The 129,740-nt window shown below is 48.4% G+C and overlaps 3 protein-coding genes across 6 annotated transcripts; 2 read left to right on the top strand and 1 right to left on the bottom strand.

Moving 5' to 3' along the window:
* The first annotated feature begins 17,775 nt into the window (after positions 1 to 17,775).
* Positions 17,776 to 27,250, top strand: NATD1 (N-acetyltransferase domain containing 1). 2 transcript variants are annotated; one of them, XM_032841280.1, is made up of 3 exons: positions 17,776 to 17,972; positions 24,248 to 24,366; positions 26,116 to 27,250. In XM_032841280.1, exons 1-3 carry the CDS (start codon positions 17,867 to 17,869, stop codon positions 26,230 to 26,232), a joined length of 342 nt encoding a protein of 113 aa, XP_032697171.1. In that variant the 5' UTR covers positions 17,776 to 17,866; the 3' UTR covers positions 26,233 to 27,250. The 2 variants fall into 2 exon arrangements, with proteins under 2 accessions (XP_032697171.1, XP_032697170.1); XM_032841279.1 differs by lacking the exon at positions 17,776 to 17,972 and having other exon boundaries at positions 23,803 to 24,366.
* Positions 27,251 to 42,090: 14,840 nt separating this feature from the next.
* On the top strand, positions 42,091 to 54,229 carry TMEM11 (transmembrane protein 11). Of its 2 annotated transcripts, none has more exons than XM_032841376.1 (2): positions 42,091 to 42,201; positions 53,309 to 54,229. In XM_032841376.1, the coding sequence occupies exons 1-2, from the start codon at positions 42,140 to 42,142 to the stop codon at positions 53,823 to 53,825; spliced, it is 579 nt and encodes a 192-aa protein (XP_032697267.1). In that variant the 5' UTR covers positions 42,091 to 42,139; the 3' UTR covers positions 53,826 to 54,229. The 2 variants fall into 2 exon arrangements, with proteins under 2 accessions (XP_032697267.1, XP_032697268.1); XM_032841377.1 differs by lacking the exon at positions 42,091 to 42,201 and adding an exon at positions 45,196 to 45,444.
* Positions 54,230 to 57,513: 3,284 nt separating this feature from the next.
* DHRS7B (dehydrogenase/reductase 7B) lies at positions 57,514 to 84,335 on the bottom strand. Of its 2 annotated transcripts, XM_032841373.1 has the most exons (8): positions 84,114 to 84,335; positions 81,829 to 81,971; positions 78,496 to 78,674; positions 73,184 to 73,293; positions 64,635 to 64,851; positions 64,017 to 64,109; positions 60,497 to 60,649; positions 57,514 to 58,818 (listed from the first exon to the last, which is right to left on the bottom strand). In XM_032841373.1, exons 2-8 carry the CDS (start codon positions 81,948 to 81,950, stop codon positions 58,613 to 58,615), a joined length of 1,080 nt encoding a protein of 359 aa, XP_032697264.1. In that variant the 5' UTR covers positions 81,951 to 81,971; positions 84,114 to 84,335; the 3' UTR covers positions 57,514 to 58,612. The 2 variants fall into 2 exon arrangements, with proteins under 2 accessions (XP_032697264.1, XP_032697265.1); XM_032841374.1 differs by lacking the exon at positions 81,829 to 81,971.
* Positions 84,336 to 129,740: the final 45,405 nt, after the last annotated feature.

The raw sequence follows: 129,740 nt of genomic DNA, 5'->3' as shown, positions 1-129,740 counted from the left end.
AGGCACCCCCGTGACTCAGACAAGGACCTTCAGTTGGAGGAGTTGACGGTTAGGCAGGGAGCCTGACAGCCCAAGAATCACAAAACTCCATGTGGGGTGCTATAAATAGCTTCATGAGCAAGAGCCTCAGGAAGGAACCAGACACCACCTGCATGAGCTCAGGGAAGGCTCCTCAGAGGAAGTGACTTTGAGACTGGCCCTTGAAGAATCAGTAGGAGCTGGTCAATAGAAAAGCAGAGAGGGTCTCCCTGCAAAGGGCTGGAGGTGCGAAAGGGACCCTGTAAGGGCCAGGCTGGGATGCAAGGCTGCCTTGCTGCCCGGGGAGGAAGCCCCACCCCGGAGCCTCTCTTCTCCGAGCGAGATGCGGCAGCATCTGCTGGCCACCTTCTGCCTCTCTGGAGCATGGGACAGCTGAGCAACTCCATCATCTCTCAGAAACCAGAAGGGGAGTTTGATGGGGTCCCCCCAGCTTGCCCGGACACTGAGAAGGAACGTCCGTTAACACCCCTCTCTGCAGACTCGGGGAAACTGAGACACAAGGAGGAAGAGGGTGTGGTCAAAGTTTGGATGTGGGTGTGAGCAGAGGTGGGAGGGAGCCGGGGTGACAGAGGACTGGAAAGAGAGGATGGTCAGAACCCAGGATTGGGGAAGCTCATTCATTCATTCATTCATTCAACAACTATTTGTTGAGCACTTACTGTGTACCTGGCACCGAGAGTGCAAGACTGAACAAGACAGACACAACACCCTCAGGGAAATGATGGTCTGGTGGACAAGCCAGGCAAACAAAATGTGTAGGTTACATCATTATACTCTGTCAGAGGGTAAGTGCTATGGGACAAAGGATGGATGGGGACTGGGAGTGTGTCTAGGTGTGGGGACTATACTTTTAAAGATGGAGGTCAAGAAAAGGCTCACGGAAGGTGACTTAAGCACAGAGCTGGGGAGGTGAGGAAGGAGTCAAGAAGATATGTGGTGGAAGAGCATGAAGGCAGAGGGAACAGCATGTGCAAAGGCCCTGAGGTAGGTGGCTTCTAGTGGAATAACTGTGGCTGGAGTAGTGGGAGATGGTGGGAGGGCTGTTCTCACCTATATGTACCTCTGGCACATCTCCAACACACCCACCTTCACGATCAAAACCCCACAAGCCCCCTTTCACACCGTTGTAAGTCCATGGAGCCCAAATACATATGTGCACACGAACACAGCAGAGTGCACAAGTGTGAACACACACGTGGAATGGGCAGACGGTGTAGGCACATTCACGGACTCAGTCCATGAGCACAGCTGTGTCGGCACACCACCCTGACACCGGCAGGGACCTCCGTGGCTTGCTGACACACAACGCCCTCTGGTGACCATCTCTGGCATGGTGGCTGGACGTGAGCGGGGACAGTTTAGGCCTGGGCAGAATCAGCCATCCCCTCTTCTCCTTCCCCCTCCTCTCTCTGCTTCCTGCCCCCAGTTCCTCCACACTGCAGCTGGAGAGAGCCTTCCAAAATACAGCACTGGCCACACTTCAAACCCTGCCAGGGCTCCCTAAGCGGGGAACTTCCCCAGGCGCCATCCCACTGCAGCCACTCCCAGCCCAAGCTTTTCTCCCTGAACCTTTGTTTGCAAAGGCCATTCCCTTAGCCAGGAATGCCCTCCCTGCCTTCTCTACCTGACTCAGTAATAGCCTCCTTCAAGGCCCGGTTCTGAAATAAAATGGGGAGGCTTTCCCTGACAATCCCAACTCTTCCACCCCAGCACTCTCATCGAGGACCCCGGCTCTGCTGGCGGCTGCACCCCCATCTGCCTCTCCATCTAACTTGTATTTCTGCAAAGCCAGAGCTGGAGCTGGTTTCTTCGAGCCCAGCACTGGACCGGCAGGAAGCCGTGGACCGAGGCTACAGGAAGGCACGTGGGGAAGAGTACAGCAGCCAGTGGGCGGCTCCTCCTCAGGCTCAGGCTCCGAGGGAGGGCGTGGGGTGCAGAGGTGAAAACCAAGAGGGAAGGCGGGGCTCGCCTGCCTTACTTAAATTGCCACCATTCTCAAGTATAAAGGGTGAATTCATACAAGCTTGATGACTCTGCCAGCAAAGCAGGGCACCTACTCTAAACACATCATCTTGGGGATTCCCTGTGATACAAGGTGCATGAGGAAGGTAACCACTTTGTCCCTGCAGTGTCCCCAGCACTCCACAGTTGTGGAGTGGAAAAAGGCTCAAGACAGCCCAGCAAGAGGCATAACAATATTACCGTGTCCATCTAACAGAGAAGAAAACTGAGGCCCAAAAAGATGTCTAAAGCAGTGAATCATGGCAGAACTATTGTTGAAACTGTCAGATGGAGACAGAGTTTTCCCTGCCTTTTTCTGTGGAGCTTCCATTAAATGATCTGCAACTTCCTTCCCCTGAGCAGAACAAGCTGTCCTTGCGCTCCCGCCACTGCTTTCTGGAACAATGCCAAGCCCTTGTTTCGGACAGAGCCCCTGGGTCTCCCCAGCCCAATATTCTGCAAGGATATGCTCAGAAACCCTGAGGCTGCCCCCAGGAACACGTCCAGGGACCCAGTCCAGAGGCTGTCTGTCCCCAGGTCTTCACACATGGTCCTGCTTGCCCAGGAGGCAGGGATGAGTGTTGATGACACCTGTCACACTCCAAGGTTGAGACTTCACATGACCCAGTCAGGTCAGCATGGTCAGACCCTCATCTCACGGACAAGGAAACTGAGGCCCAAGCCAAGTTCTCACTGCCAGGAAGAATGAAACCAGAGTGTTAACCCACATCATCAGAACAGCCTACACTGTATCAAGTAGTTCACTAAAGGGCTCACGCTTGTCGTCACGAATCCAAGACCTCAGATTTGTCCTTATCACCATCATATGGTGTTTGCACCAAGTGCAATGACGGAGACAAACAAGTCACCCAGCCAGACCACGGAGAAGAGAGGCGGAAGGGCGTCAAGATCGCGCTGACTCCGTGACTGGAGCTCACCCCGATACCGGCCTACAAAGAGCTGTTTTCGGATCGAAAGGCGACCTGGCTTCCCTAGGAAGTAGCAGAGTAACCTGGATCCAAGGCCTAGGAGATTCCCGCATCTGTTCTCTTAGGTGCTTCTATACCCTTTCAGCCATCCCCAAGCCTCAACTTCCATCCTTCCCATGATAAGGGTCTCATTCCCTCACTAGAAGAGTCTTCCATTCCCAGGGAACTCTGACCATTACCAGCTTCTTCCTGAGGTCATGCTGAAGCTTGCCTCTTGGAGATCCCAAGCTCAAATCCATCCGTCCATTCAACGTTTATTTCCTGAGCATCTACTTTGGCCTGACTCCCTGTTAAGTACTGAGGAACAAGGTCTCTGCCTTATGGAGCAAATCTCTGGGGGAGGTTGAGAAGGAGGGCAATACATCCATGAAGTAAATCCATAGAATACTTTTGAAAATGGCAGGACTATGAACAAAAGTAAAGTACGGTGATGTGGCAGACAGGCACCATTAAACAGGGTAGTCAAGGAGGCCTTCCTGGAGGAAGTATCGTCTGAGCTCAGATTTGGGTGAAAAAAAAAATTCAAGTGAAAGGGGGTAGGAGCTGACCTAAAATAGTCCATGGTACACAATAGATGCTCAGAGGAAAACGTAAAGGGGACTTGTAGTAACCATGAACTGAATGGGGACATTGTGCCATGGGACTTCCCTCCCAAAACCCCTCTAAAATGACATAAATGAAACAAAATGAATCTTTAGGACACATAATAAAATAAAATAAATCTTTAGGGAACTGAATGGGTCTTCCCTCCCAAAACCCCTCTAAAATGACATAAATAAAATAAATCTTTAGGACACACACAAGGACAAAAAGACAAGGACAGGATAAGAGGAATCCACAACACAATAAGCTAGCAAATCAGCAGACAAACACTGACCAACTTAGAGAGTAGAGAAAAGTGAAATCAGGTCTGGAAGAGGAAGAGTCAACCCCAGGCCAGACCACCGACCTGACAGACACTTAGAAACATTCAGCTGGGAGGCACCAGGTCCCCCTGGAGGGTGGGACAGGTGGGCATGGAAACAAAATGAGTTAAGAGTTTGTAAAAGGAGCAGTGAGCTATGCCTCCCAACTTCCCAGAGACAAAGGTCATGAGCCTCCAGCTTGAAAGGATCCCCTGAGTGCCCACCTTGACACAAAAAGGACAAAAGTCCGTAGTTAACCCCCCCGCAAAACAAAACACACACAATAGAGAACGTAGTCATAAAGTACTGCGCAGCTCGGCTGGAAACAGCATTTCCATAATCACAATATTGTAAACACCAAAGAGTGATGTAGCCCCACAGTTTGGGGCCATGAGATTGGGCTCCTGGGGGAGGGGAGCCACAGAGGTCCCCATGTAAGAGAACTGAACCCTCATGTTCCAGCCTGGGAAGCTATCAGATACTGTCTAAAACCGAAAAGAAAGACAGAAATGGCCATCAAAGCATGTGATAGAGAAATAAGGAAGAAAGAGCTAAAGGGGTTGCAGGCAGTCCCACTAGAATCTCAACTGTGGGGGCAAGGGGGGACTTGCTCTTTTGAGGACATTGTGGCGTCCCCAGTGCCCAGAACAGAGCCCAGCACACACCAAATGCTCGATTCCTGTTTGTGCCCAGGGGTGGGAACAGGGGGCTACTAGGGTGTCCTTGTATTTCTTGCAGGCCTCGTCGTGGTGTTTGCCTTTCCACACTGGGGACGTGCATGGCTCTAAGAAGAACTAAAAGTCGACTTGAGGGGGAAATAAACAGGCCGGTCGTCTAGAGCGTAGTTCCAGCAGGAGGAGCGGAGAGGAGAGGAAGGACATGAGGTTAGAGTGTCAGCAGGCCCAGGTCATGGAAGGCCATGATGGAAACGGTGTCGAGGACCCTCAGTCATTCCAGGACACTCTGGCCAGCCCACAACACACTCCCCAGAAAAGCCACACGTCCCTCTGCAGAGCCCTGTCCTTGCAGACTCCACAGGGGCCTCAGGGGCCTCGGGGGACTCGGGGGCTGGGTCCGTGCTGCAGCCATGCCCACCGCTGAAGAGCCCAGCGCCACTGTTCTCCCGCTGCCTGTGCTCAGTGAGTCCGCACTGGCCGTCTGCTGGGCTGTGCCCTGGTCCGCCGCCCAGGGCAGGCTGGGGCACCAGGGGCTGGTGGTGTCTGGTGTCTCCAGGGGAGGTGGCTCTACCCCTGAGGCAGCGGATGCGTTGGAGAGACTCCAGGCCAGGGTGAGCTGCAGGGCAGGCCAGAAAGGGACACAGGTGCCCACCCAGGGGACCCTGGGTGGGAGAGGCCAATGTGCGGGCATCCTACCAGGAGGAAACTGGAGCAGTACAGCCATCCTGCCCAAAAGCAGGCCCGAGATCTGTCCTGGCCAGCACCCCCATGGCACTGAGCATTGCCCACCACACCACAGAGAGGCCCCAGGAGAAGCCTCCTCCGGCCCAGGTGTGCCCTGTCCAGGCCTGGAGCCAGGGCACTGCCCACAGCCCTGCGCTGGGAAAGCTCTCCTGCGTGAAATGCCCTTGGCTGCCACCCCCAGCCTGCTCCTGCTCAGAGTCAAAGGCTCAGCCATCCCATCCTTCGAAATGTTCTGTGGCAGACCCTGTCCAGCAACCACAGATTTTTCTGCTATAAGGGGAGAAAGGGTGTTCAGGTTATCCGCCTTGGGGAAACTGTCATTTGGAGGGTTGCAAACATTCTTGGGTGGAGAGAATCCGTCCTGGGGGGAGGCCCCAGCGAAGGACTGAGATTGATTCAGGCATCTGATGGGCAGGCAGCCATTATGCCCCCGGCTTGCTTAGACAAGTGGCTGGCTCTGCCCCGCTCCCGGGGATAGATTTCCACTGCCCTGGCCCTGGAGGTTATTGCTTGTGCTTGGGGATCAGAAAGCCAAGAAGTAGTGGGAAGGAGCTTCCGTCTCGCACACTCAGTGGGGCCCCCCCACCACCACATGGTGTTGTTCCGTGAATGACTCAGATCTGGGGCCACTGCAGGGGGTGCTGCTGTGATGACCTTGTCCTTAGGGGCTGTGCAGGGGCAGGGAAGGAGGGCACCGAGCCACATGCTCCAAATATGGCCTCTTCTGTTATGGTAGCAACCGTCCCTTCAGCCAGCTGGTCTCTGCCTTTCTTGAACCATGGAGAAATTTTGCTAAAAGTGGCTGCCTAGACCAAGATGCTTGATGAGAATGTAGGACATACTCCCAACAGGTCAGCCAGGGTGATTTCTGGGCAAAGAGACCACAAGGAATGTGTTTGTCTTCTTTATGCTTTTCTGTCAAACGTTTCTTTCTGTAAGAACCATGTGTTATTTTTAATATATATTAAATATGTAGTAGTTTGGTATGTTAATAAAGCCCAGTAATATAATTACTGTTTATTTCATTTTTTTTTTAATTTTTAGAAAGAGAGCATGAGAGCAGAAGGGAGGCTTGTGGTGCAGACAGAAAGGAAGGGAGAGTCTTAAGCGGAGGCTGATGCGGGGCTTGATCTCACAACACGGGATCATGACCTGAGCCGAACTCAACCGTCGATCACTTAACCAAGTGAGCCACCCCAGGCGCCCCTATTTGACATTTTTTTTTTTTAAAGATTTTATTTATTTATTTGACAGAGAGAGATCACAGTAGACAGAGAGGCAGGCAGAGAGAGAGAGAGGGAAGCAGGCTCCCTGCTGAGCAGAGAGCCCCATGCGGGACTCGATCCCAGGACCCCGAGATCATGACCTGAGCCGAAGGCAGCGGCTTAACCCACTGAGCCACCCAGGCGCCCCCCTATTTGACATTTTAATGTAAACAAACAAAATGTCATTGTTATTTTTAACTCCGCCTCTTCTTTACATCTCACTCTTGCCTCCTCTGGGCAGTCTTACTCAAATATCCAAGCTGAGAGACTCATGGGACTTGTCACCATCCAGTGACTCAAAACTCCAGGCTCCAGGGGTGTCAGGGGCTGGGGTGTGTACAGTGGTTTGGGGGAGGCAGGGAGCCCAAGTTCCCTGGTTCTAACCTGGTCCGGCTATTTCACAGACGAGGGGTAAACAGCACCTCTAGGGTCTGACCCTGGGCCGAGGTCCTCCACAGCCCCCCGCCCCTCTGAGGTCCCAGCAGATACGCGTTGAGAAAAGAATGATAGTCTGAGACAGGGAAAGTCACAAAATCCACCCCCCCACCTTGTTTCTTGCTGAGTTTCAAACCCCCCCTAAACTCAGGAGGGTAAAAGAACTATTTCGTCATGCTCACAGCAGGGGCGGCCTGGCTCTGACCCAGGATATCTGCAGCTTCAGCTGGAGTCACCTGGAGACCCCTTCATTCAGTATTGGGTCCCGGGACCCAGAGGACCGCAGGGCTGGGCGCAGCTGGGTCTGTGGACTGGGGCACCTGCTCACAGCCTCCGCCTGCGGCCTGGGCTTCCTCAGTCTGGCAAGAGGAGAACAGGGTGGAAGCTCCCTGGCCCTTTCTGATGGGATGTCAGAAGTCATGTGCTATCACTTCTGCCTTACTCAATTGGTCAAAGCAACCCACCCAGTTTTCAGGACAAGAGACAGACTGCCTCACAACGGGAAGAACGTTGGAGAACTTGCAACCATTACTTTAAAAGCTCTACAGTCCTTCGGCAATTCCTTGTGGACAGGGGCCCTTCGAAGAGCCATCTCCCCTACTTCCCAGGGTGTCAGCATCTCTTAGAGCAGGGTCCCTGCTGGGGCCTTCCCCCTCCAGTGAGGAGGCTGAGACAAATCCAGATGGGATGAAACTGAGGAACGTGGTGGCAGGACCTCAGATTCAGAGCCTTCATGGCTGGTGAGAAGGGAGAGGGGGCCGAGGGAGAAGGCCAGAGGGATGAGGCTTCAAGCCTCCCATGGGTTCAGGAGAAGAGTGCCAATCACGAAGATAAAACCGGGCCAGGCAGTAGGTGTGGGGAGAAAAGATAGTGAGCTTGCTGGGGAACTTGTGGAGTGGAAGGGTTGGACAGCCCCCTCATCCTTCTAGGCGGAGTGCCATACCATGTCCCCCAAGAAGCTCTCCCTGCTGCTCCGGTGGAGTTACTGGTCCCCACTGTGGGTTCCTGAAAACCCTGTGCTGCTGTCGTCAAGCTAGATGGGAACCCACAAGCCCAGACCTACCACATCTCTGGGTCCCCAACCTCATCCGAGGGCAAGAGAAAGGCCCTTCCATGCGGAGCAGCCTCCCAGCGTGGGGGAAAACCACAGACGACCCATATCCCTCAAAGGGCTGCCAAGAGCCTCTGGGATGGAATTCTGCCTCCTCTGTTACTAGTGCATGACACCAGGCGAGTTACAGGATTTCGTAACTGCTCCGAAAGCCTCAGTTTGCTCCTGTATAAAGACGAGGTTTCACTGGCACTTTAAAAAGGGAAGCCTAGAATGTGCTTAGCACACAGTCAGAGCTCAACCAGGGCTTGGCCATGAAATCAGCCCCCTCCTGAGGCCTTGGGGCAGGGGAAGGCCTCAGGATCTGTGCCAACTCAGTGGCCTCCTGGGTCTTGAGCTAGATGCGGGAGCTCCCCTGAAGGAGATGCCTCACCCAGGTCCTTCCTTCAGGGGCGCCCAGTCTGACCCAAAGACAGACAAGCGATGGCAGGTGGAAGGTGCCTCCCAGGGGCTGTCCAGGAACCAGATGTAGAGAAGGGCGGGGCCTATCCCTGACCTCTAAGTTACTCCTTAGAGTAACACCTGGGGTGGAGGAATCAGAGGTAGCTTCACAGAGGAGGAAATTTCAGTTCCACAGTGAAAAGTGACAAGGTATGAGACGAAAAAATTTCTCTATGCTGCCACCCCACCCCACCCCCCCTCCCCCGGCCACCTTGGTACCCACCCAGGACTCAGCCCGTTGTGTGTCCTAGGAAGGATAAGGCCACACCCACTCTTTTCTCACCGCCCTACACATATCTTCGTCACTTAACACCGCATTAAGACCCTGCGAGCCCTCTCATCTCAGCATGGGGAGGGCATCTGCATCCTTTCTGCACCTCCGAACAATCCCAGCGACTCTGCCATCAGGATTTAGCAGGTCCCCTGTTGCGAGGCAATTGCGTGTATTTCGTGTATTTCGCGTCTACAGTGAATATTCCGGGACAAACTCCTTCCCCACCGTGCCCGGGGATTTGAAGAAGGGAGTCTCAGAAGGGGGAGGGCCAGGGCGAAGGGGCCCCGCATCCGAACATAGCCAGGTCCCGCCATAGGGCCCTCCCCACGCTGTCTGAGCCAGCCTGTTCCCGCCAGGAAGGCTTTAATGAACGAGGGCGATGCGTGGGTGCGAGAGGGCAGTCAGAGAAGCAGCTGCGAATGGAAAAGGGTGCAGAGATGGAGAGGCAGCGAGCTTGATTGAAGGGAGAGGGGAAGGGGCCTGGGACAGGTGAAGTGGGGAGGGCATGACAGACTCCCCAGCGGCACTGCAGCGGTCGGTGAGGCTGCACACACACTGTGCCTGGGAGCACGCAACAGCTGGCCCCACAGGTTGGGCAGGCCTCGCGGAAGGGACAAAGGCTGTGGGCCCAGTGTGGAAGGGTGGTCAAGCACCTGGTCTGAGAAGACGGCGTTCCTGGCGTCCAAAGCCTGCTCTGCCACTACCGCATCGAGTGAGTCACTGGGTCTCTGCAAGCCTCAGTTTTCTCATCTGTAAAATGGGACAATTTTACAGCTACTCCCCTGAGCGGCATAACTCTTGTGAGCCCAGTGCTTGGCACGAAGGAGGCGCTCTGTACACAGTCGCTGTTTGCCTCCTGTTGTCCTGAGTTCAGCCCGGCCTAGGGCATGAGCTGGGCGGTGCTCCATGAGCGTGTGCGCATGCGCTCAGGGCCCTCAGGAGAAACCCGCCATTCCCCTTCCGAGCCACAGTTCGTGGGACTTGGGGCGGCCCGATCAGCTCTCCAAGCCTCCGGCGTCTCTTCTGGCAAACGGAAATCAAATCCTGAGTGCTGCGGTGAGGCTCAAAGGAGAGAGCATGTCCATGCATGCCCAGCACGCCAGAGTCAGGGCTGTGAGCCGGGCGATGGTGAGGGATGTTGCTTTGCCCCGGAGGGGGCAGGGCAGGAAGGGCGAGCTGTATCTGAGGTGTCCTCTGGGCCAGCCTCCCCTCCTAGCAGCAGCCCAGCAGAGCAGCCTGGGCCAGCTGGTTTGTTTTGATAAGTGAATATTAGAAATGACAAACAACACAGAGATATCCTGGGCTCCAGAGAAGGCTGTGGCTCCCTCAGGGAGTTCCAGCCTGGGGGGACCTGGGTATCTGGCTTGGAGGCTCAGGGGAGCCTCCGTTGGCAGGTGCCACTAGGAGTTCTGGACTCAGAGGCATGAAGTTTTGTTCTACTCACAAAGACAAAACAGAGTAATAATGCAAGAGCAGTAATGAGAAAAATAATGATAAAAACACCCATTTATTGAACATTTATGATGTTATTGAATCCTCAAAACAAGCCCAAAGGAAAATATTTGCAAAACACATCTCTGATAAAGGGCTTGTACCCAGAATATACACAGAAATCTTACAACGCAAAAATAAGAAAACAAACAACCCAATAAAAAATGCACAAAAGATCTGAACAGACAGCTCACCAAGAAAATATACAAACGGCAAATAAGCACGTGAAAAGACAATCAGCATCATTAGTCATTAGAGGAATGCCAATTAAAACCGCAACGAGGTTTACTACACACCTATTAGGATGACTACAATTTCAAAGACTGACAATTCCAAGTGTTGGCCAGGAGATGGAGAAATCTTGCTGGTGGGAATGCAAAATGGTATGACCAGTCTGGGAAAGAGCTTGGCCGTCTCTTATAAAATTATACACCTGTCTACGATCCATTCCACTCCCAAGAGAAGTGAAAACCTGTGTTTACACACACACACACACACACACACACACACACACACAACCTCTCTGTAGGGGCACCTGGATGGCTCGGTTGGTTAAGTGTCCGGCTGTTGATCTCAGCTCAGGTCTTGATTGTGGGGTCATGAGTTTCAGCCCCATGTTGGGCTCCACGCTGGGAATGGAGCCTACTTTAAAAAAAGAAGAAAAAAAGTATGCAAATATTAATAGTAGTTTTTTTCATTAGACCTAAAACCAGGAAAGAGCCCAAATGTCCATGAACTTGTGAATAGAAAAAAAATTTTGGTATATCTGTCCATGGACTACTACTTGGCAATGAAACAGGGATGAGCTGCAGATCCAGGCAACACCACGGATGACTCTCAGGTGCCTTATGCTGAGTCACAGAAGCCACACTAAAAAAGGTGACATCAGATATGATTCCCTTTGTATGCCATCTGGAAAAGCCAAAACTACAGTGGCACAAAGAGATCAGTGGTTGCCAGGGACTTGGGGTGGGAGGATTAATTGTAAAAGGGCACAAGGAAAATTTGGGAGTGAAGAAAATATTCTATAGGATGCTTGTGATGGTGGTTACGGGGCTGTAGACTTGTGTCCAAAGTCATCAAAATCATACTTACTGTGTGAATTTTATGGTATATAAACTCTATCTTAAAAGCTTCGGGAGGAGGAGGGAAGTCAGTTCAATAAAGAGAAAAAAAAAGCCCTGAGCAGCACAAGGGGAGAGGGTATGGAGGGAGGGTGCAGGGGACCGATGCTCAGAAGGGTGATGTCATGGGTCCAAGCCTTGTGGCAACCCTGGTAGGAGGAGACCCACAGAGACTAGGGCGAGGCTGAGGGCCAATAGCAGCCAGGTGGGTCTGGGATTAGAGAAGAGAAGGGCTGGAGGCGGGAGCCAGGGCTCTTTGCGCAGGCTGGGTGTGTGTAACAGCTGGAGATTTCTGACTGGGACTGCTGGGACAGAGGGACGTGGGACAGCTCCAACTGTTCACAAGGCAGTGGTTCAGGAGCTTTCTCACATATCACCTCATTAATTCCTCGCCGCAAACTATAGCTCAGAGAGGTTAGCTCAGCCTCCCAGGTCACACAACAAAGCTGGTGGCAGACCTGGCTTATTGACCCCTAAGCCAGGTTCTTTCTCTAGGTATAGAAAGGAAGACAGGAATCCCTGAGGGCCCGCTTCCCTCCCCAACTTGATGTGCAACTCAGTCAAGTCTCTTCCTTTCTCTACTACTCCACCTCTGTAAAATGGGGCTCTGCCAGAACCGTTCTCATAGAGCTCTGGGGGAGGAGAAAGAAAAGACTAAGGGACAGGAAGTGCCCTCTCGCCACCAGCCCAAATACCCACTCTCACACTGGCTGAGGGAAATGAATTAGGAAGGTAAATCAGCAGTTAAAAAAAAAAAAAAAAAAGAGGCTTCTTTCTTCTCCCTGGGACTCAGTTTCCCCATTTGGCATAGGAGTTAATTGAGCTACATGATAGGTGGCAAACGGGGGCCATTTCGAGCACCTGTACCAAAAAAAGTACACTTTTTTTTTTTAAAGATTTTATTTCTTTGAGCGAGAGAGAGAGAGATAATGACAGGGGAGGGGTCAGAGGGAGAAGCAGACTCCCCCGCTGAGAGGGAGCCCAACTCGGGACTTGATCCAAGGACGCCAGGATCATGACCTGAGCTGAAGGCAATTATTTAACCAACTAAGCCACCCAGGCGCCCCCCACATACACAATTTTTATTATGAAAAATTTCAAGGACAGAAGATTTTGAAGGCTGGGATGGCCATTGCTAATGCTGAGCCCGTCTGTTTTCCTCTCTCTCCGCCCACATGTAGGTATACATTATTTTCTGAATCATTTGAGAGTAAGTTACTGCCATCAAAATCTTTGGCTCCTAGCCCTTCAGCATGAAGAACAAGAACTTTCTCACTTGTAACCGCACTATGGTTATCCCATCAGAGAAAAAAGCTGTAACTCCCTCTAATCCATGATCCATATTCCAGTCACCCTGTTGACTCCAAAGTATCTTTTATGGCCAGATTTTTTGTTTGAACCAGGATCTAGCCCAGAATCACTTATTCTATTTGGTTTTGTCTCTTCTTTTCCCCATTTTCTGTTTTTGTTTGTTTGTTTGTTTGTTTGTTTTTTAAAAGTTGACATCTCCAGAAAAAAGGTGGCCAGAACTGCACGGTGAATGTGCACATGACCTTCACCCAGATACATCGCTAGCTAAGCTCTCCAGATCCTCTCTCTCCCCACCAACAATTGAAGAGTTAGCAGCAGACACATGCAATTGTGTTTTCTAATCAGCTGCCATCACTTGTACATAAGAAGACCTCACTATATTATTTGATTTCCAGCTCCTATTGAAAAACCAGGACAGGTTTCCCACGTGGGACAGTCAGTGGGGCTGGAGTGAGCAGTCCCTGCCCCTTTGCATGGGGCAGGAGATCGGCACTCTGCCGCACTCCACACTGCTCCCTTTTGTCTGACACCCACCCGGGCTCCCTGAATCACAGAATGCCTGGGCCCCGCAGGCCCTGAACGATGGACCCCCGATGTACTCCAGATGATCTCTGAAAGACTGGGTCTTGTTGGGAGGGAGCCATCCTTGCCCTTGGGAAGGTCCCATCTGTTGGGCCAGCTGGTGGCTTGTCCTCTGTTTGGGATGTCAGACTCTGGACTCAGTCTCACCCGGGTTCGGATCCCAGCTCTATACCTACCACTGAGGAGACTACAGACAGTTCTCAGCCTCTCCAAAGTCTGGTCCCCTCACCTGTATGACCTCTGCTCCCCCCCGTGAGAGTGAGGATTCAGTGGGATTTAATGGGTTCACACACCTGAGGCACTCAGCACAGCGTGCTGGCGCCTGGCGTAGGAGCACTAGGGAGCTGCGGTTTGTAGCTGGTGTGCTCTTGTGAAGACAACTGGAAAGGTAGGCAAAGACATCTGTGCGAACATTCACGTCGATGCAGTGAAACGTTAGAAATTGACCTAAATGCCCAACAACAGAGAACTGGTTGATTACTGTATCCATAAGATAGAAGAATCTGCAGTGGAGACAAAGATGCTATATTTAGAAATGACCCAAATAGCCATCAGCAAAGGGCTGTGTGTAAGAGAATGGTTAGGGTCTTGTCATCTGTTAGTGACCTCATGCAATTCCATCAATGAAAGACCGCACAGCTGTGGAGTGGGGACACAGCTCATTGCAGCGGCGTCCGGGCAGGCGGTATGCCACACTTGGGGGTTCTATGCTAATTTGGATTAAAAATGGGAGGAAGGATTATCTACTTGTATGTACCCAGGTGTATGTATGGGAAGTCTGGACGGATTCATAATAAACAAGTAAAACTGCTTGCTTGTGTGTGGCGGGGAGCCGGGAAGACATGGGCAGCAGGTAGATGGTTCCTGAGTGCCTGGATGTATTTTGCTTTAGTTTTTCACACATGTGAGCATATTGCCTTGTCAAAAAGTAGATGTAAAAATGTTCTCAAGGTGCACGGGTGGCTCAGTCAGTTCAGGGTCTGCCTGAAGTCCAGCATGGGGCTCCCTGCTCAGAGGGGAGCCTGCTTCTCCCTCTCCTTCTGCCCCTCCCCAACCACTCATGCTCTTTCTCCCACACTCTCTCTCTCAAATAAATAAACAAAATCTTTGGAGGAAAAAAGCTCTTCAAAAATGAGCTGTGATTTCCATATATTAACAAGGGAAAATGCTCACAGTATATTGTTCAAAAAAAAAAAAAAACCCCACTACGAAACAGTGAATATGATTTGATTACATTTGTACTAGAAAAAACAGTCTGTGTACAAAGCTCCAGGCGAGCAGGAGTTCCGTCTGCCTCATTCTCAGCTGTGTTCTCAGGACCAGAACACACAGCGGCAGCTTAACAAACACCGAATGAACGAGTGAAGGAATGAGTGAGGGCCGGACATCTAGAAGGATGGGATGCACAGCCAACCTGAGAACATTGCTGGACCTTGGAGTGGGTCTCTGCAGAGTTTTTGTCCTGTTGATATTTTGTTTATTCTGAAACTTTTTAATGAGCATCCCTTGTGCATCTAATCGGGAAAGAAGAACAGTAAAGGCATTAAAAGGAAAAGTGAAGCCTCTGTCCATGGGCGTGGGGGTGGCCGGGGTCCAGATGAGGTGAGGGTGTGGGGGCTCCCTTGGAAGAATGTTGGGCTGGTGAGCAGGGCAGCCATCCTGCCCACATTCATCCCACATCGGCCTGGCAGAGCTGAGATCCTGGGCAGCAAGCCAGGGAAGGTTTGGGAGGGAAGACGAGGCCTGGAGAAGGCCTGTGACTTGGGGTCTCACAGCAGAGTCAGGATGGATGAGCCAGGCCTGCTTGGGTCTCAGCCTCCAGCAGCAGGAACTTGGGGTGCTTGGTGAGGTCATGTGTACTCCTTAACTCCATTTCACAGATAAGGAAACTGAGGCCCGGGGGTACAGAGCTTGAGGGGCGAGGAACACAGCTCTGGAGACAGACTGACTCAGATTCTAAATCTGTCACTTTCCTCCCCTGGGAGCATCCTCGTCATGAAGCTTCAGTTCCCCTCTCCTATCTCAGGTGGTGGCAGTGTGGGGGCCATGCCCATGAGCTATCTTCCACATCGCATTTCTGTGGCAGCCACAGAGCCCAGAAGAATGGGCACTGGCCACTAATGTCCCTACTTCTCTGGAGCAGCGCACGGGTCTCTTGCTTCTGGGCTTTCCTTTCCATGGTCCCACCCCCCACCCAGCTAAGGAGGCAGAGGGAGCCTACAGCCAAGGCCATTACATAGTTCCATGGAATGCTATGGAACCATGGAAAGGAGCAGACTGCTGACGGGCGCGTTGCGACGACACAGTGCTGGATGAAGGAGGCAGACACAGATAGCTACATGCTGCATGACTCCATTTCTATGACATGCTGGAAAAGGCAGCATGTCAACAATAGGGGCAGAAAACAAATCAGAGGTGGGGTGGGGGAGAGCTTAAAAGGGGCTCAGGGGACTTGGAGGGATGATAAAACTTTCATAACTTGGTTGTGGTGCTAGCTACAAGAAGGTATTCATTTGTCAAAGCTATACGCTGAAAGAGGTCATTTCTACTGTATGTAAACATGAACTGAAATGTTTTAAAATTTAAAAAAAAATGAAAACCTCAGCCATGATGTTGACTTCATTTTACTATTTAATGTATTTACACATACTATATGTTTGAAATTTTCCAGTATTAAAAAGAAAAAAAAAAAACTAAGATTGCATCCCTGATCTGCTCAAAATCTTCTTGGTAACTCCCTCCTGGCTCAGAGTAAAAGCCAAAAGCCCTACTGTGGCCAGCGATAACCCTCAATCTAACCCCCAGGCCCTTCAGCTCACCATTCTCGCTGGCTTATTATGTGCCAGTCCCACTGGCCTCTGTGTTCTTTAAACGCACCACAGGGCCTTTGCACTGGCTACAGTTGTCTGCCTGGACTGCTTTTCCCTATAACATGCCCTGACTCACTTTCTTACCTCCTTCAAATCATTCATTAAAAGACCCCAAGTTAGTTGAGGTGGCTGACTCAGTCCCTAGAGCATGTGACTCTTGATCTCAGGGTCTTGAGTTCAAGCCCCATGTTAGGTGTGGAGCCTACTTAAACAAATTAAATAAATAAAAATAATAAAATAATTATGGTATGTGCACACAATGCAATGCCATTCAGCAATGAAAAAGATATAAGATGGATGAATCTTACAGATAAAAATGTTGAACAAAAGAAACTGAACACTAACAAGTGCATACTCTATGATTCTGTTTATGAGAACTTCTAGGAAAATCAAATTAGTCAAAGACAGTGGTTCTCTCAAAGGGTGGGGCACTGACTGGAAGGGAGTGAGGAAACCACCACAGTGTTCTCTACTGTGACTTGAGTGGTGGTCAAAGTGGGAATGAACTTCAAACTTAACATCTTAAGAAACAAACTAGTAAATGGTGACCTGTAGTCATGTGTTTCATAAGCAGAAATGGGTGGCAGGGAGCGCTGCTTCAGGTGTTAACCAGATGAGGTTGGGGGGAGGGGAAGTCCCCTTTCGAAAGAAAAAGAAGTCAGGCAGCACCACCAACTCCAACCCCCCACCCCAGTCCTGGGAGTCCTAGACTAAGTCCCTGCCTGTTTTCTGGGACTCAGTTTCGCCATCTGTGGGATGGATCCAGGGATCTCCAAAGCTTCTTCCTACACTTCCGCCTCTTTGGGGGTGAGCTGGCATATCACCCCTCTCCCAAACAAGGCTTCTCAGGATTTTTCCTCTTCACCACTCACACCTGCATACGGGTGGGATCCTCGACACCAATCCTCCCATCGCTGCTTACGAATCACCGCAGTGTGCCTTGGGCCCCTATTCCTCATCTGTATAATGGAGTCAAGCATACCTATTTCTCAAGCTCGTGATAAGAATTTTCACTGAGTTACTGAGCACTCCCGGTAGTTTACCAGGGCTTTGCTTTGCACATGCTGTGCACACAGCAAGTGCTTAATAAATGGGGGCTTTGAGGGGAAGATTAGAATTCCCTATAGGTCGTTACATCTTTTTGAGAAGGGCTCCGTGTCGGGGGGGCCCAAAGTTGCCTGTGAGTCAAACACAAGAGGGAAAACTGTCCCAGGCGCGGAAGCGGCTCGCGTTGTTTTGTTTGGAGCAACGAGTGGAATGCGGCCAGGGAGGCGCACGGCCCCTTTAAGAGTCGAATGGAATGTATCAAAACAAAAAGGTCGCGCGCCCACTGGCTGCGCGCCGCACGTGACCTCACAGCTGATTTCCTGGCCCCCCTCCTTTTTTTTGTTGCTGCCGCCGCCGAGGCCGCCGCCGAGTGTCAGTTTCTGTGCCGCCGCCTGCGGTCTCCCTGCAGTCAGCTGCCGGGCGCCCTGCGCCCCCGTCCCCGCCGCCGCCGCCACCGCCGCCGCCGCGGGCCCGCGCACCTCTCTGCGCGCCCTGCTCTCGCCGAGCCGGCGGGGGCCGCGGGTCCCAGCGGCCGCTGCCCGGCGCTGCCCGGCGCGCAGATGGCGCACTCGGCGGCCGCCGTGCCGCTGGGCGCGCTGGAGCAGGGCTGCCCCATCCGCGTGGAGCACGACCGCCGGCGCCGCCAGTTCACCGTCCGGCTCAACGGTAACGCGGCGTCCGGCCCGCCCCCGCCTTTTGTCTGCAAGCGAGCGGGGCCCGCCGAGGCCGCCCCCTAGCTGGGGCGCGCGCCCCCGGTCCGCAGCCCGGGAGGGGCGTCGCGAGCGCGCGCCGCGGGGTGGCCTCCGGCGGCCGCGGTTCCTCTGCACTTCTGCCGGGTGCTCCGGGAGCAGGCCCCTGGCTGCACTCGCGGGCTAGGAGAGGGCGCGGCCGACTGGCGGGGCTGGGAGGAGCGGGCTGCCGGGGAGAGGCGCGCCCACGGGGAGCACCCCTAGCCGACGGGCAGGGGACCCCTGGGGAAGGTGGAGGTAGAAGGTGGGGCCAGCTCGGGTCCTCTGGCCTCCAGCTCCCGGCTTCAAGCCACAGGGTACCCGCACCTGCGCAAGCGGGGCAGTTTTCCGGTGTTGGACACCCCCTGAGGGCTGTTCTTGGAGATCCTGGAGAGTAGGTCAATGGTGACCTCCTCCCTTTCCCCGGGTACTAAATGGCTTCTTGCCGTCTCTGGGAACTTTGGCTTTTCTGCACCGAGCTGGTTGGGGGAATCTTCTGGGCAGACCCGGGGTAGAGGGAGAGAGGGGTGTCTGCCTCAGTGGGTGGGCACTGTGGAGGGGAAGGTGTCCCCATCAGCCCCATTGGACAAGTTGCCTCATCTCTGTGTGCCCCAGTTTCTCCATCTCGGCAATGGGAGAGTAGTGCACACCTGTCCCGGTTGTAGGGATGAAATGCTGTCCTGAGAGTAGAGAAGGCTTAGAAGAGTGCTAGTGGTGCACAGCAAGTGCTACTCAGCATGGACCGGTGGTTGTTTTTTAAAACCAGAAAGCAGAGTCAAGTCTTCATTTCCTGTAAAGAAAGTTTCCAGCACTTACTAACGCATGCCCCCTCCCCCTAAGAGGTCCAGGGGATAAAAAAACAGAATTATAAAGTCCAGGATCAAGAACTCCCTGTGCGTCCCCCTCCACATTAATAACTTTTTCTTCTCTCCCAGCTGGGCCCCCAGTGGCAGACGGGCCCCTTAGAGGCCATCGTGCCCATTTCCGAGAAGGGAAGGCAGAGCCTCACAAAAGGGAAAGGCTTGCGGGAGGTCAGGCAGTGAGTTAGGGCAGAGGTGGGGCAGGATCCCACCTGGTCTGACCCCTGGAACTGGGCTTGTCCAGTCTGCCCTTGGACGTAGTCAGGAGGGGCTGAGGTTGGGGCACGGATGTTTCTCAGGCCCCACCACCTCCCTGTTAAAACATCCCTGTGATGAGGGCATTTTCACCCCCCATTACAGATGAGCAAACTGAGATTTGAACCAGAGGGAAGGAGTGACTTGCCCTGTATCACAAAGTGCCAGAGCTCAAACCTGGGCCCGACAGATCCTACACAGCGTTCTTCCATGTGAACGCAAGTCCTTCCACCACCGTGATGCTCACCGTGGCCCTACTGACCTTGACACTCAGGGCTGGCCATTCTTGTGTGGAGGGTCCTTGTGGTTTTTCCCATCTTACTTTCTGAGGCTCCAGAGAGGCCTCTGGTTCCCTTCGCGGCTCAAGAGGCTCCTCCATACATTCACAGAGACAGAAGAAAATGGGAATGTTTGGGGTTTTCCTTTTTTTTTTTTTTGGCAAATCAGTATAGCCAAAGGACAGGCCCCCTCTAGAATTGGCTGTGGCCAAGTCTGGACTTGTCTCGCCATGTTTCTAAACTTGTCTCCTTCCCTTGCCCAAATGGCTACCTATAAAATGGACTGGGGATCCCCCACCCAAGCCCAGGGAGGAGTGGGAGGCCACCAACTTCTCTCCAGCCTGGAAGGTGGGGTCTGGATGTGTATTTGGGGAGTTGGGGGAGCTCATCGGTGTCTGGGCCCCATCCTGCCTCAGCTGGAGAGGGGAACAGTGTGTCATAGTGTCTCCCAAACCACAGGGCAGGCCCTAAAGACAGGCTCATTGTACCCATGGAGAGAGGTAAATGCTTCGGCTAAGAGCCAAAGCAGCCCCAATACTCCCAGGGCGGGCCTCGGGGCATCCCCCTGGCAAGGGCTGTGCTGATAAGCTTCCAGCAAGTTCTGGTTGTGGGTGAGGGCAGGGTTGGAGCAGCTGCGTTGAAGTCCTTGTATTCCAGGCGGGCTGTGGGCATGTGGGTGGGGTTGGGTGAGGGGAAACTGCTCTTCCTGTTCTACAGATGAGGGTACCGAGACACAGGAAAGTGACCCAGTTGCTCAGGGTCTTGTACCTTTGAGGTGCAAGAACTGGGGTTCATGCCACCCGTCCTTACTAAGCACCTACTACGTGCCAAGCATTGCCCTTGGTGCTGAATACTCAGACTGACGGTCCAGAGGAGTGACAGACACTATATAAAGTGTAAAGTGTCCTAGAAAGCCAGGGCCTGGTGAGAATAAAGCAGGGCAGCAGAAGGGCATGCCGGGAAAGTGCTGCTATTTAGAATTAGGTGTTGGGGAGGGTGGGAGTTAAGTAAAGACCTAAGGTGCCAGTTAAGTAAAGACCTAAAAGAGGCAAGGAGGGGAGAGCTCCAGCGGGAAGCGCATGCCACGAGGAAGAAGCAGTGGGACCAAAGGCCTTCCATTGCCTGGTGTGTATCCAGAGCAACAGAGAGTGGAGTAATGGAGAAGAGGGGGTCGGACAATCGCAGCAGATAAGGTTAAGAGGTCACGGGGGGCCGGTGGTATGGGGGCCACAAAAGCCGTAGTGAGGACTTGGCTTTGACTCCCACTGAGGTGGGTGCCTGGGAAGGTCCTGAGCAGAGGCTGGACGGGGATATCCCAGGGTCCTTCTGACTGCTCCCAGGGGAGCAGACTGTGTGGAGCAAGACAGAGCAGGGAGGTAACTACTGCACTAGTCCAGACGTCGTGAGCAGGGCTGGGGAGAAATGTCCCAGTCCTGGGTAGATGGAGAAGGAAGTGTGGATGGCTTTTACTGACGTGGAGTGTGAGATGCTGGAGCCCAGGCCTGTTGCCTACACCCACATTCTAAAACACTAGCTTGTGCCTTACCATGTCATAGGTGGGGAAAGCAGGGCACACAGCCAGGAGGCATCTAAGCCAGGGCTGACTGTCCCACATGCTGCAGGGAGGAGGGTCATCTGGGGGTCTTAGGGTCCTGGTGCTTTCCGCATCCTCCCTGCCCCCATGTTGCAGATGGGAAGACTGAGGCCCCAGAGAGTTAGTAGGTACTTCTGACCTTCTTCGGCATCCCCAAAGGCAGCAGGACTGAAAGCAAAGCACCAATCTCATGGCTTTCAGATCCCAGTCCTGGATACGAGGCCCCTACATGACCCCTTGTCCCCACCCCACAGTGCCCCATGATGCCCGCCTAGAGCAGTGTTCCTGAGCAGGGAGGTTGGGAGAGGATGCATGGTGCGGGGAGGGGCCTTGCTCCATGTGGGGATGGACTTGCCTGGGTAAACCCCCAGGCTCTGCCCTCGGTGCCTCCCAGCTGTGCTGGCTCGGGCCCCTTGCACTTGGGTGGGAGTGGATTGGGCCATGTCAGGTGTGGGTGATTGGGGCAAGGTGACCTTTGCTACCCTTCTAAGGCCGGAATTGGTGTGGGGCCATAGGCCCGGGGCACCAAGATAGTCCACTAAGGGTCTGGTTCCTCCCCATGTAGAGTGCTGTGACCTGGCCACCGGCAGGGTTCACTAGAGAGCTTTTCCCCTCACACGTAGCCCACGTCCATTCTGGTGACCCCAGATGCCTTTTTGTATTTCTTTCAGCCAGAAAACTCTAAGTGAGCTCAGCCGCACATGTTGCCAGGCTGTACAACTGCCTCTTAGGGCCTCAGTTTCCCCATCAGTAAACAGGGCTGTAAGACTCTTACCCACTTTGTAAGATTGTGTTGTGGAAATAGCATGTTCAGAGAGCCGAGCACAGGACAGCGTGGCAGGGCCCCACAGGTGAGCTGCCTGTCATCTCCCCGAAGGCCAGCCCGGGAAAGCCAGGATCCCAGCGTGGCTTCCTACTGCTGTCCTGCCCTCATTTGGTTTCAGCCCCACCCATTCACTGATCCTCAAACATTCCACCTCAGGGCCTTTGCACATGCTGTCCTTGGCACCTGGACAGGTCATCCCCCACATCTCCTTTTAGATCGGCTCATTTGCCTCCTCCAGGTCTTTGCTCAAAAGAGGCCTCCTTGTAGACTCTATTTAAGATGGGATTTGCCTTCTCTGCTCTATTCCAGCTTAACACCTTCAAGGTTCTGTTATTAGGAGGGTATTGTTTATCCGGCTTCCTCCATTAAGAAAGGGAAGGCCGTTTTCTTCACGGGCTGCAGGCACAGCACTCTGAACCCTGACTGCCACCCAGTAGGCCCTCCTTGGGTTCGGGGGTCCTTAAATGGCCATGCCAGTCAGGCAGCAGCTCCTTCCGGGACTGGTGACCAGCTCAGGCCCAAAATAGCTTCCTGATCTCTGTTCTCCTGTGCTGGGTGAGCTGAATTCGTGCCCTCGTACAGATGCAGGAGCCAAGTCCCAAGCGACACAGCTGGGCAGGTAGCAGCAGCGGAGGCCAATGCAGAGCCACAGTGGGGACATCAGGAGGAGACACTGGGGATCCAGAGGTGTGGGGAGGAGGCAGGACTGGGGCCAAGAAGGGGAAAGGGAGTTCCAGGCAGAAGGAAGCGTGGAGGCAAAGGCCTGGAGGCAGGGGAGAGGAGGCTTGTTGAGGTGGGGCAGAAAGAGAACCAGGCTGAGGGTCAGGAGGCCTGGGTACCGGCTTCACCTGGACTCGTGGTCGCCCTTGGATCTCTGGAGCTCAGTTTCCCATCTGGAAATGGGAAGATGAATTGTAGCCTGCTCCTGGAGCTTTGGGGAGAGACAGAAAGCCTCCCACATGGGATGGGAGCTTGTTGCCGTGTCTGATTTGCTGTAAGACCCTGGTCTGGTCATTAATCTCTCTTGGCCTGTCAGCTTTCCATGCTCGCTGTAGGCTGGGAGCCCAGGCAGCACTGAGGAGCAAACTCTAGGAAGCTTTAAAGTCAAAACACGTGAAAGACTATTTGCTTTTAAAAATTAAAGACACTTGGCATTGCCATGTTTTCTTTTAGAGCCAGTGAATTGTGTTTTCCAACCTCAGGGCCTTTCCACTAACCCTGTCCTCAGCCTGCCCCTCCCTCGGGCACCCCCCAACTCTGAGGTTTTCTTGGAGGGGTCTCCCTGGACTGCCTCTGGCTAAATGGCCCTGTGTCGCCCCCAACCCATTTTACTTTTTCCTTCATACATTTACAGTGGCCTGCAGCGGTAAGCCAGGGAGTTGTCCTGAGCTCTTTCTCACTTGCCCCATCCAGGTCCCCGGCAGATCCTGCCAGCTACACCGTCACAGCACCATCCGAGTCTGATGCCTGCCTGAACCCCAGTGCCTCTGCCTGCGACTGGGTTCCCGTCATCACTCACCTGGGCTAGTGTATCAGCCGTCTCCTTGGTCTTCCTGTGCCTGCCCTGGGTCTGCCCTCAGGGCGGCCAGAGGGATTCCCATGAAATCCTGAGTCACCTTCTGTTCCTCCTCTGCCCAGGGCCCTCTTCTGGCTCCCTGGTCACAATGACTTACCATCTCTACAGCACCTCTCCTGTCACCTCCCTGCCCTCCTCACCCCCGCCTTCCCCTTCGCCCACACTGCTCCAGCCACCCCAGCCTCCTCCCTGTCCCTCAAACACATCTGACCCACTCCTGCCTCAGGGCCTTTGCACTGACTGTTCCCCCTGACAAAACAGGGTTCCCCCAGACATCCCATGGCTGACTCCCTCTGCTCCTTCCTGTTTCTAGCTAGCACTCCCTCCACCCCTGCCCCACCCCCTGCCATGCTGCACATTAACTTGCTTTTCTTGTTTGTCCTCTATCTCCCCTTCTAGTCAGTTCCATGAGGGCAAGGCTCTTTGTCTGGCTTGTTTGCCTCTGAGTCCCAGTATCAGAAACAGTGCCCGAGGCTCCGTAAACATCTGTTGAAAGGAATGGTTGGATACAGGGGTGAAGGGACAGATGGACAGATAGGACAGCGGGTGGGGGGATGATGTGTGCTGATGGTAATTACAACAGCAAAGGCCAACATGCTCTAGACACTAATCTTAACATTGTGCAGAGATGACCTCAGTGTTCCAAACACAATGGGGGATGCGTTATTATATCCCCCACTTTATGGATGAGGAAACTGAGGCACAGAGAGGTCATTCTAGGTCCAACACTGGCAGCCTGGCCCCAAACACCGGTCCCTCTATTTGCCTGCCTTACGCCCCGAGCATGTGCTGGGCCTCACCTGTTTGCCACGGTCCCTCTGCAGGATGTCATGACCGGGCCGTCCTGCTCTACGAGTATGTGGGCAAGCGGATCGTGGACCTGCAGCACACTGAGGTCCCCGACGCCTACCGCGGGCGTGGCATCGCCAAGCACCTGGCTAAGGTAGGCTGGGGGGAGGGGGCTGCCCCCACATGCGGCGAAACCATGGCCCTGGGGGCTGACCTGGGTCTGCGAATGGGCAGCTGCTGGCGGCACACTCTGCCCTCCCCACCCCTGCTCCTCTGAAGCAGGAGGCAGCCAGTGTGGGCCCAGGCCTTGGGTTCCATAGGGCTAAGCCTCCAGGGCTGCAGACACCTGCTGGATGTCAGGAGCTCACTGACCAGGGCTTGGCACATGAGTAATAGGTGCTCATTAAACCCCAATAGAACGACCTCATAAAGGAATGTCCGAGTACAGTGGCTTGCACCCTGTTTCTCGCCCCTGAGCCCTCCATCCCCAAAACCCAGGCTGGCTGGAAAGCAGGTGTGGGCTTAATGCGGGGAAGGTGACAGAGAATGGCCTTCCGTGCATGGCACTGGGGACTGCTCCAGGCCCCCGTTCTTCCCTCTGCCTGCTCTAGCCATGTCCACCCCCAACTCGGGCCTCGTCCCTCCTCTCCCCTCTGCCCTCCTGTAGCTGTGCCCCCAGGCTCCCAGGGTATGGCAGACATAGCTGTCCTCTTCCTTGAAACAGGACCCAGCCTCTGTGCTGCTCTCTGGGGATTTTAACTCAGGAAACTCTGAGAGTTACTGACCTGGGGAGAGGGGAGGCGGGCCTTGAAGCTGGGTGCACCCCTCCCTGATTCTGGGGAGCCTTGGCCAGCTGTGGGATCTACCAGACACCCCTGTCCATGTCTCCCCTGAGTCCTGCCTGCCGAGGGCATGAAAAGCAATCACTGTGTGGCCTCTGCTGCCTCCTGGGGCCTTCCGTTTCTTCTTCTTGAAATGGAAGAATAGCCTGGAATCTTATCTTTCGAGGGTCTCAGGTTGTGAGCCCTAAGATGGGGTGTGGACGGTGAGACGCAACAAGGCCTGCTCGGGCGTGTGGAGCTGGAGGTTCAAACTGGCCGGCATGTAAGCACAGGGTCCCCGGTAGGTGCTCAGTAAATGCTGCTCCCCTCTCATCAGACCAGCCAACCCCACCCAGGCTGTCCTCCACTTTGTTTCAGCAAGCACTTATTAAACGCCAACTATGTGCAGGACGTCCTGCAAGGCACTGGGCAGGGGGACCCCAAGCTTGCCCTCGCTGTCCATGGTGAGAACAGCCACAGGCATGATGAAGGCCACGTGGCGGTATCCTCATCATGGCCCCCCGCCCCTGAGCAGCTGTGCAAGCCCTATCATACCCAAGTGTGACCTCTGCTAGGTGCAGGGAATCTTACCCAGCCAGAGGGTAAGGTTCCAGGACAAGGCATCGAAGGAGTGGCCATGGGAGAGTGAGGGCAACAGAGTTGTAGGCCTTGTGAGCACAGAGGCCCTGAGATCGGACGGGGCGGAAGCGCTGGCTGCCAGGCCTCTCAGGTGGGGTGCAGGGCAGACCAGATGTGGCGTAGGGCCGGGGCTTCTTTGGTTTAGTGTCTGCTTGATGTCTTTCAAGACGTACAGAGCCCACACTGCTGCTGGGTTCACTGGGCTGCCTGTGTGCAGACTGCCCTCCCCGGGCCCCTGGTCCACTTCGGTGTCGTGTGGCCACGGGCAGTGTATCCCAGCTTTGTGCCTTGGTTTCCCCCACTGCAAAAGGAGGGTGGCGGTAGCACGTCCCTCGGCCCGCAGGCGCCAGCTCCCGCCCTTAGAGGGGAGCACCAGGGAGAGTGTGGGGGCTGGGCCGCGGGCTGCAGGCACTGACCACTGCTCTCTCTGCCCTGGCCGCCAGGCTGCTCTGGACTTTGTAGTGGAGGAGGACCTGAAGGCGCATCTCACGTGCTGGTACATTCAGAAGTACGTCAAGGAGAACCCCCTGCCACAGTACCTGGAGCGCCTCCAGCCGTAGCCCTGGCCCCGCGGGGCAGGACCCTCCATGCCGGACCTCTCCTCGCGGCCTTCACCCCGGCCCTCTGTGTGCTCTCAGGAAAACTGCTCCCCACCGGGGATGGACTCAGAGTTATTTTTGTAAGGACGCTCCTCGGTGGCCCCCAGAGGCTGCCGGCCAATGACGGGCAGTGGTCCAGCTACCGCGGTGAAGGGGAAGCCGGGTAGCCGAGGTCCCGGAGGACCCCACTCCGCACACACTGGCTGGCTCCTCACGGGGCCACCCCCACCTTTCGTGGGCAGGCCGGCGGGGGCCAGCAGCCAGGACCAGAGGGTGGCCAGGGCTGTCCCTGTGGCCGGTCTGGGTCCCACCTGCTGTTCCCTGCTCTGTGATCGGCAGGGGGGCTGATTTGGGGCCCCCTCTGCCACCACCTAGGGCTGTGTCCTTTGTGCGGCGAGGAGGGGATTGCCTGAGTGGACAGGAGCAATAAGAAACCTCGCGTGCCAACTTCCCAGGGGCTGCCACCAGCCCCTTCCCTTCCCCCAGCTCCTGCACCCCGGCACTGGGGGTTGGGCCCAGGTGAGGGGCAACCCTCCTTCAGGGGCAAAGCCTGGAATGCGTGGACTGCTCACCCCCGTGGCCCGACCGTGCACACACGAGCACATGTGCGCGCACATATGCACATGCACGGGACACTGTGCAGGTCTATGCATCAGTGCAGGGGCTGGTGGAGGGAGCACTGGGTGTTCTCTCCTCGGTACCTGTTCCCTTAATTCCTTGCCCCCTCGTCTGTTAGCTGTGCAGGAGGTCAAGGTCCCCATGCCCTGTGGCCGCCATCCCTTTTTGCCCCGTCTGCCTGGAGCCAGCCCCAGGCACGACCAGAGCACCAAGCCCCGGGACCCCCCTCTTTTACCAGCCTCTTGGTCCCCCGCGGGTGCGCTTTCTCACAGAGGTCCCTTGGGAGCTCAGGTGGGAGGGAGGCACACTGTCCTCACAAGACCGTCCTCACTGCCAAGGGGAAGAAACAGTGATGTGGTGGGATTTCCTCTGTGGACATCGGAAATCGGAGCGCCTTTCTCTCTCGTGGCTAGCTTCTGGCCCGACATGTCCTGTTGCCTGACTGGGATCCCAGGGCCCCTCCCAGACAGCAGTCCTGGCCACGGCCTGGGGGGTACACACCAACACCCCTCCTTCCGTGGGCTTTGTGACCTGGGGAGAGCTCAGGGTCCTGACCTCCTGTGCCCTCCTTCCAATCCATGCCTGCCTCTCTGTGGGGCTGGAGGGCGACCCTGGAGTCCGAGTCCCTTAGGGGCTGAGACATTGGTTCACAGCATATCCCCAGGGGTACCGTGTCCCCTCCAGGCCTCTGGCTGGGGGCGGGCTTGGGGAAGTGTGTGTGCTGCGGGGGAGCTGGTTGCCACAGGGACCCCCCCTTTCTCACTGCATTTACCTCTTCCCTCCCAGTCTCGGCACCGAGCGCCCCGTGACCGCTGCAGCTCCGCGGCCCCTGGCAGACATTGCACAGAGCCCTTCCCACCCAGTGACAGGAACAGCTGGATCAGGCTGTGCCTGCAGCCCACCCGCGAGGGGTCCCTGAGCCCTGGAGAGGCAATATCCTCAGCACCCTCACGGCCTCCTGTGTGCTCGCTCCCAGCCCCACTCTGGCCTCTAAGAACTCCCATCCCCAAGGGCTGAAGGCACGCCTCACCTGGCCCACCATGCTCCTCAGTTCTGTTTGCACAGGGCTACGGTGAGGAGCCACAAATGCCCCTGGGCCTCTGCTGTGCTGGTTGCCAGCAGCCAGGAAGAACTCCGGGACTCAGTCGCTGAGTCCCCTCCAAAAGGCTGGGGGTGTCCCATCCCTGGAGCAGCTCGAGGAAAGAGTGGGTTGTAGGCCCAAGAGTGGCCCCGGGCCTCCCCCTGACTCCTGGGGCAGGGGGCTTATGGGGCCCCTTCCCCTCCCTCTCCCCATCCACACAAGCCTTCCCAAGGCCAAACATAGACTCAGTCATGAAAACTGCCCAGTAGCCGAGAAAACCGGTGCTTTTTCCTTCCGTGGCCTATAGGGTGACACAAACCAGCTCCGGGAGGGCACTTGGCCCCAGGGCGCTGCTGGTCAGGCCCCAGGAGGGTGCCCCACAGCAGTAGCACACGGGACCCCAGGGAGGCCCCTAGGGCAAGCAGGGCCAACCAGAGCAGACAGCCAGCTGGCATCAAGAAAGCAGCCCTGTCCCAGTCCTCCATGGGTCCCAGCCGGCACCTGTGTTCTTAACCACAGGTGACATGCCACACCTGGCCAGCATGCACACAAAACAGTACTTGAACCAGGAGACATGCAGGGTTTAGGGGGACCTGGCTCAGCCCTGGGTCCGGGAACAGCTTGTCCCCAGCTCCTGCAAAAGCCACCTGGAGCCTCCTCACCTCTGGCTGCCTTAAGTCCCGCTGCCCCCACCGCAGCGGCCTGCCTGGCCCCAGTGTTCAGCAGAGCCTGCTCTCCAAGGCTGGGACCCTGGTCTGCAGCAGACACAGACCCTAGGGCCCCCAGCCCACCTCCACCAGCCTGTACCGCCTCCCTCCCCACCCCCCGCCCTGTCCGCCCCCTGGTGCTACTCCGTGGCGCTCCCACCTCGCCCGCACCCATCCCGGGTACTCCAGGAGCCCTTCCTCGGCAGGCAGGTCACGTAGGCCACTTCCACCCGCAGGGGCAGGGGGACGAGTGGGGATGCCACCCGGCCCCCCTGCAAGCAGATTGCCCCACGGGCCCTGCGCGCTCCTGCCATGTCTTGCTTGGGGGCTTTCTTTCTCTTGCCCAGTCAAGCCAGGTGGTAAGTCATGTGCCTTTTCTACTCAGGACCTGTTCCAGGTGGTGTCTGGGCCGAGGCTGGTCTCCACACCTGCTCCCTCTGTTATTTTTCAAACTCTTGAACAGATTGCATGGCATACATTTCAATAAAAGATGTGACCTAGTGCACGGGCTCCAGGACTGCTTCTAGAAGCTGTGCAGTGGGCTCTTGGGCCTGGGCGGGGCGGGGGGCGACTGTTCTCCCCCCACCATCCTGCTCCAGTCGGATCATTGGCCCCCCCTTTTACTGACAAGGAAAGAAGTTCAGGTTAAGGAGCCATGGGTGTGAGAAGGAGGGGAGAAGGCAGGCTTGGCAGGCGTGCTCCGTTCTTCTGTACCAGTCCCTGGTGTTCAGCCTTTTATTTAAATGGGCAGCAAAGCCCCCACTTTCTGGTGGGGAAGGCGAGGCTCTGAGAGGCAACAGGGGCCTAGCTGAGGTCTCTCAGCAAGAACTCAGTGGCGTCAGGATCTGGGGACTTTGCCATCCTTTCCCACGTCACAGCTCCCGCCTCTTGAGGCCACAGCCATGCACTCAGCACGGGGCCGGCCGAGCAGCCGGACGGGGTTTGCCAGGAAGAGGCTGTGATGTCCTGTCACGTCTCCTCAGCTACTGCTCTTAGACATGCCCCTCTCCCCACTGGAGAGCCTTCCCCTGGGGTTTCTAGTTCCAGGGAGGGAGGCAGGCTCCCATGGGGGAAGCCAGGCGCTGCGCTCGAGGGCCACGTGGCCACATCGTGTCTGTCCCACTCCCTGCCCCCCACCCTATGGCCCAGGGAGGGAGGGATCCCTGATTGGGAGTTCTCCTAGTTCCCACTCGGGATTACAGGGCTGCCCTGAAGAAGAGGAAGGCCCTTCAGAATCTTGTCTAGCTTGATTGTCATGGCCGTGCCATGAGATCCCAGTTCTTCGGCCTGTTTTACAGATGAGGAAACTGAGGCCCACAATGGGGAAGTCACTAGGCTGCAGCCCACAGAGCTGGACAGCAAGAGCACCAGGATCCACACCCAGTCCCTGCCCTCTCTATAAGATGATGCTGGGCTGGAGAGTCCTAGGTCCTATCTACTCTATGTGACAGATGGTCTCCGAGAAAAATACACACATAACTCTTCTGGCAATTTCTCTGCTCATTTGGAAGGTTAGGTGGGTTCTGTCCTGAGCTACAAGATACACAGCTGAGCAGGGGGGCCCGCTGGGCACGAGAGGATGACTGCGCATGTGCACCTGGGGCATGGTGGGGCTTAGGAGGGAGCGGGCAACCACTCATTCGCTCACATCGTTCCTTCCTCACATTGTTCCTTCCTCGGGGCTGGCTTCTCAGATTTGCTCAAGTCCACACAAATGTCCCCTTAGCTATTCTCAGGGTGCTGCTCCTTCCAAACCAGTGGCCTAAGCTCCCCATTGGAGTCTGGCAAGGGTGTGGAGGCTCATTGTCCAACCCCCCACCCCACCCCCGCAGATCAAGCTCCAGGCTCCTTGGTCCCTTGTCTCATCCCGCAGCTGCCGGACTGTTCCCAGCTGCTGAGGACACTCTGCAGTCTTGTGCCTGCGCCTGGAGCTGAGTCTACAGCTTTGTCTCTGCTGACCCCGCGGCAGCCCCAGCATCCAGCCCACACTGGAGCATTTGTCGCAGTCCTACCCATCACAGTGACTGGGGACAGCAGCCAGCAGGTCTCCAGGCCCTGCCTTCAGGAGGCATCTCCACCCCTCCCTGAAACTAGCAGAGATGTCAAATGGCAGTTTTCACCTTCTGGGGTCTCCTTCCCCCCAGGGGCAGTGAGGTCATGGCTGTGCCCCAGCCCAATCTGGTCATACAAGCCAGCCTGTGTTCCCGTGTTCAAGGGACCGTTCCTCGGAGGCCGAGGCTCTGACCAAGAACGACAGCAGTCCGTGTAGAGTCAGGAGAACAGAGACCGCCTCAGTGCAGCAAACCAAGCGGGTTTAGTGCGGGGGACTGGCCACCACACTGCCAGAAGGATGAGAGGAGCAAGTGTGAGAAGATGACCCAGATGTGAGTACCTGTGGGAGTCTGTGGGGCCATGAGCTGGGGCACAAGGTGTCCCTGAAAGCCATGATCGCTGGCCCACTGCCAGAACTCCGCTACCTGAACCAAATCTCGCAGTGGGTGCCTACCCGTGCCTGCTGCCACCACCACTGCCAAAACACCCCAGATCCAGAAACTCGCTTTCACCATCCTCTAGGCTCATGCCAGTGCTCATTTGGGCAGAAGTGAACAGGCTGCCCACTGCCGAGGGCTCTGGGACATGTGGGTGCGGGTGTGATCCAGGGGAGGAAGGGATGTGGACACCCTCGGACGAGTAGCCAGGGTGGAATATTCTTGCCAGCAAGGGGCAGGGCATCTGATACCAGTCCCTCTACACCAATGGTGGAAGACGGCGTGATGGAGAATGGGCTGCCTCCAGATGGCTGTCAGAATGGCCCCTGACGTTTGGAGGCGCTCAGTCACCACGGTGCGGGTGCATCATGGGCTGCTGTGTCACGAGCTTGTCGTAGGTGACGGGGCCCTTGTAGGCTGTGGATCAGGAGTTTGGGTGGGAGATCTGTGGGTGAGATCCAGCAATCCTCTGAATTTGGGAGAGGGTGGAATGCATGAGGTCAGGGGAAGGTCCTTCAAGAGGCTTCTTTCTGGGGTGTCTGGGTTGCTCAGTGGGCTAAGCCTCTGCCTTCAGCTCAGTTCATGGTCTCAGGGTCCTGGGATCGAGCCCCACCTCAGGCTCTCTGCTTAGCAGGGAACCTGCTTCCCCCTCTCTCTCTGCCTGCCTCTCTGCCTACTTGTGATCTCTCTCTCTCTGTCAAATAAATAAATAAAATCGTAAAAAAAAAAAAAAAGGCTTCTTTCTAAAGGCACTTCATGATGAAGTCACAGGTCAGATGAGGAAAGACGCTGAGACCGGACAGGAATATGCCTCTGCATGGTCATTCTGGAATCTAGAATAAGGAGAGTCAGGGAAAAAAGAACTTGTGGGTGTTTTCTCTGTTAAGACAAAAAGGCCAACTAAAGGGATGAACTAGGTCAGAGAATCACATCCCTTCATTCCTAGCTCCCAAGCTGAATTTGCCTGTGAAGGGAGAGCCTTCCTCCTTTTACATGTGGAGACCCTGCGTTCAGGAGGCCAATCCCATTCCCATGTGGAGTACCCAGCATGTGTCCAGTGAGGATGTGAGAGTGAGCAAGGCAGAGGGAGTCCATCATCAGGGGACCCGGCAGGGCGGGGCAGGAGTGGAAAGCACACATCCAGGAGGAAGACTGTGACAGGGCTGCTGGCATTCACAGACAAGGCACCCACCCCAGTGCAGAGGGCCCTGGAAGGTTCTCTTGCAGAAGGAATATCTAGGTGGAAAGCTAAAGACAGGTGGGCATTGTGAAGGGGTGAGCTTCACCATGGGAAGTGGCCCCCACAGTCTCTGACCTCATCTCCCACCACTCTGTGGCCACACAGGCCTCCCTGCTGTTCCTCAGACCTGCAAAGTCACTCCCACCTCAGGGCCTTTGCACATGCAGCTCCATCTGTGCAGAATGCTCTTCTCCCAGCCATCCTTGTGTCTCCCTACCTGGCCTCCTTCAGGTCTGTGCCCAGCTGTCACTTTCTTAGGGAGGCCTCCTTTCCCAGAGCCTGCCCTGCCTTTAAGTTGCGACCTACCCCTCCTGATTCCCTTACTCTGCTCTAGTTTTTTCAATCATTGCTTTCTTCTTACATTATATATAACTGGTTTATTTTAGCTTGTTTATTATTCGTTGTCTGCATCACACTCCTAGGATACAAGCTCCATGAGGACAGTAGTTTGTTTATGTTCCATTTTGCTCATTTTGATAACCCCAGACCAGAGCGGTGCCTAACACAGATTTCATGCTCAGCAGTGTTTCTTGGATGGATGGATGGACCAACGGACAGATAGATGAACGGATGGAGCAATAAAGGGAACAAAAGCTCTGGGTAGACCCAGTGGCACGAGCAAAGGCCCAGCAGTGAGGGAGCTGACGGCATCTTTTGAGGTTGCCCATGTCTGGAAGTGAGGGCAGCAGGAGATGAGCCGGGAAAGGAGCCTGGAGCCGGGTGACAGACAGCCAAGAGGTGTGGGAGAGTTTGCTCACAACGTGGGGACACGCAGCTCCTCCTGCCAGCCTCCCCGTAGCTGACGTGCCCCAGGTTTGAGTTCCAGCCAATAGACTGTGTGTGGAAGTGAGGGGGGCTCCTTCCAGGCTCTGTCTTTCCTGTTCCACTGCTGCTGCTGGGGACAGCAAGGCCATGCTGCTGGTCAATCTCCTGGAAAAGAACGCAGGTCCCCAGGCTGCTGCCTGGGCACAAGCCCACTGCCAAGAGCGAGCTCCCCTTTAGGCTTGCTCCATGACCGAGAACTACATCTCTGCAGTGTTTTCAGCATCCAGCCTCTGGGCGTGGGTCACACCGGACAGGATGCTAACTCTACCTGGAGCCGGGTGCTTCCGTTACTGAACAGAGGACACAGCAAGCGCCAGCTTAGCAGTCAGGAGCAGGGCCACGGACACAGATTCTGCAGAGCGGAAAGGTGGAGACTCACGTTGCACAGGGGCCAAATGTTCGGTACCCCCACCCCTGCTAGGCCCCGGAGGCCAGAGCCCGCCACTACCCGGCCTGGGGCTTTTGGGGGCACTGAGGCAAACGAAGCCCACAGTGTGTGCCAGCCGTTCCTTCAGTCTGCAAGGAGGCTGAGGAACAGGTGTGTGTGAGATGACCGTCTGCCCACAGAAGGCAGGTGGGTGAAAGGCCGGAGGCCCGTGGGATCGGACAAGGCCACTGCTACTGGCCGCGAACGGCAGGGACTTGACCTGACCATGCCCGAGACAGGAGCAGCCCATCACAGCTTCCCCGCTTCTGTACACAAAGCTTCGGCCACTTGCGAGATCGGGGGCAGTGTCCTCTGGGCCCGCCAGCTCAGGGTCTGAGCTGCTCCAGAGGTTCAGCTTCGGTAAACTGAGGCAGAGACAGAAGCTGTGATTAGAAAGCAATGAAATGGAGCTTCTTGAAAGCTCCATTAGGACAGAGTGACGGGCGCAGTCCTCCGGAACTTCCCGAAAGGAGACCTCCCTGGGTTTTGGAGGGAACCGTACTGCCAACGAAGGGGCCCTCAGCTTGGCCCCTGAGGCCACGCCCATGTGGGCAGGTGGCAGAGAGCGTGCAGACCCCTCCTCAGAGGCGGCCACGGAGAAAACAGGATGGGGATGGTCCTTCCAGAGACCAGAGTCGGGCCCGAGCCAGGGAGGGGGACCCCATGACACCTGCCCCTCAGGATCTCGTTGTCGCTGGCCTGGTGCTGCCACGAGGCGGGCTGTCTCCTGCCCTCCCTGTGTCACATGAGAGCTGTACCTGCGGTGATCCTGTCCCCATCCCACCATCTCCTCCTGGTTCGGAATGAGCAGTAACTTGGATTGTACTACTAGATCACAGGCTGGTGGAGAACATTCTCCCTCTCCAAGAAACAGGAGGCCTCAAACCGAAATGGGGTGTGCTGTGGCCGGTCCCTCCGGCAGAGGGTGCCAGTGAAGAAAGGGGAGCACTATGATTGGGTGGCCAGAGGACAGACTGTTGCAGGGACTCGGTAAGTCACCAAACTCCATGTCCTGCCCTTCCTGGACAGACAGATGGCATTTCCCGGCCTCCCTGGTCGTTAATTGGCAGCAGAAGTGAACAGAGCCTTTCCAAAAGTGGTGCCTCCCCTCCTCCCATCTCTCTGTCCCCTTCAGGAAGTGGTGGCCTCCTGGAGAGGGAGAGCCCAGCATTGCGTCTGATCTCTGAAGCATTCTTCAGTCTACTTGTTAGACCAACAATAACTTAACAAACACACAGGATTGGTCAGGCATCTCGATTTTTGCTGAGGTTTCTGGGGATTCATTGAAGGCTTGTAAGCAGGAAAGTGCCAAGTTCATATCTGTTTTAAAGGAATTATGGCTGCTAGAGTGTGGAGAGAGGATTGCAAGGTGAAGGCTGGGGGTAGGAAGGCATCTTAGGAAGTCAGGACAGATCCCCAGTGTCCTGGACCACAATAGGGAAGTAAGATAGAGAAATGGTTTAGGTTTGAGGTGTCCCCGAGTCCACAGCTGACAAGTGGCAGGGGTCAGGACACAACCCGGAGTCTGTCTGGGTGGAAGATGTCCCAGTGAGTTGAGGGGTGTGCATGTGGGTGCGCACAGGCACGCGTGTGTGTGTGTGTGTAAATATGGTCCCCAGATACCATCTCCACTATAGCCAGCCCAGGCCAGGGCCCCACATCCCTCCCTCATCTGACCTCTGGTCTCCCAACCAATCTCTTATACCCTGTGGGCTGCTCTCCACAGAGTAGCCAGAAAAATCTGCCTATAACCTCGGTCAGACTATGTCCAGTGCCCTCCCACTGAACTGAGGGTATAATCCAAAGGACCTGAAGCAGCACCTGTGTCCCTCGACTTCATCACACTTCACCAGCACTGACCTTGTTTCTGTTCTCCCAATCCTTCGAGCTTGTTCCCGCCTCAGAGCCTTTGCATTTCTGCTCCCTCTACCTGAAGTTGTCTTCCTCCAAACATTACCATAATTTCACCTTCCTTGTCATTTAGATCTGTTTTAATTAGACATGTGTTCAGTTGCTAGGAAAACCCAACTCACAGCGTCATTTCCTTTATTCTACATATTACGAAGTCTGGAGGATGAAGGCCCAGGGCTGGTGCTGTGGTGCTATGATGTCACTGAAGGCCCAGGCTCTTTTCATCCTCCTCTCCATCTCCTTAATATGTTGGCTTTCCCCCTCCTGCTATTGCTTCATGGTCACAAAATGGCTCCTGTACCCCCAGGTATCACAGCCATAGTCTAGGCAAGAGGAAAAGTGGATGCTGCTTTTCCTGACCTTCCCGTCTAATGTCGCCTCCCCAGGCGCTCTTTACCTCACTCCCCCATCTTATTCTGATCCTGTATCTCTCCTTGGACTTTTCTTACTTGTTTCCTTGCTGGTTGATCCACTCTTGCCCATGAAACAGAAGCCCAAAAAGCAGGACTACACCTGTCATGTTCATTGCTCGTCCTTGGCTGTGGCCCAGTGCCAGAAACACAGGGATATTTGTTGAATGAATGAACACTGGAGTCCCCTAGCTAGCTTGGTGCCAGAGTCGGGACTTCAAATCAGACTGCTCACCTCATGGGCCTGGACATTTCACAGAGAGTCCCTGGGACCCCGTGTGTGAGGAATCCAGGAAGTCGGGGGAGCTGCCCTGTCCGTGTGCAGGTTGTGGGCCTACGAACAAGGAGCCTGTGTTTGCCGGCCTGGATGCAGAGAGAGGTCCTGCGCTTGAGCCCCACATCGGGCTCCCTGCTCGGCGGGAAGCCTGCTTCTCCCTCTGCCTGCCACTCCCCTGCTTCTACTCACTCTGACAGATAAATAAATAAAACCTCAAAAAAAAAAAAAAAGTGAGTAGGGTGAAATGAGGTCAGATGGGAGGGCTCTGATCGAGTCTGACTGGTGAGTTCACAAGAAGAGGAAATCTGGACACACAAGGAGACCCTGGGGGTGTGTGTGTGTGTGTGCGCGCACGCGCGCATGTGCATGGGGAGATATGTGAGGACACCCCGAGAATGTGGCTGCTCCAAGCCGAGGAGAGAGGCCTCAGAAGAAACCAGCCCTAGTTTCTTCATCTCCAACTTCTAGGTTCCAGAGGCATGAAAATAAAAATGTGTATGGTGGGGCGCCTGGGTGGCTCAGTGGGTTAAAGCCTCTGCCTTCGGCTCAGGTCATGATCCCAGAGTCCTAGGATCGAGCCCCGAATTGGGATCTCTGCTCAGCAGGGAGCCTGCTTCCCTTCCTCTCTCTCTGCCTGCCTCTGTGCCCACTAGTGATCTCTGTCAAATAAATAAATAAAATCTTAAAAAAAAACAAAAAACAAAACCTCAGCACCTTAAAAAAAATGTGTGTGGTGTCAGCCCCCCACTCTGTAGCACTTTGTGTGTGATGGCAGAAGCGCGCCCCACTGGCCCTGAGGTCCCCCAGCCCCTGTTCGTGAGATGGGCCTCTGAGTAGATGTCTCACCTACTTGACGCTCCCGAGGGAGGCACCTGCTTGAACACGAACTATAAAAAGGCACTTTTATCATCAAACCGTCCTGACCCAGTTTGGGCAGGAGCTCCTCCTATTAAAACCGGAACTCCTGTGTCACCCTCCAGGCCCCAGGCTCTGTGTGGCCCAACCCTGACTTAGGAGCTGGCCAGGCGGGCTAACGGAAGGCAGCGGCTTCATCCACGTCCTCCTCTGTCACCGGGCTTTCCCACACCCTGGCATAGAGCAGGGTTTGGTGGCACATGACCGAGTCACACACCTCCTCCGAAGCTCCACGACCGCTGAGTGGCCTCGCTGTCATGCCCACGGCCGCCAGTCTCTAGCAAGGAGTACACGAAGATCAGTCAGGGCGATCTGTGCCCTTCCCACACTCACGCTGTGAAACTGGGCCAATTGCTTTATCTTCACACAGGCATGAGCTTGGGGTTCCCCAGGAATGTGGTTTGTGCACACACCGGGGCCTTTTCTGTGTCCAAGGTGGGGTGCTGCCAGGAGGGAGGATTGAGGTTCCCCAGGAACATCCTGGAAGGACACCTGGCTGCTTGCGGCTGGTCTCATGACTGGGCTTGGGTCCCACCGACTGGAAAGCGTTTGCCAATACAGGATTTCAGGAAGGGCTTGTTTCAGGCATCTACGCCTGTGGAACAAGCCACCGCCAAACACGGTCGCGGAAAACAAGGCCCATTTTTGGCTGCTCACGGAGCCCGTGGGTCAGGAGTCTAGATGGAGCACAGCAGGGAGGGCTTATCTCTCACTCTCGATGTGTAGGGCCTCAGTGGGGATGTCAAGAGACTGTGCTGGTGAAGCTGTGGGGAAACAGCCCCTGGTGGTGGTGGGAGTAGAGGACGCTTGGGTGACAGTTGTCAATGTGGCAAGCGCCCACGCCCTCGGAGCCTGCAAGTTGTCTTTGGGAAATTATCCCACAGGAAGGTGTGCAACACCAGGAAGTCGTGCAAGCACACGGATTGCAGCCCTCTTCGAAACAGTAAAAGACTTCTGGGAGGCTGCCTAAGAAAAGCAGGGCAGAGCTAACCACGGCATGCGGCGTCCTGTGGAATCCCGAGCATGCCCAGTGACCCCCAGGATACGCTGAAGTGACACCGACAAGCCACACAGCCCGTGTCCAGTAAGCACCGTGGGGGTAAAGGACACAGCTGTTAGCAGATGGAGACATTTGCCTATGTCTGGGTCAGCCACAAAAGACAAAGCAGAAAGGCACAAGCGATTGTTCTAGAAGGTGTTAAGGACGAAGTAATGGGAAGACCAGGATGCAAGAAACTCACCGTCCCTGCGTATTGTTTTGTAACTTGAACCTTATGCCATGTGACTATATTATCCATTCAGAATCAAAGTTCTATCTTTAAGATGCCACTTTTGATGCTTTTAGTCGTAAGCCCAAACCTTCCTGTGAAAACACGCAAAGATGTCTTTGTTTGCCTCCCGGATGCCTACGATGTGCGGGGAGGGGTCTGAGCCGGCCGAATTTGCTGGACGCACACTCGTTGCTCCTCCTCGCAGGAGCCGTGCGCCGTAGCCGTGTGTCAATGCTGCCTGCTCGTTCCCTCCCACACGTGCCTTTTTAGGCTCTTCCCTGCAGCCAGGACTGGAACCCGGAAAGCACACTTCTCAGACACCCCGGCGGGTGACAGGGCCTACGGGAGGCACGGCAGGTGTCCTGGAGACGGGAAGGAGGGAGGAGCCACCCCAGGCCAGGGTACTATGGCACCACAGGCCGCAGTGGTGACAGCAGTGGTGACAGCAGACACCCCCAGGGGTGTGGTGCTCAGCTCTTGCTCCAGCAAGTGGGAATCGAGTGGGTGTCCTTATTGTCCCCTTGCTTCTCCTGTCCTCCCAACACCTCTGTCAACAACGCTCTGTAGTAAACTCCTTCTGCTTGAAATACCTGCGGGGGCTTTCCCCCTCTAACTGACACTGACTAACACACAGAGAAACTTACCACCTTTTACAGATGAGAGAATTGAAACTCAGAGCGAGGAAGTGACTTAACCAAAGGCAAAGCCAGCACCTCTCCTCCCTCACCATGCGCTAGTCACCCCAGTCCCATTTCTGGAACACTCGAGCTCACGCACACCCCAGAGCCTTCACAGGGATTCTCTCTGTGCAGAACATTCTGTCTCCAGCTCTGCCTGTGCACACTCTCCACTCGGGGCCCATGCAAACACTCCCTCTGGAAAGACATCTCCTCTAGCCCCCCATAGTCTCCAAGTCACTCTACTACATCATCCTGCTTCATTTCTTCTTAGAAAACCTCTGCAAGCATTTACTTGGTTGTTATATCACTAGGACTGAAGAGCCCACAAGGCCAGGCACAGTGTTCGTCTTACTAAATGCTGTGTCTCTGGGGCCAAGTGTGGGACACTGAATGCACGCCATACTTATTTGCTCTAAGAATGAATGAACAGAAAGGGTGCTCGATTACTTGTGAGCCCCAGCTAGGACCGGGCTGTCCCGCTGGCTGGCTGGCCACCAGCCGCTCAGGAGTCTTTCGGGGGGTCCCACTGCCCAGGGGTGCCCACTGCCACAGGAATTCCGATTTCCACCATTCGGTCTGTGCCCTCAGCGCATGCTCAGTTACTACATGCCGAGGGAACTAACCTGCCTATGAACTGTGAAGCTTCCAGAAGGCGTGTGAGCACTAAGAGTGAGCAAGAGGCAACCCTGGCGGGTGAGGGGGCTGTGTCTCAGCTCAAGTCAGCAGACTGGAAGTGAACGGCCTGCAACAGCCGTTGGAGGCCTTACATCTCCTCTGTGCAGTTGACATGGGTGTGCGACCTGTCCTTCTTGACAAAAACAATGACATTTCCAGAGCTCCTCCTGAAGGGCACCACAGCACAGTGTAATCTCCGCAACCAGACAGCTCGGGTTCAATTCTTGGCACCATTCCTGACCGACAGGGTGACCTCGGAAAGTCACTCAGGTCCCCCGCGACTCAGTTTCCTCATTTACACAATGAGAACATTGATAATAAGAGCATCACTTTCACGGGGTCATTGTAAAGATCAATAGTTAAATCACTTAACATGTTTAGAACAGGGCTTGGCGGGACATCACCACCCATTGTTACTGGTACCGGTGTAACATGTATGTACAAGTTCCATGCGTGTATCATATGTAATGCTCAGAGCAGTCCCGTGAGGCAAGGCACTAATATCACCCCCAGTTGACAAACAAGGAAACTGAGCAAGTAGTTGTAGAAGCAACCCTAGAAGCAGAGTGTGGTGCCAGGCTTCACACGCAGCTGATCTAAAATCCCAAGAGACCCTCTGCATCCCCACACTTGGTCCAGAGAAAACGGCCCGTCTGTAGGTAATGACGAAGCAGCATGGTACTTGTCCAGCAGTCTCTACCGACACGTTGCATACACACTGGCACCACGAGGCAGGGTTGTGTGACCTGAGCGGGCACTTCTGAGGTACCAGTCAGGCCCAAAGTCTAAAGGCTAGTTGGCTGGCAGAGAAAGATATTTTAGGGAAAGCATGGATTTGCTCTGGATTCGCTAACCTGGCAGTTTCCAGGCAGGAAGGAGAGGCAGTTGAAGCTGGCAAGCTGGGCAACTTCCAAACCACGGAGTGGCCTCTAGATTGTGCTAAGGAGCTTGAATTTCATCATATAGGTAATGAGGGACTGTGAGAGGAGTTCAAGCATTTAAATCTATTGTGGACTGTGAGCTGGAAGGAGATACAGATGAATCCTCTCCTCGATGCTAAGAGTGCCATCAACACCTGACAGCCCTGTGCCTGGGAGTGCTGAGTTCCGCCAGGCTTGGATGCTGACAGCAGGCACTGTGCTTTTTCCTGTCTGGGAATCTGGAGCCGATTTTGCCATACAAGAGTTGCTCAAATATTTACGGAACCAACTAACGTGTTGTAACGTTGTCTGCGGAAAGCAGGAGAGGGACTACAAGTTCCAACACTGCGAAACGCTCCTCCTCCAAATAGCCCAAAGGTCCATGGGAGCAGCAACTAGGAATCACTGGGTCCCGTTTGCTGACTCTTTCCGGCAGGGTCCAGGCAGGGAAATGCCAGGTCCTGATCCCGGCTCAGGAGGGGCGATTTGCCCGCCATATACTCTCAAAGACATCGAATTAGGAGATTATGTTCACGTCCCGCACCAAAACAGGAGTGGGCTGTGCGGTGGAGACTAAAGGGTCTCACGGGCCCCATCTAAAAAGGGCTTTTCTCTACACAGGACCGTTTCTTTCATAACAATGATCACATGTTGTAGTTCTTTGCCTTGAGACTCTCGATTCCAACAGGGTGTAAGCGGGAACTTTCGTGACAGAAGGGACCGCGTCTGTCTGGTCCCTAAAGCATCCTCGGAGTCCAGGGAACTGGGGGGAATGGAGCGGGAGTAGGGAGGGCCTCTGAGAAAGGCCCGTGGCGCCTCCGGCCCCTCGGTGACCTTAGGGGGCAGAGGCCGCTGTGAAGGGCACATCGGGCCGCCTTCGCGGAGAGCGAGACGAAGGTGCCGGCTGGACACGCCGGCAGCCGGGCGAGCACGAGGGCGGCGAGCGCGGGTAGAACAAGGAAGCGGAGGTCAGGCCCCGCAAAAAGCGCGGCGCCCCTCGGCGACTGCAGCGGGCAGCGGCCGGACGCCTCCCGCGCGGTGGTCTGGGAGTTGTAGGCACTTTCTTTCCACTCTCCTTCAGCTCTTTGCTCCTGAAGCCCAAGGCCGTACAAGCGGGCGGGCGCCTGTGACTCCTAAGCTGTGAACTCTGGAAATTTAAATTCTAAAAAGGTGCCCTGAATGGACTCTTCCCAGGAAGCTTCCTTCCACTCCGCCTGGTTTGAGGACTACACTTCCCAGGCAACCTCAAAGAGGCGGGGCTTCCGGCGCGCGGGGCGTATTGTGGACATTGTAGTTCCGAGGAGCTCGATTTCCGCCTTCTGTGCAGTCCGCGGCTGTGGCCCGGACTACATTTCCCTTCAGTCCGCCCACTATCCCGAGGCCGCCTTGGCGCGAGACATTTGCGAGCTGAGTGTCTCCAAGATGGCCGCTTGGGGAAGGAGGCGTCTTGGCCCGGGCAGCAGTGGCGGCAGCGCCCGAGAGAGGTGAGATCCGGGGGCCTGTTGCTTTCCCAGGGCGAGTGGGTCAGGAGCCTGGAAGCCAGTGAGGCCTCCTGGGGCTGCACCGCTGTCCCTGCCTTCGTCCCCGGGCTCCCCTTTCTCGCCCACCCTCCCTCCTCGTACTCCTGCGAGGCACGCGGGGTTCCTGCTCTGGCCGATCCAGGATCTGGGTGGGATCTGGCGCCCGCTCTAGCCCGGCTAAAGCGGCCTCCGCGGAGGCCTCCGGGGAGGTGACGATGCGGGGCCGGGAGAGGTGGCCCGCGGCCATACAGGGGCCGGGGCCGGGCCACGCGGGAAGGACAGGGAGCCCCGCGCGGCCCAAGGGACCCGCCTAGCATCCCGCGGTCGGGCAGTGTCCGAAGCTCCCGTCCTGCCTGGCCAGGAGCGTGGCCATTTCGGCCGCGACCCCTGACGTGATGAGGGATGGCTCCGGGGAAGGAAAACGAAGGGAAGCCTGCACGGAGTGGGCCAGCTGCGAGAGGGTAGTGCGGTCTGCACATTTATCAGGATAGCTTTAACCTTCCCCAGTGTGTCTCCCGGCCGAGAGCCGGCCGCTTCCTCGAACCCTCCGAGTCTTGCGACTTTTCGAGGGTTCTCTGCAAGCGCCCCTGCTGTGGAAGTCCTTTAAAGTGACCTTTCTTAATGAATGATGAGTGGGTAGGGAGCTAGGGGCTTGTTTCTTCCGAAGTGGATCTCGATTTGGAGAACTGATTTCTAGAAGATGAGATTGTCAGAGTTTCTGTGTTTCGGGTTGAAGTTACAGTTCTTCGAGAAGGCAGTTTCAGCTAGAAGCCACTAGAAGCTGTTCAGCTACTAGAAATTTGAAGAAGGATGTGTATTGGTGTAGTCGCCTGAATTCAGTTGCTCTGTCCATTTTGTTATGGCTTGCTTGGTATAGCCGAGGTCAGCAAGAAAGTTTTGTGTTTGTGTGTTTTGTCTCTTTGGAGAGGCTTATGAAACAGAACAGTGTCTTCACCCCCTCCCCCCACCTCCCGCCCAACTATCCTCATTATTCTTTTTCTTTGATTCCATCGCGTATGCATTGCTGTTGCCTGCAGATGGTTTTCTCGGCTCGGAAGAGTCTTCCTGTTTGGTAGTTGTGGTAGACCAGCTATCTTAAGCTCAGAGTTATCCAGCGTTGTCTGCTCTGCATTTCCTCTTCCGTGGAAAAGCAGTGAATGGCAAGCAGATATTTTTGTTTTTCCAACTCCCATGTGGTATTTCTTAGATCAGACCATAGGAAGAAGTTAAAGAAATGACCTCGATGGCCTTTAAACCTGGCAAACGTTTTCAGGATCTTAAATGCGACCATTAATCCTGCTTAGAAAAGCCAGAGTAGCTGAGAGAAAGGCATTTCTCCTTACTGGATAAAAACAGCTGGAAGGGCCAAATGGGAATGCCCCAGACATCATACAAGGGCTGTGCCAGCACAAGTTAAGCTTTTATTGATCTACGAAATCAGATACTGGCGATCTTATCTCCTTGGTTGGAGATGCATTAATTCAAAACTGAGTTTGCAGACTAGCAGCCCATAGGCTGAATCCAGCCCTTGACTGTCGTTCCTTAGGTTTTAAAAAGAATTTAAATCAGTTGCCAATACTTAAAAGTTGGAAGATTTCACGTAAAACTCTCCTTGAAAAGTTGAGTGGTGGCGGACTGCTTTTGGTCAGGGCAAGTGCTCTCTAGTTCATTACTCACCTGACAGCTTGACTCCCTGCAGTTACCTGCCTAGTCTCCCTAGGTGTGCAGGTTGCAACCTTTGGCCTGGAGACAAAGGCTCTGCTCACACATGCAGATGCCCCAGGAATGGGGCAGCAGATTTTATGGTTCGGGTGGCCCCATCTCTCTTCCTTCAGATATCATGGTGTGTGGCTGGGGGACCTTTCTAGTTGCCTTTGTGGGGAGGCCCTAGCCCGGCTCTGTTGGAGGAATCATTCGTCGGAGCCCAGTTTCCCTAAGATCCTCCCACGCTGAGCAGAGGATGGAAACATAACCCGCTGCTGGGCCAGCTAGCTAACTTCTGGGCACACCTCCATTCCTGCTCAGTGGGTGGAAAGACTGTTTCGGGAGGGGCGGGCTGGATTAATTGATTGCCCAGCACCGTAGATTAAGAGGCCCAAGCATATTATTGGCTCTTAGGGCTGAAATAGGGTGTTTATGGCTCTCTTAAATGAGTTTGTTCCATGTCACATCTGTGCTGACCCAAATCTCAGCTTCACATTGGAAGACCACTTTCCAGAATTACTTGACACACCCAGTTGGAGTCTGCTTTATGCTGAAAGCAGAGGACTCTTTGCCTGGTTTGGGGCAGGAGCTGGAGCAGAGCAACACTTTGGGCAAACTTTCCAGATTTGTCAAGTGGCTGCAAACTCCCAAGCATGACTTGTACTTAAAGGCCCTGCCCAGGACTGTACCGTCCACCACAGTTTCTGACATCAGCTGTGTATTAATGGTGGTCCGCTTCAGAATACACGATGTGTGAATTCTTTACCTGGTTCTTGAGTCAAGAGCTGTGTTCATTCAGTAGCCACTAGTCACATGTGGCAGTTAAATTTAAATTAATTAAAAATAGGGGAGCCTGGCTGGCTCAGTAGCGCATGTGACTCTTGACCTTGGGGTTGTGAGTTTGAGCCCCACATTGGATGTAGAGATTACTTTAAAAAAAAAAAATCTTAAAAAATTAATTAAATAAAAATAAGATGAAAAAATTCAGCTTCTCAGTCATACGAGTCAGTCCCATTTCAAGTGCTCAGTAGCCACATGGGGCTTGGGGGGCTAGCACATTGGGTAGGGCAGATTTAGAACACCTTCGTCACTGCAGGAAGTTCTAGTGATGCGACAGCGCTGGTCTAGACTAAAGGAGGAGAGGGGTGGAAATAGCAAAATGCTAGCTGCTCGCATGTTGATTTTTCTCTCCACTCCGTTAAATCCAGGGACTCAACAGTGTTTGTAATGAAGAACATCAGACTCTGAGCTGTAACCTGAATTCTTGTCCAGAATTCAGCACACTGGCAGCGAGCACACGAAACAGATTGCCACTTGGCCTGTCGGCGTCTTTGAGACACACTTGCCCATCTAGGAAGGCACAGTGCAGGTATCTGTGTGTTCTGCCACTTGGGTGCCGCCCCGGACCAGCTCCCAGACGGGCCCGCCTGTCCTACTTGGGCCGCTTGTCTTCACTCCCTCAGGGCCTCTGAGCGTCCCTGAGCTCTCCGTGATGGTTGGAATGTGAGTATAGCCACGTACTCTGAGCTCCCGCTCTTCCCATCATGTGAACATGTGCTTGATCTGATACTCCTCATGATGCAAGGCAGCAGCCCTGCTCAAAGACCTGGGGTGTCCAGAGGGCCGGGCATGCTGGACTAGATGCTCAGGTGTTCGGGGGAGCCCCTGGCTTGTGTGGCCGCCTGCCCGTTCGTGCTGTTCTGACAGCGTGGCTTTAATATGTGAGTCGGAGAGTTGTGGTCCTGGATGGCTGGTGGAGGGTTTAGTCCCGGTCCAGTTGAACAGATGGGCCACAAGCCATGAAGGCAGGTGGCTCACTTTCTGGGAGTGATGTTCTCCTCACTCTGATCTGAGCTTTTCCTTCTAGAGCTGAGGACCCTTAGTGGCCTGGGGTACTTTGTTTTTGTCTTGGAAAACTGCCTCTCTGGCTCCAGTGTGTGGTGAAAATGTTTGTTCCTCCTGGCCGTGGCCGAGGCGCACAGGTAGGCATCCACGCCCGAGTCTGGGTGTGTGGGCCCTCCCCAGCTGCCTACCAGAAGGTGGAGTCGGTGCACTCAGCCATAGGTTCTGATCCCGGAAATTGGATATTGCAACTTAAAGTCATCTGCTGGGGTTCATCCTCCTCAGGCATGACTTTCCGTCTTCCTGGATTGACGGGAGCAGTGTGGTTCCAGCAGCAATACTTGCGCCTCGGGGATTCCGTGCTTTAGGCCCCATTCCGGCTCAGGCGCAGCTTTGCAAAGGGCAGGATGCTCTTGTATGGGCGGGGAGGCCGAGGCCAGGCCGGAGCTGGGCTTCTCTGTACAGGGCCTCGGTGAGTGAAGGCAGTGGGAGGAGGTGGGAGAAGGTGGGAGGTCCTCCACAGAGCGAACCCTCCGGCACCTTCCAGCTGCCTCTGTGTTCTGTCCCTGCTGCCAGCAGCGGCGTTATGGACCACGGAGTTCTGGGGAGAGCCAGTAAGCTTAGTAGAGTCACAGGAGTGCTTCAGCTCAGGGCTGATCCGTAGGATTTTCTGCCATAACAGAAATGTCCTTTCACTGCTTTCTGTTAGAGTAGCCATTAGCCACAGGTGGCCACAGACGGTTCGAGGTATGGCCGCTGTGTCTAAGGAAGTGGATTTTGTACTTGACAGTTTTAGTTAATTTAAATTTACAAACAGCTGCGTGGGCCTTACACTGGGGTGTGTTTTGCAGCTGTCACCTGGGTTGGCAGAGCCCACTCCATTCCGCCCTCACTGTGGCACTCGGAAAGAGCTAGAGCCTTTGCCCTGTTTGACCCCAGGCAACGTGGCTTAGAGCAGCAAGGGCTTTTGCCCTTGGCGACAAAGCCAGCGAGTTACCGAGCGGGAACTAGAATCCAGGTCTCCGGACACACTCCCCCTCCTCGGTGCCCGGTGCTCTTACTCCCACAGGAGAGCACTGTGCGGTTCCCCAAGCACCGGGGAGGAACGCGTGTCCTTGAGCAGGGCTCTCTCTGAAACACATGAACATGTTGGGTGCCTGTGCAAGTTCCTCGGCCTGTTTGGAATCATCCTCAACATTCGGGGCTACATGCCTGTGCGTTGCTGTCCGGATTGGCTTTTAAAGCCACGACACAGAATCCTGCTGCTTTCTTTGACTCCTGAGGAGGTACTTTTTGGTTAGCCAGAAGTGCATGCTAGATCTGGGGGTCGAGGTAAAGTCCAGGACCTCCCAGAGCACAGGTAATGAAGTGGCCACATGCTTACTGGGTGGAAAGCAACCTGACATATGGACCTAGTTTAATTTTTCACCCACGCGTTGTCTTAATTACTGTAATTGTTCTTCTCCTGCCACTCATTTCAAATGCGCTTCCAGTACTGTGTGTTGGTGCCCTGTCACATTCAGGCCGGGTGAAAACACAGTCTGCCTCCCAGAGCTCCGAGTTTACATCCTTTGTCTTTCAGACCGGAGCTCCCAGCCCAGGCCCAGCCCCAGGAAGTGAGCCCAAAGCAAGCGCTTCCGCTGCTGTTAGATTAGCCTCTTCCGGTTCTGCCAGGACCAGAAAGTGATGGTGGCCTGCACGGCGCCTTGGCCAGTGTTCGCTTGAGGTGACGGAAATGAAATTTTCCTCCGGCTCACTGGCAGGACTGCAGAGGGCTGAGACCATCAGGATACCCCAGCCATGAGATGCTGCCTTGCCCAGACCCGCGGTGGTGGGCTCGTTCCCTGGCATCACACGCTTCTCCGTCCGCACGGGGTCAGTGCTGGGGCCGGGACTGGGCCCCCTCCTGCTCGTCTCGGCTGCGCAGTCTTGTCACCCCGAGGGATACAGGGCTGTCAAACAAGAGTTTTCTTTTTGCCAGAAAGCTGGCGATTCATTTCCGCATTATAAAAGCACATGTGTATTTGTTTTCTGTTTTTGAAAAGTACAGAAACCTATGCAGGAAAATAAAATGTCAGTCACCTGGTAGGCCACCATCCAAAGAAAACCCCTGTTGACTTTTCTTCGTGTCCAGCATCTTTGATACTTCCCTCCAGATCTTTTGTCTTGGATTTTTAAAAACTGTATGTTAAACACATCAAAAGTATGGATTCTAACATGTGAAAGTCATAAACTTGCTACCGTATGTCTGACCCTTGAAAATATTGTTCTAAACAAAAGCAGGTGGGCCCAGGCGGCCACAGGCACGACGGCATTTATACAAAACGTCCAGGACAACTGAGTCCCTCCAGTCAGTGCGTGGATTGGTGCTTGCCAGGGGCTGGGAGGGTTGGAGGAAAGGGGGAGCGATGGAGGTTCTTTTTTGGGGTGATGGAAATACTCCAGAATTGATCATGCTGTCTGTTGCTCAACGCAGGGAAGGCAGTAAGCCACCGCATTGTACACTCCAAATGGGTGACTTCTGTCCCAATAAAGCTGTTATTTAAAAAGTATAAATCAAAACCACCCATCGGGATGCCTGCTGTTAAAATCAAAACAGGTGTAAGCATTGGTGAGGATTTGGAGCAGTTGGACCCCTCATGCCCTTTTGGGGGCAACGTAAAGGGATGCAGCCGTGGTGGGGGACAGTGCAGCGGTTCCTCAAGAAGTGAAAAGTAGAATTCCCACACGATCCAACAATTCGGCCTCCAGGCATAGATCCAAAAGAATGAAAAGCGGAGACTTGAGCACATAGTTTTATACTGTGTTCACAGAAGCATTATCCCCAATAGCTGGGAGGTGGAGGAAGTAGCCCAGGCGTGATGAACAGGTGTATAGACACTTGATGGAATATTCTTTTATTCTTTATTCTATTCTTTTATTCATCCTTAAAGGGAAAGGAACTCCTGACTCATGGCGTATAACATGGGTGACCCTTGAAAACGTGGTGTCAAGTTGAGTACGCCGGTTGCACAAGGACAGATACTGTATGATTTGACTTACACGTGGTACCCAACGTTGTCCGGCTTAGAGGGACACAAAGTCGAAGGGTGGGGGTAGGGGTGGGAGCTGTTGTTTCGCGGGGGCAGAGTTGTGCAGGCGGAAACCGTCCTGGAGCTTGTTTGCGCCACAGCGGGAAGGTACTGAACGCTGCTGAACTGTGCGCTTACAAATGGTCAGGACGGTACATTTTACGTGTGTGTCACCGTGATCTGGAGACTGTAAACCCATGGGCTCACCGCTCAGCTTAAGTAGAAAACTGGCATCACCCTGGCCCATGTGTCCCTTGTCGCAGGCAGAGGCCCCTCGCTCATGACGTCGTTTCCTTGCTTTTCTTCGCAGTTAGCCCACATGAGGACCCTCCTCAGCGGCAGCGTCTCTGGCAGCGCTGTGCTGCGCGTTCCGAACGTCCGCACGTGTCCCTGCTTTCTCCCCAGTGAGGGATTCGGCTGTACCTTCCCCGCCGGGTAGAGGAGCAGCCCGATTAACGGTCTCTTCATAGCAGTGCTGCTCTCCCTGCACGGTGCTGCTTGGAACATTTTTGCACAGCTCTGATTTTGGGGGAGGTATCTCCAGACTTTGGGGATCCCGGGTTTGAGACTACTCTGGTGATTCCGGAGTCCTCCGAGACTGGCTTCCCGACGGTGGAGGGGACCGCGGGGCCACATGCTGGGCAGGCTGCCAGGTGCAGAGGGTGCCCACATCCAGGGAGTCAAGTTCAGTGGCCTGGTTCTTCATTATGGCCCCCTTCTCACTGGAAAGCCAGTGTTCTCTGGGAATTCCGCTGAAGACCCTATCTTTACCACCGCCAGGGCAGATTCAGAGGAGGAGAGGGGAGGGTCTCAGGCCCACTCTGGGTGAAGGGAGAATGAGGGAGGCTGATAGGAGCCCCAGGCACAAGGGCCCATGACCCTGGGGCAGCGCCCACAGCAGCCCCTTCAGCTTGGACGGGTTCATGCTCTGCCCCGGCAGCCAGTTTAGAGCTCACTGAGCGAACTGATGTCAGCACTGGCACAGGGGGTTTAGGAGCATGACCTTGTACCTACCCTAAGTACCATGGATTGTGTTAGACACAAAAGGTTCTAAAGTTATTTGGTAAAAGGGCTCCTCTTTTCTCTCTGGAGCCACTCCATTCCTCTCCCCAGTGATGGTCGTGTATCCCGGGTCTTTGTGTATCCAGAAAGGTTCTGCGTGTTTAAAAACAAACATACACCTTTTTTTTTTTTTTTTTTTTTTAAGATTTTATTTATTTGAGAGAGAGAACACAAGTGGGGTGAGGAGCAAAGGGAGAAGCAGGCTCCCCGCTGAGCAGGGATCCAATGCAGGACTGGATCCCAGGACCGTAGGATCATGACCTGAGCCCAAGGCAGATGCTTAACCAGCTGAGGCACCTAAAAGCCGCTAAAAACAAATGTATACCTTTTTTAAAGTACACTAAAGATCAGATACTATAATCACTGTTCTGTGCTTGGCTTGTTCAGGATGGCTACAGTCTGCCGGGCAGAGAGGGCACCTTATGCTAAGGTAGATTTGCAGTTTGGGCAGGAACATTCTATAGTCCCAACCTTGACACCCAGGTTTTGCCTTAAACGTTCTGGAGGGACTTTGGCCAGAAAGGCATCCCCGGCCTTGCTTTGATAGTGGGACACACAGTGAGTTGAACTGCCTCCTCTTCACAGCTTGAGAACACAAGGAAAGTCGGGGCTGCCTGGGAGCCAGTCTTCTCCCGGGTCCTGTGCACATGGGGCCAGTCATCCCGTGACCAGTGACTTCCCTTTCTGCTGGGACATCTCCAGTCAGTGTGAGACTCTGCCTCTTAGGTGTGCTTGTTTGCTCCAGGTGACTTCTAAAGTGCGGAGTCCTGCCTGGGAGTGAGAACTGAAACAAACTCCGTCTCCCCTCCCTGAATTCAAACCAAATGGAGGCCTTGAACTGGGAAACCCTCCTTTTCCCGTCTCATCTACTTCCGGTGGATTCTTCCGGAAACAGCTCATTAACTCCTCCCGGAGAGGCAGCCCCAAGTACTGGCTCGCTGCAGTGAGCTGCTCCGGCGACGGCCCGTGTTTAGGAGGCTGCTTGTCTGACCGCCCCCCCCCCCAAGTGCACAACTTCTCCCCAGTGCACACCGTTTAATTAGGGCCTGTGATTTAATTAGGAGGTTCCCCTGAGCCCAACTTAATTACAGTTACTTTTTCAGAATAAAGAGTTCCCTCTGCCCAAGTCCCAGCCAGTTCCTTTTGCTAAAGTGGTTCCCACCTGGGAATGGAGGCCCCTCCTGGAGGATGCTCCTCCCCCTGCACTTGGGGGGCAGTCAGGCCATTACCAGTGACTTTTCATTTCTGATGGGACCACAGGAGAGTACTGAGCACTTGTTTTTCTAACAGGGTGAAACTTTTTGCCTCTTAGGTTTGCTTATTTGTTGGTTAAAAATAGTTTTTATTGTGCTGAATCCTGCCTGGGAGTAACTGGAGGGAGTGCTCAGTGGTCCCACTCTCTCATCGCCTGTCTTTTTTCTCGAAGCGTATCCCCGACAATCCAGTTTTCACCACACTTAACATGTCATCTTTGAAGGAGGGCTGGGACCTAGAGGTTCTGGGGGTGACCTTGTTTTAAAAGCCTTCACTTGTTCTTAACGTGCCCGGTCCCTGACGAGGACGCTCTGAGCCTGGCTCCCCTGTTGCTTTCCTCAGAGTGGCTGCTGGGTGTGTGCTCCAGGATGTCGGGGGCTGGTGAACCTTGTGTCCTTGAGCACATAGGGCTGTGCGACTCATTGAACAAGCAGAGCTCAGGAGGATGGGCTCAGTACACTGGTCCAGAGCCCCAGTTAGAAGGGCATGGGCTCGGGTGGGGGCACCAGGAGCCAGATGGGGGTCCCTGGACCTTCTCTTGTTTGTCATGGTCTGACCAGCCCAGGGACAAGAGGCTGTTTTTCACTGAGGCATGTGAAAGGTGTTCTGTGCTGCCTAGTAACAGGGTTAAGTGACTTGATCCAGCTTCCAGAGCTGCGTCTACCAATGTCTCCCGGAGGCCGGTATAGAGAAGGCTTTTTACTGGATGAACTGAGAACATAAAACTAAGAGAAATGGTATACGCTGAAAGGCGGTATGGAAATTCAGAAAGATCTGGACAGGCTGAAACAAGCCAAATGGAAATGACAAGGTGTGTACGGGTCTATATTTAGGTTAGCCCATCAGGGGTGTGGAAAGATTCTGCTTTGGATGCAAAGTTTGCACTGGAGAGACGTCAAACAGAATCCTGAAACCGCCTCAAATGCCCCCCATGGCCCATGGGCCAGCTCTGTGGCCTTGATTCACAGCTGAGTTGTCTGTCCCTAACCCTCCAGATTTGTCTTCCGCCAGTGAGGGTCAGGTCACCCATCCCTAGTCCCGGGAGGGAGTTGGATCAGCTCAGCCACTTGAAGTGGGTCTTTGTGAACAGTGTTTCTTTCTTTCTTTCTTTTCTTAAGATTTATTTGACAAATCACCAATAGGCAGAGGGTGGGGGGAAGCAGGCTCCCTACTGAGCAGAGAGCCCGATGTGGGGCTCGATCCCAGGACCCTGAGACCATGACCTGAGCTGAAGGCAGAGGCTTAACCCACTGAGCCACCCAGGCGCCCTGTGAACAGTATTTCTTATGTGAGTGGGAGGAGTGTTTCCTGGCGATAAATACAGAGTCCTGGAGGCACAGGGTCAGAATGGCCAGGAACCTCTGGGGGTCCTTTGTGTATCCCCCTTACACTGAATTTCATTGTCACTCTTCCTGAGGCCTTGTCTTTTCCTAATGAGACCAGAGGGCTGCTTTTTCTAAGCTGTGTGCTGGTGTTCTCGGGGCTGCTGGCCGGGGTGCTTTGTGCAGCTTGTCCTCCCGTGACGGCCAGAGGAGTTTTGTTCTCAGTCATCTGAGGCGAGGATGACCCTATCGGTCTTTTGTTCTGTGGGGCAGGGATGACTGCTTTTGACCCTTGCAGAGGGCAGGGTGTTTGGCACTATTGGCCTCGGGTCTGTTGGTTTCCGTCGAAGAAGCCTCCTCCCTCCATTGCTCTGGTTAACCAAGAGCACGTTTCGTCCTGCCGGCCTTGGGCCTCTGCGTGGATGTAATTCCGGGCCGAAACACTCTTTCTTCCTTGTGGCTCCTTTGCAGACTTAGCTCTGTCCACTCAGTCCACTGAGTTGGGCTGCCTGCCAGGCCCGGTGCACGTCGCCGGCGGTCATCCCCTTAGAGATCTGGGTACTCCTCCTCCTGTGTCTCTCTGCATTTAGCCATTTTCTCTCAGGAGAAAAAAAATTCTTCAGTGATTACCTTGTATATTGGGTTCCAGGGATGATAAGACCAAAAGCGAGACGTGGTGGCCTCGAGAGCTCGGGCTGTCTGCTGAGCCGGGCGCCCAGGCTGCGGCCACGGACTTGTCCCCAGTGTCTCAGCACGGAAGTGAGGCATGTGCTTCTCAGCGGTCTCACTGTCTCCTCTTTCCCCCCCTTCCCCAAGGGTGAGCTTGTCGGCCACGGACTGTTACATCGTGCACGAGATCTACAACGGGGAGAACGCCCAAGACCAGTTCGAGTATGAGCTGGAGCAGGCGCTGGAAGCGCAGTACAAGTACATCGTGATCGAGCCCACGCGCATCGGCGACGAGACGGCCCGCTGGATCACCGTGGGCAACTGCCTGCACAAGACCACCGTGCTGGCGGGCACCGCCTGCCTCTTCACCCCGCTGGCCCTGCCCTTGGATTACTCCCACTACATCTCACTGCCCGCCGGTGTGCTCAGCCTGGCCTGCTGCACCCTCTACGGCATCTCCTGGCAGTTTGACCCCTGCTGCAAGTACCAGGTGGAGTACGACGCCTACAAACTGTCCCGCCTGCCCCTGCACACACTCACTTCCTCCACCCCAGTGGTGCTGGTCCGGAAGGACGACTTGCACAGAAAGAGACTGCACAACACGATAGCACTGGCCGCCCTGGTGTACTGTGTAAAGAAGATTTACGAACTCTACGCCGTATGATTGCAGTAGGACGGGGAGAGAAGCAAACGACCCAGCCCACGAGAGACAACCCGAGGAGTCAGATGGCCACAGCAACAGTTTTTGCTCTGTGATGCGGCGGAGCCTGGGAAGGGGTTTGGTTTAATAGTTGTTATTTAAAAAAAAAAAAAATAATAACACAGATCACAGGCGTACCAAGGGTTTTCAGCTCATTACACTAAGATGTGGATTCCCGTAACCCGCGGGGGGTCTGAGCTGTGGGAGTCTGAGCGGGCGGCGGAATGTTGATGGCAGCAATGCTACGGAGGGGGTATGAATGCGCTTGCGGGGTTGGGGGGGGGGAGGTCTTTAAGTCTGTTGTTTAACTGTACCATCCAGAGCCCACCACAAGCTATTGACCATTAAAATTATGAGAATTTCAACTTCAGGTGTCTTCTCTTTCCGTGACTGCCCTCAGCAGGAGCAGGCCTTTGAGCGAGGTCAGTACGGACCCCCCACCGCCCCCGCCCCGAGCGGTCTCACGTCTCACGTCTCACGCTGGCCTCATTTTCAAGGCCAGCGCTGCTAAATGCCGTTCGGGGCCATGGTAGGATCCCGTGACAAGGCCTAGAGGTCACTGGGTTTCTGTGTGGGGCCATGTGGAAGACTCAGACCTGGAACCTCCTGTGCAGATTTGGATTTAAAAGGCCCCACAGGGGAACAGCCGCATTTTTTTCAAAGCATTGAAGCTGTTTCTGATGTGGACCCTGAGTTCAAGCCCAGTGCCCCTCCCGCCACGCCCCTTCCTCCCAGCAGAAGGCCTATCGCACACCGTCCTCCACATCCCTCTGAGGTGTGGGATAAATGAAAGATCTTCTCTTCCACACAGCTGTCAGGTCCCCCGTCTTGTCTGCAACCTTCCTGGGACCTGCTCTTAGTCCTCCCTGAAGAGCTACATGGCACTTCCTCCTGAAGGGTCCGTCTTTAAGAAGCAAACTAGTTTTAAAGGCCACATTGGGAAGATCTGATACCAGAGAATAATGAAGGGGTATGTGGGAAGGTGTCGAGGCGCTCAAGTGGCAACTGGTCTGTTTTTTATAAGGGGAGACCCAGAGTTTTTAAAAGACTTCAAAATGGACTCTGGTCCACAAAGAGTTGGAATAACTTTAATTCCAGGGACCTAGAAATACTCGGGACTCAGTTGAAGGCTGGGTGGCAAGATGGTGGGGGCACACTACAGTCTACGCGGCAGCCTGGCCATCTGCAACTGTGGTCGATTCGTAGTGATCCCAGACACAGAGCGGGTCTCGACGTGCAGGGCCCACAAGCCCGTGGGTGTCTTGACTGCCGGCTCCCAGGCTGGCTGCCATGAATGGTAGGTGTCTTCGTAATAAACGGTGCAGATTTGGAAAGGGAGCCCCATGTTCTCTGCCTGCAAATCAGATTTCACAGGGGAGGTGGCTGGAAGCTGACAAGCAGTAGCCGTCTCCGTCGGGTCAGCTGAGCTGAAGTCCTCACCAGAAATAGAAGCCAAGTGCAAACAGGCTGGCTCCAGCTGCGCTAAACAAAGTGATTCTTGTCAGGTGGACTAGCCCAGATTCTGCGGTGCCGCCTCAGTTACATGGCCCTGGCCAAGGTGAGGACTCAGGCCTGCCGTGGAGTGCAGGGCAGGACTTGGGTTTTCTAGGCCTCTCTGCGTGACCCGCGCCCAAACTGGCCAGGAAGGGGAACGGCAGGACCGCACCTCCTGCGCCTGGAAGGCCTTCCCTTCTCTTGGCCCTGGCTCCTCTGTTTCTGCCGCCTTTCTACTTAGACGTCACTGACAAGTGGGTTCTGCTCCTCGGTGACGGGCCACAGTGCTCCCAAAGCAAGAGCCCCGAAGAACCATCAAGTGGGAAACAAAGGCCAAATCAGCTGGGCCCTTGCCTGCGAAGTCCACACATGAGTCCTGTGTGCACCCACGTCTGTCAGTGCATCATGCCAGCCCAATTACAGCAGTCTTGTTTGAACTGCCCGCTCTCGCCCCAATTTCAGAGAAGAGCAAAGAGCCTTCAGAAAGGTCAGCTCATCGAGACATGGAGAGGAGCAGACCCCGGCAAACACGGACTGTCTCTCTCCTTGGCCTATGAGCTCCCTCCAAGGTGTTCACATCTGGTTCTGCAGCTGTCGTCCCCCGTGAAGAAGGGAAGGGAAACTGTGTCCTTGGAGCCTGCTGGGTGCCGGGCAGTGTGCCCAGGCAGCTGTGCACTCACTGGTCCATCTAATCACTCGTGAGCCACTCCGCAGCAGCCAGATGTGCAGCGCTGCTGTCTGGAAACTCACTGGGTTATGCTTTCCCGACTAGGGTGTGGGCTCACAGCACAAGTGTGCCTGCTTCTGCACTGGGACCGGGGAAAGCTCCAGGAGGCCTACAGAGCAAAGCACGAAGTGCCTTTGAACTGTATCTGCAGGCAGAACCCATCCAGAGTGCAGCTTTCTGACCTACCCCCACTCCACGGAGGGGAGAAATGGGGGGAAAGAAACCCTTGAGGACAGGACAGAGAATCTGGAACAGCAGGACCACCACTGCCCCTGGTGGCAGATGTATCCAAACACTGCTTTGAAAGCAAGAGTGGGTCCTGGCCAGGGCACAGTGTTGGGGAGAGGGAAGCTCGCCCTCAGGGAAGGGCTGCGGCTGTCTTCCCAGTCCAGGGAGCTCCCGCTCCAGCAGGCCCAGTAAGCCCCACCTTTGCCTGTCCGGCATGACAGGAGGCCCAAGATGGCCACGTGGACTTTAAGGAGCACTGAGGTCACCGGCCCTAATTAGTCCTCTCCCTGGTTTCTGAGGCCGTGCGAGCGCATCTTTCATACCTCTCTGATAGTGCCAACCTCCTCAGGAACAGCTGGACCTCACACCCAGCCTCTGCCAGCCAGCTGGAGGTGGCCAGATTTTAATGGTTGTTTGTGCTGCATTTGCTGCTTACATGGTAGAATATAGTTTCTAAAGTAAGTTTAAGAAAGTGAGTGTGAGTCTTTAAAAAATGCAAGGTAAATAAACAGTGGTTTGGGATCTGGCTCGGGTGTCGTGTGTAGGTTGAGAGACCCCTCGTGTCTGCTCCAGGCTCTGCATACTGACCCGCGCCTGGCCTGGGGCTTGGTGGGCTCCACCGCTGTCCCAGTGGCCCCCAAGGCAGCCACCCAGCAGCAGACTTGGTGCCATGTTCTGATGACGCACTGTGTGGCTGCTCAGCATGTGTCCTTTAGAGGACAGCAGGTCACATCGGTCTCCAGTTGCTGCCCATTTTGTTTAACAGGAAAGGACAGCACCTGGATCTGGGCCCCAGTGAAAGTGCCCATCAACCGTGTCCAAGGACAGATGTTCTCTCGTCCCCATTTAGAGGCCCAGCTGCCTCCTGTCACTGCCTCTTCCTAAGGACCCGCTATGCACTTGACAGTTTCAGGCAGTCTCAGAGTAGGCTTCAGAGTGGCCGCTATGGCTGTCATGGGCCCAGCTCTTCCCTGGGCTCACGCCCATGATGTGAACAGTGAGATCCTTCTCCTCTACGTTACGAGGGAGGTAGATGGTTTATGTAGTAAATGAACAGCCAACCCGTATGTCCGTATCGACATTCCAACCATGGGCCCCTGGAATGTTCAGGCCCTGCTGGGAACTGGGGACGACCACCAGATCTAACGCCCCACTCCTCGTCCTCCTGCTCCCAGGAATCTTAGGAGCCTCAAACACTAACCATAGGCTGGCTTTGGCCGTTTTTATTTCAGGGACAGCTGTTTAAAATACAAGCGCAACAGGGTCAGAGTTAGGAGACGGCGCAAGATGCCACTAGGACATGCTAGGACATTTTTATTCCGAGTTGGGGAAGCCATACAAGACAGCCACCATTTCCACTTTCAGCCTCAATAATAGGTAAAGTTTCGTCCTAAACATCAGCTATGAAGTGGTTTTACTCAACCTCAACCACGTATTTTTAATAAATCAGACAGGTGGAAGCAGGCACCCGTCTGGCTACCTCCCAACAGGCACAGCTAACAGAGCGCCGCTCTCGCCGGGGCCGGCTGCAGCCTTAGAACCCCCCAGCCACCCGGGCTTCGGAGTCTGACTCCCTAGAGCATCTGTGGGCCCATGCGGGGGTTTCCTCTCCCTTTTGGCTGCTGTGTCCTTAGTAAATTCATCTTCTGCTTGGAGTGGGGCCTGGTCTACACGGCTTCCGGGGAGAGTTCACACGGAAACTGGGGAATGTCTTAGGTACTAAAGTCAGCATCACTTGGGCTACATGGAAAGACAGAACAAACAGAAGCCCGTTTTTTGCACTGGACAATGTCCTGTAGGACCCTGGAAATGGATACGGACAACGGCGTCTTCAAACCACAGCCTGCTCCCTTGAGTACTGCGGGGGACTCTGCCAAAACCATCAGTTTGTGATCCAGATCAGTCAAATGAGAGAAGTGGGTCAGGTGATGTCAAGATGTCTTCTGTCTTCAAGGCTGAAACACTTTCGAGGAGCTGAGTCAGGCTAGAATTCAAAGGAGGCACAGTGCTTTCAGCCCTGAGGACTACAGCCCTTAACCGTTCATTTATTTCAGAGTCTTAGCCCAAAGCCAGCTCCACACTTGTTCCTTCAGATGCACCCCTCAGCCCTGAGCAGGTGGCTGCCCTTCTGGGTTCTCATTCTATTAGCAGGGGCTAGCCAGGGAGCTTCGGGAGAAGTGTGTGTTCCCTCTTTCCCACCCGTACGACGAGTACCCAGGAAGGTGGCGACAAATGCAGCTGTGCCCAGGCAGGCCGCCGCCCCTGGCAGGTGCTGCTCCCCCCGCCCAGCTCAGATGCGCGGCTAGGAGGTCTTGGACTTGCGCTCCTTTCTGGCCCTGGAGGCCATGAGGCTGAAGAAGAGCCCAGGAGCCAGAGTTCGCAGATAAATGGCCAAGGATGGCAATAGGTCGCCCAGGATCACATCTTTCTTTTTCTTCCCCACAGCAGCCAGAACATCCCGGGCCACCTCTGCAGGGCTTCGGCCCTGGGCCGTGCTCTTGTCCATGACTAAAATAAACAAAACAAAAGAAAGACATGAACTACAAAGCAGAAGTTCCTCTCCCAAGGACTTGAGTGGACATGGACCAGCGTCAGCTAGGTTTGCTGAATTTCCCACCACGAAGCTCCCCCCGCCGTCTGCTGGGAGGCAGGTGGGGCGCCTCCATCCACGACTGCTCTGTAGTCACAGAAGTGACGAAGCCGTCTGCAGTTCCGTGTGTGTGAGCGGGGAGAGGCGGAGTGCGGGGGAGACGTGGAATGAGGTAAATGGGCCTCCTCAGTGCTTAGGAACCGGTGGTCCGTGACAAAGACCAAAGGCCAGCCGGGATGGGGTCCCAAAGAGTGAGCCTTCACACACACTGATTCCACCTTGAGAATTGTCTATTGGAACCGACAATGAAGGCTGGTGTGGCCCTGAGTAGGTCTTGAGTGGCTTGGCTTGAGGTCTGCCAGGTGGGGGATGGGAGAAGACTATACCACCCCTCCCCCCGCAGTGAGAATGAAGTGACTCAGGAACAGATGTCACGGTTCCCCACGTCCTATGTTACCTGGACAAGGACCAGGAAGAAAGCCTTGGTTTGTCTGAGGTATTAACAGAGAGGTGCAGAGTTTGTGAGGTATGAGGCTGGTTAACACCAACGGATGTTCCTCCTTTCCTTATATTCTGACAATTTTGCCCACAAATACAACCAGCTGGCAGGTGGAGAGGAAAGGCAACCAGCACAGGCCATTTGCAACCATCAACGAGCCGTCCAAACTGCAAGAGCTTCCTCCCCAATATCTGCTCTCCCCGTGTTTCCATTAACAGAGAACAGGTTTCTAATTGTTATTTACTTTTAAATGCCACAAAGGGAATTGTTAAAAAAAGATTCTCCCAGGTATAAGTAAGTATGAACCTCTCTGGCTTGGTGCTTCTGTTTGGCTCCTGCTGACTTGCTGAGGGAGCCACTATCCAGTCTGGTTCCAGTCTGGCCGGGGGTGGTACACAACCTGCAGGCCCCTGCTGAACACCAGAACACAGGCGCAAGAGGGCACCTCCACAGAGGCGGGACACGGCAGGTCACTTCTCAAGAGGTGGGGTCATGCAAGCAAGAGGGAGCAGAGCTGACCCCCGCATCAACAGCATGGGTGGGTCGGTGGGCTGGGGAGGCCGCCGGAGCCCACGTGCTGGGGCCAGGCTGTCCAGCCCACCAGGGCTGACTGCATGTCAGCTCACCGTGTCTCCGCCTGAAGCAAGATGGGGACTGAGACCGGTGCACCCAGCCTCACCCCAGAAAGCTGCACTCTTTCCTTTGAGCACCCTGAAATCAGTCATTTCTCAAGCACACTGGGCGGGAAATCTTTTGGGTCGAGCAAGCCATACTTTCCATGAAGTTAATCCACTTTAGTTTTACTTTACATGATTTTAATTTGGAAGCTTGGAAGGCTTCTAAGTCCTTCAAAGGACTCAAAGTCCTGGCCACCGGGGACCCTGTTCCGACAGCTGCAATGGTGAGCTCAGGCTGCAGATGGCTCGTGTTAATGACCACTGAGCAGCAGTATGTATAACCAATACCCACACAGCAAGGTCTGGGGTTTTAAAAATTACATCCCAAATGAAAAAAAAAAAAAAAAAAAACAAAGAAGCACATCTCACTGTGGCCAACCAACAGCTTTTCATGGAAGAAAATAGAAAGTAGGGCCTCACCTCCATATGTGGACCCATCAGCAGTGACAGCATTGAGAGAGAGGTTGGTGTGGATGTAGCCAGGGCTGATGACAGTCACCTCGATCTCATACTGCTCCATCTCGGCACGAAGACAGTCAAAGAAGGCCTGGGTTGCGTGTTTGGAAGCCGCATCTGCAAAGGTTCATGGCCAGACACGCAGGTGAGGGAGAGGGCCTAGGACAGGCCCACAGATTCATTCCCATTCATTCTCTTTTACTTCAAAACTGATATTACAATTTTAGATTATACTATTATAGCAGTGTACATTTCCTCAGTCAGGGAAGCACATTGTATTCTTGTTCTCAGGAAATACCCTGAACTGTGTAGGAGTAAAGGAATGTCATGTCTCCAGCCTTCTTTCAAGAGGTTCAGGAAAAAAAATTGGAAATTTTATACACACATGTATGTGCATACACACACAAAACAGAGACTAGGACAGAGCAAATATGGTCAAATGTTAACAAATAGGGAATCTGTGTGAAGGGAACACGGGAGTTCTTTGTACTGTTCCTGACACTTTTCTTTAAATCTGAAATCCTTTTTTTTTTTTTTAAGATGTATTTATTTATTTTAGAGAGAGTGCGAGAGTGTGAGTGGGAGGGCAGGGCAGAAGGCGAGGGAGAGAATTTCAAGCAGACTCCCCGCTGAGCACGGAGCCCAACATAGGGCTTGACCTCACGCCCCCTGAGATCACAACGTGAGCAGAAAACACAAGTCAGACATTCAACCGACTGAGCCCCCTAGGCGCCCTGAAATCTGCAATTATTCTAATGTTAAGAGTTAAAAGAAACAAAAAACAAAAAAACCCTTAATGCCTAATAGGTAAAACATTCACACAGGTCAGAGGACACGAAGTAAAAAGTGAAGGTCTTCCTTCCATCCTCCAGTTCCATTCTCCAGAGGTCACCTGTGCTATGGGTGTTGCAGGATTTATCTCCTACATATCCTATGTACATATATGTGATTTGACACTTAAAGAATTTTTTTTAGCTCATACTGTCTACATTATTCCTGCAAGTAGCTCTCTTCACGCAGTGGTCTCTGTGCCCCCCACGCAGGCCCGCCACGCTTCCACGGGTCCGGGACCACAGAAGCCGCCCCGGCCGCGGGACTGTGTGGGTGGTTTCCAGGTTTTGTCACTGAAGCAGCGCTACCAGGGAGCATCCCTTCAGGCAAGGGAGTGTGTGTCTGAAATCCATGCCCCACTTTCTTATGTATTTTGTTTGATGAGCTTCCGTGGAGTGGCTCTCTGTCAGGAAGAGCTACCGAGCTTGCTCCCTGTGAGCCACGGCTCCAAACATGCTGACAGGTGCTCTGCGTGGGGACACAGTGACCTGACAATGACATTCTTGGAAAACACATAGCATCTCCACTGAAAATCGGTTTCCTCCAATTCAGACTTCTAAATGTTCTAGTGTTAGGAAAGGGGCAATCCATCAGCCAAGAAAACAGGGAAGAAGCAAGGAAGTGTCCCAGCGAGTCCCATGAGAAATTCCAGAGTTGGAACTCACTGCAGCACCTTCTGGAGGCCAGCAGCTTCGCTCTGGGCCAGGCTGCTGGGGGCTGGAAGTGTAGTTTGTGGGTAGGTAGAGAGAGCTTCTCCTATCAGCTGTGATCCCAGGGGTGCAGCCCAGGCCTGAGGACAGACAAGAGTCATCCTGGAGGCCCCCCAAAATAGAAGGCTGCACCCTGGTGCCAGGTCTCATGGAGTCTCAAGCTGTAGGTCCTCAGGCAGGCTGTGCTGACCTACACTGTCGCCATGGCCGGCAACAGGGAGCCCTTCCGAACTGCAGGGCACGGGGCTCAAAGTGCCACCTGGGTCATCTTCTTTGGTCCTCACGACAGCAGTGGGAGGCGGGGTGAGCTGCTCTCCCATTTCACAGATGAGAAGACTGCTGCTCGCCAGGATTAACCAACGTGCCCAGATGCACTGCCACACTCAAGTCTGCTTGTTACCAAGTGCCCGGATCAGAGATAAATCAAAGTTAAGGTTGGAAGTAATTTCGTACAAAGAACACTGTATAGCCTTCACCCTGATTTATCTATTACTAACATTTCACTTGCTTTATCACTGGTGATTCTGTTTATTCCTGAACCACTGAGCTGCCTTCGACAGCTATCCCAGAGCTGAAACAGAATGCCGGCAAACAGGGAAATCACCACCACAGGAACAAATATGGCCAGACTGCTTCCTGATTCACAAAGGACTTTCTGTCTCCAGATGTCTCATTTCACTTTTAACGCTGCTCTGTGGAACGTGTGTGGGAGCCATTAGTCTTCGCAAGCAAGGAAACGGAGGTCAGAGGAGTTAAGCTGCTCGCCCAAGGACATGCAACTAGAACCATGAGGCAGAGCAGGGGGTCCTATCTGAAGAGGAAGAGGATGTCTTTGTGACAGGTCCAGATCAGCCACGCCGTGTCATCCAGCTGGATGTCTGCTACCGTCCTTCCAAAGTGCTGACCCAGCTCTGCTCTTTCTTCCCTCGCTGCCAATTCTGCAGCTGCCTTTGGGTGAGGCCAGCGCTTGGGGGCGGTGAGAGCAGAGGAGGCTGCCACAGGTCAGTCTAGCAGAGGGCGGAGCAAAGAACAGAGCTACCGGGGCAGTCTGGGAAATCGCCTTTAAAATCTGTCAACACAACAAGCCCAGGCTCCGTCTGCTTGCTGGCACAGTATGATGGCAGTCAGTTGGGAGAAATGAGATCTCAAACTTCTGGCGCAGTCACTTGCACACGGAGGTGAGAGTGGGAACTGGAAGTCAATGTGGCAGTTTCATTTTTTTGGTCCTACTTATGATTTCCACTTTTTGAGACCCTTCCACGAGTGGCCAGAGATGGAAATACTTAAGAATATTCTGGGTAGCCCATCATTGCTACTGGTCAAGAACTGAAGGGAAAGCAATCTTCCTGTCCAGGAAAATGGCTAAATGACTCACGTCACATCTATTCAATGCATTACTATAGACTCACTTGGAAGGATCAAGTGAATTGCATATGTTGATGTGGAAAGTTGTATCACCGAGTGGAATAAGCAAGGCACAGAACAGTATGTATACTGTAATCCCATGTCTGAGTATTTGATCACAGGAGAGAAGCTGAGAGGTGTGTGCTGCAGACTGATCACGTGGACATGCTGTGTGTCCACGGCGAAACCCAGTAATGGGCTAGTGGCCAACCACGCGCGGCACGTACGCGTGGCTGCACTCGCAGACTGCCACAGTCTCCCAGCGGCCCTCTGAGGCTGGGACTGCCCCGGCCTCCCTTTTACAGATAAAGACTGGGGTACAGAGCAGTGGGCACCTTTGCACAAGGTCACATAGAGCGGGTAAGGAGCAGAGCTGGAACCCAGACATTCCGCTCAGCAGAACACATTCTGATCAAGCCTCACACTCTGCGTTGAGTATTTCTTACATGTCTGAATTCTGCATACTAAATGTGCCATCTTTATAATCATGAGAAGACAATAAGGAAAAGCACATGGGGGAGGGAGAAGAGAATACTCACACGCTGATCGGAAAGGAATGCTGATTTTGCCCTGGATGCTGCTGATCGCCACAACATGGCCTTGTCGCCTTTTGATCATGGAGGGCAGGAGTGCTAAAGAAAGACAGCAGAGGCTTTAGTGGAGGCTTGAGTAGAGGGCAAAGCTTCTCACGGGGAGCAGCACACTGGTGGGAATGCTCAGGCCTCCAGCACCCAGCAGATCGCCAGGAGGGAGGAGCGGGAAGGGGGCAAGGAGGGAGGCAGGCAGACGCCTGGTCACTAGGAACGGTCTGCTCGGTCCCCCTTTCTAGGGAGAGCCTCTCCCTGTGACTGGTATCTGTGGCTGGGCACAAAAATGTCCCACTCTGCCTGGGCTTCCAAACACCATGAAAAGGAAATGGATGTGATGCTGTACAAATAAGCTGTCCCTGAGGAGAACATCTTGATTGAAGGCTGGAAAGCAGATCAAGCAAATTCAAACGAAAGCCTGGAGAAAACAAACACCCAAGCTGTAATGACAATGCCCATTCCGGGGTAAAATGGATGGAGTTAGGCAACATTTAGCTAAAAGGAAATCAAGTAAAGTAAAAAGAATGCCAACATAGAGTGCTCTTTTCCCTTTGACTTCAGGACTGTTACCTTTTGTTAGAGCAACTGGACCAAAGTAGTTTGTCTCCATGACTTTCTTATCCACATCCGTGGTGGTGTCCACGATGGTGCCTCGGTAGCTGATGCCTGCGTTGTTGATGAGCACGTCCACGTGGCCAAAGCACTGCAGGATCTCGGCTGTCGCCGCGACGATGGCCCCAGGGTCCGTGAGGTCAAAGGTCACCGTGTAAGGCTTGTGTGTCTGCACCTGGTCAAATACGACAGAAACCAAATGCACCTTCAGAGTGACAGGCATGTGAGCCACATGTCCCTGCTTCTCAGAGCGCTGGAAGTGGCCTGGGTATGGCATGACAGGGGCTCTAGTACCTTTTCCTCCAAAGAAATGTGGCCTGGAGGTTCCTGCCTCTGGTGCTCACACCTCACCCGGGCAACTTCTCCCCCGAACTGAAAATGACCACTAGAGCCAGGCTCCCCTCAATGCCTTGTGCCAGCACCGTGCTGTATATCATCACGACATTAAACAGTGCTTCTCCTGATGGGGGCCATCCTTCTCAGACTGTCCTTTTTGTTCATTTGTTCATGAAACATTTTGTTATGTATCTCCTATGTGCCAGAGACTGGGGACAGGGCAGAAAGCAAGACAAACACCGTTCCTGTCTTCCAGAAGCATCCTGTCTAGTGAGGAAGACAAATTCTGTAGCTGTGAAGCATATCATGAAGACGTATAAGATGCCAGAGAAATGAATAACTGAGCCGTCTAACTTAGAGGGCTTCCCAATGGATGTGAGTTTAATAAGAGATTAAAAGGAGGGGTAGGGATGTGAAATCAGAGAAGATGGCAGAGTAGGAAGTGCCAAGAATCTCTTTCCACCTGGACGTTGTACTGGCAGAAACTCTCTGAAGAGAAAATTCTGGAACTCTGGAGTCTATCTGAATCCTTGCAGCTTCTAAGGCAGTGCCTGGTTGGCAAATTATAGATAATTTTGGTCAATTCTAGCCATTGCCTTGGTGGTAGGTTTCCATCCCCCATCCCGACATCCCTGTGGTAGGCAGCTATAGGAAAGACAAGCCACACTTCTTGGGGGCATGAGGGAGCCAAAGTAGGCAATAAAGACCTTGTCTTCTAAAAATCAGGTTTGTGTTCTGGTGGTGGATCACTGAGGTGCGGCATGGAGGCAAGTTGCATTATTTTAATCACCACTGGCTAAAATGGTTTCCAGTTGATTTATAAGAGTTAACACATGTTGTTTTGATATTCAAAAATATAAATAAATCCCCAGAAAACATACCTGAGGAAGCCCAGACAATGGACTTATAAGACAAAGATTTTTAAAACAAATGTCTTAAAAGATCCTCAAAGTGCTAAAGGAAGACACGGAGAAAGGCAGAAAATTCATGTATAAACAAAATGAGTATCATTAAAGAAATGCCATCAAAGAAATTGAAATTATAAAAAAAATTCTGGAGGGGCACCTGGGTGGCTCAGTGGGTTAAGCCTCTGTCTTTGGCTCAGGTCATGATCCCAGGGTCCTGGGGTCGAGCCCCACATTGGGCTCTCTGCTCAGCGGGGAGCCTGTTTCTTCCTCTCTGTCTGCCTGCCTCTTTGCCTACTTATGATCTCTTTCTCTCCCTCTCCCTCTCTGTCAAATAAATAAATAAATAAAATCTTAAAAAAAAAATTCTGGAGCTCAAAGTACAACTTCTGAAATGGAAAATGCTGCTCTGCACCCAGCAAAGTTCTCATTCTTCATTTAGCTTTACTTCTTAGAAGCGTTCACCTTTCTGACCATCCACCGTCTTTTAAACCTCTTTGTATTTTGTTTTTTTCTGGAGTCCAATGTGCCAACTGATGCCCGCTCTCAACTCAGCCCACCGTGGATCCCGCCTCAGCCCCAAGCATTTGGTTCCCCAAACCACATCTGAGCAAGCAGAAGAGCAAATCAGTGGAACAGAAGAGTGGGTGCCTGAAGTTACTGAGTCTGAGAACAAGAAAAAAGAATGAGGAAAAGTAAACAGAGCCTATGGGACGTGTGGGACCCCCCATCGAGCAGATCAATAAACACACTGTTGGAATCTGAGAAGGAGAAGAGACAGAGAGAGGGGTGGAAAGAATATCTGAAGAAATAATTGCTGAAAATATCCCAAACTTTATGAAATACATGAATCTACACATCTAAGAAGCTTAACACCAAGTTGGATAAATTCAGAATTTATGTTAAGATGAAGACCTGTTATAATCAAACTCTCAAAAGATAAAAGAGAGAGAGAGAGAGGATTCTGAAAACATCAAGAGAGAACTACTCTAACACAGAAGGAATTCTCAGTGGGGCACCTGGGTGGCTCAGTGGGTTAAAGCCTCTGCCTTCAGCTCAGGTCATGATCTCAGGGTCCTGGGATCAAGCCCCACATCAGGCTCTCTGCTTGGTGGGGAGGCTGCTTCCTCCTCTCTCTCTGCCTACCCGTGATCTCTGTCTGTCAAATAAATAAAATATTTTAAAAAAAAGAAGAAGAAGAAGAAGGAATTCTCAGTAGAACGATGAGCTGATGTCTCATCAGAAACCCTGGAGGCCAGAAGACAGTGGGTTGATAAATTAAAAGGGCTGAGAGAAAAAACCTATCAACAAAGAATTCTGTATCTGGTAAAACTATCCTTCAAAAATGAGGGAGAAGTGAAAATTCCCAGTGGAACATAAGCTGAGGGAGCTAGTTACCACCAGATCCGCTCTGCAAGAAATGGTAAAGGGAGTCCTTTAGGTTTGAAATGAAAATAAGCTGGACAGTGTAACTTGATGCCATATGAAGAAATAAAGATCTCTGGGAAAGTAAATACACGGGCAATTATAAAAGCTACTATTAGTCATTTTGGTTTGTAACTTCACTTTTTACTCTCTACATTATTTAAAAGATAAACGTATTTAAAAACTATTATTAATCTGATAATGGACCAAGCACTGTATGAAAATGTAACCTGTGATGTGAACACCAGAAATGGGGGAGGACAGAGCCATGAAGCAGAATTTTTGTATGCTGTGAGTCCCCTGAGAAACCACAAAACAACAGCTATAGAATATGCACTTGAGGAAAAAGCATTCCACTACAAAAAAAAGGAAAAAAGAAGAAGAAAGAAAAAAAAAAATCAGGGGCACCTGGGTGGCTCAGTGGGTTGGGCCTCTGCCTTCGGCTCAGGTCATGATCTTCCGGTCCTGGGACCAAGCCCCGCATCGGGCTCTCTGCTCTGTGGGGAGCCTGCTTCCCCCTCTCTCTCTGCCTGCCTCTCTGCCTACTTGTGATCTCTTTCTCTTGACAGAGAAAGATGGATGAAATCTTAAAAAAAAAAAAAAAGGTGGGGGGACACCTGGGTGGCTCAGTGGGTTAAAGCCTCTGCCTTTGGCTCAGGTCATGATGCCAGGGTCCTGGGATTGAGCCCCCCACCAGGCTCTCTGCTCAGCAGGAGCCTGCTTCCCTTCCTCTCTCTCTCTGCCTGTCTCTCTGCCTTACTTGTGATCTCTGTCAAATAAATAAATAAAATCTTTTTTTAAAAAATCAACTAAGCACACAAGACAGTAATGCAGGAAAGGAGGGTCCAAAAAAGCTATAAAGCATACAGAAAACAAACAGCAAAATGGAAGAAGTTCCTCCTTACTAGTAATTATTTTAAATATAAACAATTTAAACCTTCTCATCAGAACAGCACTTGATAGCTAGAATTTTTTAAAAAAATCCAATTATATGCTATCTTTAAGAGACTCATTTTAGATCCAATGATACAACTGGGCTGAAAGTAAAAGGATGACAAAAGGTTATTCCATGTAAATAATAACCAAAAGAGAGCTGGAGTGGCGGTATTAGTATCATACAAAATAGGCTTTAAATCAGAAACAGTTCTATAATAATATTGTGGTATTTCAATACTCCATTTTAAAGAGACAGAACAAGCAATCAGAAGATCAATTACAAAACAGATGACCCGAACACTATAAACCAACAGGACTGAACAGACATATAAAACATCCCACCCAGGGGCGCCTGGGTGGCTCAGTGGGTTAAAGCCTCTGCCTTCAGCTCAGGTCATGATCCCAGGGTTCTGGGATCGAGCCCCACGTTGGGCTCTCTGCTCAGTGGGGAGCCTGCTTCCCATTCTCTCTCTGCCTGCCTCTCTGCCTACTTGTGATTTCTGTCTGTCAAATAAATAAATAAAAATCTTTAAAAAAAAAAAAAAACATCCCACCCAACAACGGCACCACACCCATTCTTCTCAACCACATATGGAACATTCTCCAGGACAGACCACATGTTAGGCCACAAAACAAATGTTAACAGATTGAAAAAGATAACATTTAAAGTGTCTTCTTCAACCACAGTGTGATGAAGCTAGAAATCAGTAACAGAATGTAAACTGGAAAACCAGTGGAAATTAAACAACACACTCTTAAAGAAGCACTAACTCATAAAAGAAATAACAAGGGAAATTAGAAACTATTTAGACACAAATGAAAATGAATACATAAAACACCCAACTTATGGGATGCAGTGAAAGCAGTGGTAAGAGGGAAATTTGTACCTATAAGTGCCTATATTAAAAAAAAAAAAAAGAGAGAGATCTCAAATCATTAATACAACTTTACACCTTAGGGAACTAGAACAGAGTAAACTAACCCAAAAGCTAGCAGAGGAAGGAAATAAAGATTAGAGAGGAGATAAAATAGAGAGTAGAAATAAAGAAAATCATGAAACCAAAAGTTGGTTCATCGAAAAGATCAACAAAATTGAGAAACCATGAGCTAGACAAAGAAAGAAAGGATGGAGTAGGTCCCTACCTAGATATAAAAGGTTATAGGGGCGCCTGGGTGGCTCAGTAATTAAGGGTCTGCCATAGGCTCAGGTCATGGTCTCAGGCGCCTGGGATCACCACTACCCCCCTCCCGCCCCCATTGCATTGGGCTCCCTGCTCAGCAGGAAGCCTGCTTCTCTCTCTCCACTCCCCCTGCTTATGTTCCCTCTCTCACTGTGTCTCCTTCTATCAAAAAATAAATAAATAAATAAAATCTTAAAAAAAAAATAGTTTAAAAAGGTTATAATACAATCGACAACTGTATGCCCATAAATGAGATAACCTAGAAGAACTGAACAAATTCCTCGAAATACACAAATTCCCTCACTCAAGAAGAAATAGAAAAATCTCAGCAGACACAGAGGAGGTAGAAAGACTGAAGCGATACCCTAAAACCTCCCAACAGAGAAATGTCAGGAACCAGATGGCTTCACCGGTGAATTTCACCAAACTCTGAAAAGGAATTAACATCAACACTTGTCATCCTCTTCCAAAAAACTGAAGAAGAATGACAGAACACTTCTTAATTCATTCTGTGAGGCCAGCATTACTCTGATACCAAGTCCAGATAAAAACAGCACAAGAAAATTACAGACCAATATCCTTCATGAATAAAGATGCTAAAATCCTCCACACAATACCAGCAACTCAAATCCAATAGTGTACTGGAAAGATGCTCACCATGAACAAGTGAGATTTATCCTAGGAAAGCCGGGTCGTCCAATATAACAAAATCAACCAATATATCATGTTGACAGAACAAAGGAAAAGACTACATCATCATAATCTCAATCGATGCAAAAAAAGAGATTTGAGAAATTCCAACACCCTTTAATGATAAAACCCCAGAAAACCAGGAATGGAGGGTAAAGTCCTCAACATGGTAAAGGACATTTATGAAAAACCTACACCTAATGTATGTTCAATGGTATAAGACAGGAAGTGTTCCCCTATGACCAAGAACCAGATGAGGATGCCTGCTCTCACTGTAGCTATTCAACACAGTACTAGGTTCTAAGCAGAGCACTTATACAAGAACAAGAAATAAAAGGCACCCACATTGGACAGGAAAATGTACAACTGTTCACAGATGACATGATCCCATACATAGGAGGTCCCAAAGAATCCAGAGAACGCTATTAGAGTTATCGTAAGCTCAGCAGAGTTGCAAGGTACCAGATCAACACACACACACCAGCTATATTTCCATACACCAGCAATGAGTAATCTGAAAAGGAAATTATGAAAGCAATCCATTTATAATAGCAACTAAAAGAATTAAATATATAGGAATAAATCAAACTGAAGAGGTCAACAATTTGTATGCTAAACACTACAAAACACTGCTGATACAAGTGAAAGAAAACCTAAATACATGGGAAGACGTCTCACATTCATGGACTGGAAAACTTGACACTGTTAAGTAGTCAATACTACCCAAAGTGATCCAAGAGTCAATGCTGTCCCTATCAAAATAAGTGCATGTTTTGGAGGAAATAGAAAAAAAAAAAAAAAAAACCTAAAATCCACATGGAATCTCAAAGGTCCGTGCACAACCAAAACAACATTGAAAAAAAAGGAACACAGCTGGAAGAGTCACACTTTCTGATTTCAAATCTTACTGCAAAGCTACAGCAAACAGTGCGGGACTGGCATAAAGACAGACACAGACCAATGAAACAGGAAGGGCAGCTCAGAAATAAACCCTCACGTATGTGGCCAAATGACTGTGACAGGGGTGCCTAGACCATTCAAGGAGGAAAGAAAATCTTTTCAACACCTGGGACTGGGAAAACTGGATATATACATGCAAAAGCATGCAAGTGAAACCTCACCTAACACCGTATACAAAAATTAAATCAAGTGGATCAGAGACCTAAATGTTGGGAGTTAAAATTACAGAATAAAACACGGGGGAAGGGGCGCCTGGATGGCTCAGTGGGTTAAGCCTCTGCCTTCGGCTCAGGTCATGATCTCAGGGTCTTGAGATCGAGCCCTGCTCGGCAGGGAGCCTGCTTCCCCCCACACTCTCTGCCTGCCTCTCTGCCTACTTGTGATCTCTCTCTGTCAAATAAATGAATAAAATCTTTAAAAAAAAATGGGGGAAAATCTTCATAATGTTAGGTGTGGCAACGACCTCAAAGATGTGGCACCACAAGTACAGTCAACAAAAGAAAAAATAAACTGGGCTTCATCAAAATTAAAAACTTTTTGTTGACTCAGGTGGTTGAGCAACTGACTCTTGATTTAGGCTCAAGTCACGATCTCTGGGTTGTGAGGTTGAGTCCCCGCATCAGGCTCTGCACTCAGCACTGAGTCTGCTAGAGATTTTTTTCTCTCCCTCCCCCTCTGCTGCTCCACCTGCTCGTGTGTGCATGCTCTCTCTGTCTCTCAAATAAAATCTTTAAAAAAAATAAAACTTCTCTGCATCAAAGGATACAGATTCACTGTCAAGGAAGTGAAAAAAAAATCTGCTGAATGAGAAAAAATATATGCAAATTACAGATCTGATAAGGGATTACTATCCAGAATATATAGAGAACTAAACTCAACAACAAAAACAAACATAAGACAGGAGAAGGACTTGAAATGACATTTCTCCCAAGAAGACATATAAATGGTTGGTGAGCACAGGAAGAGATGCTCAACCTCATTTGTAATTAGGGAAACTCAAAACCATTTCATATCTCCTAGGATGGGTACAATTAAAAAACACACAGAAAAGAACCAAGCGTTGGCAAAAATGTGGAGAAAGCAAAACCCTTGTGCGTTGCTGGTGGGAATGTAAAACAGTGCGGCTGCTGTGGAAAACAGATGACAGTTCTTCAACAGGTTAAACATAAAACTACCCTGTGACCCACCCATTCCAGTTCTAGGTGTATGTTCACAAAAACCGAAACCGGGGACTCAAACGTAATATGTACAACTATGTTCACTGCAGCATTATTCACGATAGCCAAAAGGTGAAAACTCCAGTGTACATCAACAAAGTCATGGATAAACAAAATGTGGTATATACGTACACTGGAATAATATTCCGCCATCAAATGGAATAAAATTTTGATTCGTGCTACAATACGGACGAACCTGAAGACGCAACGTTCAGTGAAATAGCCAGAGGACAAATACTGTATTTTCCACTTATACAAGGAATCTAGAATAGGCAAATACATAGAAAGAAAGTAGAACAGAGGTTTCCAAGCACTAGAGAGACAGGAGGAAGACTGAATTATTGCTAACAGGTATAGAATTTTTGTTGGGGATGATAAACACAGACAGTGGTGAGAGTTGTACACATCCTGAATGTGTTTAATGCCATGGAGTTGTATACCTATAAATGGTTAAAATGATTAGCACTTTGACATGTACATTTCATTTATATGTATATCTTTATATGTATGTAAGTACTATGTCACATACATTTTTTCACAATGAAAATTTTAGAAGTCATGGACAACCTCCCCCTCATTTCCCCACCATAGAGAGATGACTAGGTATTAGCCAGGAAAAGCGGGAGCAGAAGCATTCACGGAGAGAGCTGCCTAAACTCCGTGCCAGTAAGTGGCAGAGTTGGGATCTGAAGCCTGCGACAGTCCTCCCTCCCCCAGCAATGGAGACCCACTGCCTTCACTGGTCCAGAGCGAGCACGTGGAACATGTGGCGGCCCAGGAGTGGCCGCCATCTCCTTAGACACCTGTAGACAACGCACTGCAACCCTGGCCCACGGAAAACACACCCCTGGGCTCACCTTGGTGGCCAGAGAAGCAGTAAGTTCTTTGGTGAGCTCCTCCAGGGCCTCCTGGTTTCGGCCACAGAGCACCAGCTTAGCACCCGCAGCGTAGAAGACTCTGGCACATTCTAAGGAAAGGAGAAAGAACCTTGACAGCTGAGGAAATTCAATGCCTTTCTTTCCCAGGGCAGGTCAGTCCAAACTCACTCCATGTTTCGAAGTATGAATTTGTTTCTTCACACACTGCACACGTTTACTGGCCCCTGCTGTGGACCAGGTGTAGAGCTGGGAGTTAAGACCCCAGTGACAAATGAGGCCTGCTGCTGCCCTAGGAGAGCTCACATCAGGCATATGGCAGACACCAAGGCAAGAGGAAGGCTGGAACCAGTGGACAGATCTGTTAGGTACCCTGCTTAGAACTTTCCCTAATGATCTTTAGCTCCGAACAACCCTGTGGGCATTACTCCCTTTCTCACAGCTGAAGAAGCTCAGGTCATGCAACGTGCTCAGTGATCAGGCAATACCAGCCATTGTAACGCCGTAGTGTGCCGAGGCCTGCGTTCTGGCACAACCTAGGCTGTTTCCCAAGTCACTTCAGTGCACCAGGTACAGATCTACAGGGCGTGCTTCCATGGTTTGTACAAGCACAGGGGCACAGGACTCTGTTGCCAGGGACAGGGCCTGTGAGGGGCTGTTTCTCTGGAAAGTGCTCAAGGCTAAAGCAGCAGCATTTGCAAAGCACCCAAGAGGCCACATGCAGAAGCATCTGGGACAGAAAGTGGAGTGTCTGACAGCCTTGCCAGGCTGGGAAATGACAAACAAAGGTGAACATGTGCAGCACATGGAGCGCCTACAACAGCGAAGGCCCAGTAAGGGAGGCTACCGTTCGAAAGGCTCCCTCCCACCGGGTGAGAGCACTGGTGGAGATCAGGCTCTGCTGATCTGCAACATTCCAGGTGACATCAACTGAGACCAGGGTACCTCTATTAGCCAGTGTTCTCTTGGTGGCAAAGAAAAGAGACCCAAATCCCACCGGGGCAAAGCAAAAAGAGATTGATCAGGAGGATGCTGGGATAGCTCCAGAATCAAGAGAAAAGAGCTGAGTGGCCAAGGCTTGGGAGGGAGTAGCGGCCGCCCAGGGCCACTGGTGGCAGGAACCATGCTCTCTCAGTGCTGGCAGAGCCTTTTCTCCACTTCGCCTCCCTGGCCTGGCTTCCCTCCAAGATGAGAACGGGGCTGCAGGCCACTCTGAGTCACATCAACACAGCACCCCCGCCAGACCGCACAGGGGTCTCTGACTCAGACAAGCTCTGCTGCTGAAATCCCAGGAAGTGTGGGGCAGCATCTCAAGGGAGGATGAGGCCAGCAAGGCTCACAGGCAAATCCCCTGAGGCCCAGGGGGAAGGGCAGGGAGAGGAAACCTCCAGAATCTGGGTTAACCTGTAGGGGAGAGGGAGGGTGAGGGCCTCGTGCTTCTTGCTTGCTCTGAGCCCAGACACGGCCTGACTGAATGTTCGGGGCCCTGAAAACATACAGCTTGTGAAAAGCAGTGCAGTCCAGTGGTCAAGGACTGGACCTCGACCGCCCACGTCCAATGCCCATCTTGGTCACTTCCCGGTTCTGTGATCTTGGTAAGTTATAACCTCTGTGTTTCTCACTTTCCTCTTCTACACAGTACAGGTAAAAACAGCACTGGGACTGCATGAGTAGAAGTGGACATACATACATATTTCTCTCTATAATACAGTAGAGGAAAAGCACTATAGAAAAAAGCAGCACAGAAGTGTTCATTGTTTTCACATTTCTAAGCTGCCTTTTTAAAACATTCTAAAACGGACTATCGGTGAAAACTGAAGGGTTTCAAGAAGCACTGCCTGTCCACGCCTACGGGCTGGTCTCCCTCAAACACCCACGGACAGGTCTGCTCGGACCCCTCCCCCGCAGCTGACCAAGGAGCCAGTGCACCACCCACCGTGTCCTGGGCCGAATCTGAGAGGCTCAGGGAGTCTTGTGGTGTCTCGTACCCCAACTCAGAGAAAGGACAGGCCTGCTCTGGGAGCCGTGCAGCAAGTGGTTAAGGGATCAAGCCTGTCACTGCCTGGCTAGGAGCAGAGGACCTTACTGTAGGATCCAGGCAGGGTGTACTGGTCTGATAGCCCTTTCCCCACAAAAGAGCCAAAAGTTTGAAGGGTTCAAAACAGGAGGGGAGAGCAAACTCCAGCATCCTTCAGGAAAACAGAGAAAGTTTTCTGACGTCTGGATTGTCTCATGGTGCAAAGCCCTCTCTTCACTCTACAGCTCCTCCTTTTGCTCCTCTTACAGCTTTCACGTACCATCCCCAGACCAGCACCTCCAGGCGGGTCTCTAGATGGAGTTTTCTGGAAGGAAGTGCTAAGCAGACTAAATCAAGACCTTTTCAAGTGTGGTGAATCACCTTCCTTGAAGATGCGGCTGGTTTGTTCTCTGGCTCATCCTGACAAAGGGCACAAACCCAGACAGAGCCGCAGCCCCCGCTCTACCTGTCCCTGGATGGTCCGGTCGGGGTCTCAGCCCCTGCGCAGCCCGCCTGGCTGTGCTTCCTCAGCAGGGCATCCCTCGCAGGGATGGGGGCAGCGGCTGCGCTCAAAGCCAGACACCAGCATTCCTGAGGCCAGAGCTGCTCATGGGGTTTACTAAATCATTCCCAAAGAAGAGGAATCTCAGGCATGGTTGGCTTCCTACCCCCTTTCATCCTGACGTGGCTGACACAACGGACGTTTTGTGAGGTGTCACCAGAGTGCAGACACGCAGAACCAAAGGTGGGGGGAGGCACTCACATCTAAACGGCTTCTGGAAAACGGTCACGTACATGCTGCTTAAGCTCTGCTTCCTAGCACAGCCAAACACGGAGGAAATTAAAGTCCGTGTAGGGAATGACAGAAATGAAAACAACAGATTGCAGGGATGCCATTTTCATTTCTTGAAAAAGCTGACACAGGGAGGCAGGAGGGTCAAGGGAAAAAGGAAAACAGTCCCAAAGTACCATTTATCTAGCGAGGGCTGCCAGAGGGTTGTCCGGCACTGCCGGCACTCCTGGCCTCTTCAATCAAGAGAGTTATTCACGACCTCAGGGCTTAAGCTGGCTACAGTGGGTATCCAGAACATTCTGTTCCTCTAGTAAATGGTCTTACTGTTTTATAAGAATAAGCTCATGTAGCTTAAATATACAAAACAGAAGACAAAACAGGAGAAACACAGAAAGCTGTCGGAAGACTTATCACAGAATCCAGGCTTTCAGAGCGGCTGACAGGGCAGGCAGAGCCGAGCCACTGAGGGCAACTCTGTCTTCCTCCTCCGAAAGCTGAGGTGCAGTAGCGCCTCCTTGGTGGCCCCCCGCAGCGGCATTTGTCCTTGACACGGCTGGTGAGGAATCTGTTCCTATTTTATCTGGCCGGAGGGGAAAGCGGTCCATGGGCTCTTGTCCTTCAGATGTGAAACGGGGCAGCATATAAACAGACTGATTCGGAATCTGGGAAATGGCTGACCTAATATATGATAGAAATACACACACACACACACACAGAGGTTTTGTTTTTCTTTCAATTATATTGTCTATTCCTTTCAGTCTTGGTTTCCAGAAGAGGAAGTGTGGAATGACCAAGAGGACACTGTCTCTCTCCAACAATCACATACGGGAGCACCTGTAAGTCACCATCCCAGCCAGCTCTCAAATACTCTTCAAGGACTTTAAAAAAAAAAAAAAAAAAAAAAAGCTTCTCTGAGATCAAGAGAAGTGGCTGCTGACTACCCTATATATAGTAGCTGAGTAAGGTCAGAGGACTGACCGTGGCAAAGGGCCTAGAGGCAGCTGTCCCTACGCGGGTCTGGGTATCTAATGACAGGCCCAGGGTTCACCCGCAGAGACCTCACCAAAAACATCAGAGTGGTGTACAAATGAATCCATGCTTTCCCAGGCTCCCCCGTGACTGCTAGCCACTTCCTCTGTAGACAAGGCCCCGTCTGCTCCATTATGTTTCTGCAACACCCAAGTGCTTCCCAGCCCGGCATGACCATGCTGCTCCCTGCCCTGGGCTTGTGTGCAATGCCCTCCTTGCTGGCCCATGGTTTCCTTTCCCTGGCCATCTCCCCCGCAGGAGAGATAAGACTGAGTCCTGACATGAGACTGGGGTTTGAATCTAGAATTCCTAGGGCAAGTCTCTGCATCCCCTGTGAGCATTCGGTGAGCTAAAGTGCAAGCCGGCACATCCCTCTAATCCACCTACTGGGCCTGGGTGGGAACACCCATTACTGAAATGTCAATACCCTGAGGTAAGCCCTGGCCACTCTCCATCAGACTGTGAACTCCCTGAGGAAAGTGACCCTGTCTTTTCTTGGTTTGTCCCAGCACCTGGCCCAAGCCTCCCAAATGGGAGATGCTCGATCTGCGTTGTGCTACCCACAACCAAAGGATGCAGCAGAGATAGGTTTACCACAGTTCTGGGTGCCTTGCTGCCTTCTCCCGGGGCACCGAGCGCCGGCATGGACGACGTGCTGGTGTGGGTGGTATGTGTGCAGATGCTGAGGAGGAGGAAGCAACACACGACATGCCTGCATTTGCTGCTCGCACTCTGCCAGAGGCAGTGCACGTGTGTGGAAGGGAAATGACGGCAGCTCTACAGAATCATCTGTATGAGGCCGGGGGTGGTGACTGACTCTGGGCCTGTGTCCCAGCATAAAACCCCTGGGACCCAGAGTCTCAACATGTTCACCAAATCAGATGGAACTCACATGAAAAACCGAGTACCTGAAGTATCACTTATTCTGTTCCCAACCCCACCAAGGCCACATTTAGGGTGCAGCTGTAGGCACAGCCCCAGGGAGAGGAAGGTGAGGAGAAGGGGACACCAAGGCCATGAACTGGGGGTGCTTGCTGAATCCAGGAAACCACATGCTTTGTTTGGCTCTCACAGAGGTAAAAATGTTTTCTAAGTTAGTTGCTGTATTTGACAATTGGGCGTCTTCACATAAAACCCCCAATTTCCACAACTAGCTGGAGTGGAGTGAGGGGCCCCCTTAGATGAGAAACAGTGTCTCCAGTTTACCAGTCTTCCTCGTGGCTTTTGCCTCCCAACACCGATGTGGATGAAAGCCAGGGGCCATTTCTCATCACAGTTAGGCTCTCGCCTTTTCCAAGCGGACCAGGGACGGTGACATGCTCTTGTTCCCAAGTCACCTAGCCCGCTTCCTTTATTTGCATGCGTTCAGTGGAGGAGCTGCTCCTCTTGTGTGGGTCGAGTTCCCTGCCTACCCCCGCACCCCCATCCCGCCGACAGCACTGCCCCAGGACCCACCTCGCCCCAGGCCCGAGGTAGCGCCGGTAATGACCACCACAGCATTGCGGAGGTAGGCCTTCATGCGCACCCGCTGCAGCAGCTTGAAGAGGCCGAAGACTCCCACACAGCCAAAGAGCAGAGGCAGGATGGCCGTAGACGTAATGAAGTCCATGATCTTCACCTTGAGCAGCCTCTTCCTGAAGGAACCCAAACCAAGTGCATTTGTGACACAACAAGTGAACTCAAGGGACTTGCCAGCCCCCGCCCCGCTAGACTGATAAAGAGCCCAGATCTCTCTCATGCAGACTTTAGTTCGGAGCCCAGCAACTATCTTGCTGAGGCCCTCGGCACGGTGGAATATGCTTTCTCTCCCTCTGACTGACGTGAGCAGACAGCAAAGCCACTGACCTCGTGAAGCCGCTCAGAGGCGCACAGCGACCCCAGAACAAGCTGAAAGAGTCATTCAGCGCAGGACCCAGTTACCCCTGAGTGTGACAGGAGGCTCTGGCATATCCACACTCACCTGATTCTCCTTCAGGAACCTACTAAGGGGGACTGAAGTATGCCCGTCATCATCCTCAAGCCGTATATGTGGAATTAAAAAACATTTTTTAAAAAAGGAAAAAGAACACCATACCAATCCTTCTACTCCTCCCTAAGCAGATGGATGTTTCTGGGTGGGGTGTGCCCTGGACTATGTCTGCGATGGCCCATAAATGTCCTCCTGGCCTCAGGCCTCACAGACACCCAGAGGGAATTCTGTGCAGCACGGAGCTGCCCTCTGCCCCAGACTCAGGCTGGGAGGTGGGGTCCCCTGCCATGCGCTGTGGCGTGTTCTCACTTAGCATTCGCCGGGGAGCCACGGTCAGCCAGGTGAAGTCAGGGCACAGGAACGTCTGTGCAACAGCAGCGGTCAATTCCTAGGATCCGTCCCTTCCACGACTGCCCAAATCTCCTGACTCCTCCAAGCTTCCCTGATTCCTCGTCACTCACCCATGCCCCCGTGCCCAAAGCAAGCTAGGAGAGGAGGGAGACCCAGGATGAAAGGAAGGTCAAGGATGAGCCAGTGACGAACAACACCTGTCTGCCACTTTGGAAGAAATGCCCTGTAAGGCTATTTGACAAGTGGGCCGAGTCTATTACACAAAAGGCCCACCACCCACAGTCCTCCTCCAGGACGAGGATATTATAAGCAAAGTAATCCTGTTCAGGAAGGAAGAGGCTGGAAACCAAGAGTAGAGCTGCAAACCAGCCTAAAGCTTTCAATTCCTCATCAAATTGGGAGTAACTACGTAAAACCCTCAGTCACCTGCTGAATGTCCCATGTCCTCAACTCCATATATTTAAAAAAAAATTTCTGCTTCCATTCCCAAGACAACATCAACTCTGTGAGCACCACGGAGCCAGGAACCCACTGAAGCCCAAGACAGATCCGCTTACATGCTGAGCTGCTTTGACCATGAACCTCAGCATCGGGTGAGCTGTCCTGATCTAGGTTAAACTGCTTGACTGCAAAAGGGTTCTGCTCGCATTTGAACTGCCAACTCAACGAATTCAGTATTTAGTTTGGTTTTTCATCTGCCTTTCTAAATATATCCAATTTCTTGGTCACCATAAATAATTAACGTTCTTACACAAACATCTGTAAAAATGACTGCTTCCCATCAAGCTCCACTTAATCCACTTCTGAAAAGTCCCCAGCGACTGTCTGCTAAGTGGTTACATTTCCTTCTCACCCTCCATTGTGCCAAGCCTCCATCGGATGAACCGGCAATTAAAGTGGCCTGTCAAGTGCCAAGCTCTTTACCAGGTACCACTGGCGCCACCCTGCCCACAGCAGGAAGCTGAGGCCGAGTCCCAGGAGAATTGCTGGAGCCCAGGAATCCTTTGTCTGGCACCTGGAGGGACTGAGAACGGTGTAGAGCAGGGACCGGCACCTCTGAAAGTTCTGTGGATCTGCAGGTACCGCCTGGGGGCCTTCACAGGGCAGCCCCTGAAGACCACAGGGTGTGGGAGTACTTCCTGGGGGGGGGTGAATTCTGGGGGGCAGGAATGATTACCAGTTGGTTAGAGCAGCTATACTGGAAAATGACAACAATTGACAGAAAACACAGGTAGGCTCCAAGGTAATCATAGCTCAGAACTTTCCTGTAATGAACTTGGGGGTAGGGAGCTTTCGACCCAGCAGGATGGCTGTCTAGGAAGAGCTCTATCCCACCGCCATCCCGGATCCCTACCAGGCAGGTCCTAAGGCGGACCACCCTGCTTCACCCAGAATTACATGGGGCCTGGCCAGTGCCCAAGGTGACCAGGGAGTTGAAGAAGGGACGCAGGAAGAGACAACAGGCCTCAGCCCCTTGGTGGAGACGCAGAGCTCCATTAGGTCAGCTGGGTGGAAATAGGTCTGCATATTCCTCCATAGGCTTCCGAAGACCAGAGCCTTGTGGAGCCTGCCTGGCTCAGACCTTCAACCTGGGGCTGAACCAGAAGTCCACCGAAGGCTACAGGGCTGTCATGTACCAATATGCAGCCTGTTGCTCCTCAAAATTCAGAGGTTGCAGAGGCCACATGGAAAGCACTAATTGCGGCAAAGTGACAGCAGTGCAGGGCTTACAAGGATGACCCCTCGAGCCAGCTGGCTGGATTCACATCCTGGCTCAGCCACTTACTTACCAGCCTGGGTAAAGGACCTCCCCACTCCAGGCCTCAATCTCCCCATCTGTAAAATGAGGGTATCTGAGTGTCCATCTCACAGGTCTGTTATGAGGTTAGCTGAATTAATAGGTGGAAATGTGTGCGAGTCCCTAGAAAAGTGTAAGTGCTCAGTAAATGCAGTTGCCATTGGCATCATCATGACCCAGAACTAACTAAAAGCTCCTAGGCCAGAATTAGTTTCATGGCAGTCAGATTTCCAAGGCTGTCTGGAAGAGTCCCCAGTTTATGAAAACTGGTTTCTTCAAAATGAAGGAAAGTCATTAAACATAGAGCTTGCTGGAGTTTAAATTTTATACCTTCATAAACCCTTTGGTTCAATGCCATTAACGTATAGGATAAAAGAAACCCCGACTTTATCAGAAGAAGTCAGGATCCCATATGCCGAGGTGCATATCAAAAATGTGGCCACCCTAACAGGCACCGAGGCCAGTACAGCCAAGAGAGAGCAGACAAGTGCCCAAGTGTCCCTTGCTCCCCTTTTTTCACACCCAGGGAGAAGCAGGATGAAAACAAACCGGAGGTTGCCCCCCACCCCGTGAAGACGGCGATAGCTGCCAACAAGCTGCATTTCCATGCACCTTTTTACAACCCAAGCCAGCAATCCAGGACACGAAGAAAAGAGAGAGAACTACACACCGTCTTGTACACTTCTGGGATTCCTTGAGCACCTGACACAACATCGCATGCCAGCCTTGGTCTCCTGGCCCTGGGGACCACTTTGCCTGAGGCAAATATGGCAACAGGTTAATGGGATCCATCCTCGGCCCACGGGCCGGCTTCTGTGGGGAGAGTGCACATCTGCATTCAGTCTGACAAGTCATTTAACAGAATCAGAATGCAAAGTAAATTAGAAATCAGCACCAGCTGTGCCCAGCTAACTCAGGAGGATGACAGTGGGAAGACCTTCCAGAGCAAGCCATTTATTTGAGAGCATTACGCTCAGTATCAGGGTAGGTAGGTATTCAGGTCACTTTCCTGACCAGGTGAAGCTGGTCATACAGACAAATCCCAACTTTCTGGGAGTTTCTCAAAATTCTTAAAGACCTTCCCCCTCACTCCACTCTGCAGTGCACAGGGCCATACTGCAGTGCACGGGGCCATACTGCCAGGACCCCGGACCGCCAGGACTCTCTGGTCTCTGAATGTTGGCTGGGCCAACTCCTCCGTGTTTCACCATCAGCAGTGAGGATGGCCAAGAGAGCAAGACACGGAGGTAACTCAGCCCACCCGCCTTGCTGTGGTGTCTGGGGGCATTCTCCAAGCAGAGGCACAGCTTCTAAGTGGAAGGAAGGAACTGTGTCCTGACTGGCCCCATTTCCAGAGTAGGAAATACAACTCCTATGTAAAACAAGGTTAGAGGGGGTCAGTTTTCTTTGAAGCTGGCATAGAAGAACTTTAATATGTTTACAAATTTTGCATTTTATACCAAAATGCTTAACTGCTAGTTTCAGATAGAACTGGAAGGCAAGACTGACCGTATAAAAAGAGAGTAGGAAAAAAATCTATCCCACGATTTCCAGCACTTGGAGATCAGCTCATACATAAAAGGGACAGCCCAGCATCCCTGTGAGCTACAACAGAAAGTAGGACAAGTCACAAAGAGTGAGGTCAGAAAAGGAAGGTGAGATAGCCCCCCTCAAACAGAAACCACAGATCACACAAGGTTCAGAAGTGCGAGTGCATGGCCTAACAGAAAAGGAGGCGCTCACAATCCTGTCTACTCTCTTAACTGACAGGGAAGTGACCTGAAGCAGACCTTACGCTAATAAGGCACATCAGCTGACATGAAGAAGTCAGACAGTTCGGGCGTTCACACACTAGGCTGATCTGCTTGTATTTTCATATCCCACAGACTACAGAGCTCTAGACCTAAGTTAAAAGACAGTAGATGGTAGAAAAGTCCTTTCATGGGTGAGTGTTACTTGGGCCTGGACAGCCAGAAAGTTCACGGTTGTCACTATGACTTTGAAATTCAGCTGTTCCCTTATTCCGCTGAGAAGTTCTTCAAAGGGGCTTCTGGAACCTCAAACTGGAAACAAGACTCTCTCCAAGAACTCAACTCTGAGCAGAAATGTTACTTTAATGTTATTTCACTCCTCATCCTTTAGCCAAAATTCTACACTGCATTTCACAGATGGAATCTGTTCCTAAGATTCCTTTCTTCTCTCAATCAGTTATAAAAAATAAAGTAAACTGAACCATCCATAAAAACAGGTTGTTGGGGGATGCCTGGGTGGCTCAGTGGGTTAAAGCCTCTGCCTTCAGCTCAGGTCATGATCCCAGGGTCCTGGGATCGAGTCCCGCACTGGGCTCTCTGCTCAGCAGGGAGCCTGCTTCCCTTCCTGTCTCTGCCTGCCTCTCTGCCTACTTGTGATCTCTGTCTGTCAAATAAATAAATCTTTAAAAAGGAAAAAAAAAAAACAGGTTACTGGGAAGCTACTCAGAACCACACACAGAAATTAAACTATTAACAGCCACACCCAAAAATCAACAGAGGGTATCTGAAAGCCCTTCACAGTTAAAGAATAAAAATGATTTCAGGTCCGAAAGAAGGATGAGTCATGAAATAATCTGTCACATTATGCACAAGAAAATCAGGCTAAAGGGCAGAGAGGAGTTCCAACTGGGAGGCAGATCGCTGAAATCATGCAGCACGGAGTGGCTTAGTATCACCCAAAGCAGTTAGGATTCCGTCCTCACAAACCTACACCGCTCTTGTGTTTCCTAACTGACGACCAGCATTAAACAGGTGGTCTGTTAAAGGTGACATAAGCTATGGGTCATGCTATGACCCATATCTGAAAATACTCATCTATTTTCAGAAAGTAAAAGCAGAATGAAGCTGCTCTTCTTTGGTCTCAAGCGTATGAGAAGCAGCAGCTAAGGCCGTCTCTGACTGGAAAGAAAGAACAATGTCCTACCTCAGATGCCAGCTACTTTGCCAGTGGCGGGTCCCGGTGCCAGCGTCTTCTCTGGTCCCTTGACCTGGGGCAGAGTGACTACGACTAGAGGCCAGAGGACACCTTCAGGTCAGCAAGCCCTCCCTGGAGCGCCGGAACAAGCCAGCGACGAGTGGCCTGGAGGGTGTATTTTGGGATGCCAAACTCAGGGCCCCCAGTTTAAAGGAACGCAGGCTGGCAGCAGTAAAGCTACACCAAAAGGAAGGCCCGAGACGATTTCAGACCTGGCTCCTGAGCGTCCACTCCTGGGAAGAGGAACCACGCAGAAGCAAGCCCCGCTCTCCAGTGAGACACTGAGCACACACTGCCAGAGCCCCAGCCAGGGAGGGCGGGAAGAGAGGTGCCAGCACAGCTCCAGACCCTGCCGTGCAGGCTCCCTACACAGGAGCAGGGCCCCACAGCCAGAGCCTTAGATCTGCTTCTAAAGACAGCGCTCACGATGTCTACCTAGCACCCTGCCACAGAAAACCAATTTTCGTGTCTAACGTGCTTTATAAAATGAATTAAGTATCACTGGAGGATGCAGGGGTGATCTCACCCTCCTTCCTAGAAAACGCACAAGAGGCCTTGACAGAAACCGGACAGTGCACCCACTGTGGGAGTCAAACAGAAAAACACCAAGGTGGCACTCGGGGGGCTGGGTTCAAGTCCACCATGTCATGTACTTGCTGTATGACATGGGCAAATGTATTCGTCATCTGTAAGTACGTATCCTGATTTGAAAATGCGGATGATTATTCCAATAAGAAGACACATAGGAAACACCTCGTACATGTTAACGTCCTACACAAACATGCTCCTGCCTCCTAAACTCACAAAGGAAAGACAGTCCCCACAGAGGAGCTGGGGCAGGAACTCAACATGGCAGCCAGGCAGGTGGCATTAAGGGTAGTCATGTTTAAGTACATTTGGTAAAAAGAGCGAATGTATGACTTTATACCCACACCTCATATAGCAAGTACCATCTAGTACCAGATTCAGCTAAGACTGGGATGTAGGGCGATGAATGAAGTAGACACAGTTTCTGACCTCATGGACTTCACAGCCTAGATGAGGAGACTGACAATAAGCAAAGAAACACAAAAATTAAATTATTAGAGTTGTGATAATGAAAGAAACAATCATTGTAAAACCACATAGTGGTGGCCTGTCTAAAGGACAAGCCTCGCCTGAAGCTTTAATTCAAAGTCAAAACAATTCAAACCACTATGCTGGCCACACAACACACAACCTGGCCCAGAGCAGCTGCTTGTTTCTGACTCCCGAGTTTTAGATTATCACCTTACAAAATTACAAATAATAGTGAATATGACAGACAAGGTGCCCATGTAAATATAAAGTCAAGAATCCGGTGTGTTTATAATTTTTTTAAGATTTATTTATTTTATATATAGAGAGAGACAGACAGAAAGCATGAGCAGGAGGGACAGAGAAAGAGGGAGAGAATCCCAAGCAGACTCCACACTGAGCACAGAGCCTAAAGTGGGGCTCGATCTCACCACCCTGAGATCACAATCTGAGTTGATACCAAGAGTCAGACATTACAACTGCGCCACCCAGGTACTCCAAGAATCCAGTGTGTTTAAAAGGACCTGGTTGGGCCCATGCCCGAGTATCTACTAGGAACTGTGCATGGGTATCAGCTTCAGAAATAAGAAAACACAGTAAACAATACTGTACTAAAAGTTGGGCACAACTATCACCATATCTGCTATAGTATAAATTCATTCCACAAACATTTACTGAGCACCTACTGTGTGTCCATTTTTCCAGGCTCTGTGGTACAATGAGCAAACGGAAAGTAAATTGTTATCCTCTTGGAGATGACCTATCAATGGAAAAGACAAACAAAAACATAAGCAAATAAAATGTACACTGAAAGGATTCTAAGACAATGGTGGAATGGGAAGCACCAGGAATCCACCTCCCCACCTACTCAATGACTGCACCAGCAGAATCTGTGAAGTGGAAGCATGTATTTTAGAACTCTGGAGTCTACTGAAGGCTTGCAAGTTCCCTGCTAAGGCCTAGCTGGCAAGCTTGGTTAATTTCAGTCAATTTCAGCTGCAAACACAATAGCAGCTACACAACCTCCACCCCAGGAGGAGGGCTGGCAGCTGTGCACCAGGTTCTGGAGCAACTTGAATGAGGATGGGCAAAAAAGACCCTGTCCTCTAAATATCAGGGATTTGTGCCTGAATGTGGGTTGCTGCTTCCAATCAGAGAGGTGCAGACAGAGGTGGACAGCCAGTGTGGCTGCACCTCCCTCCATAGTAAAAAGCCTCTCCACCTCCGGATGAGGGGGCTGCCAGAGAACTTACAGGGCCAGCAGCAATTTATCCTCCCTTCATTTTCCTCCTTTCCTCTTTTTAGGAGTCAGTAATTGAAGAGTAGGACATTCAAAAGCAATTGAATACATGGGGAAAATTAGAAAGTGACCATGAATGTCCAGGAAAAGGCACATGCTCAGAAACCACCTGGAAGGCCTTAAGTTCATAGATCAGACTGATCCTAGGCACAAAGACAGCCCACAAAAATAAACGTGCCAATTAATTAATTATAAAAAAAGAGAAAACACTAGGGACTGGAGAAAATCTGATTCCAGAGTTACCACATTATTAGATTAAAATGTCCAGTTTTCAACAAAAAATTCAAAAGGCATACAAAGAAATAGGGAACTATGGCCCATTCAAAGAAACTGTCCCAGGGAAAGACTATAGATTAACCTGGTGAAGATATTAAAACTATCTCAAGCTGCTCAAAGAACTAAAGAAAGACCTAGAGAAAATCAAGCAAATAATGTATAAACAGAATGGAAATATCAATAATGAGGCAGAAAACCTAAAAAGAGAGCAAAAGAAAACACTGGACTTGAAAAGAATGACAGAAATGACAAATTCATTAGGGCAATTCAAAGGCAGATGTGAACACAAAGCTGATAGAATCAGCAAACTTGAAGACAAGGCAATGGAAAGTATTAAATCTAAGAAATGAGGGGAAAAGACTGTATGAAAGTGAGCAGAATATTAAGGGACCCACAAGACACATCAAGCTGACCAGCATATATATTGTAGAAGCTTCAAAAACAGGAGAGAGAGGGGCAGAGAGAATATTGAAGAATTAGTGGCTGAACTCTTCCTACCTTTGCTGAAAGACAGGACTATAAACACCCCAAAAACTCAAAGAACTCCAGGTAACATGAACTCAAAGAGATCCATACCAAGACATATTATAATCAAACTTTCTAAAGGCAAAGACAGAGAACCTTGAATGCTAGAACAGTGACTTGTCACACACAAGAGATCCTCAATAAGATGATCAACACATTTCTCATCACACAGAAGGCAGTGGGCAATATGTTCAAAGTGCTAAAAGAAAAATCTGTCAACCAAAAATCCTGCATCTGGCAAAGTTGTCCTTCAAAAGTTAGGGAAAAATTAAGCCATTCCCAGATAAACAAAAGCTGAGATAGTTTATCACTACATCTGTCTACATTGTCACAGGAGTCCTATAAGGTAAAATGAAAAGACACTAGACAGCATTTCAAAACCATGTGGAAAAATAAAGATTTCAGTAAAAGTACATGCAAAAATGTAAATATTAGAATAATTATAATAGTTCATAACTCCACTTTCTGTTTTCTACATGATTTAAAAGATTAATACATTATTTATTTTATTTTTTAATTTTATTTATTTATTTGACAGAGAGAGAGATCACAAGCAGGCAGAGAGGCAGTGGGGAGCAGGCTCCCTGCTGAGCACAGAGCCCGACACGGGGCTGAATCCCAGGACCCTGAGATCATGACCCAAGCCAAAGGCAGAGGCCCAACCCACTAAGCCACCCAGGTGCCCCGACAAATACATTTTTTAAAAACAATTTTTAGTTTAAAAGCTAATATTATTGAAACTTTGGTCTGTAACTCCAAATCTTGTTTCCTATAAAAATTTTTTTTTAATTTTATTTATTTATTTGAGAGCATGAGCACACAAGTGGGATGGGAGGGGCAGAGGGAGAAGCAGGCTCCCCACTGAGCAGGGAGCCCAACATGGGGCTCAATCCCAGGACCCTGAGATCAGGACCTGAGCCGGAGGCAGATGCTTAACCAACTAAGCCACCCAGGCACCCCATTTCCTATATAATTTAGGAGGCTAATGCATTTTAAATTATTACTACTTTAGTCTTTGGGGCACACAATGTATAAAGATATAATTTTGTAACATCAACAACAAAAATGTGCCAATTAACAAATTCCAATGTTACATTAGGATGTTACACATAATCCTGACGGTAGCCACAAAGAAAATAACTATAGAACAAACACAAAAGGAGATGAAAAAAGAATCAAAACATTTCACTGCAAAAAAAATCCACTAAATATAAAAGAAGACAATAATAAAGGAAATGAGGGGGGAAAAGCAGAGAACAAACTGTGCAACTGTAGAAGTAAGTCCTTCCTTACCTGTAATTACATGTAAATGGATTAAACTCTGCAAAGGACAGAATTTGGCAGAACAGATAAAATCACATGATTCAACTATATGCTACCTACAAGAGACTAACTTGAGATCCAAAGACACAAAGAAGCTGAAAGTGAAAGGATAGAAAAAGATACTCCACACAAACATTAAGAGAGCAGGGGTAGCTACACTAGTGTCATATAAAAATGGACTTTAAATATATGAAGTAAAACCTTTGAAGGTATATGAAGGTAAAACAGTCCTATAAGAGTACTTGGAGGGTGCCTGGGTGGCTCAGTCAGTTGAGCATTTGCCTTCAGCTCAGGTCATGATCCAGGGGTCCTGGGATCGAGGCCCTCCTCCCTCTCCCTCTGTCTGCCACTCTGCCTGCTTGTCTTCTCTCTCTGTGTCAAATAAATAAATAAAATCTAAAAAATAAATAAAAGAGTAGTTGGGGACTTCAATATCCCACTTATAATGATGGAAAAAAAAATCAAAATAAGGAAATAAAGGCCTTAACACAATAAACCAACTAGGTCTAACAGGCATATAAAACACTATCCAACAACTACAGCATATACATTGTTCTCAAGTACACATGGGACAATTTCCGGGATATACATATGTTAGGGCACAAATTCTCAAATTAATCTCAATATTTAAAAGACAGATATCAGGGCACCTGGATGGCTTAGTCGATTAAGTGTCTGCCTTCAGCTCAGGTCATTATCCCAGCATCCTGGGATCAAGTCCTGCATCGCTGCTTCTCCCTCTCCCACTCCCCACTTGTGCTCTCTCTCTAGCAAATAAATAAATAAAATCTTTAAAAAAAAATAAAAGATATCATAAAAAGTATCTTTTTTAAAAAAGATTTTATTTATTTATTTGACAGAGAGAGACCACAAGTAAGAGGGGAAGCAGACAGAGGGACTGGGGGAAGCAGTCTCCCTGCTGAGCAAAGAGCCCGATGCAGGGCTCAATCCCAGGACCCCAAGATCATGACCTGAGCTGAAGACAGAGGCCCAACCCACTGAGCCACACTGGCACCCCTAAAGTATCTTCTGTGACCACAACAAGGTAAAGCTGAAAATCAGTAACAAGAGATAACAGAAAATACTTAAGAAATAAATGAAAACAAAAATATACCAAACTTATGGTATACAACAAAAAGAGTGCTAAGGAGGAAATTCATAGCTATAAATATGTACATTATAAAACAAGAAAGATCTCAATGACCTAAATCCACAATTTAAAACAAAACAAAACAAAACTAGGAAAAGAACTAAAGACAAAGCTAGTAGAAGAAAGGAAATAACAAGGATTAGAACACAAGGATGTCTGGGTGGCTCAGATGGTTTAAACACCTGCCTTTAGCTCAGATCATGATCCCAGGGTACTGGGATCAAGTCCCACATGGGGCTCCTTGATTGACAGGGAGCCTGCTTCTCCCTCTACCTGCTGCTCCCTCCACTTATGCATGCTCACTCTCTCTCTCTGGCAAATAAATAAAATCTGTGGGGCGCCTAGGTGGCTCAGTGGGTTAAAGCCTCTGCCTTTGACTCAGGTCATGATCCCAGGGTCCTGGAATCAAGCCCCGAATCGGGCTCTCCACTTGGCAGGGAGCCTGCTTCCCTTACTCTCTCTCTCTCTGCCTACCTCTCTGCCTACTTGTGATCTCTGCCTGTCAAATAAATAAAAAAGCATAAATAAAAATAAAAGATTATAGCAGAGATAAATGAAATAGAATAGAAAACAGAAATCAATGAAACCAAAAGTTATGCTTTCAAAAGGTCAACAAAATTGATAAACCTTTAGCTAAATGGACTTAAAAAGAGAGAAAAAGAAAAGACTCAAATTACTAAGATCAGAAAAGAGAGTGAGGACATTACTGATTCTACAGATATAAAAAGGACTACAAGAGTACTTATGAACATTGTACACCAACAAACTGGATAACTTAGATGACAGGGACACATTCTTAGAAATCCAAAACCTACCAAAACTTAATCACTAAGAAACAGAACATCTGAATAGGCCAATAACTATTAAAGAGACGGAATCTATAATTTTAAAAAAGGTCAACAAAGAAAAATCCTGGGGGCGCTTGGGTGGCTCAGTCAGTTAAGCATCCAACTTTTGATTTTGGCTCATGATCTCAGGGTCATGAAATCGAGCCCCATGTCAGGTTCCACGTTCAGTGTGGAGCCTCTTTTAAGATTCTCTCTCTCTCCCTTCACTCTTCCCTGCTGCTTGCATATGCCCTCTCTCTCTAAGAAAAGAAAAAGAAAAAGAAAAAAGTCTCAAATCCAGTGGCTTTACTGGTGAATCCAACCAAACATTTAAAGGAGAACTAATATAACTCCTTCTTAAACTTTCCTAAAAAATTAAAAGAGAATACCTCCTAACTCATTCAATGAGATCACCACTACCCTGATACCTAGAAAAAAACACTACAAAGAAAAAAAGAAAACTACAGCCCAGCATCCCCTTTGAAAACGGATGCAAAAATCCTCAACAAAATATTAACAAACCGAACTCAGAAGCATATTAAAAAAGTTTATACATCATGATCAAATGGGATATATCCCTGAAATGTAAGAATGGTTCAACATATGAAAATTGATCAATGTAATACGCCACACCAACTAGAGGAATACAACCACATGACCATCTCAACTGATACAACAAAAAGCACCTGACAAAATCTAACACCCTTTCATGATAAATACACTCAACAAAACAGGAACAGAAGGAAACTACCTCATATTAATAAACACTATACATGAAAACCCCACAGTGAACATCATATTCAATGGTAAAAGACTATGAAAGCTTTTCCTCTAGGATCAAGAACAAAGCATGGATACCCACTTCACTACAAAGTACTGGAATGAGGCAAGAAATAAAAGGCATCTAAATTGGAAAGGAGGAAGTAAAATTATCTCCATTTGTAGATGATATGATCTTATACATAGGAAACCCTAAAGACTACACAAAAAGGTGTGAGAATAAATACAGTGAAGTAGCAAAATACAAAGTTCACATACAAAAATCAGTTGGTATTTCTATGTACAAACAATGACTAATCTGAGAAGGAAATTACAAAAACAACTCCACTTACAATATAGCTGAAAAAATTAAATACTTAATAACTTAACTGAGGAGGTAAAGACTTTAAAATGACAACTATGAAATAATCCTAAAGGAAATTAAATAAGATATAAGTAAATGGAAACACATCCCACATTCATGGAGTGGAACACTAAGTATTATAAAATGTCAATAATACCCAAAGTGCTCTACAGAGTCAATGCAATCCCTATCAAAATCCCAGAGACATTCTGTAAAAACAGAAAAACTCATCCTAAAATTCATATAGAATGTCAAATGTCTCCAAAGAGTCAAAACAATCTTGAAAAGAACAAAAGTGGAAGACTCTTATTTCCCGATTTTGAAATCTACTACAAAGCTACAGTAATTGGGGCGCCTGGGTGGCTTGGTCGTTAAGCGTCTGCCTTCAGCTCAGATCATGATCCTGGGTTCCTAGGATCAAGCCCCGCATTGGGCTCCCTGCTCCATGGGAAGCCTGCTTCTCCCTCTCTCCCAGTTTGTGTTCCCTCTCTTTCGCACTCTGTCAGATAAATAAATAAAATCTTAAAAATAAATTAATTAATTAATAAAATCTTTAAATACAGATGGTAAACTTTATTGCATTTTATCACAATAAAAAAGAAAAAAATAAGTATGTCATCCACAAAGGATTAAACACTAAATGCTGCCCAATTTCAAGTAGGCTTGTGGTTGAAATCAGATTATCTTTAATTCTAAGAAATGACTGTCTTAGTTTCCTCATGGATTTAGATAAATCATCTGTTCCTGTCCACTGTCTATCTTAGACAATCTCCCTTACTGTAATTCATTTAGGATGATGCTTCGCCCTGAATTCCAAGTTATTTTTAGAACTGAAAAACATTATTGTGAAATTTGACTAGGAAATGCCCTTTACTTTGAAGCAGTTTTTACAATGCTTCTACTTAAAACTTGTAGTGCACTGACTTTTATGCTAGAAAACATAAAGGAAGGAATTTCATAAACTGAAAGGGCAAAAGGAGAAAAAAAGCATAATAACCTGAGAGGGGTTTTCCATAGCCAACTTCTAAGCTTTCATTTAAAAATAGCCTAGTGAGTGCCTGATCACTTTATTTTCAGCATCCTAGCAAACTGCTCCCTGAGACATAGCTATGTCTCCTCAGGACAGGCCCATGGTAGGGAGTCAATAAACTTTATTTCAACCACTCCTTGATTTCCCACTCTTCCCCAAACATATTTTTCTCTCTGAGCTCTTCTCTCTGAGCCTCTTCAGGCTTTAAAAATATATATTTGGCAAATTCCAGAATCTATATTAAAAGAAAAAACACCTGCAATTGAAAACATCTTTTATACATTCACTGTATTTGCTCTGAGCGTTTAACAGTATAAGGGCTACCTTTTAAACTGCATCAAAATATACACTGTTACATAATGAAGCTTTCTTTTTTTCCCCTGGTGATATAAAATAAAGCTTATAAAATATAAGTAATATAAAATAAGCTTATAAAATAAGCTTAGCCACAGAATGAAATAAAAGCAAACAAATTTTAAAGCCAATTTTAGGAGCCAAGAAATGAAAGATTTGTCTTTTTCCTTCCATGGCAAAATGCTGATGGTTGTTGAGGTTGGGTACAGGGTATACGGGAGTTCACTGTACTATTCTAGTTTTGTGTATCTTTGAGCATTTCCATAACTTCTACTTCACTCTCAACTTTGCTAAAGTGAACAATTAGCTACACTGAAAGTACCAACTTTGCAAAATAAAATTAGCTAAGAAATACCCCAAGTAGAACACAATAGGGGACAAACTGACCAATGTTAAGTTACAGTGTCATCTATCTGGGGCAGCATGGCAGGTGGGGTCTTGATTTGGACCTTTCCTGGGACTTGAGACCAGGTGACTACAGAGTAAATCACCAGACTTTTCCAAGCTTCCCCCTCCTGCTGTATTTTCCAAACGACCTTGCTCCAAGCTACATTACTCATCCTCTCCTAATCTACATTAGAAGCACCTGTTAAAATCCAGCTCCAGGGCCCCACCCAGTAAAGACCTTTGACATCAGTAATACCAGAAAAGGTGGACCTGGGTGGGAATCTGGACTCTTGATGTCCTCCTCTGATGATTTTAATAGATATTAACGTTAGAAGCCCCTGAAGATCTCCTTAATTGTCTACCAACAGAGATATGCCACTCTGAGGGTAAAAAGGGCTATCTGCCAGCCTCCATTCACAGGGTTGGGATAACTGCCTATTTTCTAGATTCCATCAACAGAAGCCCAGAAGAGGCTCCCAGCAAGGCCCTCCACCCCCACCCCCACCATAATAACCAACCCTGCCACCCCCATATGCCTGGAACCACTGGGACCAATCTCATCATAATTTTTATAGATGTTTACATCAGTCACCAGAGGAAGTCCAGGTCTCTTGAGACATCCCCAGGCTTCCAAACCGTTCTGTGCACTCCCTTGTCTGACCCCCACCTCCCACCCTTCCCCATATTAACCCGTGGTCCTCTTGGTCAGTCATCATCGAAATCACTTGCATCTTAACTCACATCTTCTACTCTGGACAGCCCCTTCACCATCCTGTTCCAACAATGTCTGGCTCCTCCTGAGGACAGACTCCCCTGCAGACCTCTGCAGTGGTGGCTGTCTTCTCCCCCATACCCCTCACAAACTCGCTCGAAGGTATGGTGGGGCCATCTTTGCTCCTCACTATTCCTCCTTTTCTCCCTAAAACTACCCTAAAACTTTCTCCCTACAACTCCCTCTCTCCCTAAAACTGTGCCTCTTCCTTGTCAGACTATGTCACACACTGGCCCTCCTAATAATCAATCACCTGCCTTCCTCTTGGCCACCACCATCCCCCACACCCCGGCATTACTTACAAAAGATTTTTAGCTACTCGCTGTTAACTCTCTCCAGCACATTTCCTGTCACCAGAATTCTTGGAGATTTTACCTACAAATGGGTGCCCCTTCCTGTGCCTTAGTTCTATGACCACTCCTCCACAGTACTTCGGCCACTCCCATAGTCAAACAGCCGCCCTATAAAATCTTCACATCCAACACCCCATTCTGGCTATTGCCTTCCTGAATTTATTATCACACAGATTACATCTAAACATCTTGTCGACCCAACAGTGTTAATGATTACTGCTTTAATATGATCTTATAACTTTTACAAAAATTAAGAGAAAACATATTTACAGTCTATTATAGCTACCCACAAGTTAATCATTTCCAGGGCTCTTTATTTCTACCTGCAGAAACAACTTACAGTCTGGAGTCATTTCCTTTTGGCCTAGAGGATCCCTCAGTATTTCTTGAAAGGTATGTCTGTAATCAATAGATTACCTCACCTTTGTTCACAGAAGACTATATTTTACTTTCATTTTTGAAGGATAGTTTTAGATATAAAATTTAATATAGGATTTGATGACAGTTTTTTCGTTCAATGTTGGAACTCCACTGTTCTGTGACAAGCATTCTTTTTCCAATTATTGTTACACTTTATTTTTTTAGAGCTATTTTAGGTTCACAGCAAAACTGAGCAGAAAGTACGGTTCCCTTATACCCCTTCTTCTCACTGGTGCACAACCTCCCACCCTACCACCATCCCCCATCACGATGGTAAATGTTACAACTAATGAACCCACGGTGACACATCATTATCAACCAAAGTCCATAGTTTGTATTAGGTTTACTGTTGGTGTACATTCTATGGGTTTTGAAAAATGTATAATGGGATGTGCCCACCACTGTAGTATCATATGGAATAGTATTGCTGCCTTAAACATTCTCTGTGCCCACTGATTCATCCCTTCTTCCCCCACCCCAACTCCTGGCAACCACAGATATTTCTACTGTCTCCATAGTTTTGCCTTTTCCAGAATGTTAGATAGTTGGAATCATACAGTATGCAACCTTTTCAGAGTGGCTTCTTCCACTCAGTAATATGCATTTAAGGTTCCTCCATGTCTCCTCACGGTTTGATAGCTCATTTCCCTTTTCACACTAACATTTTCTTGTATCACAAAAAATGTATGTAATATTCCTGGATGTACCAGTTTATCCCGCTACTGAAGGGCATCTTGGTTGCTTGCAGGTTGCGGTAATTATGAATAAATATGCTAAAAACATCTGTTTGCAGGTTTTTGTGTAGACGTAAGTTTTCAATTTATTTGGGTAAATACAAGAAGTGCAACTCCTGAGTCATACGGTAAGAATATGTTTAATTTTGTAAGAAACTGCCAAACTGTCTTCCAAAGTGGCTGTGACATTTTGCATTCCTACCAGCAATAAATGAGAGTTCCTGTTGCTACACATCCTTGCCAGCATTTGGTGGTGTCAGTGTTTTGGATGTTGGCCATTCTAATACGTGTGTATTGATATCTCACTGCTGTTTTAATTTGCAATTCTCTAGCGACATAAAATGTCGAACACCTTTTTCATGTTTACTTGCCATCTGCGTTATCTTCTTTGCTAAGGCGTCTGTCAGTCTTTTGCTCCAATTTTCAGCTCTTCATTTTCTTACTATTGAGTTAAAAAAAAATTGTTTTTAAATTTATTTGACAGAGATCACAAGTAGGCAGAGAGAGAGGGAGAAGCAGGCTCCCCGCCAAGCAGAGAGCCCAATGTAGGGTTACGCTGGGATCATGACCTGAGCCGAAGGCAGAGGCTTTAACCCAGTGAGCCACCCAGGTGCCCTATTGAGTCTTAAATTAAGAGTTCTTTGTATACTTTAGATAGCAGTGCTTGATCAGATATGTCTTTTACAAATATTTTCTCCCAATCTGGCTTGTCTTCTCATTTTCTTCACACTGTTTTTCCAGAGCAGAAGTTTTTAATTCTAACGAAGTCTAGGTTATCAAGTATTTCTTTCACGGCTCATGTCTTTGGTGTTACATCTAAAAAGGCCATCAGTATACCCCAGATTATCAAGGTTTTCTCCTACATTATATTCTAGTTTTATAGCGTTGTGTTTTACATTTAGGTCTGTGGTCCAGTCTGAGTTAATTTCTGTAAAGGGTAGAAGATGTGTGTCTAGCTTCATTTTTGTGGGTGTAGGTACGCAGTTGTTCCAGCATCATTGCTGAAAAAAACTCTCTTTGCTCCATTGTATTGCCTTCGCTCCTTTATCAATGCTCCACTGAGTATACAGCTTTGCGGGTCTATTTCTGGGCTCTCTGTTCTGTTGCATTCATCTGTTTGTTGTTTCACCAACTCCGTACTGTCTTGATTAGTATAGCTTTACAGGCTTGAAGTTGCATGGTGTCATCCTCCAACTTCCAAGTCAGCCATTCTGGGTCTTTTGCCTCTCCACATAGATTTTAGAATTAGTTTGTCAATATCCACAAAATAACTTGCTGGGATTTTTATTGAGATTATGTTGAAATCATAGACAAGCTGAGAAATGACATCTTGACAATATGGGGTCATTCTGCCTGTGAACATGGAATATCTCACTATTTAGAGCTTTTATTTCATTTATCAGAGGTTTTTTTTTTTTTAAGATTTTATTTATTTATTTGAGAGAGAGACAGTGAGAGAGAGCATGAGCGAGGAGAAAGTCAGAGGGAGAAGCAGACTCCCCATGGAGCTGGGAGCCCGATGTGGGACTCGATCCCGGGACTCCGGGATCATGACCTGAGCCGAAGGCAGTCGTCCAACCAACTGAGCCACCCAGGCGTCCCGTCATTTATCAGAGTTTTGAAGCTTTCCTCATACATCTTGCACATATTTCGTTAGACTTAAGTACTTCATTTTTGCGGAGAGGGGAAGCTAACAGAAATATTATCTTTAACTTCAAATTCCATTTGTTCATTGCTGGCATATAGGAAAGTGATCTACTTTTATAGATTAAATTTGTATCCTATACTCTAGCTATAATTGCTTATTAATTCCAGAAGTTGTTTTTTTGTTTGTTTTGTTTTTACTGATTCTTTGGGTTTTCCATATAGACAATCATGTCATCTGCAAAAAAAAGACAGTTTTATCTTCCTTCCCAAACAGTATACTTTTTACTTCCCTTCCTCATCTTATTGTGTTAGGACTTCCAGTACTATGTTGAAAAGCAGTGGTGTGAAGAGCATTGTCTCGTTCCTAATCCCAGGAGGGAAGCTTTGAGCCCCTCACTATTAACTACATTGATGTTGGCTCTAAGTGTTCTTTGCCATTTGACGAAGTTCTCTTCTATTACCAGTTTGCTGACAGTTGAGACTTTTTTTTTTTTTTAAATCATGAATGGGTATTGGATTTTGTCAAATGTTTTTTCAGCATCCATTGATATGTCAAATAATTTTTCTTCTTTGGTATGTTAATGTGATGGGTTATATTAATTGATTTCTGAATGTTCAACCAGTCTTACATGCTGAGATGCATTCCACTTGGTCATGGTATATAATTCCTTTTATACAATGCTTGATTCGATTTGGTAATATTTTGTTGAGGATTTCTGCATCTATGTTTGTAAGAGATATTGGTTTGTACTTTTATTTTCTTGTAATCTCTTTGTCCAGTTTTGGTATCAGGGTAATATTGGCCTCACAGAGTTAGGAAGTATTCCCTCTACTTCTGTCTTCTGGAAGAGATTGTAGAGAATTGGCATAATTTCTTAAACGTTTAGCAGAATTCACCAGTGAACTCATTCAGGTCTGGTGCTGGCTTTCTACTTTGGAATATTAATTATTAATCCCATTTCTTTCACAGATATAGGTCTATTCAGATTGCCTATTTCCTCTTGCATGGGTGTCACACATTGTGTCTTCCAAAGAATTGGCCAATTTCATCTCAGTTATCAAATTTGTGGGCACAGAATTGTTCATATTCCTTTAGTATCATGTCCATGGGATCCATAGTGATGTTTCCTCTTTCTCTTCTGATATTAGCAATGTCTTTTTTTCCCCCTTTTCCTTATCAGCCTGGCTAGAGCCTTATCAGTTTTACTGGTCTTTTCAAAAAATCAGCTTTCAGTTGGGATGCCTGGGTGGCTCAGTGGGTTAAAGCCTCTGCCTTTGGCTCAGGTCATGGTCCCAGGGTCCTGACACTGAGCCCCGCGGGCTCAGGTCATGGTCCCAGGGTCCTGACACTGAGCCCCGCGTCGGGCTCTCTGCTCAGCGGGGAACCTGCTTCCCCCCCCCCCCCCGCGTCTCTGCCTGTCTCTCTGCCTACTTGTGATCTCTGTCTGTTTTGACGAGATAATAAAAGATAAAAGATAAATAAAATCTTTTTTTAAAAATCAGCTTTCGGTTTTGATTTTCTTTACCGATTTCCTATTTTTCAATTTCACTGATTTCTACTCCAATTATCATCATTATTCTGCTTACTTTTGATTTAATTTCTTCTTTTTCCTAAGGTAGAAGAGTAACTACTAATTTTGGATTTTTCTTTTTTTTTTCTAATATATGCATTCAATGCTATAAATTCCTAAGCATAGTTTCCACTACATTCCATAATTTTGATAAATTGGAGTTTCATTTCCATTTAGTTCAAAATATTTTTAAATTTCAGATTTCTTCTTTGACCCACATGTTATTTAGAAGTGTGTTGTTCAGTTTTCCACATATTTTGGGGCATTTTCCAACTACCTTTCTGTTATTGACTTCTACTTTAATTCCAATGTGACCTGAAAGCGAACAATATATGATTTCTATTCTTTTAAATTTGTTTTGTTTTATGGCCCAGAATGTGATCTATCTTGGCAAATGTTCCATGTGAACTTGAGAATAATTTGTAATCTGTTGTTGTTGGATGAAATATTCTACAGATGTTCATTATATCCAGTTGACTGATGGTGCTGTTAACTTCAATTATGTTCTTACTGATTTTCTGCCTGGTGAATTATGTTCATTTCTGATAGACAGGTATTAAGTCTGTAATTACAATAGCGGATTTGTCTATCTGTCTTTGTAATTCTATCAGTTTTTAACCACACATACCTTGACACACTATAGTTGGGTGCATACACAGTTAAGGAATGTTATGTCTTTTGGGAGTATTTTTTACTCCCTTTATCATTATGTAATGCCTCTCTTTATTCCTGATCACTTTCCTTACCCTTAAGTCTGCTCTAAAATTAATATAGCTAGTCCTACTTTCTTTTCATTAGTTTTAGCATGATATATCTTTCTCCATCCCTATACTTTAATCTATACGTCTTTAATACTTAAAACAGGTTTCTTGTAGACAACATATTTTTGGGTCTTGTTTTTTGATCCACTCTCAAAATTTCTTTCTTGTGATTGGTATATATAGACCACTGAACTTTAGAGTAACTATTTATATAGTTAGATTAATATGTACCATACTTGTTACTGTTTTCTCTTTGCTGTCATCATTCTCTGCTCCTATTTTTGTCTTCCATACTTTTTCTACTTTTTGGTAGCATTTATATGATTCCATTTTCTCTTTTTTAGAATATCAGTTATACTTCTTGTTAAACTTTTTTTAGTGCTTGCCTTACAGAATGCAGGATATATTTACAACTAATCCAAACACACTTTTAATTAACACTATACCACTTCACAGATAATGCAAGTGACAAAATACTAATTCCTTTCTTCCAACTCTTAAATCAGTGCTGTCATTCATTTCACTTATATATAAGCATATACACACAAACTGATAACATTTTTCCTATTATTATTCTAAACAAACTGTTAGGCCAATTAAGAAGACGAAAAATAAAAGTTTTTATTTTACCAAGGCTCTTTCTTCTCTGACATATATCTGACTTTTTGATCTATACCATTTTCCTTCTCTGAAGAACTTCTTTTAACAGTTATTGCAAGGCAAGTTAAAACTCCAATTTTTGTTTGTCTGAGAAGACTAATTTCTCCTTCACTTTTGAAAGATTAACTTTCCAGGGTATAGAATTCTAGGCCTTTTGGGGCACCTGGCTGGCTCAGTCAGTGGAGCATGTAACTCTTGATCTCCAGGTTGTGAGTTTGAGACCCATGTTGGCTATAGACATTACCTAAAATATAAATATTTAAAATTTTTGTTTAAAATTTCTAGGCTTTTTTCTCTTAACATTTTGGAAATTTCATGCCATTCTGTTTTCGCTTATGATTTCTGAGGAGAAATCAGATGTATTTCTTATCTTTATTCCTCTAGGGGTAAGGTGTTTTTGTTTTTTTGTTTGTTTGTTTGTTTGTTTTGTTTTGTTTTGTAGGGGGGGGTAGTTATTTCTTCCAAGATTTTTTTTTTAAATCTTTGATTTTCTGAAGTTTAACAATAGTATGCCTAGTTGTTCTGAGATTTTCTTGACATTATCTTGCTTGGTATTCTCTGAGCTTCCTGGATCTGTGGTTTGGTGTCTCCAATTAAACTGGGAACATTCTCTATCATTATTGCTTCAAATATTGTTTCTGATTCTTTTTCTTTTTCTTTTCCTTCTGATATTCCCATTATGCATATATTACATCTTTTGTAGTTGTTTCACAGTTCTTATGTATCTCTGTCTTTTTGCTTTTCAGTTTTGGGAAGAAACGACCAGAAAGGAATAGCAAGGAACAGAAAGGAATAGAAGAGAAAGTTCCTACTGTCAAGCTCAAGCTCAGAGATTCTTTCCTCAGCCATGCCCATCAGAGACATTCTTCATTTCTCCTGGTGATTTCGAACTCTAGCATTTCTTTTTTTATTCTTTCCTAGATTTTCTATCTCTCTGCTTATATTATCCATCTGTTCTTGGATGTTGTCTTTTTTTTCCTTTTAAACTCCTTAGCATATTAATCATAATTTTCAAATTATCAGTCTGAAAATTCCAACTTTCTTGCTATATCTGACTCTGGTTCTAATGCTGTTCAGTCTCTCCAAACTGTGTTTTTCGTCTTTCAGTATGCCTGGTAATGTTTTCTTAAAAGGCAGAAATCAGAAGGCTCAGTTGGTTAAGCATTTGCTTTCATCTCAGGCCATGACCCCAAGGTGCTGGGATCAAGTTCCACATCAGCTCCTTGCTCAGTGGGGAGCCTACTTCTCCCTCTGCCTCCTGCTCTCCCTGCTTGTGTTCTCTCTCTCTCTCTCTCTGACAAATAAATAAATAAATAAATAAAACTAAAAAAATAAAGGCAGAAATGATGTACTGGTTTAAAGGAACTGTACTAATAGGCCTTGAGAAATGTAGAGGCAGCAGAAGCATGCTATGGTTCAATGATTAGATCTAGTCTTGTGGTGAGCCTTTCCTCCGAACTGAGAACTTTATTAGTGGTTCTCAGGGTTTGATCCCCCTCCTTAGATAGGACAGGATGACCAGAGGGACCTGGAATTGAGTATTTCCCTTTCCCTAAGTAAGGGAACTTATTTTCCCTTTCCCTAAGTAAGTTCCCTAAATAAAAGAGTTTCTCCTGAGGGCAGGTTTTGTTAAGAACAAAACACTCTGCCATATTTCAAAACAGTTACTTTTCCCTCCCCATAACAGAAGCACAAGGGAATTTTCTCCCAATATTCACTGTGAGGGCCTGGTGGAAGTCCTGGAGTCAAAACTCACAAAACTGTGAGGCCCCCTTTAGACTGGATCCCTCCAGAGTTTTTAACTCTCAGACTTTTCCACATTAAGCCTCCAGCAATTTTCAATTACAGTTCAAGTTTTCCTACAGCAGTACTGCATGAATAAGTATGATTGTCTGTATCCACCCGTCTTGCCAATTTTGGTGGCAACAGTTTGCTTTGTGATCTCACGACTCTGATGGATCTAAGAGTTGGTTGATTTTTCTATTTGTTTTGCTTTTTACTTGTTAGGGTGGAAGGGAAACTTCTAAGCACCTTACATGTTGAATAAGAAACCAGAAGGTCCAACACCATTCTTTAAGACGAGAAGTTAAGCCATTAATCATATATGGTTGTTCCCTGTATATGAGGAGTAATTTTTCACTTATTGCTTTTAACTTTGATCTTTGGCTTTCAACAGTTTTACTATGATGTATCTAGGTGAGAATCTTTGGGTTTACCCTACCTGGGGTTCACTGAGTTTCCTGGATATATATACACCGATGTTTATAGTAGCCTGAATAAAATCCCCCAAAGATTTTCACATCCTATTCCCTGGAACATAAGAGTATATTACTTGATTTATATGGTTAAAGGAACTTTACAGATACGATTAATTAAGGATTTCAAGATGGGGAGATTATCCTGCATTATCTGGGCAGGCCCAATACAACCATAAGAGTCCTCATAAGAGGGAGGCAAGAGGGATGAGTCACAGACTAGATGTGACAACAGGAGTAGAAATTAGAGTAATATAAGGAAGGGGCCCTGAGCTAATAAATGCTGATGGCCTACAGAAGCTGGAAAAGGCAAGTAAACAGATTCCCTCTAGAGCTTCCAGCAGGAACACAACCTTGCTGACACCTTGATTATAAGACTTCTGACCTCAAGAACTACAAGGTAGTAAATTTATGGAGTTTAAACTATTACATCTGTGGTAACTTATTATAGCAGCAATAGGAAATAAATACAATGTTCTTCACCAAATTTGGGGACATTATTATTTTTGTTGTTATTTATTCATTTCAGAGAGAGAGCGAGAGCGCATGAGCAGAGGTTGGGGGGAGTAGGGAGTGGAGAGGCAAAGGGAAAGGAAGAAGCAGGTTCCCTGCTGAGCAGAGAGCCCAATGCAGGGCTCCATTCCAGGACCCTAGGATCATGACCTAAGCCAAAGACAGTTACTTAACAACTGAGCCACCCAGGTGCCCTGGGACATTACTTCTTTAAATACTTTTCTGCCCCATACTCTCTTCTTCTAGGACTCCCAAATGATAGTATACTTGATATTGTCCCAAAGATATCTGAAGCTCTGTCTTCAACCTTTGCTCTTTTTGCTATTTTCCCCTAGGTATAAGTCACAGTTTCCTGTTTTTTCAACATGTCTTATAAAATTTTTTGTTGAAAACTGTTTATTTTAGATATTACCTTAAAGCAACTTCAGATTCTCATTTTGTCCTCTGGAGACTATAGAGTAGCTGACTTTTAAAATTTATTTAATAACTTGCCTGTACTAAACTTAAGGACTTTGTTTCACCCACAGTATGTGGCCAGTGATGTCTCTGGTCAGTTTTTCTTTTCTTCTTATTTTTATGCTTGGATTCCTACTGGTGGTTATCTGAATATCTTAATGGTCAACCATTGTATGTCAGTATCTATGCCAAACACCTCAGACAAGTACAGCTTCTACCCTTTGCAGATGGATCTATGGGAAGTAATTTCAAAATTCAAGCAATTTTCAAGTCTTCATCAGCTTTTACTTTTCATCAAGCTTTCTTGTGACTAACTCCTCTGTAGTCGCACACTATCCAGGGATGTGTGGATAGCCTGGGGCCTTTTTAGCAAACTATGCTCATACATGTAGCTTTCCAGTCATCCGGAGTACGTGGTCCTGTCAAATTTCCAGCTCGTCTACTGATTCACTGCTTGCCCAACCAGGGCCACACATAAGAATAAGAAAGCTTCTGGGCATGGTTTTTTTGTTTTCTCTCTGTTCTAAATAGGTAGCCCCAACAGTGAAATAGCTATTCATCTGGTTGAACTACTACACTAACCGAGCTGGGGGGACGGGATGGGATGAGAGGAGCCCTTGGCAGGAACACCACAGATTCCCACTGGTCTCACCTAATGTTCGATGAGTTTTCATGAAGAAATGCTTCTCAAATTTGTTATGTGTCTTTGGTTGATTTCTGGACCTCTGAAATGGTTGTTCCTGACATATGTCCTGTTTTATAGTTGGTTTTGGGGGGAAATTTGCAACCTCTTTATCATACCAGAAGTCTTCTCACCTCATCCCAAGGACTTAATGGACTTTTTCCTACTACTAGAAATGAAATAGATGATCATAACGCAAATCTAATCAAATGGAAATTCTGTCTCTCAATTCATCCAATCTGAATGTCTTCATAATCAAATACTGCATGTCAACTAGAAACTTTCAAAATAGATGGCTTCTCAGATGTGATGTGTGGCCGAGTTAAATTTTAAAATGTTGGGGGGGGCAGTTAATTTTATTTTCAAGTTTATGAGAAGCAAAAAAAAAAAAAAAAAGATACTAGATCGCTGTGAAATTTGCTTCTTGTTGTAAGAATTTACACTTCCTCACTTTATCCAGTATCCCTGGCCTGGTGTCAGTTGCTACAAGTGTCTAACCATACCTTTCTTCTGATAAAATGCAGAACCAAACTTTGTTTCTTACAATTCAGTAGTTTTTTTTTCCAATAAATAATTTCCTTTTAAATTTCTCTTGATCTTTACCTAAGATCAACTTTCCAGCTACCATTTTTCTATTGAGATTTAAGTGACAGGTATGATAATTTCAAATTACTGATATGATACAGCAAACTGTCTTTAGATCCAGCCAGACCTAGGTTCAAATACCAATAATCGGACTAACCAGGTAAGTTATCTCTAGACAAGCTACTTAATATTTCAGCCAGTTTCCTTATCTGCAAAATATGTCTAATACCTGCCTCACATAGTTGCAGGAAGGATTAAAATGATACCAATTATCTCTACAATTACTGGGTTATCTACTTAGAAATTCGGTAGGTAATATCAGAAAGGGTGAAAAGAAGGAACAGAGAAGGGACACCTGCGTGGCTCAGTTAAGCGTCTGCCTTTGGCTCAGGTCATGATCCTGGGGTCCTGGGATTGAGTCCCACATCAGGCTCCTTGCTCAGTGGGGAGCCTGCTTCTCCCTCTGCCTGTCATTCCCCCTGCTATGCCCTCTTTTTCTCTGACAAATAAATAAATAAAATCTTAAAAAAAAAAAAAAGAAAATTGATAAATTTATCTTCCTTGCTATGTCTAGCACTCATGAGTGGACAAATTAACTATTTAAATTTCATCTCTCCTTATCCACCAATTAACAATGAAGTGACCTTCTCTTTTTTTAATCCACCTTTTCATTAATTGAGACAGTTCTCACAGAATGATATTCTACCATACACAACACACTGAGGAACATAAGACATTTTCCTACAAAGCCGTATTTAAATTTTATTTTTTAAACAATTTTTGGGGGGCATTACTGTCTGAGAAACATTGGAGAACATTGGAGAAAATTAAGTACCATAGTTTTTAAATTTATATACTGAATTTTTTAGATTCCCTACCTTTTCTCGGAATAGATACCTTTGGAAACCTTATTACCGCTGAATCTGCTAAAATACAAGTTTATACAAATAAACTGTGGAAATGATATCAGAAAATCCAAAAAATGGCCATAAGTCCATCTGGATAGCACAAGTTAGAATACCTACCTTTGCTAGAAAATCCTTAATACACCTATATTTTCATAAGTATAGATTCCTTAAATTGAGGCAGTTCAGCATCACAAATGAAATGCAAATCACTATAATTACTACACGGCGGAGCAATGTTGGAGTAAAAATGTTGCCACCATTTATTTCCTGTTCTACAATAGACCTTATTTTCCATTGTGGACCCCAGCTTCTCTACCTATAAAATAAGGAAATAATCCTCATTCTACACACATCTCAAGACAGTTATGAGATAAGAGATAACGAGGTAATAGTTCCTCATGTACTATAAAGTGATGAATGAGGTCCACTGGAATTACCTATCTCTGCTGCTAGAAACATCCTCTGCTGTTGCATGTTTAACTCATGTGAGTGTTTCTCAACCTGAAAATCAGATCAAGAAGAAAGCCCGGATTGTCTGATGCCTCAATGCCAGAGCTCCTGGAACACCTGGCTGTACTTGATCTGTCCGCATGTGGACTCTCACTGGAGGTTTAAGCCTCTCAATTCTGTTTCCTGTGCCAGACACAAGGTGTATGTTCAACAAATATTGTTGAATGAATGACAAACAAATGGGCAGCATATGTGAAATGAGCAAACTGAACACTGTAGCACCTTGGGCTCCCTCGAGGTACTCCTATCTCCTAGTTTTCAGGAGCTGAAACTTCAGGCCCCAATAGCTATCCCAAAGAGTGGAGAGCAAGAGCTCTAACACTTTTGTACAATCTACTGGATTGGACCCTTGGGAGGTGCATGCACAGTATGTAAAAACCACCATTTGTCACAATTTGTAAATCTCCAGGTTAAGAAGAGAGAAAAAAGCTTGCCCTTTGTAAAGACCTGTCAACTGATAGGTAAAGAAGGACAATGATGCTTTCAGATGGTTTTTATAAATTACAGAATGCTACAAGATATAATATCACAATACTTCAATCTCTTGAAAATGTAGCAGAAATTACTAGATATCCCAACTCCTGAAACAAGAAGTGCATTTCTATTTCTAATATAATTCATCTTTTACCTATTCTGTGATAGTTTTTAACACACACAAGGACTTTAATGGAGTGAAACAATAAAATAACAGTAAAAAAAAGTCCAAACTGTACTTTAAAAAAGTAACTTTTAGCTTGTTACCATATATGGCTACTGTGTAAAGACAAATACTAATAACAATTACTTTTTTTAGTGTTTGCAACTTACTGGGCTACATACTCCATACGCGTGATCTCATTTCCTCCTCATAGCAATCCTATGAGGTAGGTATGATAATAATTTCCATCTGCTAAATGAGAAAAGCTATGTGACTGAAGTCACATAGCTAGCAAGTGGCAGAAAAGAGATCTGAACCAGGTTTTCAGACTCTAAAGTCCACATTAAGTGCAATAAATAGGGGGTAAATAATAATAATATTAGTAATCCTTTAGTTGGAGCCTTAAAAAGGAATAATTTTAATACTGTCGAGATGAACAGATCCCCATATTCAGCTGCAATCACCCAAACAAAATACAAAGGCTTTTATGCAAGAATTGAATGTAAACAAGCTAATCGCTTAACAGAAACTCAGTACAATTTCCTTGATTCAGTTTAGCTACTGTTGTTTTTTTTTTAAGATTTTATTTCTTTATTTAACAGACAGAGATCACAAGTAGGCAGAGAGGCAGGCAGAGAGAGAGGAAGGGAAGCAGGCTCCCCGATGAGCAGACAGCCGGATGTAGGGCTCCATCCCAGGGTCCTGGGATCATGACCTGAGCTGAAGGCAGAGGCTTTAACCCACTGAGCCACCCAGGTGCCCCTACTTTAGCTAATGTTTTAAGCCAATCTGGACTGTAATACCATACTCACAGAGAATTTTGAAGTAACAGTAGTTTCCTAATACACTTTCCAATTTAAAACTGCTAAGTACTACTCATATAAACCTAGAAAATCGTATAAACCCAGAGCAAACATGACCTTACTTGATAAAATAAAGCTCTAGCTACAGCAAACAAGTTCAAACTACTGGTAAGCAACGTTCCATTAAATCAGCAGCTATCAGCAGACCACTCCCTCCACAAAGTAGATGAGTAGACAAGTCTTAGGTTACCATAAGGGCATGGGAGGGAGAGCCCAGGCAGAATCTAAAAGCATTTATTCAATTTCCTACCTTGGTGGGTGGCAAGTAGCTTCCAAGCTAAATTTATTTGCCATTCAACCTCAATTTCCAGCGTCTGGTTTATAGCTTTCCAGAACAGATTAATGGAGAGTTCATTTCTGCTTTAAAACCTTAACTTTACCTACCAAAGAAAGGTCTCATATGTCTATAACTGGGGTTAAAAACAAGACAAAACACCCAAAACAGTCATGTCTGGTAAGCCCCACATCACCAAACCAAGCCTTAACTTAGTTAGAGTCTCAGACTCTTCCAGAAGTGGAATCTTAAACCAGCCGATCAGGAATCACCTGGTCAGCGTTAGTGAGGTAATCTGTCTGATAGACCCTTGCCATCTCCGAAAGGAAAGTGACTTTGCCAAAACCAATCCACATTTTGCTAGTATGACTTCCTTGTTCCCACTCTCTTCTGCTTATAAAAGTCCTTCATTTTGTATAGCTGTGGAGCTCCTTTCTGCCTGCTAGATGGGATGCTGCCTGATTCATGAATCACTGAATAAAGCTAATAAAATATTTGAATTTTACTTATTTGAATTTTGTTTTTTAACACTGGGTCGAACTAAGAAATGACATTATTGACATTAAGGAGGACAAGACAAGCCCTGGAAGAGTTAACTACGAGAGACAAGAGTTTTGGCTGGAAACTACCAGGAGGACCAATATACATTTTTCTTTGAATCAATGTACAAGAAATTATGGGCTACATTTGACCATTTGAGGGTATCCTAACTATGCAAAACTACATGGAACTCACTTAAAAATCCTCTTCAGAATAATCCCCATTCTGTGTGTGCTCTAGTCCAACATCTTATTGCACTGTAAGTTTAAGTAAATTTTTTAAAACTGACTTTCTCTGTTTCCAAAGGGAAAGAGATCTTTTTCCCTCCCTCTTTTTTCTTAGAGCATTTCTTTGAATAACCTAATATTTATATAAAACTTTCCTCTGTCCTTTGATATGTATGCAAATCTTTTTAAAGGTTAAATAAGCTAGCTGCAGAACTCAGGAATGCTTTTCCGAGGGTCCTAAAAGCCATCTCTTTTAAATGTTAATACCCAGGAAGAAAGCGCCCCCTCTCCCAGTCACCGTAGGAGTTTAGCCTACACACCTCTATTCCCTGCACATCGAGATTAGAGAGGTTTTACTTTTCCTTTAGATAAAGGCAATTAATTAGTACAGATGGCCACCCCAATTACCAGGTGAATTTAGGAGGAACTACCAAAGCATATATATCAAATGGTGCTGTCAAGTCTTTTTACAAGATTACCTTGAGACTGTGTTTGTAATGAATTATAAATGGTAGAGTTTCTTTTTTGTTTTTGTAGTCTCATTAGCAGAGTACTTGCGATGTACCCCAGTCCCGGTTAATGCTTATTCAATAACAGAACTAGCTTCTTTCATTCCACATTTGTGGAGACCATTTCTTAGGTGGGCAGATCTTAACTTTTCCCCAACATAAATGAGGAGAAATTTTATTCCCTGCTTTCCCAACTCTGATGGCTCCCTCAATACAAGGAGAAAAAAAACAAAACAAAACAAAACAAAACAAAACCCTCCCCAACAAGAGTTTTTTCCAGGGACTTAGCCCATTACTGTCATCTGAGAGCCAGATCCTCCCATATCATTGCCTTTGTGACACCTCCACTTGGATTATTTCATAGACATCTTTTTCAAAACTGAACTCATGTTCTTCCTCCAGGGGTTCCTATCACAGAAGCACAAGCTGGAAAATGAAGAATCGGCTCTGACCCCCGCCCCTTACCCTTCTCATCCCAGAGTGAAAATACGAACAAGCCCTATTGATCCTACCTCCTAAACAGTCCTCAAATCCATTGGCTTTTGCCTCCTCTGAGGAGCCAAAGTGACCTTTTACTAACACAGTCCCGCTGATGATACTCTTGTGACTGAAATTCTTCAACAGCTTCCCACCATTCTTAGAATAAGCCTTAAATCCTTGGCATGACCTATGAGGCCTGTGTGGTATGACCCCAGCCTATCTCTTCAACCTCATCTCCCTGACTCTCTCCCTCCCTCTCTGCCTTCCAGCCCCAGATGGGAGCTTACGCTCCATGAGGACTGAGACCACAACTATTTGCTCATGCTGTATCCCTAGCCTGGTGCCTAGCACATAACAAACGCTAAATAAATATATGTTGAAGAATAATGCGGATAAAACCGCAGCACCTTAGGGGCACCAGGGTGGCGCAGTCAGTTGGGTGTCCGACTCTTGATTCTGGCTCAGGTCACGGTCTCAGGGTCATGGGATCTAACCCCATGTTGGGCTTCACGTTCAGCAGAGTCTGCTTGTCTCTCTCTCTGCTCCTCCCCCTGCTCACGTTCTCTCTCTCTCAAATAAATAAATAAAATCTTTCTTAAAAAACCTGCAGCATCTTAAATGGAAGGCAAATAAAACATTAAATTATGCACGGCAAAGGAAAAGAATGTCCTTATACGTTTGTATCCTAGGTGGCTAACATAGGGTATGGACCACAGTGCAGCTATAAAACATTTGTTAAATCATTTAGCAAACCAGAGACAATATGATGAAACAAAATATTGACACTCAGTCTCTATTTAGCTTTGTAGTAGAAATTACCAATGCCAATTAAGTCTCCCATTTAGGCATTTATCCCTCCTCTCATCCCCAATCCCCATTCTGTGGGCAACCAGAGATCTAACCACATATTTGAAAAAGGAGGCTGGGCTCCAATCAGAGCTGGAAAATAGATACGGTTTGTGGAATTCATTATAAATTCTGAGAAGCAAACAAACCAAGACTGGGAGTGATACTGCTCTAAGGATAAGACCCCCACCTACATTCTGTGTTAGACTTGGGCAACATTTGCCATCCTTTGGCTACACAGTAACTATAAGACAACCTCCTCCTATTCTCGAGGCTTCACACATGCCCTTCCCTCCCCCTGGTTCACCCTTCTCTTTGCCCAATTTAACTCCATCTCAATACTTAAAAGTCTCAGCTAAATATTTCCTCCACAGAGCCTCCGGGTCTCTCCTCACTCCCTCCCCGGGCCAAAAGGCCACATTATACATTCCCATAGCACCCTCTACTGTCCTCCGTAGCATGCACCACAACCATAATTAATATTTAGTTCGTAATTCTTTACCTGCCTATCACCATTGTTAGACTTAGAAGCAACCTGACAACAGGAATTGTGTCTGTTTTGGCCATCACTGTATCCCCAACACCTAGCACATTGCTGGTAGAGACTAGGTGTGTTCTGCTAAATGAAGGAATGAATGAAATACACAAATAAGCACCAGCTTTTGGAGTACGCAGAACTGGTTCTGCCCTTACTAGCTCTTTGCCTTTGGATAAATTTCTTCCCATCTCTGAGCCCATTTCTTCCTCTAAAAATAAAAATAAACTATTCCTACTTTACAGAGTTATTGTGAGAGTTGAATAATCCAATAAAATGTTTAACATAAAGTCGGGCACACAACACTCAATGAATGTTAACTATTATAATTACAGAGAAAAAGAGGAAAGTATGTTAGGCAAGACACATCCCATTCTCTTGACTAGAACGCAAACACGGCTCCCTTTATACAAACATACAGATGCAAATGTGAATAAAATATTTTAAGTACAGTATAGGAAAGTATTATCTAAAAGAACCCTGAACAAGAGATCACAAGCAGTAATTTCTTTCACATCAGCTATTACATCACTCTTTCAAGATATGTGTGCTATGGGGCACCTGGGTGGCTCAGTCAGTTAAGCATGTGCCTTTAACCCAGATCATGATCCCAGGGTTCTGGGACTGAGTCCCACGCATCAGTCTCCCTGATGAGCAGGGAATCTGCTTCTCCCTCTTCCTCTATCCCTCACCCCTGCTCATGCTCTCTCTCTTTTTCAAATAAATAAAATCTTAAAAAGAAAAAAAAGATATGTGTCCTAAAGCAAGGGAAACAAAAGCAAAAATAAACTATTGGGACTACATCAAAATGAAAAGCTTCTGCAGAGTGAAGGAAACAATCAAAACTGGGAGCCTGGGTGGTTCAGTGGGTTAAGCTCTGCCTTCGGCTCAGGTCATGATCTCAGAGTCCTGGGATTAAGTCCTGCAACCAGCTCTCTGCTTGGCAGGGAGCCTGCTTCCTCCTCTCTCTCTCTCTCTGCCTGCCTTTCTGCCTACTTGTGATCTCTCTGGGTCAAATAAATAAATAAAATATTTTTTAAAAAAACTAAAAAGACAACCTGCTGACTGGGAGAAGATATTTGCAAATGACACAGCCAAGTATCCAAATATATGAAGAACTTATAAAACTCAAACCGCCCCCTAAAAAATAACCCAATTAAAAAATAGGCATAAGACATGAACAGATATTTTCCAAAGACATCCAGATGGCCAACAGACACATGAAAAGATGCTCAATATCACTCATCATCAGGGAAATGCATATCAAAACTTCAATGAGCTAATCATCTCACACCTTTCATAATAGCTAAAACCAAAAACACAAGAAACAACTGCTGGAGAGGATGTGAAGAGAAAGGAACACTCTTGCACTGTTGGTGGAAATGAAAACTGGTGCAGCCACTGAGGAAAACAGTATGGAGTTTCCTCAAAAAATTAAAAACAGAACTACCCTATGATCCAGGAATCACAATACTGGGTATTTACCCAAAGAATATGAAAATATTAATTTGAGGGGTGCCTGAGTGGCTCAGTCGGTTAAGCGTCTGCCTTCGGCTCGGGTCATGATCCCAGAGTTCTGGGATCAAGCCCCATACAGGGCTCCCTGCTGGGCAGGGAGTCTGCCTCTCCCTCTGCCTGCTGCTCCCTGTGCTTGTGCATTCTCTCTCTCTCTCACTCTCCTTCTTTATCAAATAAATAAATAAAATCTTTAAAAAAAATTAATTCGAAAGGATATATGTACCCCAATGTTTACTGCAGCATTATTTACAATAGCCAAATTATGAAAGCAGCCCAAGTGTCCATCAACAGATGAATGGATAAAGATGTGGTATATATATATACAATGCACTGTGTGTGTGTGTATATACATACATATATATTCCCTGTGTATATATATAAGATATATTATATATGTATATTGTATGTGAATATTGCATACATATATCAGTATATGTATGTATATTGTATAGTATGCTTATTATATATTGTGTATGCATGTGTACATATACATCTATGTACATACATACATACATGTAATCCAGCCATAAATAAGAATGAAATCTTGCCATTTGCAAAAATATGGATGGAGCTAAAGAATATAACGCCAAACAAATTAAGTCAGAGAAAGACAAATACCATATGTTTTCACTCATGCCTAATTTAAGAAACAAAACAAATGAACAAAGGAAAAAAAAAAAAAGACAAACCAAAAAACAGAGTCTTAACTATAGAGAACAAACTGATGGTTACCAGAGGGAGGTGGGTGGGGGATGGGTGAAACAGGCGAAGGGGATTCAGAGAACACTTAAATCTTTTTTTTTTTTTTAATTAACATATAATGTATTATTAGCCCCAGGGGTACAGGTCTGTAAATAGTCAGGCTTACACACTTCCCAGCACTCACCATAGCACATGCCCTCCCCAATGTCCATAACCCAACCACCCTCTCTCCCTACCCCACTCCCCCCAGCAACCTTCAGTTTGTTTTGTGAGATTAAGAGTCTCTTATAGTTTGTCTCCCTCCTGATCCCATCTTGTTTCATTTTTTCCCTTCCCTACTCCCAAACCGCCCACTTTGCCTCTCAAATTCCTCATATCAGGGAGATCATATGATAATTGTCTTTCTCTGATTGACTTACTTCACTCAGCATAATACCCTCTAGTTCCATCCACGTCGTTGCAAATTGCAAGATTTCATTTCTTTTGATGGCTGCATAGTATTCCATTGTGTGTATACATATATATACATACATAATACTATATATATATGGTATTCCATAGTATTCCATTGTGTGTGTGTGTATGTGGGTGTGTGTGTGTATATATATATATATACACACCTACATACATACCACATTTTCTTTATCCATTCATCTGTTGATGGACATCTAGGAAGAGAACACTTAATCTTTTTGTTTTTAAAGATTTTATTTATTTATTTGACAGACAGAGATCACAAGTAGGCAGAGAGGCAGGGAGAGAGAGGAAGGGAAGCAGGCTCCCTGCTAAGCAGAGAGCCCGATTTGGGGATCAATCCCAGGACCCTGGAATCATGACTTGAGCTGAAGGCAGAGGCTTTAACCCACTGAGCCACCCAGGCACCCCGAGAACACTTAATCTTGATGAGCACTGAGTAATATGCAGAATTGCTAAATCACTATATTGTACACATGAAGCTAATATAACACTGTGTTAACTACACTGGAATTAAAATTTTAAAAAATAAGAAAAAAATTTTAAATAAAAATTAAAAGAACCCTCAAAAAGATGTTTATAAAGCCAAGACTCTTTCTGGATGTGAACTGATCACGCATTTATGTGGCTTGCACACTCTTGTATACAGTGTCAGGTTCTTAAAAAGCAAAGTACATCATCAACCCATTAGTGCAGGGCAGCAGGGTTCCAGACCTGCACTTCAAAACCTAGAGAACCTCAGTCCAGCTGTGCTGACCTTGGCCCAGGATATGCAGATAAAACAACAGGCTTTTGCCTTTAAGTGCCCTTCCCTCCCAGCAGGAAACTCCCAAGACTTAATGAGAAAATGTCCTTTCATTCCAGAGTTCTCCAGCATCTGAGGGTAACCTTTCTCTCCCTTCTGGTATATTCTACATTCCCCAAGATAATCCCCTTTAAAATTGTTTCTCTTCTCTCTTAGATTCTCCAAATTTAGACACATCATTCAACTTCTCTGAGCCTCAATTTCTTCATTTGTAAAAAATGGAACTAAAATAGTACTTCTCCGGGCACATGGGTGGCTCAGTCAGTTAAGCATCTGACTCTTGATTTTGGCTCAGATCATGATCTCAGGGTTGTGGAATAGAGAGCCCTGTGTCGCACTCAGGCAGGAGTCTGCTGAATATTCTCATTCTCACTTTCCCTCTGTTCCACCCCTCCCCACGGGTGTCTGAAACAAATAAGTCCTTAAAAAATAATTAAGATAGTACTTCCATCTTGGGCAAATGGCTCAGTATATGCCATAAAATTAAAACATGGTAAATGCTGTTTTAGTGTTTCTACCAGATCCCTACCAGATTTTTTCCAGATTCTACCAGATTTTTTCCCCCGGAAAAAATTTACAACAAAGATCCTTTCCAATGATATAAATTTTTGTTCTGTTTTGTCTTCTCCAAAGTCTGTGTTTTCTACAATAAAAGAAACCCTCCATGCAGGGATAAAAGGAATGATCCTAAAGAAGCTTCAAATGTTGTAAAGAAAAATAAAAGAACAAATTAGGTGGTCACCTGTCTCCTGAAAAAGATTAATTCAGCAAAACATAATTTATGCATGTCCATCTTTATAATGCCTCCTTTTTAAAGCAAGCCCTATTGGGACTACATAAACTACAATCAGCTGTTAATCTGGAATCTTCACCACACTGTCTTTGAGGATAACAGAAGGTCAGTCCAGAAAATCCCAGCGAGAAGCAGCACTCAGCCTTACTGGTCACTCCTGACCAAGGCCCACAGTCATGACCCTACTTCTTCCTCCCATCTCGGCTCCTTTCCATCCTAAGCCTCAGAAGAAATAAAAAGCATCATTACCTTAGGAAAAAGTTGAGCGACCTCTGTATCTTCTAAAACCCTGCCTCCCCCACATATTTGTTGTGTGTCATCTCAGCTTTGCTAACTCCACTGAAAGTATATAATACCACCCCCTTTACTCTTTTGTGGTGAAGAGTAAGAGAAGTATCTACAAGAGACAAGAGTCATAAGTTAGTTCCCTTCCCTATCCTTCTGAAGAATTAGATCATTTTTACTGTATCTCCGGATCACCAAGCTAAGGATCCCTTGTTCCACGTGGCACTCCCTTAGAAACCCCCACCTCCACACAGGTTGGAAGACGCGAAAAGCACTTCCTGGCAATTCCACTACAAGAACCAAGTATTAGCTCACTAAACAGGTGTGGATGAAGCCCGGAAGTAACTTCTCAACTCGCAAATCACTATACCAAGGGAGATTAAAAGAGAGTTCTATGGGTACCACTTATTTCCTAACTACCGTGTGGCAAACACTAGGCGGGGTGCATTCTACTGGCAATCTCATGGACGTTTCACAACCACCTCACGAATATGGGCGTCTTATTCCCCAAATTACTGCTGAGTACCCAGGCGCCAAGAATTTAAGACATTTGCCCAAAGTCGCACAGGCAGGAAGCGGCGGAGCAAGGACTAGAGGAGTAAGAGGTCTGAAACAAGCCCTTCCCGCGGAAGCTCCACAGTCAACTCTCTCCGCTGCCGTGTGACAAAAGGGATCTCCTTTGTTAATCCTAGGTCTCTAACGCCAGGCTCCAGTGCCACCAGCCTCTAGCGCTCGAGCGTGGGTCACGCCCGCTACCGCGGGGCTTCACGTCGGTGGGTGCGGAATCGGGGAAAGGGACAGGCCCTAGCCTGTGCGGGTCAGCCACCTCATTTCAGCCCCTCCCAGCCGCACACACCGTCACCGGGACCTCAGCGAAGGCGCCGGCCGCCCAAAGGGAAAGCGCCAGAGGCAAGACTCGAGTGTACGCGCGAGAGCGGAGTCTTTGCTCAGAGCTGGGGGGAGCGACGGTCGGAAGAGGCCGGCTCGGGGTCCGTGGCCTCTGCTCGGCCTCTACACCCGCTTGCCTCCCTTCGCCGGGGCCGGGAATGCACTCGAGTCGGGATACACCCGCGCGCCTCAGTTCCGGGACGGTCCCTCCGCCCCTCGCCACCTAGGTCGCTTCCTCCCCAACCCCTACCTGGTCGCCTCTGTGACCATGGTCAATCAACTTCATCCTCCCGCCTCGGAACTGACGCGAGACTTCGCTCGCCCCGCCCGCGAGGCTCCATCCAATCCCGGCCTTTAGGCTGCGCGTGCGTGTCTGGCGTGCGTTCCTCGAGGTGCCGGGAGGAGGCGCTGCACCCCGAGGTCTGAAAGGCGAACTCCTACTTAAGGTCCTTTCTTCCATCTTTCGGAGGGAAATTCAGAAGGAGGCGCATTTGGGTTTCGTGCACCCTCTCGGTGGCTTGTTGGGGTGAGGGGGAGTGGTCGGTGCACTGGAGAATGTTAAGACTTACTATAAATCATAAAGACATCATTAAAACAGCAATATATAAGATCAGTGGAAAAGAAGAGGCTAGAAACAAACCCAAAGGCATGTAGTCATATTTTTCCCCACAAAGGAGCCACCATAAAGCAATAGGAAAGTTATTTTCAGTAAATAGAGCTAAATCAATTGAATGCCGATATGGGGTGGAGGTGGGTAATGAGCCTTGACTCCTACCTCATACAAAAAATCAATTCAAAAGTAGAGCTAAATGTGAAACGTACAGCTCTAGAAAATAACACCACAGTATTGTGACCACGGGTTAAGGAAATACTTTTTACCAGGACACACAAAGTACCAGCCCTAAAGACAAATGTTGATAAATTGGGCGTCCTTAAATTTAAGACATGGAAAGACAGAAGAGAGTACCATGCAAGGAATAGAGCCGAATAGATATATGCAATACATACATCTGAAAATGATTTTTATTCAGGATATATAAGATCTCTTGCAAGTAAATTTTTTTAAAAGATCTGAAGTGGTTGAAGGGGAACCATGGGAAGAAGATATTGAAAGAGTAACTGAGGAGAATTCTCATAGTTCAAAATTCAAGAGATGCCAAAAGGGAATAAGTTGAAAAATCTCCCTTTCTGTTCTCCAGGGACCCAGTTCTCTTCCCAGTAGATAACAATGCTATTAGCTATGCTTGTCTTTCCAGAACCATCTTATGCATAATCCAGCAATTCTGTGTACATTCAGCATTCTCCCCATTGTCCCTTGTTTGACCAACAGGATACCGTAACACTTCTCTGTACGTAGCTTTTATTCACTTTAGTCATTTAATATTTCATGGAAATCCTCACAAGTACTCACAAAATCTAGCAACAGGAAATTGTGTTTCTAACTAAATGTTAGTTGTCTTTTCAAATAATATGTTTAACATGTTTTCCTTAGACATTTTCACAGGAGTTTGTATACCCTCATTCCACTGTTCTGGAAACTACAGACTTTTTTTTTTTTTTTAAGATTTCATTTATTTTGAGAGAGAGAGAGAACAGGAGCAGGGCAGAGAGAACGGGACAAGCTGACTCCCCACTGAGCCAGAAGCCTGATGCGGGGCTCAATCCCAGGACCCTGACATCATGACCCAAGCTGAAGACAGACACGTAACCAACTGAGCCACCCAGGCACCCTGAAACTCTAGACTCCTGCTTGCTAGTTCCCAAAGTGGGACTATCCCACTAACAAACCCAATATGATCCTGAGTCCTTACTGCAAGTCTGAGCCAGTTTCCTAGGGTTAATTTTCTAAGCCTATCATCACTTTAGCCAACATAAGCTTCAGTCCTACTTGGAGTCATTCTGGAAGCAAGAATAAATTCCAATGTTTTTATAACCAATTTGAGTTGGATCTTCTGTCAAATGCAAGTACAAGAACTCTAACTTCCCAGCCAAGATATTATACAAATAGACACCATGTCTTTCAATGAAAAAGGGACAGGGGAATTCCTAAGAAGACAGAATAGGGGCACCTAAGTGGCTCAGTGGGTTAAGCCTGTGCCTTGGACTCAGGTCCTGATCCCAGGGTCCTGGGATTAAGCAGAGAAAGAGCGGGAAGTAGGCTCCCTGCTGAGCAGAGAGTTTACTTACCGCTCTTTCTCTGCTTACTTGTGATCTCTTTCTCTGTCAAATAAATAAATAAAATCTTAAAAAAAAAAAAAGAATAGACATGCTATTCCTCTTGCTAAGTACAACTAAAAATCCTGGACAATATATATTTAAAAAGCGTAAGAAGTATTTGAAAAGTAGAGGGAAGGTACACTGGCTAGGGACCTTGGAACTGAAGGAATAACATGGTGGTGGTTTTGGTTTTGGTTTTGGTTCTTTGCCTCATTATTCCAAACTGGATACTAGAAGGGCGGGCAACCTAGAAATGCCCACATGCGCAAACCCCCCCCCCAAAAAAAAGCTGGCTGCTCTCTCTAACTAGAAAGACAAGGAAAAGGGCAGCCTTGGAAGACAGAAAACTTAAACAATGGCTCTACTCCAGCCAAAACTCCCAAAACATACTCTAGTCCCATACCCCCCAAGCCCCGCCAGCAAAAGCTAAGCAGAAAGCTTAGACTTCCCCTCAAGCCAAGCTATAGAGGGATCCAGCTACCTCCTTCTTCCCTCTCCTGATATAATGTCAGAGAAGGCCAAGTAGAGAGCATGGACTTCCATTCCCATTGGACAGAAGGCTCTCACCCAATACGGCATTAGTGGAAACTGTGTGGAGAACCTGGACTTCCACCTCTACTTAATGGTAAAAAGGTGGTGTTAGAGGAACTAAATGAACAGTCAGGACCTTTACCACCACTCAGCAGCAACAGGGCCACCTTCCACCCCACATTCATGGAATAGCTTAACAATTCCATCAACCAACAGAAATTAACATTCGTGGGACACCCGCCAGCAACAATAGAACAGAAGCAACAACAGAAAACACATTATTTTTAAGCACTCACAGAACATATGTCAAAATAGACCATATTCTGGGCCATAAAGAACTAACCTCAACAAGTTTAAAAGAAGTGGAATTTATATAGAGTGTGTACCAACTACAATGGAATGAAGCTAAATATCAAGAGAATAATGACAGGGAAACCTCCCAAAACTTGGAAGCTAAACACTTTTAAATAAACCATAGGTCAAAAAGGTAATCTCAAGAAATTTTTTATTTTTTTATTTTTATTTTTATTTTTAAAGATTTTATTTACCCATTTGACAGACAGAGATCACAAGTAGGCAGAGAGAGGCAGGCAGAGAGAGAGGGAAGCAGGCTCCCCGCTGAGCAGAGAGCCCCATGCGGGGCTGGATCCCAGGACCCCGGGATTATGACCGGAGCCAAAGGCAGAGGCCCAACCCACTGAGCCACTCAGGGGCCCCTCGAGAAATTTTTAAAAAATACATTGAACCTGGGACGCCTGGGTGACTCAGTTAAGTGTCTGCCTTCAGCTCAGGTCGTGATCCTGAGGTCCTGGGATCAAGTTCAGCATGGGGCTCCTTGCTCAGCGGGGAGCCTGCTTCTCCCTCTGCCTGTTCTGTCTGCTGCTCACCCTGCTTGTACGCTCTCTCTCTCTCTCTCTCTCTGACAAATAAATAAAATCTTTGAAAAAAATATGTTTAACCAAATGAAAATGAGAATACAATATATCAAAACCTGCGGGACACAGCTAAGGTGGCTCTGAGAGGGAAATTTGGTTACATAGAAAAGAGAACAGTCTCAAACAAGCTAAAAATAAATTAGGGAAAAAAGACCAAAACAAACAGAAGAAAATAATAAGGCAGCAGAAATCAATGGAATTTTAAAACAAAATTAATGAAACAAAAAGCTGGGTCTTTCAAAAGATAAAACTGATAAACCTCTAGGAAGACTGACAAAAAAGAGGGAAGACACAAATTACTAATATGAGTAATGAAATTGTGTTATCACTACAGACCCACAGACATCAGAAAGATAATAAGGGAGTACTAAAACAACTTAAACACATAAATTTGACAACTTAGATAAAATGGGCCAATTCCCTTAAAAGTACAAACTATCACAACTTGCCTGTAGGAAAGGGAAAAGTACAATAGAATTTGAACTACTAAAGAAATCATTGAAAGTCTGCCAAAAATGAAATATCCAGGCCCCGATAGTTGGAGAATCATACCAAACATTTAAAGAAGAAGTAATACCAGTTCTACAAATCTCTTCCAGAAATTAGAAGAGGAGGGAACACTTCCTAACTCGTTCTATGAGGTCAGTCTGTATTACCCTGATACCAAAACCAGACAGAGACAATACCAAAAGAAAAAAGGAAAGAGAGGAAAGAAACGAAGACTCCTATAGACCAGCATTCCTCATTAATATAGAGGCAAACTTCTTGGTAAAATACTAGCAATCAGAACTCAGCAATATGTGAAAAGAATTATACACCATAACAAAGTGAAGTTTTTTCCAGGAATGCAAGGCTGTTTCAGTATTTGAAAACTCAATCAAAGCAATCCATGATATTAGGAGATTAATGAAGAAAATAAAACATATGATCATATCACTTGGTGCAGAAAAAGCTTTTGACAAAATCAAACACCCATTAATGAAAAAAACATTCAACAGACTAGGAATAAAAAGGAACTTTCTCAACCTGAAAAACAGCAGCTATGAAAAACCCACAGCTGTCCATATAGCTAATAGTGAAAGACCAAACACTTTCCCTCTAAAACTGGACAAGGCAAGGATATTCACTTTCACTGATGCTATTCAACCTAGTACTAGAAGTTCTAGCCCGTGCAAAAAGCAAGGCAAGGAAATAAAGGGCATACAGATTGGAAAATAATAAATTCAAGTGGATTTCTCATACGTTACTGGTGGGAATGTAAAACGGTACAGCCACTCCTGAAAACAGTGTGAGAGTTTCTCAAAACAAAACATAAAACTAAACATAAAACCTAGTAATTGCATTTATCCCAAAGAAACAGAAACTTACAAAAAGATGAAAACCCAAACACAGTTGTTCATAGACACTTTACTTGTGGTGGACAAAACAGGAACCGACCAAAATATCTCTCGTGGTTAAACAAATCATGGCACAACCATACAACAGGATACTACTGAACAAGGAAAAAGAATGACTTGTTGATTCTTGCAATAATTTGAATGAATCTTAGGAGCATTATCCTGAGTGAAAAAAGCCAACCTCAAAAGGTTACCTACTTAGGATTCCATTTATGTAAGATTCTTAAAATGACAGATTAGGGGTTGCCATGGGTTGCCATGGGAGAAAGGGGAATGATTTTGACTATAAAGTGGTTAGTAGGAGGGAGATCTTTGTGGCGATAGAGTAATTCTGTGTCTTGAGTGTACTGGTAGTTACACAGATCTACACATACGACATGGAATTGCACACTCGCACACAAACACACATACATTGTCAGATCCCTGGCTTTGATGCTGAACTACAATCATGCTCTGTACTCCCTTTGCAACTTCCTGTGAATCTATAATTCATTCAAAACAAAGTTTAAAGTTAAAAACACACACATGACAAGGGTTGAATTTCTTAACACGTCAGCCTTCTCATCCTTAAAATGAAGATAATAAAGTGTGAGACCAAAGACAGTAACACCTGTAAAGGGCCACATAAGTCAGTGCTCAATAAATCGTAGCTCTTTTTCTGATTGGTGGTGGTGGTGGAATCATTGTCACAAGAATACAAGGATCCATAACCATAGGTGTCTCCGATGAGAGCAGAAAAATGAAAAAAATGTTTCATTGGTAACAACACAGATTTTGTAGAGTTCTTTCTTTTTAATATTTTATTTATTTATTTGACAGACAGAGATCACAAGTAGGCAGAGAGGCAGGCAGAGAGAGAAGGGGAAAGCAGGTTCCCTGCTGAGCGGAGAGCCTGATGTGGGGCTCGATCCCAGGACCCTAGGATCATGACCTGAGCCGAAAGCAGAGGCTTTAACCCACTGAGCCACCCAGGAGCCCCAGATTTTGTAGAGTTCTAAGGAAAAATTTTCTCTCAGCAAACGAACTCTAACATGACCCCATCCTCCCACCCCATGGATCTTTTTAATAAAATCGGTTTCCCTTTGACATGTGCTTCGTATGATGCTACTTGGAGGCTGTGTGATGATTCAAAGGACCCCTCCTTGCCTCCTCCACCGCACTGAGCTACCAGGAAAGACCACCACCTTCCCGAAGCCCTTGGAATTGCATCAGTAGTTTGTAGTACTTGTCTTGGCACTTGTATCACCTCTTCATCTCAGGGATGTATTTGCAAGTATAAAGGTTATGCCAAAGATAGTAGATGGTCGGAAGGACAACTGGGAAGTGATAACAGAAGAAAGGCAATGCAGTTTTTAGAACATTGCCCATCTGAGAGCAGAAAGCGCAAAGCTGAGGGACACCTGGCTGGCCCAGTTGGTGGAGCTTGTGACTCTTGATCTCAGGGTTATGGGTTTGAGCCCCACAGTGGGGGTAGGCGTGTAGAGATTACTTAAAAATAAACCATTTTTTTAAAAAAGCACAAAGCTGAGACACACATGTTCTCACATGTTCTATTATTTGTGGTTCCTGGGAAATGTTCAGCTTCCTGGCGAGAAGGGGAATTTTATGGCTATTCACTGAAACTTGTGAGAAAAGCAAATGCTGGTGACTACTGCACAGAGATTGTCTCTCTCAGGCAGCTTGTATTCTTCCCTGAGAAGAAGGATTTCTAAAAAAGTTTTTTTAATTTTTGATTTTTTTAATTATTAATTTTTTAAAGATTTTATTTATTTGACAGAGACCACAAGTAGGCAGAGAGAGGGGGGAAGCAGGCTCCCTGCTGAGCAGAGAGCCTGATGTGGGGCTCGATCCCAGGACCCTGGGATCATGACCTGAGCTGAAGGCAGAGGCTTTAACCCACTGAGCCACCCAGACACCCAGATTTCTAAAAATTTTTAGGTAAAAATATCCTATAGGATCCTGTTGTCTCATCCAACTAATAATGTGTACACTGTATTTCTTCATAGTTTTAGTCAGACATAATATTCAAGAGGAACACCCATAAAAGTCTAGGAGTGTCAGAGGGAATAGACATTTTCACAAAATTGATTTTTCCACAGGAAGCTGGTGACATTCGGGGCTAAAATTGTGCTATTCAATACAGTAACCACTAGCCAACGTGGCTATTTCAATGTGAATTAATTAAAATAAAATAAAACATTCAGTTCTTCAGTCACACCAGCTCTATTGCAAGTGTTCATTAACAGATAGAAAACACGTCTGCCATCTCAGAAAGTTCTATGGAACAGCGCTAGAGGAGTCACAGCAAAGGTACATTAACTCTGAAAAACATTCCTTCTGCACCGTTGTTCCTACTAGATTCTTCTACTCCTGTCAAAGACATCTGCACGTCGAACAATGCGCTAATGTCAAATGGAAAAAAAATAACCTGCAGAAACTGGGATTTGAACCTGAGGAGTCTGACTCCAGGGCACACCCCTGGACATAGCTACACAGCCCAGTTTTTCCCGGGAGAGACCACAGCTGGACAGCTGGTTGTGGACATCTTCTTTTGTAGTCCAGGGAGAAAGTTCTCTGGACTCTGCCCCCACCCCACCCTGCCACACACGTGTGCACACACAAGCACACATGCACACACTGGAACGCTTTGGGTTTGGTTTGAATCAAAACATGTCAATTTAATGGTTGCTCCGTCTTACTTGCTTTTCTCTTCTATATTCAAATCCAGGCTTCCCACCTGCTAAGGTCTCCTGGTGTGTTTAACACACACACACACACACACACACACACACACACACGATCCCAAAATGCGATGACAACACTTATGGAATACCTCTGAGGTTCCCATTTCACAAATCAATGATTTCAACACGCAAATAAAGTGTGATGTATTTGTGTTTACAATGCCAGAATTCCTGGGGAGATCTGCAGACAGCTGGCTCAGGGGTGGGGCGGGGACAGGAGTTTAAGATCGTGTGATGAGCGACATCTTTCTCTCTCCCGTCAGCGTCTCTCCGTGACTCCGCGGCCTCACAGGGCAATAAAGTCAGAAGTCTAAAACCGAGGACCTGCTTGACTACGAAGCCGGGGACAACTCGCAGCCCCGGGGTTCCCAGGCTCGCACGCGGGGGCAGGGAAAGCCGTGCTCGCGGAAGGGTGTGTTCCGAGATCTTCCAGCAGGTGGCGCCCGCGACCGGCTCGCGGGCGCCCGAGGAGCCATCTCGCGAGGGCGGCTCTTCCAGCTTCCATTTTCTCCCCTTACCGGGAGGCGTCTGGGTGGGTAATCTCGGCAGGAGTGCCCTGTCTGTGCCTTGCTTGCCTTCTTGCCAGCTCTCCGACCTTTTGAGCTCCTCTTTGTAGATAAATGACTCTGGTGTAGGGAGGGGGTATCTTCCATTTCTTGTTTCCTCTTAAGGACAGGACTTGCCAAAGCAGTTCCTCTCGCCCTTCACCATTCACCAGGGACATGTAAGGGAGTGAAGAACGAGGTAGCTTAGCTGCCCGGTTCGATATTCTTCTATTCCTCTAGCACTGGGATTTAGCCGAAACATTGGGCCACGGATATCTGAGCGTGTCTGTATGTTTGAGGTGGTCACATCCCTCTTTGAGGCAGACAAGGAAGCTTTGATCTCAAGGTTTCTCCCAGGAAGGGACTGAATCCTTGGGACTCAAAGCTGCGGCACCTGCCGTTTAGCAACTTTCAGACTTTCTGCCATGATGAAGGTATTTTTGGTTTTTAAAAAAAGCACATGTGATCAATAAAAATTCTGTCTGAGGACCTATGAGACACTATTTTATTTGTATGCTTACTTCCCACATGCAACCCCATTAGCCATGGCGACACACGGTCTGTGACATTTCTGGGTTAGCTTAAACCGTCTGATCTGGAAGGTGAAATGGGAAGTGAGAGCTCCTGCCATTGCCTCCCCAGAGGCAGGTGGAAAAATCATGCAATGAGAGCCTCCGAGTCTGTGGGTTTGGCTACTGGAGACCAGGACTTCACGCCTGGGCTTAGTATACTGTAAGTGCTCAGAAGAGGACGACAGGGCATCCTCCTGGATGAAGGTATCTTTTGTGGAGAAACACACCTCATTTTCTTACTTCCCATTTCCTATGTGTTCAACAAATCCTTATACAGTGCTTACCACATGTAGGGTACTGTTGGGTACAAGGAGACAGCAGGCACGGCTCTAGCCCCCAAGAAACTCACGATCTGAGGGAGAGAGAAGACATGAACACACTTAGCCGTAACAAGAGAAAATGGCATGGAGTAGAGAGTTACAGTTACACTGCTGTGGACATTTAGAAGGAGATGAGTAGGGATGGGCATCTGGGAGGGCTTCCTGGAAGAGTAGATGTTTGTGTGGTCTTTGCAAGATACAGAGAATCTGGAGATGTCCATTTCACCCTTAGTGACATTAGCAAGGGCACAGAGGATGGTTAGCTGTTTGATTTGGCTACTGCGCAGGACAGGTGAAGAGATTTTGGACAGCAGACGGGGTCAGACTGGCCTGTGTTCTGCTGGGAGTGGGGAGCGGTTTTGTATACTTCGCCAGGAAGATCCCCACAGCTTCTCTCTGAAAAATGATAGAAGAGGGTTGAGAGTTGAGGCAGACAGCCCAGTTAGGAAACAGGAGTAACGCTGTTCCCAGGTAAGCACATAACTTAATGCAAGTTCACAGAAAACACATTAAGGAATTTGGAAAGTTAATTAATCATTTAATAAATATTTCTTGCATACCTACCATGTGCCAGATGCTGTAGGAATAATGAAGGGAACAGATTTCAAAACTAGGGTCCTGAGGCCAGAAATGCAATGGAGAGAGGCTGGAATCCAGAGATGAGGCAAGTGTAGATTCAGTGTGACTTGGCAATGGGCTGGACGGACGTGGAGGGAGCAGGAGAGGCAAACATAAGTCAAGCAGGATTCGGGGTGATGTAGGTATAAGAGAAGAAACAGGTTTGGCTGGGGGTGGGGGATGAAATGAGCTCAACTTCAGGTGTGTTGGGGTTGAGGTTCTGGCAAGGGAGCCCTCCAGAGCAGCCCAGCAAGCATTGGGCTTGTCAATTTGTCAGGCCTGGAGACAGAGCCGAGACCATGGGAGTCCAGGGGATCACCTTAGGAAAAGGGAAAGGGCCTGAGCCCCGGGTCCACACTGTGAGGTTAAAAGAGAACAGGGCTGTGGTAGATTGAATTATTGCTCACTCCTGCAGAAGGATTAAACATTTCTGCTCCGTAGAACTCAGGCATGGCCATTAGATTTCCATAACCAGTGAAATGTGGGCAGAAGTGACGTGTCAATTCTGAGCAAAAACTGTAGAAATCAGTGTGCAGTTTATCATGCCTGTTTCTGCCTTAAGATCAGCAATGTCCCATACAGAGGTTTCTCCAATAGTCTGGGTCCTGGAATGAACAAAGTGAGAGGAGAGACCTTAGATTGTAGAGTATAAGCCTTGGCAATGGCTGGTCTTTTCTCTCTCTCTCTCTCTCTCTCTCTCTCTCTATACAAGTGCCTGACTTAAGTTTTGATCAGCAAGGTATCCACCTCAAAGTTGAAGAAACACACTGCCAGCCACAGACTACACACAGAGCCAGGCTACTTCCTTCCCATTTGGGGTCCTTTGATTTAGAAATCTTGGCTGATTTCAATAACTATTTGAGCCACTTGCCTTTTTCTCTTCCCTGCACTTTAAATTCCCCCTCTTGTGTTTTCAACTCACCAATAACGAGTGAGCCTGTGAAACCCTAGGCCCCTACCCCTTGACCCCCCAAAAAGAAGAACTCATGGCCCATGTTTGCCCATCTCTCTCTACCCTCCTCAGCCCCCGCCCCAACCTCGCTGTGTGGCCCCAGGTGCTGCATATTTTCTGCATCTTTTAAGGATGAACCTGTGTTTTTTCTTTTCTTTTCAAGATTTTTATTTATTTGTCAGAGAGAGAGACTCGAGCGTGCACAAGCAGGGGAAGCATCGGGCAGAGGGAGAAGCAGATTCCCTCCTGAGCAAGGAGCCCAATGCGGGGCTCAATTCCAGGGTCCTGTGATTATGACCTGAGACAAACTACCAAACTACCCAGGTGTCCCAGAAATTCCAAGATTCTAAAGATACTGTTGCACATGTGTGAAATGACGTATGCACAAGACTATTCGGTGCATCTTTATTTGTGATAACAAAAGGTTGCACTGTAGGCTTACTGGGTCTGAGGACCACCCAGGAGGGTCCTTGGCTTTGCCCAGGATAGAAACCAAACACAAGCCAGGAGGAAGTGAAAGCAGAGTTCATTGAATAGCATTAACTATTAGATTATGGCAGACTGCGTGTCTAGGAGACTTGAAAAGAAAGGAAAGTGAGTCTCATCATTGCTCGGAGTTAGGGGTTTATATGAGAAAGGGGTCCAAGGTACGTGTTCCTTCAGCACTCCCGGGTAGGGTCCAATCACAGGTGAGTGACAGGTGAACAACAGATCTTAGTTCAGAAATCACTGAAGGCAGGGGTATTGATGCCAGTATTGGCCAGGGTTTGTTCAGAGCTAAGCGTTTGTACTGGAACATTTTTGGGATCTGGTTTTTCTTAGATGTCATTGGGTGTATGGGGGCTGAGGATGAAACTCAGAGAATGGTTAACTTTCTTGATTCCCCCCTTGGAGTGGGAACATAGCTTCCTCAGTTTATTCAGTCACAAGGAGAGCCTTTCTGAAGCAAAGTGATTTAAGTTTCCCTATCTCAGGTGGACCAAGCCAAGCACTCATTAGTGAAAGTTGGTTAAACATATTTAAACATTCTCCGCTGGAATATCATGAAACTCAAAGAAGAAAATCTGTGCTCCAATAGGGGAAGTCACTATATATCTTAGTGACTTATATATAAAGTTAAAAAGGCAAAATGAAACTAGATTTTCCTGCAATAATACCATCTAATAAGCATGCACCCCACCTCCCAAACTCTAACTGGTTTACAACAACAACATTTTTTTGCTCACGGATCTGGGGGTCTGACTGCTGTGGGCTGCCAGGCAGGTTCAGGTGTGCTGCGCATGTCTCTCACTCCGGGGCCCAGTCTGAACATGCAAGCAAGCTCTTGTCCTGGCAGATGGCGGGAATGCAAGAGTTCTGGACATAACTTGCCACATCTCCTAACGCCTCAGCTTGGGAATGGTGCACTTTTACTTCTGCCCCCCTTCTGTTAACTAGAGGAGCGTCAAGTCCCACGGCAGCAAGAGGGAAGTAAGTTCTACCACAGTGGAGGGAGGTAAGAAGAGTGACTATTAACTGAGCAAAAGCCCAATCAAAGCACACGCATACAAGCTCCGAGGGAACCCAAGGAGGGGAGCACACACTGGGGCAGGCAGCGACAAGTATGACAGAAACCCGATGAATGACTTTTTATACATTCTATTTGTTGAGCCCTATTCATGTATTAAGTTCACGTTTCTGACCCATGTGAATAAAATGTAAGTAACTCAGAAAAAAAAAAATCTACATTGTGCCATAGACCTTGATTGTGAATTCCCAGAGGGCAAGATCTGTATCTTCTTTCTTTCCACATAACCATGTTCTTCTCAGACATTGAATGAATGTGTTATATAAATGTTGACGATGTCATGATATTTTCTTATTTGCCACTACCCCCATGAAGCCTCCCCCAACTCTGCCTCCTTCCCCAGGTTGAAAATTTTTTCCCATTCACAGAACCTTTCGATATTCTCATAGCTCCAATCACATGGAGGCTTGGGGAACAAATTCCCCATGTAGTTGTGTTAATTATCCAAACTACCCTTGGTCTTCCCTCCACCTCCACTGATAGATTCTCAAAGAAAGGAACTGTATTTTTCTATATCACCCTTTTTGGTATATATTAAGCATTAATAACCTTCCTAAAAGACCACTTTTCAAAGATCAGTTTAGGTTTATAACAACATTGAGAGGAAGGTACAGAGATTTACCA

This window comes from Lontra canadensis, unplaced genomic scaffold, assembly GCF_010015895.1.
Source record: "Lontra canadensis isolate GAN:19392208 unplaced genomic scaffold, GSC_riverotter_1.0 scaffold122, whole genome shotgun sequence".
Classification (NCBI taxonomy): domain Eukaryota; kingdom Metazoa; phylum Chordata; class Mammalia; order Carnivora; family Mustelidae; genus Lontra; species Lontra canadensis.
This window is presented reverse-complemented; position numbering and strand designations above follow the sequence as displayed.

What these genes read in the sequence shown, in the direction of transcription:
- NATD1 (XM_032841279.1), top strand. Translation starts at nt 24,052, where the DNA reads ATGACCTCAGTGTTCCAAACACAATGGGGGATGCGTTATTATATCCCC. An exon ending in TCGCCAAGCACCTGGCTAAG is followed by an intron (nt 24,367 to 26,115) that starts GTAGGCTGGGGG and finishes CCTGGCCGCCAG; the next exon opens with GCTGCTCTGGACTTTGTAGT.
- TMEM11 (XM_032841376.1), top strand. Translation starts at nt 42,140, where the DNA reads ATGGCCGCTTGGGGAAGGAGGCGTCTTGGCCCGGGCAGCAGTGGCGGC. An exon ending in GGCGGCAGCGCCCGAGAGAG is followed by an intron (nt 42,202 to 53,308) that starts GTGAGATCCGGG and finishes CCCTTCCCCAAG; the next exon opens with GGTGAGCTTGTCGGCCACGG.
- DHRS7B (XM_032841373.1), bottom strand. Translation starts at nt 81,950, where the DNA reads ATGGATCCCATTAACCTGTTGCCATATTTGCCTCAGGCAAAGTGGTCC. An exon ending in CTGCTTCTCTGGCCACCAAG is followed by an intron (nt 64,852 to 73,183) that starts GTGAGCCCAGGG and finishes GTATTTGACCAG; the next exon opens with GTGCAGACACACAAGCCTTA. An exon ending in CATTCCTTTCCGATCAGCGT is followed by an intron (nt 60,650 to 64,016) that starts GTGAGTATTCTC and finishes GAACCTTTGCAG; the next exon opens with ATGCGGCTTCCAAACACGCA.